Raw genomic sequence first — 144,179 nt, forward strand, 5'->3', positions numbered from 1 at the left:
ATGTGAGAACTTTGTATCTTTCTGATTCAGCCAAGGTAATGTTTGCGTCACACGGCTTTGGGGAGGGTGCAGAAAAGGCACTCGGGTTTGGTTGGCAGAGAGCCCTTTCTGGAAGGCAATTACTTGCATCGAAATCAAAAGCACACGTTCCCTGTGACTTCCACCGCTAGGGATGGTGTCTGCAGCCTCCGTGGTACCTGTGTGCCCAGGTGACGCCTGCACCAGGATGTCCAGTGTGGCTGGCTCTCGTGGGGGGACGCTTCAAACAGCAGGAAACTTGGCGTCCATCCGGGAGGATGCCCCCGACACACACGCACCCGGTCCGTGTGCCAGGAGCATGTCCAGTGGACGGCGATGGCCAGGGCAGGTCCTTAAGTGCCGACACGGCCCTGTCTCAAAGGCAAACACGTAGGACAAAGTACAGGACTCTGCGTGAAGTGGCCACCACTGTGCGAAGGGACAGGTGTGCACGACACCGATTTGCGTACGCGTCTGCCCGGCAGCGGGACCTTGGCCAGAGCGGGAAGTGGGTCCTCGCCCGCGGCCCCGTCCCCCGCGGCCCCGCCCCCTCCCATCCGCCCACAGACAGCTCCCAGGGGTGTGTCCTGCTTTCCCGACGATCTCGAGCAGGACTCCTGGGAAGGGGTCTACTTTCTAAGCAGGAAAACGTCAAGGTTCCATTTCTGGGTTTTGGACGACGGGCAGAACGAGGGCGGACTCCGTCTCGGGCGCAGGCGCGTGTGAGAGGGCTGCGCGGGACCCTCGTGCTGCGGCGCCGGAGGCCCCCACTGCTGGTGCTCGAGGGGAGGCACAGACCACCCGGGGCCGTGAGCACTCTGCAGAGAAAGGCCCGGGACCCCGCGTGACGCGACCAAGCGCCCCTCCGTGGCCGTGGCTGAAGCCTGCGGTGGGCTCACCGGGGGCCAGCCGAGCAGGGCCCAGTGAAGGGACGGCCTCATTCAGCACCATCCATCCGGGTGAACGTGGAGGACATCTTGGTGCTAAACATAGAAAGAAACCCACCCAAACGGCGACGCCCTGCCCAGGGGGCGGGGTGGGGCGGGACCTCCAGGCCACCTGCCTCTCCTGCTTTGCAGGGGCTGAAACGGCTGTGGCCTTGTGCCCCGGTGCAGGGCCGGGGGAGCAGGACAGGCGACCCCTACAGCCGTCCCCATGCCGCGCGACACCCACGTAGCAAGTGTTAGAGGCCAGTGACAGACGGCAAACAGTAAAGAACTCACAAGCCAAACAAGGAAGAAACTGCCCACGGTTACTAGCTAGAAAAGGTGTTTTCCTCCCATTTTATTTGATAATACATTTTCACAGAAACAGGATATTATTTACAAATATACAGGTAAGAGACTGCTGGTCAAAAATCTTAAACCTAAAATGTCATCAAAAATTAATTTACAAAACCCGCCAACCGTCCAGGAGCCCCAGCGGGATGGTCTTTGCAGGACGGGGCTCTCTGCTCTGCCAGCTCCTGGGGCCCCAGGCCCAGTCGCCCACGGCCGAGTCTCAGGAGGCACTGGTCTGCATGTTTTTGGAAGCTGCGAGCATCGCTCTTACTTTGGCCATGAGGTCCTGTGCGAGGAGAGACAGAGGGCATCCCTGGGGCTCCCGTTAAGACTCGGGAAGCGGACGCTCCACACAGGGAAGTAGCTCGCGAACGTGTTAGCGGGTGAAGACCGAGGAAACTGGGGGCAACGTGCTGGGTGGCTGGGGACACACCCAGGCAGGCTCAGGGCCCAGGAGGAGACGCTCAGGCCTGGCCAGGAAGGAGGAGACGGGGCTGCCCGGAAAGGGGGGCCCAGGGACCAGCTGCCCCGGGCAACGCCGACACCACGGCCTCCAGGGGACCAGCCGGGACTCCCCGTCAGGACCCACAAGATGAGGGGACACAGGGAGTGGAAACTAGGCCCTTTAGAAGAAGATGGGAGGAAAGAGAGACCCACTCCCACCTTACCTGAGTGATTTTGCTCTGCACGGAAGAAACAATTGCTGAGGAGATCTGACCGTCTTTTTCCTGAGAAACTCCCCTAACGCAAGTAAAGAGAGAGGTCAGAGGCTTAAAATATACTTTAAAAAGCCGTTTTACCTGTTTCCGGTATCCTTAAAAAAGAAATCAACATTATAAATATATGTATTTCACTTTTATATTTTATGTAACACATTTGAAATATTTCATAAAATGCAACATTACTCAAAGATATGTTCATATAAACATTATATAAGACACATTAAAAAAAAAAAAAAGAGATGAAGAAAAGGACAGAAGCATAGAAAGCTAGCGCCACACTCCCTGAGTCTGACCACAACCCGAGTGGGCGCCTCTGGCGCATCGTGAGGACTTTCGGGGGCCTGGACACGACACACCAGTGGTGGTCGGGGCCTGTGCTGAGTCACGCTTTACCTTTAAAGAAGCCGCACCTTAGATTCTGACCCACCTCACGGGAGCTGCGGCCTCTGCTGCTCACCCACCAGCATCGGGCACCGTAACGCACACTTGCGGAAGCAGGGGGTCTACAGGCGGGATGGAGGACCTGATCCCCTGCCCCCGACCCTTGCCCAGGCTCTGGGTGGGTGGGTGTGGGCGGGCGGCTTTTCGAAACAGGACTGTCTGGCAAATGTCCCCCGACAACCACGGGCAGCCAGGCAACGGGGGTCACCTGCGCTGGCACGGGGAGACCGCGGGACCATCAGTGTGGACGCCGACATCCCCACGGCCTGCGCGGTCAGGAAGTGACGGGTTCACCCCTGCCTGCTCGGGCTGAGAGGGAGCGATGGGTGGATGGGGGTCCTGGGCCCCCGTCGCTGCGGAGTCCAGTGCCTGACCCCTCCTTTGGTCACAGCGGGCTCCCCAGCTCCCACCCCATACGGCCCACGTGAGGACAAGGCACCATCGGCGGGGAGCCTGGAGAGACACTGGTTTGGGGACCGCTGCTGGCACACTACGCGGCCGCCCCGCACACGCTCACAGAGTTCCCTCTGCCCGAGCGCGGAGCGGGCGGCCCGGGGCACCGGAGGCGGCTTCTGGACCCGCGCTGCCCAGGCGGCCTCGGTGCTGACCCACCTCAGTGTCCGCCCTCCCCTCATCTGGAGCCCGAGTGACGCATGCAGGAGGATGTGGGGCGCAGGGCCCGGGGCCGGGGGTCTGCCAGCCCGCCCCTTCCCGGGGACCCCCGTGGCCCAGAGGTCCGGGCGGGGTTACCTGGAGCGCTCCTGGCTGGAGCCCCGACTCTCCACAGGAGAGACGCTGGCTGAGTGCCGGCGCGCGGCCTGCTTGCTCGGGGAGGCTGGCTGGGAGCCGGCCTTGGACTTGGTCCGCGACCGTGAGCGCCTCTTCTTCTTCTTCTCATGGGGGCTTCTGGAAGGAAAGCGGTTTTAGACAAAGGCACAGCGCTGGCTCTGAAGGAGTTCTGGGTGCTCTCCATGGGACAATGCGGCAATTTCACCCACCCTTCTATACACATCGACTCCTTTTTAAAGCTATACACATTTAATTAACTTGAAACGGATGGATATAACAAAAGTCGTGCAGAAGTAAAACGTAGACCACCTTCTCGGCAGAAGTCCTGAAGTCAGGTGTCTGTGGGTTTAAAACACGATCAGCACTTTATCTGCATTTAAAATAACCCAAGATAAGTAACCAAGCGCTGTTTGTACTGCTTGTTCCTTTACGCTGACTTAATGGGAACTTCCAACCAGAAGTGGAAAATCATTAACACCGAGCGCTGCGAGCACAGACGCTCGCGTGTCCTTCCGGCCTGAGGCTGGCGGGCCCCCGGGGCCACCTGCTCTCCCACCGGCCCTCACGGCCGTGCCTCGCTGCCCACGGCCCACGTCCTCCGAGTCGCCAAGGCCCGTGATTCCACGTCAGAAACGCCCCCCAGCTCCTCCTCCCCCTCCAGACCCGCAGCCCGCACTGCACTTCGCCTGGGCCCACCGCCTCCCGCCCAGAGGCGGGGCTCACTCCGCTCCACGCCCTGCCCTGTGACCCTCCTCCCCGCGGCCCTGAAGCACAGCCGGCAAGAGGGAATGTGCAGGTGGTGGGAGCGCTGAGGTGCAGGCCCCTCCCCGCTTCTCCTGAGACCACCAGAACCCGCGGGCGCCACAGCTGCAGGCCGCCCTCCTGCTGCGACCGTCTCCTGGAGTCTCTGCAGGCACAGGTCACCGCTGGTTTCATCAGCCCCCGTCTCAGTTTCTGCCGCTCCCCTCTTCCTCCCGGGCTGCGTGTTGCTGCAAAGCACGAGAGGGTGGATCCCTGGCCGTGGGCAGCTGGGCGACCCGACAGGAACTGGACCTCGGGAGACACCGCCCGATGCCCGGTGCCCGCGCCCTCGTCCTCAGAGCGCGGCCGGGGGGTGGACGACGGGCTCCTGGCGCTGTCACCACCCCTGCGTGTCGCCACTGCCCTCGATACGCACGTCCTGGGTCACCGCCTGCACAGCTCACACCCCTCCTGGCTCCTCGGGACTCAGGTGGCTCACGGGCCCTTCCCAGCCTGGAGACACCCCAGGGCCTGTCTACACGCCCACCCACCCCAAGACCAGTGCACCTGTCAGCCCGCCTGTCACTCGTCAGGGCACTTCCCTGGGGCGGTCCCGTGGGCCCCTGGTGCAGGAGGCTGCTGGGCAGCGAAGCAAGCTGACCCTCCCGCCGGGCAGGGCGCGGCTTTCTGGCTCTGCCTCAACGACACGGAGCTGGCCCTGGGTGGTGGCAGCCGGGCAACTTCAGTTCAGCTGTGGGAAGTGTCCCTGGTGCGCTGGCCTACATGCAGGCCAGGAGCAAGAGAAGTGGTCCATAAAGAAGAGGTGCTGGGTACACAGAAGTGCGAAGTGCACACCACAGGCCTACTTCCTACACTGCAGACGTTTTGTGACTTTTTGTCTGTAAACACATGGCTAGGATTTCAAAGGAAGCAGCAAATAAAAAAATAAATAAAATATTTATTTGGGACGTGACATACGTCCCAAATGATTTCAGCCCCAAATCCGGCTAAGTTCCTACGGCTGCCTACATGAATTAATTAAAGGTAGGTGAGCAATCCTGAACTGTAAATCACGTTCAATTTCACTACACCTTGATCTCATGACAAGACTTTCTAAGCGTTTCCTTAAGGAATTAACTAATCTTTTTGTTTTTTAAATTGAGGTGTGCTTTATATCCAGCGAAATGCAAAGGTCTGAAGTGCTATTTGATGAGTTCTGGCAGACATGGTGAAACCCAGACCCCTGTCACGACCAGGAAATTCTACCATCCAGAAGGTTCTTCCACTGATGCTGTCAGGCACCTGCGTCCCCTGCCCCACCATCACAGATACGCACTGCTCTGATTTCTATCACGTGAATGAAAACTTCAGATAAATCGCATCACACAGTATTAGTCTTCTGTGACTGGCTTCTTTCGCTCAGCAGGATGTTTCTGAGATTCTTCGTGAGGTGGGTTTCTTTTCGCTGCTGGGTAGCATTACACTGTATGAATCTGCCATCACTGGTTGAGGCTTTCTCCTGTTAACAGACACTTGGGTTGTTTCCGGTTTTTAGCAATTACAAACCAAGTTGCGTCTGTGGTCAAATGTTTATGGCGAGTAAACACCTGGGACTGGCACGGTCAGGCCATGCAGCAGTATACGTTTAACTCTGTAGGAAACCACCAAACTGTTTCCCAAGTGTTTCAACACTTAGTCATGCCCGTCTTGCTTATTTTCGGCCGTTCTTGTCAGTGTAAAGAACACCTCACTGTGGTTTTAATCTCTGCATTTCCCCGACAGATGACTGAGGAAGCTGGGCACCTTTTCATATGCTACCTTCACTGGCTATTTAAATATATTCTTTTTTTCCACCAAGGTATCTGTGGTTTATTTATCAAGAGAAACTATTCCTTAGCCCAGATATGCACAGTTCATAGTTTCGAAACACAAGTATGTGACAAACTACCGTGGAACTCAACCCAAAGAGATTCTTTACATTCCAAAATCACTTTGCACTCTAAGAGATACCAGCCTTCCTCATCTCCTCAAAATCTTCTACGGAATCATCACTTCTGTAGACATCTTCCTTCTTGGTTCAGCCACAGCAAGCTTACAGACAGCTTGCAACACCCGGGGACACACCGAATGCTCCAGCAGCATGAAACTGCAGACGCTTGGCCAGGAGACTGCACAGCTGAGGTCTCGCTAAGGGACTCGAAGCTCTTCTCCTTGACAGCTCGATGACGACAACCTTCCAGACCGATGGAGAAATGGACCGCAAATACATTCTTCTATGAAATGTCTCTCAAGCCCTCTGCCCCTTTTCTAATTGGGCTGCCTTTTTGGAATTGACATAGGCCTTTGTCAAAGATACACATTGCAAATATTTCTCCCCGTCTGGGGCCTGCCGATGCACTTTCTTAACTGTCCCTTTTGAATGAAGTTTTTAATTTCAATGAAGTCAAATTTATAATTTTTTTCTCTTACGGTGGGATTTTCTACATCCTCAGGAATCTCTGCCACCTCATAAATGTATTCTCCTTGTTTCTTCAAAAACAGAATGGTTCTAGTTTTCATGTTTAGGTCTGTGATCCATCTTGAGTTAAGCTTGGTATCTGGGGTACAGGTCACTTTTCTTCCATTCTGATGTCCAGTTGTTCAATCCAGTTGTGCTGAAAGGACTTTTCCTCACTGCACTGTTTTGGCTCTTCACCTTTTTAAGGTGTACAGCGCACACTGATTACTGTAGCTCTCTAGTAAAGTCTTGAATTGGTAGCAAGAGTCCTCCAACTTAGTTTTCAAGGTTGCTTTGACCGCTAGTCAGCGCGCCAGTATCTACAAGAAGCCTAGGGGAGTTTTGATTGGGATTGTATTGGATCTGCAGATCATTTCGTGGAGAAGAGCCATCTGAACAATACGGAGCCTTCCAATCCATGAATATGGACTTTCCCTCCATTTATTTAGGTTTCCTAAACATTTTCTCTGAAATGTTTTGTGATTTTCAGTGTAGAGAGATCTTATACATATTTCCTTACATTTATCCATAAGTACTTTGCTTTTTTGATACTGTTCCAATTAGTATTGTTTTTAACTTCATTTTTCGGTTCTTCTAGGCCAGTATACAGAAATAAACTTAGAGGTTCCTTAAGATTTTACATGATTATGTAAGAAGACACAGTTTTATGCTCTCCTTTGCAATCTTTAGGCCTTCTATTTCTTTTTTCTTGCCGCACTGTCGAGGCTATGAATTCTATTACAGAGCAGACACCTTGGCCTTGTCTCCGATCTCAGGGGGAAGGCACCAGTAAGTGTGATGCTAGCTGTAGGTTTTGCAAAGATGTCCTTTGGGAATTCCCTGGCGGTCCAGTGATTAGGACTCCACACTTCCACTGCTGAGGGCCCGGGTTCAATCCCTGGTTGGGGAACTAAGATCCCACAAGCCACAGGGTGTGGCCAGGAAAAAAAAAAAAACATGCCCTTTACCAGATGGAGAAAGTTTCCTTCTATTCCTGCTTTGCCAAGTTTTTTTTTTTCCCCCGTTTTTTCTTTTTAATGAATGGGTGATGAATTGTGTCAAATACTTTTTCTGCATCTATTGAGATGTCATATGATTTTCTTCACTTTTTCTGTTAATACTGTGAATTACAATGACTGGTTTTTGAATGTTAAAGAACCTTGCATTTCTGAGACAAAACCCATTTGGTCCTGATGTATTATCCTTTTAGTTAATTGCTAGACTCAAATTAGCTAATACTTTGTTAAGGATTTTTGCACTTATTTTCCTGAGAGTATTAGTTTATGAATAAACACATGCGTGTGCACACACATCCACACCCCCCCAACAAAACACACCACACTCCACACCACACAGATGTGCACACACTGTCCATCTGCTTTAGGACAGTCTCATGAGGTGAACTGGGAAGTGTTCTCTCTTCTATTTCCTTTGAAGTGTCTTTAAAATTGGTTATCCCTTTTTTCTTGAATGTTTGTTAGACTCTACTGATAAAAGTCATCTGGGCCTGGAGTTTTGTGGAAAGGTTTTAAATTATAAATTCAGTTTCTTTAGCAGATGTGGAGCTACTTAGATTTTCCATTTCTTCTGCTGTCCATTTGGGTAGTTTGTTTCTTTCAAGGAATTTGTCCATTTCACCTATGCTGTTAAATTAACCAGAATGAGATTTATTTCCTTATTATCCTTTTAATGTCTATAGGGTCCTTCATTCTTGATCAATCTAAAAAAAGATTTATCATTTTTTAAAATCATTTTCAAAGAACCATCATTTGGTTTTACTGTTTTCCTCTGTGAGTCTGTTTTCTATTTTGTTGATTTCTGATCTTACTTTTATTATTTCCTTGACTCTATTTACTTTGAGTTTAATTTGTTCTTCTTTTTCTAGCTTAAGACAGAAGATTAGTTTTTAGACCTTTCTTTTTTTTTCTAATATAAACACTTAAAGCTACTAACTTCCTTCTGAGTACAGCTGCAGAAGGAGTATGTTACATTTTCATTATCATTCATTTCAACATATTTTCTGCTTTCTCTTGTGATTTCTTCTTTGACCTATGGGTAATTTAAAATGTGTTAACTTCCAAGTATTTGGGGACTTTTCCAGATACCTTTCTACAGATTTTTATGTGGTAGGAAAACATACTCTGTGTCATCTGAGTCTTTTGGAATGTGCTGAGACTAATTCAGTGTTACAGGGAACGATTTAGCCTGGTGACTGACCCACGCGCATGTCACGAGAGTGTGCATGCTTCACTGCAGGTGGTAGCGTTTAGCTGGTTAACAGTGCTGTTCATATTTGCTGCATCTGTAGTGTTCTACTGCCTGCCTTTCCCTTTAGTTCTGTCAGTTTTGTTTCAAGTATTTTAAAGCTCTCTTATTCAATGCACGCATATAAAACATTATGCCCTCATGAAGAGCTGGCCCCTTCATCATTATGAAACTGCCTTCTTTATCTCTAGCACCACTTTTTCAAGTCTGCATGGCCTCCTGTTAATACAGCCACACAACCTTTCTTCTTATTAGCATTGTGCAGTGTATCTTTTTTCTATCTTTTAGATCTTAACCTATTTGTATATTTAAAGTGTCTCTTATAAGCAGCTTAGTATTAAGTTTTGCTTTTTAATGCAGTCTAAAATCTCTGCCTTTTAACTAGAGTTTTTAGTCTGCTTACATTTAATGTAATTATTTGTATGGATGGTGTTAACAATCTTGTTTTCTAGCTGTCCATTTGTTCTTTTTCCTCCTCTTCCCCACTTTTCTGCTGTCCTTTACATTAATAAAGCATTTTTATGGTTCTCTTTAACAGTCTCTATTGGATTTTTAACCTTTTTTTTTTTAGTGGTTGCTCTAGGGAATTATGATATGCATCTTTCAATTGTCATAATCTACACTGAATTAATAATGCTTCATGTATGATACAAGAACCACAAAACAGTAGCATACTCCCATTCACTCACTCAACAAGCGTTTGCCGATGTGCTCAGTGAGTGCTGAGCTGTAGGAATTCAATGCTAAACCCTGCCCCCCACCCTAACCAATCACATACTATTTACTGTCATAAAGTAACTGGAACTTCCTGTTGAAGTGTACTGTAATATGATTTGGCCAAACATTTTCATGAATTTTACTTTTAAAAATATTCACCCTGCCCAGATCTGGATCTCCAAACACTAGAAGGAACCAGGATTCCTAGGAGAAACAGCTGACCCCAGGTCTGGGGCAGGGAAAGCACCAGCTAAGCCTGGAATATCTTGGGCCAAAAGTGACAAAGTACTCAAAGAACAATGGGGCCAAATGTGAGACAATGTTACCATCAAATAGAATATAATGGCAACGGACTGTTGCACAACAAATAAAAAACAAATCCCCAAACCCAAAGTCCACAGTGATACTAAAACAAAGGGGGGTGTTTAGAGAAGAAATGAGGAGAAAGCTGCTGGCCACAGGACACTCACACTGTTCCAGTGCCACCCCACAGATGACTTGTTAGTTCAAAGAGGAAAAGGTACAATTACACAGCAGACACAACCAAGTGATCAAACTCAGTGTCACTGGCAATGGGACAAAGGGACACTTGTGTGCCTCCTGGTGTGATGCAATGGGAAGTTACACAACTTGCCAAAAATACTTAACATGAACACAGCCAAAAGGACACAGTAAGACAAATCCAGAGTGTGGGACCTTCAATGATACAGGTGATCTGGGCTTGTCAAAGTCATGAAATATACACTCACAGGAGAGTGTGAGGGAGGGAGGAAGAGGAGGAGAGAGAAAGGAAAGCAAATGTGGCAAAACGTTAACACTGAATCAAGCTACAAGTTACATGCAGATGGGTGTTTTTAAGTAGTAAGTTAAAAACTTTCTAGTAAGTTAAAATTTTTTCAGAAATAGAAGTCAGGGACCTCCCTGGTGGTGCAGTGGTTAAGAATCTGACTGCCAATGCAGAGGACATGGGTTTGAGCCCTGGTCCAGGAAGATCCCACATGCCGTGGAACAACTAAGCCCGTGCACCACAGCTACTGAGCCTGCGCTCTAGAGCCTGCGAGCCACAGCTACTGAGCCTGCACTCTAGAGCCCGTGCTCTGCAACAAGAGAAGCCACCGCAGTGAGAAGCCCACGCACTGCGACGAAGAGCAGCCCCCGCTCGCCGCAACTAGAGAAAGCCCACGCGCAGCAACGAAGACCCAACGCAGTCAAAAATAATAAATAAATTAATTAATTAAAAAAATGTTAAGTTAAAAAAAAAAAAAGAAAAAGAAAATAGAAAAAAAAAAAGTCAGTGAAAGCAGCACTCAGTGATCAGCTTGTAGAAATAATCCTTCAAATCTGGCAGGAGGCACTTTCCCCTCAGTCGGGGTGACCTGACGGGATTAAAGAGACCCTGACTTGGCGGACAAGTTAGTCGCCTGCTGCCACACTGAAGCAGAGACCCTGAAGCTACTCCAAGTAGAAGGACGGAGGGGACAGCCTGACTGCTGGGTTAACACAACTCGCCTGCTAACAGAACACATTCTTGGCCTACAGAAACTCGGGGTTTGTAATCAAGCCCAGGAAGTCGACCAGTAATCGTGCACGTGTTCACCTCTACTGGGCTCCTCCTGAGTCCACCACTGTCCGCGACCCCTGAGTCAGGTCACAGGCTTGATCCCGTCTATCAGGGCAGGGTAGCCAGGCCCTGCAAGTAAGCTGAATCTTATTGTCTGACTTATCTTTTGTCTGACTTATTAAAGTTCTGATGATAACACAAGCTCTGATGAATCCTAATATAATCACCGTCTTCTCTAGTGATAGCTCTTTTAATGCAAAGGTTGATTTGAGGGCAAAGCAAGAACTCTTCTGTTAGGAGAGATCTTCGGCTACAAGAAATTAATTTTAGACCATGCCCTTTACATATACCAAGGGTGATGATAAATTTCAAATGTCAATTACTTGCATAAGGAATAAAATTTAAAATGGACTTCAATTTTCATCATTTTATCCTGCAACAGTCACGTATGCTTAGTGTGGGAGTTCCAAGGCAAAAAATGAAATTTATAAACAGACGGAGTGAGTCTGTACATGAAGCCTTCACTGAAATATATCAGTTTTACAGCTCCTTTCCTGATTTTTCTGGTTTAAGAAAAAGAGATGACATTTTATCATTTAATGGAACTATTGCATAACTAGCCAGGCTGCAGGAACATTTTTCAGTTAGAAATGCCTTTCAGAACTGCTCCTGCATGTATACATGTAGCTGATTCACTTTGCTATACAGCAGAAACTAACACAACATTGTAAAGCAACTATACTCCAATAAAGATGTTAAAAAAAAAAAAAAAAAAGAACTGCTCCTGTTGAGGGTGTTTGCTGATGGAGGGGCGTCTCTGAGGCAGGTTTGGGTGATGGTTGGGTTCATTTGTCCAAGAATGGTGGACACCTGAAATGCAGATGTGTCCTCTGGAAGACTCTGGAAGGTTCTGGAACCCCGGGTGTCCTGACACTCAGCAGCATGGCGTCATGAAGTCTGAGACTACGATAGGCAACAATGGCGTCTTGCCCTTTTCTGGGTGTCTCGGTCACCGGGACGGCAACGTTCCTTGTCTACCTAGCAGAGCCGCGGCCCGCCTTAACTCCAGTGCAGGGACACAAAAAACGGGAAGCCCTCGTTTTCAGAGAGAATGGAAATACAGAAGCCAGGTGACATAAAGCATTCAGGTGGCATCACCCACGCTGGACGGGATGATCCCCAGATGGCACCCCTCAGCTGAGAGGGAAACGCCCACTGGTCCACCGGCCATGCTCCTGGCTTGGGTCCTGTGTCTCAAGTCAGTGGTGGTGCCAGGGCCTCTGGTGGCAGAGGTCAGCCCCAGAGCTCTCTTCCTGGCAGCAGGGACAGGGGCCCTGGCTTGCTGAGCGTCCAAGGCCCAGACTGGGGGTGACGGTGACATGGGAACCAGCCTCTCTCACTCTCCTCAACTAGACAGGTCTCTCCTAGCGGTCAAGGGGCCAGAGGATGGGCCCTCTCCCTGCTCTCAGACCCCACGAGGACCCTGTGGCCTTCCCCTGGGAGCTGCAGCCGAGGCGTGGCCACCTGGGCGGCAGGAGGGATCCACTTGAGACCTGAACTTCGGATTCTCCCTGTCACTCGTCCCTCCACTCCTTTCCCTTCTCGACACGTACAGGGAAAGGAGCTGTGTGTGGGGGTCTAGGGGCAGCTAGACTTGGGGGAAATGTGACCCCAAGAGCTCCCAGCAGGGCCAACCAGCTGCAAAGACAGGCGGGCTCCAGCACAGGCAAGCGCCCTCTGCTCTGAGTTCCAGAGCAGTGCAAACGCTGCCAGGGTGACTCGGGATCGGCCAAAGCGGCTGCTCCCCGGTTCCGGACAGCTCTGTGCCGGAGACGTGGGAGCCCCGCCTTCCAGCGCAGGTCCCGTGTCTGCGAAAGCTCCGCCGCCTACCTGGACCGGGTCCGCTTCCTGCTGACTCCAGGGCTGTTACTCATTCGGTAGGCGGTGGGGACACTCCTGTCCTCCCGCCGTCTCTCGGGGGAGTGCGCTCGTCTCCGAGGGGACCGGGACCGGGACCTGGTAGAGGAAAGCAGGCATTTCAGTCCTGTGTGGGGTGGGCAGGGGAGCACCTCCACTGCTGAGACGGAGGCCAGCCCTGGCCTGAGCCCGTGGGGCATGGCGGGTCCCTGCCTGTCCTTTCAAGGCCCGCCCCCCGCCTCCCTACTCTGCTGACCCGGAACTGGATCCAGGCTCAGAGGCAGAACGCTCATCACACCAATGCTAAGCTTCTGAGTGGGGCACAACTCATGCTGAGGCCGGAGCCATGAGCTGCTGGTCCAGACACTCAGCGGTAACCAGCTCCCGCGCACCGGGGTCTCCCTGCAGCTCCTGGCGGACGCGGGCCTACTGCTGCTCTTCCTTCCTCTTGCCTTTGCCCATTTGGTCTCCCTAAAAAACGTTCAGCTCACTGGTGTTTCTGTCAAAATTAGGTAAGGAAAGGCAACAAGATTCAAGTGAGTTGTTTCCTCTTGTTCTGAACACTGGCAAGAGGAAGAAACGGAAATGTGATGAAGTTCGAGGACCCCCTGGAAATCTCTCTTGTTCGCACTCGTCTTATGGCCTCTCAGCGTGCAGAACAGGCTGCAGGCCTGCTGGCAGGACGCCTGAACCTTCAATCCGATTCAGACCATGCCGTTCCCAGGAAAATTTTGGCTAAATCATTTGTTTACGAGATGTCTAATATTTTTTCCTCTTTCCTGTGCCTGGAAAAGGACTATTCTATTCATGCAGTGCCGTGATCCACACAGGGCAACCATGGCCCACAGATACCAGCACGCAGAACTCCAACTCGAGACCCTCACCCACGGGGTCAAGGTCCTAACGGAGGGCCCTTTAACAATGGGTTTAGGACTCTTATTTTAGTTTTTTGTCTATTCAGTGAAATTACTGTTTTGGGGAGACCTGAAATAAGCAGAAATCTGGGCGGGGGGGGGGGAGAAATTTCTTTCCGTTCTGTTTCTATGACAACCCACTCAAAAACAATATACAGAAGAGATGTTTTGATTTTGTCATCTAAAGAAGTTCTACAAGGAATCATTTTAGTCACAGTAAAACCCCCAACAGCGCACACCGTTGTCGCAAAGATCAGCCTGTAATCACATTCCACCCTCTGTGTCACAGGGGAAACCCTGAGTCACTCCTGAAAAACACCGCAGCCACGGAATGACCTGCTCCGGGAGAAACGCGTGCCTCGGCTCTGGGGCTCCTCTGACACAACTGCTTTTCAGCTTATACAATGGTTGTGATTTTTGTTTCCAGAGCTTTCCTAAGATTTAAGTAACAGATTACAAAGGTGAGGTCAGTCAGACACCTTGACATTTTACCAGGCTTTCCCTCAAAAGAGCTCCAGGAGTCAAATCTGTTCGTGGTCGAGGCTGCCCGGTAACTGCCTTGCTGTGCTGCCGCCACGGCCGAGCTGCCCTGACAAGCCTCCGAGCTCAGCATCCCTGGGAGGCCGTGGGTCTGTGGTACAGAGGCACATACTTCACACTCAGAATGACATGTGCTGGCCTGCGCGGTGCTAGAGCCCCGAAAAAAGCTCTGGTCACTCAAAGCCGTAGCACCTACGGAACGCTTAAACACAGACTTCTACAATAAACTCAATAATCAGGAAAATAACTTAGTTTTTAATGTCTGCAAATCCCTAACTTTGACATACAAGAGCACTTTGCAGTGGCCACTGGTACTAGCTTTCTTTGAAGTGAAGTGCCTGTTAGCAGTAGAGTCCAAGTTACCTGGGAAAAAGCCCATCTCAGAAGGAAGGGCCATGAGCTACACCAGATGATACTTAGGTTTTATTTTAATTAAAGAAGCTCCAATGCTTTTATTCTGTTAAGTAGGGTCTGAATATTGCTACCATGACACAGTGCAAGAAACAGGAATTCCATTTTAGTAAGTAAATCATCTGTATAACGTGACCAGAGGCCTTCTCATAAAGAAAATGAAATAGTCTGAATTAAAAAATTTTCAAGCATAATGCAACTCAGATTTTTTTTCTTAAATGATCATAATGGTTTGCTTTCAAAGAGAGTCATAAGGAAACTTCTCATCTGAATGACAGTGATATTTATAAGTAGCTTCTTTCCACCAGCGTTTAACCATTTCAGGAACCCACTTCCTCCATTCCTGTTACTTTACTACTCACACGTCCTCACGGAACTGAACAAGCAGCGCTGGGGACCCGGCAGCAAGGATCTGGTACCAGCCAGGCTCAACAAGCAAGAGGCTCCCAGGTTTTAGTTCTTCTCAAGCTTGAACTGTGGACCCGACTTCACCCGCAAACCCTTCCTCCCCTCCTGCGTGGGCAGCGTCTCTCCCCAGCGCGGTCACCAACACGGTGGCCGGGCTCTGCCTGGGGTTACGATTCACTTCCTGGAAGCCAGCACGTGAACCGGCGCCTTGGGGGAACGCCAAGCACCCCACCCTCCTCTAGGGGCCAGGATCAGGAGATTAAACCAATCACCCTCACCGGTTTGCTACGCAGTTATCAGGGGGAAAACGTAAGGAATTACAAATTTCAAACTAAAATACGACCCCAATTTTGCCCGCCTGAGTTCTTTTTGAACATTAAATATAGCACTTGCAAAAGCCACATTAACCCCCAGATCCCAGACCCTTCCCTGAGTGAAAGCCCCGTGGGAGCCTGACTTCTGGAAGCGACACGGGGGGCCCTGACCCTCCTCCACACAGAGCACCTCGCACCGCGGGGCTGCAGAGTTCCACCCAGAATCCCCCCAACCTCAGAACGAGTGAGACCAACCCCCCACCAACTAACCAATGACACGATGCCGCAGGCAATCTCATCAAAAGCTTTACAAATAAGCTGAATTTCAAGCTTCAGTCTCATTGAGCTTTGTTTTAAAATACCTACACTGTTACAAGTGGATTTTAATTTTAGGCAGTGAATTGCATGAGTACATCTTCATCCCATTAAGGTATAAAACCTAATGTGATATAAAAGTAGAAAACAACAGAGAAAGAAGTCTTATACTTTAATCAATGTTGATTTAAAAGACACCGAATACTGTCTTTCGGTAATCACTATGCTTTCTGAGAAGCAAAAGACTGATTTCCAAAACTAAAGATTTTTCTATGACGAATTCACCTTTGGAGAGCCAGAGTCATCTATAATTTAAGACATATTTGATAAATGGGACTTCAACCATACGAGCATTAACATATTAACATAAAAATTACTTACGACATAAAAGCTTTTTAATCTTAACTTTCTACATTTTATATAGGATTTCAGTAATTTAATATACAAGAGAAAATATATTTCAACTGTAATATCCTACAACAGGTAGAAAGAAATATTAACAAAAGTCATTTTACTTGGAGCTGGCGGTAGTCTTTTTAAAACAATTGATTAAGTTGTGTCAGGCCCAAGAGACAAGTCTCATATATCCTATGCAGACATTATGTCTGTTATGGGTTAGTCTATCTGAAAAGACAGATAGTTAAAGAGAAAATTATGACAGTATCATTAGCAACTTCAATATTTTGGTTAAAATTTAAATTTCTTTTTTTTATACTTCAAACAATTCATATCACCAAGAATACCAACCTCTCTCATTTTATAACTGTTTATTTTATAAATCCAGTTGGATCCCTAGAAATTATTAGTGTGAGCCTGGATTAAGAAAGCAGGTCTGTAACCAGCTTAAGAAAAAATGCACTATTTTCAAATAAAAGTCACTCTTCTCAGAAATAAGAGCTGAGGCAGGATTCTACCTGGTGAAGGTGTCTTATCTGACTTATGTCCGCAGGGCCCGGAGACCCACCACGAGACAGCTGGTCCCTCCTCCGTACCTCCGGTCAGAGACCTGCAAGCGGCCTCCGGGCCCTGAGCTCAGCGGTGCTCTGATTTCAAGAAGCAGCACCGCCACACGGAAGCTTTCAAGGCAAACGCTCCTGGACAAATACTCGGAAGGTTTGGTTTTATAATATTATTTTAAAAAAATGTTATAATAAAGTTGTGCTCTGCCTTGATATTTTATCTAAACTGCAACATCAAACATCAAAGATCTGACTTATTTAGTGAACTTAAGTCAGCTGATTTAACTCAAATTAACTAAAAGTATCACACAGATACTATTGAGATTAAAAAAAAAGTTTGAGAGTTATGAAAATACTCAGCTCTTTTTACACATAAAATATTTTAACTATAGGTCAAATTAAGGTATAATTGGTGGTTTGCCATCACAGAACTCACACTAAAAATTTTTTGAACTTAACTTTTTCTTTTAACTGAAAATTACAAACTAAGGATTAGGATTTTGCTTCTTGCAGTTCTCAGCACCGAATATATGAAAACAATATAAAATATACTTGCATATAAAATATGTAAATCTATTCTAAAATTAAAAAATATTTTAAATGTATTAAAATAATATACAAAATGACTTACTCTATTATATATAGATAGTCAATAAATATCACATAACTCCTAGAAAGTTAAAATTCCAGTGTTTCACGAACACTTCCAGTTCTGAACAGACCAACCTGTGGGAAAGGTCTGTGGCCATCACATCTGACCAGACAGGCTCACTTCAGTACTAGACACCAGCATCTACTGTATGTGCTGAGCACTCACCATGAAAACCAACTCATTTCTTACACTAGGAAACAATCTAAGGAACCCTGAGAGTTACCAATCCCCCAGATGGGGGTTTATGAATGAATTATACTCTCTTCTCTTTGAGCCCTGGAATAAAGGATAACTAGGAAGAATTTTACTGGGTATGTTATTACTCAGAGGGCTTGTATAGGCCTATTTATTTATTTCCACTATATAATGTTATAAGAAATTTTTTCAAATAAGAAACTTTAAAAAGTTTTGATATATACATACAAGCTTCTGGGGACTTTCAAAAATTGAAAATACGTCAGCAAACTTGTTCATTTAATTAAACAACAACAAGCTCTGTGTGTGTGTCTGTGTGTGTGTGTGTGAGAGGGAGAGAGAGAGAGAGAGAGGGAGAGAGGGAGAGAGAGAGAGAGGGAGGGAGAGAGAGAGAGAGAGAAGGAGAGAAGGAGAGAGAGAGGGAGGAGTGATGGAACTTCTAAAGAACTAGCAAAAACGCAGAGAGCGGGACTTCCCTGGTGGCGCAGTGGTTAAGAATCCGCCTGCCAATGCAGGGGACATGGGTTTGAGACCCGGTCCGGGAAGATCCCACATGCCGCGGAGCAACTAAGCCCTTGCGCCACAACTACTGAGCCTGTGCTCTAGAGCCTGCGAGCCACAACTACTGAAGCCTGCGCGCCACAACTGCTGAAGCCCGTGTGCCTAGAGCCCGTGCTCCACAGCAAGAGAAGCTACAGCAATGAGAAGCCCGCACACCTCAACGAAGAGTAGCCCCCGCTCACCACAACTAGAGAAAGCCCGCGTGCAGCAACAAAGACCAATGCAGCCAAAAATAAATAAATAAATAAATAAATTTATTAAAAAGAAATGCAGAGAGCCAAAGATCAAATTTATTCTAATTTCATTGTAGACAAGTGTAAATACTTGTCAAGCCTTTAAGGTCTGGTCTGGGTAAAAATAGGGAAAGCATGTTGTTCTAGGATATATTCAAGACAGGCAGATGTGTATACAAGTACACTTTTTTTTTAAACATAAAAAATAAAAAGTATAGGGCACCTGCATTTTTCCCATGGAAAGGAAAGAACTAACACCAGGTGTAGAAGAAGAACTAGATCAGTACAAGTGCTGTGCTAAAGAGAAACTGAGAGAAGTCCAGTCAACATTCAGTAATAAATCAGAAGGCATGAGGTAAGTTTTAAAATTAAAAATTTGCTTTCCTGAACCTCCTGCAAGCCAGGTGCTTTAAAAAAAAGAAAAATACCTGCTTTACTAAGCAGCAAATTCTGTGATCCTTACAGGTTTTCATGTTTATTACTTCTGTTGCCTGAAATGTTAAGCTGCTTCCTCAAAAGCTGGCTCCTTGTAAAGGTGGTTTTTGGTCGAACAGTGACTGTGGGTGAGAGGTTTGGAGAAGCAAATTAATCGAGAAAACAGACGTGTGCCACTGTGCTCCCTCCTTTATGTGCACTTGTAGGTGCTGTGCCAGGGAAGCTGAACACAGCCAAGGTACAAATTCCTGCTGCTTCGCCATCTGCACATTCACAAGGAGTTAGCCTGGGAAAGCCTACTCGTTCACACCAAGCAAAAGACCCCCAACCTGTGAATCTTCCACACATTTCAGCCGATATGCTAGGCTTGCTTCTAAGACCTGTTAAAATGTAAACACCACTATTTTTAAAAAACCTGGCAGTAGCTGATGAACCTTAGAAAGTCAGGTTAAAAAAATATTTTGAAAAGATCTTATTTGGGTTGGCAGGGCGCATCTCATCAACACACGCAGGTGTGTGGGTCTGTGTTGACGGGGGGCCAGGCTAGGGAGGCCCCGCCCAGCTCTGCTGGTGAGCAGGTGCGGGGGTCTGCACCCACACCAGACGCACACCCACCTCGAGCGCCGTGCTGTCCGATAGGCACTGGGAAGGCAATGCTTTGCTTTCGAGTGGGATCTAGACCTGGACTTGGATGACGAATGGTACTTGGGAGAGCGTGATCTTGTTCGAGACCGTTTTTTGTGCTTTTTCTTTTTCCTCTCTCTCTCTTCTTCTCTCGGCGGGTCTTTGTTTTTGCTTGAGCGCCCTTCCGGAGGCTTAATGTCTAAAGTGGGCAGAGGTCTGCCTCCGGCCAGTAGAGGGCAGGACACAGTACCGGCTTCCTGGGAACAGAAGCAAACGTCTGGATGTTAACAGGGAAAATGCGACATTTAAAAATGTGTGTTTATAAGCTTCCGACTTTGGGGCCCTCTCACCAATAACAAACCAACACCTCTTAGAGCGGACCACGCCTCCCTCTGTGGCACTAAAAATACTGCCCTGGCATCTTAGGGAGAATGACGGCTCCTTCGAAGTCAAGAGCTGAATGCCCACCTCTCCTGGCCGAGCCTTCCCGTGCAGGGTTCCCTCCCAAGCCTGCTGGGCGGTGGCAGCTGGATTTGACGAAAGGAACGTGGCACGGAGGGCACCGTGTTAGGAAAAGAGCCCCGCTTGCTCTTTTCTAAATAATTGTGACTTTCCACCGAAAAGGAGATTCCTCTAGTATTGCGTTTTTATGTATCTCTGCTCTGCCTGAACCAAAAGAGGTTCCTCTTTGATTTTTAAAAAACTCTTTGTCACAAGGAAAATACATTTCTTTCCTTCTTTCTTTGTACCTGTATGAGGTGATGGATGTGAACTCCTAACTCCTACTAACGTACTGCGGTAGTTATTTTGTTTTATATGTAAGTGAGGTCATGCTGTGTACCTTGAACACACAACGCTGTGTGTCAACTGCTAACCAGAAAACGGTCACTCGCCCTCTGCTCTACAAGGATGAGGTCACTGGCCACTGCCGCCGCTGACCTTCGACACCCCCTGAAAGGAGTTCAGGGTGGAGATCAGGAAGGAGGCCCTCTGTGCTCTGGGAAAAACTGGCAGAGCAGGCCTTCAGATAGACAGTTTCAGAAGATTTTATGGGCCTAACTTCTTGCACCTCCTCATGCCTAGAAAAGCACTAACATCACGAGTGGTGACATCTGCTCCTCGTGACCAGCGGCCACCTTCTGCCAAGATGTGTGCTCGACTGCACGCACCCCTTCACCAAAGTCACATGTCTGCTGACCCCCGGCCCCCAACCTCTGCGGAGCAGTTCCTCAGAGCTCCTGAGAGGCTGTCTCCTGGGCTATCATCCTCATGTTGCCCCAAATAAAACTTAACTCACAACTCTCACGTTGTGCACTTTTTTTCCGTTGACACAATTATATCTCAGTAAAACTGAAAGAAAAAAATAAAGCCACTAATGAGAATCACAAACAAGATAACCCCATCAGTGCAAGTCAGCTGTGCTCCACACATGCGAATGCACCACACCACGGCGGCGCACTTAGTAAGTTATCCGTCGCCCTTAAAAACCTCTCTACCCAAGCATGACAGACACACAGAGGAGTGCGCAGACCTTCAGCACGCTGCCTGTTAAACTCTCACAGTGGGGCACCAGCACACACATCAAGGAGCCCCCACCCTCAGCGCGGTGGCATCCAGAGCGCTCCCATTTCTAGGACTTTATTCTAAAGACACAGCCACCTAAGTGTTGGAGACGCGCACCTAAGGACCACATCGCACTCTGTGATGATCAACAATTATAAACCGCCTGAATGACCATCAAAAGGGTACTCCTGGTTCGCTATGGTCCATCCAAGCAGTGAATTAGTACTCAACTTTAAAAAATGATGTGGTAATCCTATTTTTATTGACATTAACATTTGTCCACATCACACTGTAAGATGAAAAAATGAATTTACAAAAAAGAAGAAAAAAAGAAACCCCCAGCAAACGCAGAGCTCCCACAAACCAGCACCAGTATTTTGTATCTGCATCTGTGGCCGCCCACCGGCAGCCCTTCCCCTTGTCCTGAGAAAGGTCATTTCCTCAGTGCATTTTACGTGAATTTTAACTACAGCCAGTAAATACCACACGCAGAGACACACCAAGGAATCTGCAATGTATCATCTTGTGCCTCGGAGGAGTCAGCCGTAAGGCTTACGGAAAACAATCCCAGGCAGGGGCTGCGGCCCGGCCCCGTCTCGCGGGCCGCGTGGGCGCTGGGCTCCAGCAGGACCGGCCTCCCCGCTCTTCTCCGCAGGCCCATTTGGACAAGGCCAACTGGATGAGGGAAAACGACACTTTGTGCAAATGGTTCTTCTAAAGCTGCGCTTCTTGCCCTGGCTCTGAGAGGCCCAGCGGCGGTGCTCCCGCGGCCGGACGAGGATGCCACCCTGGGTTAGGGGTCAGGGCTGCGACCCGAGGGCAGTGCTCTGCCTGCCTATCCTTTACACTCGCAACACCGTCTCTCACACCTTCCCTTCCTTGTGAGCTGAGAGGCAGCAGGGCCCAGAATCGCTCAAGAACCGTACGCCCTGTTCCCAAAGCAGTTTGTTCCCGCCGAGGTACCCTTTGCAGCCGGGGCCACCGCAGAATGGGGGGCGCACGGGCGGCCTGGCGTTCCTGGCTGGGCTTCACTCGCCTCCTCCATGTCGGCGCTGCCCAGTTCACTTTTACGGTTCTGCCTAAACTGCCTCCAGGGAACCCACTTCACCGTGAGACAGTTCTTCCTATCAAAAAGGTCTTTCTCACTTCAAATTCTTTTAGTGCAATAATATTTTTCGGGTTACATTTTAAAATAATCGGTTGTTGTTAAACAATTCTAACATGTAGAAATGAACTTTTACTTCTAAGGACACCTAACTCCCGCTCTGGCACTCCATAAACATATATACAAAATGATATGTTAAGACGAAAATAAATAAAACGTGGTGCGCTTTCTAACTTTACAGGCTGGCGGAAGGGAGACGCTGGCTGTGCCGCCAGCCACGCTGCCTAGTAGAGAACCCGCTGCCGCACGGCTGGAAGAACCACTTTTAGTGCATTTAAAAAATCCCGGTAACTGTGGACTCTAAATTAGGAATATACATGGCACGAACAAGGAGACGGAACTGGGGGTAAGAGCCGCCAGTGAGCACTTCCATGCCGGCATGCACGAGGCCTCCGGCAATGGGGAGTTAGTGGCCACGGCCCCAGGAGCCCCAGGGCGGTCAGGGCTGCTGCGGAGATTTCCCCCGGGAAGCAGAGAGTCTACTTTAGGAGAACTGAGACATGGTTCCCATCCTTTATGTAAGTGGTTTGTTGAGTGAGGAGAAACACAGGATGGCTGTCCTTCTCCCTCAGGGTCCTCCCTTGACTGCACATGAGGACAGAACCACGGCGCTCACGAGTGATGACTAGCATTGCACTGAACGGGGGAGCGATGGGGAAACACGCCCCCCCGTGACGGACGCCTGCCAAGGATACGAACCAGGTGGGCGAGGCACTGCAGGTGGCCAGTCCAGGACAACAGGAGAGGGTGAGTGGCAGCTCAGGAGATGAATTCCTATTTATACGTTATTGCCAACCTGAGAATTTGTACCTCTGAACTTTATTACTGCTTCTTTTGCCTTCATCCTAACTAACGCCCGTCATTAGGAATACTTATTTCACCACTGTGGTTATAGTTTAGTACTTCATTTCGAGGCAAGGGAATAAGTGAATCAATATATTCAAAATATAACTCGTCATTAAGTCATGGGGTCTATTTATTCCAATAAAATGATTGATTACCCTTCACCATTAAAGTGAAAATCAGCAACTGAGGGGCGGGGGCCTTGGCTGGGCTGAATTAAGAAGATGCATTGTGATGACCTCACTGTTTTTTCAGCCTAAAAGTACTAAGACGATATTAAAAAAACCCGGCAGTTAAGACTAGAGAATAAGAAAAAAAGAAAAGGATAACCAAGCCCACACGCCCCGGGGCAGCCCCCCAACAACGGTGACCCCAGGGGCAGGCCGTCTGTGCCAGCACGTCTCGGGGTCCTGAGATGTACGCTCTCCCCAACACGGCTCCACTTCTGAAACCAAGCAACCCCATGACGCGTCCCACCACGCAGCGCGGCGGCTCTCGTGACCGTGACCGTGACCGCACCAGGGGGAAGCAGGCGCGGGTCACGCCCCTCACGCAGGGTGAGGCTGAAGAGACTTCCAGGCCGCCCGCACTGCCAGACAGGACGGCTGGATGCAGGAGCTCTACCCAAACACAAGCCGAAGGGCCTGGTCTGCCCGGGCCTACAGGGCTGCTCAGAGGCACGGCTTCCGTCACGTCCAGTCTCGGGGAGCGGCCAGCACCTGGGACACGTCAGGACAGGCGTGTGTTCTGGCCTCTCCAACTACACCCAAGGCGTTCCTGGGTGCACAGCTGGCGCCGGGGGCACGGACTCAACAACACAGAGGGAGTGGTTCGTGGATGTTAGCGACACGAGCCACAGAACTATTTCAGGAAAACATCACTCGGCTGTTGAGAAAAGCGCGGTGGCCACCTGCTCCCTCTGCAGCCCGGCACCCTCTCCCCTACTTGCAAAAGCACCGCCGGTGTGGCCAGTGGCCCTCTCTGCGCTCTCAGCGCGTGAATTCTGGATGAGGATCTCCAGCTGAAGCGGAAGACAGACCAGACATTCTGCTCTCCCCGGCCACCGTGCTACGCTGAGGGAGAAGCACACGACCCGAGGCTGGCCCAGGTCAGCAGGTTCAAGGCCAGGACCTCGGCTGAGCGGGGCAGGGCTGCGCAGTGAGCCGCTGAGACACGGGCCGGAGGGAGCAGAGCTGCGGAGCTCAGTCCGCCCGGGAGGCCGAGCCTGCAGAGGAACCCTCGAGACATACGTGAGCCCCAAGCAGGCTGCGCCGCCCTCACAGCTCAGAAGGTGAACCCGACTAGTCACTGGACTTGCTTAAGTCATTTGGGGGCAGTCGGGTGGTTTTCTAGCAGGCGTAATCAGGGCCCTGACTGATGCAGCAATCCAGGCTTTCAAACTACTGGAAAAAAGAGATTTAAATACCCAGCTAGCTCTGTAATCTAGACCTGGCTGCAGTGACGGAAACGCTGTTTCTGCACTGCCCCCCACTGCAGTTAGCTACCAGCCGTGTGCGGCTACTGCGCGCTTGAGACGTGGCCAGTGTGATCAAGGACGTGAGTCCTGAACTTTAATGGAGTGAAGCTGAAATTGCCACGTGTGGCTGGTGCCACCGTACTGCACGGTGCACATCCTGAAGGGGCCAACGGCCCTGCTAATTTGTACCCTAAGTTATACGAAACCCCAAGACCAAGTCACTGCCGGGTCAGCACCCTCACTGCAGCCCCACACCTCCCTTGTCTGGTTTCTGAAGGCGCCCGGCTGAGGCTCTGCACAGGGCGACCCGTGAGGAGCTAGCTGCCTGTGACGCCCGTGCGGGACACAGCAACAGAGCCGTGCGGCAACCAGTGTCCGACAAGCCAAGCGGCCTTTTGGGGATGGAATGTTAATACTCCAGCAAAAATGATCAAAGCACAGATCCTCACGGGGGAGGAGAACACACAGGTTGGTCTGAGTCATGACTGGCAAAATCAGGAAGGAACTTTAGAAAGATCAGTCATTTATAAGAGTATTTAAGGGCTTCCCCGGTGGCACAGTGGTTAGGAATCCGCCTGCCAATGCAGGGGACACGGGTTTGAGCCCTGGTCCGGGAAGATCCCACGTGCCGCGGAGCAACTAAGCCGGTGCACCACAACTACTGAGCCTGCGCTCCAGAGCCCCTGAGCCACAACTACTGAGCCCACGAGCCACAGCTACTGAATCCCACGCGCCTAGAGCCCGTGTTCCGCAACAAGAGAAGCCGTCGCAATGAGAAGCCCACGCACCACAATGAAGAGCAGCCCCCGCTTGCCACAACTAGAGAAAGCCCGTGTGCAGCAACGAAGACCCAACGCAGCCAAAAATAAATAAGTAAATTAAAAAAAAAAGAGTATTTAAAAACTTGCGTCCCTTATTTTGGTAACAGTGGGAAACAATATTGATCAGTCTTTGATCACAATGAAGTATTTGTCAACAAATTAGCACACAAACTAGCAACTGTTATTTCCTGCTGTGGGAAAATAAATTGCTCTAAAGCAGACTAACATACATTTTAAAATAAAATCTTATTTCTGAAGTAACACTACATTAACCACGAAATGGGGTAATTACACAACGAACTCAAGATTTTTTATACGTTTGAAATCAGACTTTGAAACGCATCCTCTAAAACTGCATTTGCAAGTGTCTACCCGTGCACGTCAAGCCCGAGTCTCCCGACTCGGCCTCCCAGGCAGGGCAATCGCCCAGATCTGACTGCTGAGGCCTCTCTCCAGATGACTCCGCCTTTTCCACTCTGCTGGCACCCTCTGCTGCCCTCTAATCAGCTGTGCCCGCTCAGAGTGCTGCTGCCGCCGTATCCACAGTCTTCCGTGGAAACGTACTGCAGCGGTTCAGCCTCTCCCAGACCTGCCCCCATCGCCGTGCTGGATCTGCCCCTTCCTCCACAGACCCTGCAGTGCGGGGGGGCCAATCACTGCTGCCCGCGCAGGCTTCACCCGCCTCCGCAGCTTGTGGGTCTTTGGCCCCGGAGTGCCCTCGCCCCCGTCACCTCTCCAAATGACCGTGGTTCCCCAAGACCCCGCCCAGTCCCCAAGCACTCTACAGACCCCGCCCTGTGCCACCTCTGCTGTCCTGGGGGCCCGGGGCCCTCACCCTCTTGCTCAGAGCTGCTCTGTGCCCCGCAGGGCTGACCTGGTGGAAATGTCCACGGGCAGGTGCCAACCACACGAACGCGACCGGTCACGGGATAAGAAACAGGCTTCTGATTCACACCCCAAAGCGCCCTGGATTATAACACAGGCTCAACAAACGTGGGCTGATTTTTGTTCCCCTTTCCTTTTCAAACTCTTGTTGGACCTGTAAACTTGGCAGGATCATTAACTTGCAAAAATTACTGTTATCTAAACAATGTCCTGAAGTCTGTTGTTACCACGTAAATGACGGCATGATTCAACAGGGATTCAGTTCAAGACTTCTGATTTCTCTTTGTTTTGAATTAAGAGCACACACAAGCAAACACACACCAAAAATGGGATGGTATATACACAGATTCCTAAGTACTACTGATGAATAGTGTTTTAAATATTTTATATACTGCTTAAAAATGTAACATACTAGTATCTGTCCACATCAATAAACACACTCCAAGGCATCATTAAAAGTTATACCTGAGCATGTAAAAATCACCTCTCCTAAGAGATCGATGGAACCGAACAGACAAGCACGCACTAACACAGCAGGTACAGCTGGGATTGAGTGTATAATAAAGGGGCCCTTGAACTAGTGCAAAAAGACGTGTGATTTAGTGGGATGTGTTGTGTCTAGCTATATGCTCCCCAGAATGAAATAAATTCCCAGTGGGGCAGATTAAAAGACAAAAAGGAAACTGTTGGTAACTTTGGTGATACAGAGCTAACACAAAACAGGAGAGAAAAGCCAGCCAGCCAGGAGAAAAGTAAAGGCTATGGAAGGGGTTCACAGCAGGGGAATAAAAAGGCCACAAAACCCGTAAGAAGTTACTCAGTATCACCTATAATTAACATATGCAGGTGAAACCAAACAGACACCATCCTTCCCATCTATCAGACTCCCAGGACTAAGGTGGATGGCCGCCAGCGACGGCGGGCGTGCAGACAGTTACACTCACACACCGCAGAGACAGACGAAACGAAAACAAAACCCCCACATCTGCTATAATCGTTCTACGTGCTAAGTTAGCAGTAAAATAAATTTAAAAAATTTTAAATCTGAAATTTAAAAATCAATTCCACGGTCAGGGATTTATCCTGTGGATATACTCACCTCAGTGAGTGCACAAGGCTTAAAGTAGCACTGCTGTAACAGTAAAACCCCAGGAGCGGCTTGCATTTCCACCAGCACAAGTATGGCACATGCAGGTGGTGCTTGATTTCAGGACTGATGTATGAAAGGACTGATAGTCACTCATCCTGTGAACGGTTACCAAGTGTCTATTACACACCAGGCACTACTCTGACATCGATATGGAAAGATCCCTAGCAGAAGTGAAAAAAATCGAGATACCAGAATAATGGATAGGGCACAGTCCTATTATTGTAATATTTAAAATCTATACCTAGATAAATAGGATGATGGGTGCCAGGGGCTTGGAGAGGGCAGTGGGGAGCTGGCGTTTAATGGGGACAGTTTCAGTTTGGGAAGATGAAAAAGTCCTCGAGAGGGAAGGTGGGGACGGTTGCACAACTACATGAATGTACTTAATGCTACTGAATTATATGCTTAAAAAGGGTTAAAATGATAAATTGCATGTATATTCTACACAATAAAAAATGAATTAAAAACGGATACTTCCACAGGAATTAAAGCAAAAGAAGGAAAAGACTTTTACTCTTCATTTTATACCTCTCTCTAGCATTTGAACTTTCAAAATCACTGGATACACTGCTTTTGTAGAAAGCAAAGTGAAAACAGAAAGCGCCTCTAAGGCAGATGAGCTGCAAGATGACAGCAAAACCCTGCCAGGTTTTGAGCCAGGCCTTCTGAACAGTGTCCCTGTTCAGCCCTACATGTGTCTGCTCAGACGGAGCTGGGGTGCCACCTATTCCCAATGGGCCAAGCCCATCAAACTTCAAGTAATCCCCCTGCCACATACACACTAAAATTATACCTGGGCAGTGAGGTCAGATGTGCCAGCATCTGAGAGTCAAGTGCACACAGAACAGTCAACAAACTCAGGGTCACCTGTCTCCAGAAGCTGCTTTAGGCTGAAAATATTTTCAAGTGTGAATCTCATTTATGACAGTTCCCAATTTAATTCAAGTATTTTTGTTTCAAAGCAATTAAAGACATCACCATCAGAGGACCTTCAAGATGGCGGAGGAGTAAGACGTGGAGATCACCTTCCTCCCCACAAATACATCAAAAATACATCTACATGTGGAACAACTCCTACAGAACACCTACTGAATGCTGGCAGAAGACCTCAGACTTCCCAAAAGGCAAGAAACTCCCCACGTACCTGGGGAGGGCAAAAGAAAAAAGGAAAAACAGAGACAAAGAATAGGGACGGGACCTGCACCAGTGGGAGGGAGCTGTGAAGGAGGAAAAGTTTCCACATGCTAGGAAGCCCCTTCACTGGCGGAGACAGGGGGTGGGCGGGGGGGGGGGAAGCTTCGGAGCCACGGAGGAGAGTGCAGGGGTGCAGAGAGCAAAACGGAGAGATTCCCGCACGGAGGATCGGTGCCGAGCAGCACTCACCAGCCCGAGAGGCTTGTCTGCTCCCCCGCCGGCGCGGGCGGGGCTGGGAGCTGAGGCTCGGGCTTCGGAGGTCAGATCCCAGGGAGAGGACTGGGGTTGGCCGCGTGAACACAGCCTGAAGGGGGCTAGTGCGCCACGGCGAGCCGGGAGGGAGTCCGGGGAAAAGTCTGGACCTGCCGAAGAGGCAAGAGACCATTGTTTCAGGGTGCGCCAGGAGAGGGGATTCAGAGCACCGCCTACATGAGCTCCAGAGATGGGCACAAGCCGCGGCCATCAGCGCGGACCCCAGAGATGGGCAGGAGACGCTAAGGCTGCGGCTGTAGCCACCAAGAAGCCTGTGTGCGAGCGCAGGTCACCGTCCACACCGCCCCTCCCGGGAGCCTGTGCAGCCCGCCACGGCCAGGGTCCCGTGATCCAGGGACAACTTCTCCGGGAGATCACATGGCGCCTCAAGCTGGTGCAACGTCATGTCCCACATTCCATACCCCTCCCTCCCCCCGGCCTGAGTGACCCAGAGCCCCCGAAGCAGCTGCTCCTTTAACCCCGTCCTGTCTGAGCGAAAACAGACGTCCTCAGGCGACCTACATGCAGAGGCGGGGCCAGATCCAAAGCTGAACCCCGGGAGCTGTGCGAACAAAGAAGAGAAAGGGAAATCTCTCCCAGCAGCCTCAGGAGCAGCGGATTAAAGCTCCACAGTCAACGTGATGTGCCTGCATCTGTTGAATACCTGAATAGACAATGAATCATCCCAAATTGAGGAGGTGGACTTTGGGAGCAACTGTAGACTTGGGGTTTGCTGTACGTGACTTACTAGTTTCTGATTTTTATGTTTATCTTAGCATAGTTTTTAGCGCTTGCTGTCATTGGTGGATTTGGTTATTGGTTTGGTTGCTCTCTTTTTTTTATTACTTTTTAATTTTTTTATTTTAATAATATTAAATTTTAAAAACATTTTAATAACTTTTAAATTTTATTTATTTTCTTTCTTTCTTTTTATCCCCTCCCTTTTCTTCTGAGCCGTGTGGCTGACAGGGTCTTGGTGCTCCAGCCTAGTGTCAGGCCTGAGCCTCTGAGGTGGGAGAGCCGAATTCAGGACATTGGTCCACCAGAGACCTCCCAGCCCCACGTAATATCAATCGGCGAGAGCTCTCCCAGAGATCTCCGTCTCAACGCTAAGACCCAGCTCCACTCAATGACCAGCAAGCTCCAGTGCTGGACACCCCATGCCAAGCAACTAGCGAGACAGGAGCACAACCCCATCCATTAGCAGAGAAGCTGCCTAAAATCATAATAAGTTCACAGACACCCCAAAACACAGCACCTGACGCGGTCCTGCCCACCAGAAACAACAAGATCCAGACTCATCCAGCAGAACACAGGCACCAGTCCCCTCCACCAGGAAGCCTACACAACCCACTGAACCAACCTTAGCCACTTGGGTCAGACACCAAAAACAACAGGAACTACGAACCTGCAGGCTGAGAAAAGGAGACCCCAAACACAGTAAGTTAAGCAAAATGACAAGACAGAGAAACACGCAGCAGATCAAGGAGCAAGGTAAAAACCCACCAGACCAAACAAATGAAGAGGAAATAGGCAGTCTACCTGAAAAATAATTCAGAGTAATGATAGTAAAGATGATCCAAAATCTTGGAAATAGAATGGAGAAAATACAAGAAACATTTAACAAGGACCTAGAAGAACTAAAGAGCAAACAAACAATGATGAACAACACAATAAATGAAATTAAAAATTCTCTAGAAGGAATCAATAGCAGAATAACTGAAGCAGAAGAACAGATAAGTGACCTGGAAGATAAAATAGTGCAAATAACTACTGCAGAGCAGAATAAAGAAAAAAGGAATGAAAAGAATTGAGGACAGTCTCAAGAGACCTCTGGGACAACATTAAACGCACCAAAATTCGAATTATCGGCGTCCCAGACGAAGAAGAGAAAAAGAAAGGGACTGAGAAAATATTTGAAGAGATTATAGTTGAAAACTTCCCTAATATGGGAAAGGAAATAGTCAATCAAGTCCAGGAAGTGCAGAGAGTCCCATATGTGATAAATCCAAGGAGAAACATGCCAAGACACATATTAATCAAACTGTCAAAAATTAAATACAAAGAAAAAATATTGAAAGCAGCAAGGGAAAAGCAACAAATAACACACAAGGGAATCCCCATAAGGTTAACAGCTGATCTTTCAGCAGAAACTCTGCAAGCCAGAAGGGAGTGGCAGGACATATTTAAAGTGATGGAAGGGAAAAACCTACAACCAAGATTACCCAGCAAGGATCTCATTCAGATTTGACAGAGAAATTAAAACCTTTACAGACAAGCAAAAGCTAAGAGAATTCAGCACCACCAAACCAGCTTTACAACAAATGCCAAAGGAATCTTCTCCTTGCAGGAAACACAAGAGAAGAAAAAGACCTACAATAACAAACCCAAAACAATTAAGAAAATGGTAATAGGAACATACATATCGATAATTACCTTAAATGTAAATGGATTAAATGCTCCAACCAAAAGACACAGACTGGCTCAATGGATACAAAAACAAGACCCGTATATATGCTGTCTACAAGAGACCCACTTCAGACCTAGGGACACATACAGACTGAAAGTGAGGGGATGGAAAAAGATATTCCATGCAAATGGAAATTAAGAGAAAGCTGGAGTAGCAATTCTCATATCAGTAAAAATAGACTTTAAAATAAAGACTATTACAAGAGACAAAGAAGGACACTACGTAATACTCAAGGGACAAGAAGAAGATATGATAATTGTAAATATTTATGCACCCAACATAGGAGCACCTCAATACATAAAGCAAATGCTAACAGCCATAAAAGGGGACGTCGACAGTAACACAATCATAGTAGTGGACTTTAACACCCCACTTTCACCAATGGACAGATCATCCAAAATGAAAATAAATAAGGAAACACAAGCTTTAAATGATACATTAAAGAAGATGGACTTAATTGATATTTATAGGATAGTCCATCCAAAAACAACAGAATATACTTTCTTCTCAAGTGCTCATGGAACATTCTCCAGGATAGATCATATCTTGGGTCACAAATCAAGCCTTGGTAAATTTAAGAAAACTGAAATCGTATCACATATCTTTTCCGACCACAACGCTATGAGGCTAGATATCAATTACAAGAAAAAAATCTGTAAAAAATACAAATACATGGAGGCTAAACAATACACTACTTAATAACCAAGAGATCACTGAAGAAATCAAAGAGGAAATCAAAAAATACCTAGAAACAAATGACAATGAAAACACGACGACCCAAAACCTATGGGATGTAGCAGTTCTAAGAGGGAAGTTTATAGCAATACAATCCTACCTCAAGAAGCAAGAAACATCTCAAATAAACAACCTAACCTTACACCTACCACAGTTAGAGAAAGAAGAACAAAAAAAACCCCAAAGTTAGCAGAAGGAAAGAAATCATAAAGATCAGATCAGAAATAAATGAAAAAGAAATGAGGGAAACAACAGCAAAGATCAATAAAACTAAAAGCTGGTTCTCTGAGAAGATAAACAAAATTGATAAACCATTAGCAAGACTCATGAAGAAAAAAAGGGAGAAGACTCAAATCAATAGAATTAGAAATGAAAAAGGAGAAGTGACAACTGACACTGCAGAAATACAAAGGATCATGAGAGATTACTACAAGAAACTAACTATATGCCAATAAAATGCACAACCTGGAAGAAATGGACACATTCTTAGAGAAGCACAACCTTCTGACACTGAACCAGGAAGAAACAGAAAATATAAACAGACCAATCACAAGCACTGAAATTGAAACTGTGATTAAAAATCTTCCAACAGGGCTTCCCTGGTGGCGCAGTGGTTGAGAGTCTGCCTGCCAATGCAGGGGACACGGGTTCGAGCCCTGGTCCGAGAAGATCCCACATGCCGCGGAGCAACTGGCCCGTGAGCCACAACTACTGAGCCTGCGCGTCTGGAGCCTGTGCTCCGCAACAAGAGAGGCCGCGATAGTGAGAGGCCTGCGCACCGCGATGAAGAGTGGACCCCGCTCGCCGCAACGGGAGAAAGCCCTCGCACAGAAACGAAGACCCAACACAGCCAAAAATAAAATATAAAAAAAATAAAAAATAAAATAAAAATAAATTAAACAACTTAAACCATTATTTAAAAAAAAAAAAAAATCTTCCAACAAACAAAAGCCCAGGACCAGATGGCTTCACAGGTGAATTCTATCAAACATTACAGAAGAGCTAACACCTATCCTTCTCAAACTCTTCCAAAATATAGCATAGAAAGGAACACTCCCAAACTCATTCTATGTGGCCACCATCACTCTGATACCAAAATCAGACAAAGATGTCACAAAAAAAGAAAACTACAGGCCAGTATCACTGATGAACACAGATGCAAAAATCCTCAACAAAATACTAGCAAACAGAATCCAACAGCACATTAAAAGGATCATACACCATGATCAAGTGGGGTTTACCCCAGGAATGCAAGGATTCTTCAATACATGCAAATCAATCAATGTGATACACCATATTAACAAACTGAAGGATAAAAACCATATGATCATCTCAATAGGTGCAGAAAAAACTTTTGGCAAAATTCAACACCCATTTCTGATAAAAACTCTCCAGAAAGTAGGCAGAGAGGGAACCTACCTCACCATAATAAAGGCCATGTATGACCAACCCACAGCCAACATCGTCCTCAGTGGTGAAAAACTGAAACCATTTCCACTAAGATCAGGAACAAGACAACGTTGTCCACTCTCACCACTGCTATTCAACATAGTTTTGGAAGTTTTAGCCACAGCAGTCAGAGAAGAAAAAGAAATAAAAGGAATCCAAATTGAAAACGTAGAAGCAAAACTGTCACTGTTTGCAGATGACATGATACTATACATAGAGAATCCTAAAGATGCTACCAGAAAACCACTAGACTTAATCAATGAATTTGGTAAAGTAGCAGGATACAAAATTAATGCACAGGAATCTCCTGCATTCCTATACACTAGTGATGAAAAATCTGAAAGAGAAATTAAGTAAACACTCCCATTTACCATGGCAACAAAAAGAATAAAATACCTAGGAATAAACCTACCTAGGGAGACAAGAGACCTGTATGCAGAAAACTATAAGACACTGATGAAAGAAATTAAAGATGATACAAGCAGATGGAGAGATATACCATGTTCTTGGATTGGAAGAATCAACACTGTGAAAATGACTATACTACCCAAAGCAATTTACAGATTCAATGCAATCGCTATCAAACTACCAATGGCATTTTTCACAGAACTAGAACAAAAAATTTCACAATTTGTATGGAAACACAAAAGACTCTGAATAGCCAAAGCAATCTTGAGAAGGAAAAATGGAGCTGGAGGAATCAGGCTCCCTGACTTAAGACTATACTATAAAGCTACAGTAATCAAGACAACATGATACTGGCACAAAAACAGAAACATAGATCAATGGAACAGGCTAGAAAGCCCAGAGATAAACCCATGCACATATGGTCACCTTATCTTTGATGAAGGAGGCAAGAATATACAATGGAGAAGAGAGAGCCTCTTCAATAAGCGGTGCTGGGAAAATTGGACAGCTACATGTAAAAGAATGAAATTAGAACACTTCCTGACACCATACACAAAAATAAACTCAAAATGGATTAAAGACCTAAATGTAAGGCCAGACACTATCAAACTCTTAGAGGAAAGCATAGGCAGAACACTCTATGACATACATCACAGCAAGATCCTTTTTGACCCACCTCCTAGAGTAATGGAAATAAAAACAAAAATAAACAAATGGGACCTAATGAAACTTAAAAGCTTTTTGCACAGCAAAGGAAACCATAAAAAAGACGAAAAGACAACCCTCAGAATGGGAGAAAGTATTTGCAAACGAAGCAACTTACAAAGGGTTAATCTCCAAACTGTACAAGCAGCTCATGCAGCTCAATATCAAAAAAACAAACAACCCAATCCAAAAATGGGCAGAAGACCTAAATAGACACATTTCTCCGAAGAAGATATACAGACTGCCAACAAACACATGAAAGGATGCTCAACATCACTAATCATTAGAGAAATGCAAATGAAAACTACAATGAGGTATCACCTCACACCGGTCAGAATGGCCATCATCAAAAAATCTACAGACAATAAATGCTGGAGAGGGTGTGGAGAAAAGGGTTAGTGTTGGTGGGAATGTAAACTGATACAGCCACTATGGAGAACAGTATGGAGGTTCCTTAAAAAAGTAAAAACAGAACTACCATACGACCCAGCAATCCCACTCCTGGGCATATACCCTGAGAAAACCATAATTCAAAAAGAGTCATGCACCCCAATGTTCATTGCAGCACTATTTACAACAGCCAGGACATGGAAACAACCTAAATGCCCACCAACAGACGAATGGATAAAGAAGATGTGGTACATATATACAATGGAATATTACTCAGCCATAAAAAGAAACGAAATGGAGTTATTTGTAGTGAGGTGGATGGACCTAGAGTCTGTCATACAGAACGAAGTAAGTCACAAAGAGAAAAACAAATACTGTATGCTAACACATATATATGGAATCTAAAAAAAAAAGCATTCTGAAGAATCTAGGGGCAGGACAGGAATAAAGACGCAGACATAGAAAATGGACTTGAGGACACGGGGAGGGGGAAGGGTATAAGCTAGGACGAAGTGAGAGAGTGGCATGGACATATATACACTACCAAATGTAAAACAGATAGCTAGTGGGAAGCAGCCGCATAGCACAGGGAGATCAGCTCGGTGCTTTGTGACCGCCTAGAGGGGTGGGGTAGGGAGGGTGGGAGGGAGACGCAAGAGGGAGGAGATATGGGGTTATATGTATACGTGTAGCTGATTCACTTTGTTATAAAGCAGAAACTAACACACCATTGTAAAGCAATTATACTCCAATAAAGATATTAAAAAAAAACCAAAAACAAACTAAAACCCCACAGTTTTATTATAAAATAGAGATGCAACCATGTAACATAATGGGTTACAGTATCTATGTATGCAGATACCTTTTAATTAAGCCCTATATTCCCTGCGCAAATGACATCAAAACAATAAAGGAAATTAAAATAGCCCACTCACACCCCTCCCATTGTGGCAGCTCCCTCGCCTTCTTAAGTTCCCTGCCCCGCCCCCCCCCCCCCCCCCCCCCCGCACTATATGCATGTTTTTACAGCTGCAGCCATAAATGTGGAGCCGTTCTGTATTCTGCCTCTCCCCGCTTTTCTATCTGTGGCGGTCTTAGCGGCTGCGTGCTTTCATGCCTGCACTGGCGCAGAGGTGCTCCCAAAGCCAGGGCATGACTGCAGGTGCTTTTCTGGGCCCGCCTGCCTGTGGCCTCCCCAGGCGGCCGCCTCCGGAAGCGGCACGGGGAAGCACAGAGGCGGCCAGGCTGGTGCTCCAGCAGGTGGCCGGGTGCCCAGGAGGACGGCAACAGCACCCAGCCCGCCAGAGCGCAGCCCGCAGGCCACAAGCGCTCACGGAAGCTGGCACTCGTGCTCCCCAGTCCGATCCAGCTGTTATTTTTGAGGTCTCCCGCCAGATTTGAATTTCAGACTGACTCCTGAGGTGAGAACGCTGATTCGACCTTCAACAGAATGCTGAAAATCTGAACTTAGAATGCTGCTTTCCATGGAGAAACAAATAAACCAGTGGCTACATGCAGCAAAAATCGGTTTTTAATAACGGCCTTAGACGCTCAGAAATGTCAACATAATTAAAGTAAAAAACGCACAGCGCCCGTTCTACGTTACAGGAAAAAGGCAGCTGCGAAAGACGTTTGGGGACCCCTGGAGAAGCGGGGCAGGCCGTGTTCTGAGCAGTCCAACGCCCCACGCCCCACTGCCACTTGAAGGGAGGAAATGGGCCGGGGGCTAAGCCCTGGTTCTACAGCTTAGGAAAGAGTTGTGAGGATCTGACCCCTTTAAGAGAAGACGACGGTAACCATATCTTACTTTTCTTTTTAAGTAAAGTGCTGCTATTAACACAGACCCCTGAGTAAGATTCCTGGCCGTCAGTGTGAGCCCAAGGGCCGCTGCTGTGGCAGGAGCACCAGTGCTCTGGCGAGCCTGTCCCGGCCCGCTGCGGCCCTCGCAGGCGAAGCTCTCCCGCGGCTCCTGGGAGGCTCACCGCGAAGCACGGGCCCCCTGCCTGGGCCCAGAGGCCTGCGTCTCTCACGCTGCACCCAGTACTTGGTGTGTATGTGCTTTCAGGGAGTCTTCATCAGGTTCTTCCTGACCCCAGCTCCACGGTACACAGACCTCATTTTATTGTACTTCACAGATACCGTGTTTTTTTGTTTGTTTGTTTTTTTACAAATTGAAGGTTTGTGGCAGCTCTGCGTCGAGCAAGTCTATCAGGGCCACCTTCCCAACAGCATTTGCTTACTTCATGTCTCTGTGTCACATTTTGGTAATTCTCGTAATGTTTCAAACTTTTTCATTATTAGATCTATGATCAGTGATGTTACTATTGCAAAAAGATTACCACTCGCTGAAGGCTCAGATGATGGTTGGCATTTTTTAGCAATAAAGGGTTTTTAAATTGAGGTATGTATATATTTTTCAGACATAATGCTATTGCACACTTAATAGACTACAGTATAATGTAAACGTAACTTTTATACACACTGGGAAACCAAGACATGCGTGTGGTGTACTTCGCTGCCATGGTCTGGAACCGAAACCATGGTATCTCCGAGGTCTGCCCGGAAAAGCACGCGATCCCACGTGGCAGAAGAGCGGGGTCTGCTCACAGCCTTCGTGCAGGCTCGAGAGCTGAGTGGCCAGAGGAATCCACACTCAGGTACTTTTACCAACCGCGCTTTGCCCAGAACACAGACGTGGACTCTTGTTTAACTTACCTCTACGTTGAAAGGATTTTCTTCCACTTTCCCGACTTCTGCTTCTGGCAGAGGATTTTTTAAGGTTTGTAAAAATAAAGCTGCTTTCCTTTTACGTTCTGCTTGAAGCTGCTTCTCCTTCGATTCCTTAGACGCCTGGGCAAGCTTCTCCCTGGCAGCCGCTGCCAGTCGGTCCTCCAACTTTTGCTTTGCTTAAGGAATAAACAGAAAGAAAGATGTTTAGAGCAAGCAGTACTGCATAAATATCTTGCTATCTTAATTTTCATGGGCAGTAAAAGGGTCATGAAATATAATGCAGTTATTTTAAAACATGAATATGATACAGGTTTCAGGAAAGGTCAACAAATCGGGCAAACAGAATTCTCAGAGAATTCGTTTATAATGCTCACTATTGGTACTTCTCATATTTTACTTTCAAAATCAAAGTCAGAAAGTTGATGGGATTCCACAGCAGTGAAACCTGAAATGATGAAAACCTTGGAATGGTTCTCATAAACATGTGCCCAAATTACCAGGTAAGGAACACCGTGAAAAGTGTTTTATTCCAAATGATCTGACACACTGTTCAGTTCACACGCAATAAACGCAGATTTAGGTACACATGCATGAACACAGGTGTGCCCGGGGAGAGCAGCACAATGCTAGTTCCCGAGAGCAGAGCATCCTGTGGTTAAAGGATTACCTTCCAGCAATGCTGTGTGATCTGTTTGTGTATACACATAAAAATTAATTCACAAAACCAGTTAGAACAGATAAAAACTGCAAACGCAACTGTTAATTCACTGCTTTAGTGAGAGCAGAATAGAATTTATTTTGGAGGAGGGACAGAACACGACACGATGTTCCCCACAAACACTGCCAGCCATGCGTCAGAGGGAAGCGGTGGCCTCACCGTGACCCCTGAAGACGAGCCACAGCCTGAAAACCAGCTTGGGCCCCAGCACCTTCAAGGGTCTGATGCTTCTGCAGGGAGACGGCCTCACAAAGAGGCGTCTCCCAGCTCGGAACATTAGCCCGAGCTGGGCGCACAGGCCGAGCGTTTGCCCCAAGGCTGCCATTAGAGCCTTCTCGGCCACCCTCAGCTTATGCTCTGAAAACAAATCGCCGTGGGCACCGCATCCGAGCTTAAGGAGCAGCCGTGCCCCTCGCCCCACAGCGCTTCTCGGAGGGGCAAGAACAGCACACGGCCCCCGGCACTCCTGATTTCCAAAGGCTGGAGGCTCTGCTTAGCAGGTTAATATCGTATTTATGCACTTTTCTTTTAAGAAGTTTAAAACATATCGACAAACCTTGCTTTGCTTCTAGCTCCTCCTGGGTAAGTTGAGGCCGCTTCTCCTCAACAACTACACAGGGTGGGGCAACTGCCGGGTTAGTGTTTGTAGCGCTACTAGAACATTCTTGGCCTTCTTTGCTTTCTTCATCATCATCACTGTCATCATCTAGCTTAACACGATTTTTTTCCAGGGGAAGTAGATCATTTTCTTTGGCCTTGATTGCAAAGCTTATTGGAGCAAATGAAGCTATTGAGAAAAGGTGAAAATGGTAATACATTTTTAAGTAACTGGAAGCACAGAGCAGAAACCTTCACGGGCCCCACCATCCACATGAGCATCAGCTGGTGGGAGCAACGTCTCGAGTGGAGCCACATCTTACGCAGAGGGAGGGTCTGGGGCAGCAGGCAGTGCCTGTGAGGTCAGAGGGCATTTGAAAGGACGTCACACGTGCCGAGTCCGATGCAGGGGAAGGCAGAGCACCGGCTCCATCTCGGGCCACGTCAGGATGCACACGCTGAGCGCCAGCTGGGGTCACGCCATGGGCAAGTGGTCAATTTTTGTTGGTGTTTTCCTTTTTTTTCTGGGCTCAGCACATTGCTGAGTTTGCGGAAGTAAGCATATGATGGGACTCCACTATTAAAAGGTACTTCTAAAAACTCCCAACCATATAAGGTAACCTTTTCTTACAAGAGCAAGCTGCAGAATCTGTTCCTTTATTCAGCAAACGTTTGACTGGGTGCCTACTTTGTGCTAGGCGTTAGGTCAGACTATTCTCTGCACCTTCAAGAAAATTTTAAACCTAGTGTAACAAAAATTTAGGTGGTTCAATTTTTCTCTCCTAGAATATTTGGAAATTTTAATTTAAGAGAAATACAAAGGCCCAAAAGGAAACAATCTTCTTCCCCTTCCCCCCATCTACTCAACACTCACTCACTGATTCCCTTCCTCCTCAGACTATGGTAAACGGCTCTTAACAACATCTAACTGGTTGTAATGAGATACTTTATTTTTAAAAACCATGTGTTATTACTGATGAAAGTTATTCAAGTAAACCACAGTGAAGGGCAACGTCAAGTGCAGCGCAAACGGGCTGACTCTGAGAGGGAAGTGGATCTAGGTTACCGAAGGCAGGTTCTGATGTGGCTATAACTGTGGAGGTGAGCTCACCCAGCTGGCCCCCCCTGGGCTTCTCCACTTTCAGCATTTTACGGTTCCAAACCCAAGTGTGACTTGAAGCTGGTAAATAACCCAGATCTTTGACATATAATCATCTCTCATCAATAATCTCTCAAGCTACATAGCACACCCCACGATGTTAAATGTTAGCAAAGTGATATTTTATAAGTCAGAATGAAAAGGGGGCAAAATCAGTCTCTGTGTTGATTATGCAACGCTATGCACTTGCACTGTATGTGGTGCGCTGAGGTCTACCTTCCTAACAACCCCCAAACAAAGATATAACATGGGGTGAAAAATACACTTTGCTAGCAGAGTCAATATTAACCATTTTACCGCGGTTATGTTAAGAACGGCCCTTATCTTTTGGAGATAAATGCGATCACACTGATGTATAAAATGCCATGATGCTGGGATCTGCCTCAGAACGTCCTGGGGGTGGGCTGGACTGAGAGTTCTCAGATTTGCCCTGCGTCGGCCACGGGAGCTGGGTGCTGAGAACTGCGCGTGCAGGGTGGGACTGTTACACCAGGCTCTGTCTCTGTACTTGTGTGAAATTCTCCATAAGAAACAACTTCCATAATATTAACCCTTTATAGCCTCTAGTAATATGGTCTCTTTAAGAATAGAGTCAAAGAAACATAGAAAAGAAAACTTCAGTTAAATGTTAATCAAAATTACTCAAGTTAACTTGGGCTAAAGTATTATATCACAAAATAATCTTAAAACAATTACTCCCAATCTCTTCCTCCGAATTAAAAAATATTTAATCAACAAGTATATTAAAATGAAAACTTCTGGAACACAGTTTAATGCATGTCGAATACAGTGCCAAACAGCACCACTGTTCGATACATACATTAAAGTGATTTAGGGACTTCCCTGGTGGTGCAGTGGTTAAGAATCCACCTGCCAATGCAGGGGACATGGGTTCGAGCCCTGGTCCGGGAAGATCCCACATGCCGCAGAGCAACTAAGCCCGTGCGCCACACCTACTGAGCCTGCGCTCTAGAGCCCGCGAGCTGCAACTACTGAGCCCATGTGCCACAACTACTGAAGCCCGTGAGCCCTAAGGCCTGTGCTCCGCAACAAGAAGCCCGTGCACTGCAATGAAGAGTAGCCCCCACTCGCCACAACTAGAGAAAGCCCGCGCACAGCAACGAAGACCCAAAGCAGCCAAAAATAAATAAATTCATATTAAAAAAATAGTGACGTAATAAAAGAACTGACTAACGTGCAGAGTCTCCATGCCTCACCTCACTTAACATTTGCAAGCCCCGGAGGAGACAGATACTATCAGGCCTCCCCATTTACAGATGAGGAAACTGAGGCTAAAAAGGTCAAGTAACCTTCCCAGCATAACTCAGCAAGAAAGCAGGGGATCAGGAACTATTTTCTCTGTAGAATTATTCAATTACACAACTACTGCTTCTACCTGGAACCTTATTTGCAAGTCACATCTCAACACGTGAAAAGCACTTCCTACAGCCTTCAGCGGTTTCCTGTTGTGTTAAGGATGAACAGCGCTGTGGAGGGGGCCCCCCTCGCCTACTCCTCCCTTCCTCTCCCACTCCTCCCTTCTGCACTGCGCTCCAGCCCCGCCCTGCCTTCTGCCTGGAGCCGTCATCCTTTTTCCATGCCTGGCTTTCTTGCTCGTCTCATCTCAAATGAAGCCTCTCCTCAGACAGGCCCTGCCCGGCCTCTCTCCTTCACGCCACTCTTGGCGTTCTGTGCTGTGTGTGTGGTCTGGTTACCCCGGAGCCTGGAGTGGGCAAGACCGCAGGACTAACGTGGCCCCGGTGCGCACTGATGCAGAGTAGCCTGTGCTCAGGAAACACTCGTGCGTGAGCCGACGGCGCCCCGCCCTCCACCTTCCACATCAAATATGCTTCCTTGCTTAAGGTATCAAGTTTCATTGCTAACTTTTAACTTCTAAGGTAATATATATTCTCCATGGGAAATGTTGGAAACACAGGTGAACAAAATGAAAGACCAGCTGCTATTCAGATACGGGAAAGAAATGATGTGAACACAATAGTTCCGAGGCACGTACGTGTGCATGTGTACCAACACACGAAAAACGGGACCATACTTTATAGTTTTATAGCCTGCTGTTTTCACTTAGTAAGCGACACCTTTCCATAGAAAAAGTGTAGACATCTTTCCATGTCAACATACATCATTTTAATAAATGGCAATAATATTTCTTAGTACGGACATGCCAATTGATTTCAGTCTCCCATGATGGTTCCCAATTTTTTATTTTTAAAAGCCCACAGGCCTTGGGAGGAGCACCTGGTAGAGACGTCCTGGTGAGCCAGACGTTTCTAGGAGTGGGAGGGCATCTGCATTTAGGGTTTGGTCCCCATCATCGGGCTCTCCCCTGGAGGGGCCTTACCGACAACACTCCAAGGACAACGCGTGAGTGAGGGTCCTGCCACTCTCACCCTCTCTGTTACTTTCTAACTTTACCAAATTGGAGGCAAAGAACAGTATCTTGTTAGGGAGGATATATTTTAAAAGTTTAGGACTTCCCTGGTGGCGCAGTGGTTAAGAATCTGCCTGCCAGTGCAGGGGACACGGGTTCGAGCCCTGGTCCAGGAAGATCCCACATGCCGCAGAGCAACTAAGCCCATGAGCCACACCTACTGAGCCTGCGCTCTAAAGCCTGCGAGCCACAGCTACTGAGCCCGCGTGCCGCAACTACTGAAGCCTGTGCTCCGCAACAAAAGCCACCACAATGAGAAGCCTGCGCACCACAACGAAGAGTAGCCCCCGCTCGCCGCAACTAGAGAAAAGCCTGCGTGCAGCAACGAAGACCCGATGCAGCCAAAAAAAAAAAAGTTTATTCACTGACCAACTGTTTTCCTTCTTTTGTGAACTATCTTTTCATGTCCTTTGTTTTTCTACTGCAGTGACTTTTCTTACTGATTTACAAGAGCTCTTTCTATAGCAAGGATTTTGACCTTTATCTTCTGTTATATTAGCAATCACTGCCATCCTGACATTTGTCTTTCAACTTTATACAGGCCCAGTTCCCATCAGACCTATCTTTCTTTATCATTCATGGCTTCAATTCTTAGAAAATCCTTTCCACTCTGACTAGAAAAAAATTACCTTTATTTTCTTTTACTTTATGATTTTATTTTTTACGTTTAAACACTTAAATCTATCTGGAATCACTATAATTGTCAGAGGTAACCTAAGAGTCTTATTTTTTTCAAAATGGAGAGCCTGTTTCTCCAACATCAATTACTGTCATACTAGGGAAGCTTTATCATAAAAATCTCAGGAAATGTTGGTGCTTTTCCAGCATCTGTTAGCAAGATAAGACTGTACTTGGAGATTTTTCGTGGGATGCCGCACTGGGATGGCTGCAAGGAACCCCACCTGCTCATACCTGCTCTCACTGTCATTCCAAGCTTGCTTCCATCTGAGGTGCTAACATCTGGGTTTCCCAGGGGTCCTGGCCTGCAGACTGCTAAGCTTTTTTTTTTTTTTAGAAATTTTTTTTTTTTAAGGCATTGTTTACTTTGTTTATTTATTTATTTTTGGCTGTGTTGGGTCTTCGTTTCTCTGCGAGGGCTTTCTCTAGTTGTGGCAAGCGGGGGCCACTCTTCATCGCGGTGCGCGGGCCTCTCACCATCGCGGCCCCTCCCGTTGCGGGGCACAGGCTCCAGACGCGCAGGCTCAGTAATTGTGGCTCACGGGCCCAGTTGCTCCGTGGCATGTGGGATCTTCCCAGACCAGGGCTCGAACCCGTGTCCCCTGCATTGGCAGGCAGATTCTCAACCACTGCGCCACCAGGGAAGCCCCAGACTGCTAAGCTTTATGGGGTTAAGGTACTAGGGCTGGAGAGCTTCCTAACTTTCCATCTTTGGGCTCTGGAGTAGCTTTAATCAGACAGGTTTTTCTCTTTCTTGAGGGAAGTTACCTTGACTTTGACTTTGTCCTGGCCTGCCTGCTTTTAGAGGTATTTCACTGACCAATGTTTTCTAAATTCTTTCAGGCCTATAGATCTGTCATTTTACTGCCTCTCTGGAGATAGTCTTAGCAATTTATCAATATATTTTCTTAGAAAATTTTTTTCAGTTATTTTCAAATTTATTCAAATTTAGTTAAATATATTGTTCTCGTGTACTTAAAAAATACCATGTTTTTTCTCTCATTATGCTGTGCATTTGCTTTTTTTCTGTATTAAACTTGTACAATGATGATAAGTTTTACTGGTTTTTTATTATATCCTCACCCATTTCTGCTTTGATTTTTATTGATTCTCCTTTTCTGCTTTTCTGACATGCATTTTATATAAAGTTTCTTCCCAGGTTCTTGAGTTGAATGCTTGTTTTGTTTTTACTTTTTCTTTACCAACATAAGCATATGAACTTATAGATTTTTCTTCTAAGTTTTCACTGCATTTGATAATTTTTGGATAATATTCTCATTGTCCTCACCTTCTTTGACTGATTAATTTCAGGGCATTGACATGTCTGTAAGAATCTTTGTGCTCCAGCATTCAGAATACTTTTCATTCAAAATTTCAGATAGATCTTAACTACCTGGCATTTAATGCTAGAGATACACGTCTGATGTGCCAGCCTGCTTTTTCTCCCCCGTGAAGGACAACGTGTCTATTTTCCCATCTGGATGCTTTTTCTTCCATCTCTGTTCTTTTCCTTGGAAATTTGAGGAAAATTTTGAATTTGTCTTCTCACCCAAGCTGATTTTTAGTGCTTTTATTATATTTTAAAATTTGGCAATCTTTTTCTAAACAATCTTTTCCAGATGTCAGATTATCGGTTGCACTAATTTTACAGTATCTTTAACTCTGTGAGAATAAGAATCAGAGACTAAAAGAATTTTCCTGTCACTTAGTAACTGCTTCCAAGGTGCCCACATGCTCCGAGGCTCAGATCGTGTCCTTCTGAACTCCTGCCTCTTTGCAGGAGCCGTGACTCTCTGTCTCCTCATCCTCACCCTGACGGAGCTGAGGGCGGGGTGGGTTCTGTCGGACATCCGCAGCTCTCGGGCGCCTCAGGCTCAGAGGGCGCGACGAGGGAAGCAGCGAGTGCTGTTTCGTCTGCCGAATCCCAGGGCGCTTGCTCACGGGAGCGCGGAGGGCGCTCCACGCGGGGCTGGCCCACTGCGCCCCGACCACACCCTGCTGGGGCCCCGCTGCCCCCTGGATGCTCCTGGTGGTTCTGGCCTTCTGCCCGCCCCCTTCTTGGGTTGACAGTGGGATCCCCTGGGGTCCCTGCCACCGAGTCCCCAAATGTCCTGCTCTTTCCTATGAACTGAAGTCCAGGTGGGCTGGCTGGGCCTTCTTAAACATGGACAGTACCTCCCCCTGCTTCTGGAGCAGTAACTGTTTTTACTCTCTCCTTACTAATACGTTCCTTTGGTTATTCCAATGAGAGATGAAGGCGGCTGGGAAGGGTGAGGGATTAAACACGTGTGCTCAGGTGACCTCCCGGACTGAGAGGCTCACGGGTACTTCCATGCTTTCCTAAATCACTGAAGTTTCCCAGTTACCCATCTGGGTCATTTTGGTTACTCTTGATTGCCATCTTTGTATCAGAAAAGGCATCTGTACGCACAGAAAAGGCCTTCCTGCAATCCTGGCCCATCCGCCCATCCTGCATCTCCTCTGCCTTTCCTTCAACCCGGGCACTGGCTCCTGCACCGCCCGGCCACGACCCCTCCTCCACTTCAGGCCACCAGCGCCACCCCGAACCTCCCGCATGGCTTCTCTGCCTCGATCCCTTCACACACTCACCATACTGCATAAAGGGATTCCTCTGATCTAAGCCGTAAGGTGTGCTGCCCCTGCTGGAAGCCCCGGGACCCGCCAGGAAGGCAGAGCCCCACGAGCTGGCCATGGTTACCTTGGCAGGTGTGCCCCCCTTGACACCCGGGTCCCTCAGACCACTTCCCGTCTCTGAACAGGCCACACGGCTCAGACCACGCCGTCCCGCCTGGGAGCTCCTCTGTCTCTGGGAGCCCCCTTCCCCCTGCACAGCCCTTCTCATTCCCACCTGGTGCAACTCACTGCTTCTTCACACGTCCAACCACAGAGCTCCCTGCTAACGTGCCTGTGTCAGCTTTTTTTTCTTTCTATGTATTTATATTTGCTCTTTTCATGTATGTCTCTCCTGGTAGACGAAAAACTCCTCCCAAGAACATAGGAGTAGGTAACTGAAACGGAGCGAGTGGAATACCGCCTGGTAGAGACCCTCAAGGGACTTGCCTTAACAAATAAAGAAAACTAATTCCACTGGCACTAGTTTGCATATAGTTTCAGAAGTCCAAGGGGGGGGGTACAAAACATTATTTGAAATATTCCAAACATTTCCATTAAATTGCTAGAACAGGCTGTTAAACAAACGCATACCTAAGATGAGCTTATATCCAAATGACCCCAAACCCGAAATCAGGAAAGTACTATGAAGTAAGCAAGTTTTATTAATAACAGCAACTTAAAAGGGGCAGCCATTTCCTCCTGTCCTGTGGCTAAAGGCACCTGACCTTAAGCGGTCCAGCGTTCTTCCTTGCTAATTTGAAGTGACACCTGTGAGGTACCAGGTCAAAACCGGAACCCTCGGTAGCGAGGGCAGCGTACCTTTCACCAGCTTCCCGTCGGGGACGACTTTGCTGCACGCCGCCTCCTTCTTCCCCGAGGAGCCACCTCTGCCCCCTGCGTCGGCCACGTCTTCAGACACACTATCCTCCCCAGCGTCACTCGGCTTTTCAGGAGCAGACTCTGCAGGAGCCTCTTCCGGTGCTGACACAGCCTGCAGAGGGTAAGCGTGACTGTGAACTGCTCCATCGGAAACGACACGGGATTCGCCAGAAGAGAGATGCAGTGCATACATTTCACGGGACAACAGCACGGCCACGTTACTGCCTAAGTAACACCCGGGAGTATACTTGCTAACTCAGATGTACTATCTTCTGATGCAGCAGAATGAACAGAGGAGTGGAAGGAGGTACTCTCCCTGCAGTGCTGGTTTGGGGACCAACGCCCACTGCCTCTTCCTTGGAGACTGATCGCTGAGAACACGGTCAGAACACCAAATTATGCCCAGCACCTACAGATGAGTCTACTTCCTTCAGTTTGAGCAGTCAGAGAAAAAAGCCTGGAGAGATCCACTGATACGCAAAGCCTACGTCATCTCTCTACCAAAACAGGTTTTAACAGACATTAGGGTGTCCATGTAATTGAGGAGAGGAGAGGAGAGGCAGAAGAGAGGATTACAAGGACAGGAGGAAATGCTTCTAACAGGTGCCTGAGAACCAAGTGTGTGGACGTTTGCAGGGATGGGAGTCGTGAGGCGAGCTGCTGGCAGGGGGCGCTCGAGGCCAGTGGGTGGGCAGCAGCTGTGTGGCTCCAGCCCGTCAGCTGGGAGCACCTGTGGTTACACTTAGGCATTTAAGTACACGTTAACACAACAGAGGTATAATACACAGCTTCCATCCAAAGTAGGTAAAAATAACAGCCAACCAAAACACCAAATGCTTGAAGAGACAGGATTACTTTGTTCACAACATTCTGGACAAATGATCATCAATGAACTATGAATACGGGTCAAAGATTTCAACAGATGTAAAACAAGAGAGGTGGGAAAAGTTAAACTCGGCAAATGCAAGACACACGTTACACCTAAAAGTGAGTGTAAAACCAACCAACCCTGTTAGTGCACATCCCGAGGATTACTTCTTCCCAGACACATACCTGTGCGCTTTCGCCCCCTTCTTTCTGGAGGAAGAACTGCTTCTTAAACTCATAGTAGGCATTATACTGGTGCCACGGCTGCAGGAACTCAAACCTAGGAACAGAGAAGGGGATGAGTCATTCAGCAAGACACGCTCGCTCGCTGTGACACCCCTCGGCTCCGACAGACCACACCTGCTGCTCTAAGGCTTCGCAGTGACTGACCCTGGCGATCACACAGATCACGTCGTGACCACAGCCTCCTGTTGTTATGTTACGACCCGAGCATGGAACATTATTTGATTAAAAAAACAAAGTGCAGTCTGTGTCTAAATTTCCACAGCAGATTCTTGAAAAGCATGAATTCCCGCTTTTTATTTTAGGTAGGTTCAACATTTTTAAAAAACAAAGCAAAACAAATTAAACAAACAAACAAAAAATAACAATAAAAAAGACCACCACCCCAACTCTAAGTAATTTAACAAGATATATTTATCTAAACACATAAGGATAAAAAATACATACATATATATATATATATATAAACAATTATGTAGCTAGATTTAAAAAAAAAGCTAAACTAAACCCCAAATACCATTCATCTACCCCACATAAACTCCTTCACTCACCTTTGATCATTCTTGGCACGAACGCTGGTCTCAAACTTAAGGCCGTTCCTGGCCACGTACTCTGCCAGCTTGTCAATCACGGGCTGAATGTCGGGGGGCGGGGGGATGATGGCGGCCACGGAAGCAAGTGCACTGCAGAGGAGAGCGGGGTCACACCCACAGTGCCAGGCCCTCCTCCAGACCAGCGGCAGGGGGGCGGCCAGTAAGGCCGCTGGGGGACCTGCACTGTCCCAGTTCACACCGGCAGGTAAGTTACGCACAGACAGGGAGGCCCTTATCTGAAATGACTGCGACTACAGAAAACTAATCAAAGTCAATCCATTCGAAACAGGGACCAAAATATCACTGCCAATGATGAACATAGGGGTTTTACTCAAAGTGCCACTTAAGGGCATGAAGATAGGTTCACCTTTTCTCTCCTCACGTTTCCCCCCAGTTGTTAATTCTTAGAAACAACCAAGAACAAATCAAGTGTGAAGTTTTGTTATATATATGAAAGCATGCTGCCTAGCGTGATTCATCACCCTTCGTTTCATGTTTGACTTTCTTAGCACGATCAGAAAGTGGGAACTATCCAAGTGTTCCGTCAAGTTTCCTGAGCGTCTTTCCAGCTTGAGACATGCCAGTGCCTCGTATAACGTGCTCGCTCACCCACAGACACGCGGAGCCCCCTCCACGCTGCCCAGGACAGGTGCCGGGGCTCCAGTCCCTGCCTTGCCGGCTCTGTTATTCAGTGGTTCGCTGGACTAACAGCCACACCCTCATTTCCTAACCGCTCGTGAGAGATTCACTTGCATCAGCTTTATGAAATCCTGCACTTCTGGCAGAAACGGCTTCACTTCACACTGACTGTGCCTAGTACTGCCCCACTGAGACGGCGGCACACAGGGAAGAGCAGATGCTGGATTCAGGGCCGTGCCGTGGGATGGTAACTGGGAGCTCCTTTTCCCAGTGGTTAGACCTCACTGCCATGAGCGCTCACGTTATGACAGCTTCTGCTGCCCAATCAACCCTGTAACTTGGGGATTTGGATAATAAGTACTCGGATAACAGAGACCCTCTACGTGACACACACTATAAAGAAGCCCAGGGCTTCCCAGGTGGCGCAGTGGTTGAGGATCTGCCTGCCAATGCGGGGGACATGGGTTCGAGCCCTGGTCTGGGAGGATCCCACATGCCGCGGAGCGGCTGGGCCCGTGAGCCACAACTACTGAGCCTGCGCATCTGGAGCCTGTGCTCCGCAGCCAGAGAGGCCGCAATAGTGAGGGGCCCGTGCACCGTGATGAGGAGTGGCCCCCACTTGCCGCAACTGGAGAAAGCCCTCGCACAGCAACGAAGACCCAACACAGCAAAAATAAATAAATAAATAAATAAATAAATAAATTAAAAAAAAAAAAATAGTGCTCCTTTAAAAAAAAAAAAAAAAAAAAAAAAAAGCCCAAACCAAGAACACAGGTGCCCCAGGTGACCAGCAGAGGTGAGAGCATACCTTGTGGTGATGGTGGTGGAGGTCACCCCACTGCTCGTCTCTGCTGTGCTTGGGGGGGGCGGCGGTGTGGTCCCCGGAGGGGGCGGGGCCGTGGCGGTCACCCCAGCAGAGCCGGACACAGCCGCGCCAGCAGGCAGGGTGCTGTAGAAAGCGGCTGCGTCAACCCCGGGAGGGGGAGGCGCCAGGCAGTAGGTACCGTCGGGCAGCATGTAGTAGCTGTAGTACACGGCTGCCACTGTTGCTGTGAAAAGACACATTTTGGGGGCGTGAGAGTGGCAAATGACAGGCTAGTTGGTGAGTATCCACAATGCAGTAAAAAAGGGACACTTTTCCAAATGCAATGTCACTTCTGTCCAATGTCAACCACATCGTTTTGTTTTCTGATATAAGAAAGGCTGCCCAGGTGACACACAGTTTGGAAGAATCAGGCAATGCCCAGACACACACCCAGGGACGATGGAAAGTGAACATGCACGGGGACATTCAAGGCAGCCCAACGTGGACCTTCCTACTCCACAATTGATGTCCTCCCTGACTGCAGAGCGGGCAGATTAGGACAAAGTCCACTGTCCAGCAGCACTGGCTCCCTTCCTGTGTGGCCTGTGAGATGACCCGTTTGAGGACTAAACACCCTTCGTTGGCTTCCCCGTTTGACACCAGCTCTCCACTCTCTCCACTCCTTACTTTTCTCATTTAAACATTTGTCTGGGCATAAATCGCAGCCATGTTTTCTTAGGTCAGTCTCCCAAGGCAAGACACAAAAGCAAAAATAAACAAATGGGACCTAATCAAACTTAATAAGCACACAAAGGAAACCACAAACAAAATGAAAAGGCAACCCACAGAATGGGAGAGAACATCTGCAAGTGATGTGAACGACAAGGGCTTAATTTCCAAAATATACAAACAGCTCATGTAGCTCAGTAACAAAAAGACAAACAACCCAATCAAAAAATGGGCAGAAGACTCAAATAGACATTTCTCCGAAGAAGACATACAGATGGCCAATAAACACATGAAAAGATGCTGGATATCGCTAATTATTAGGGAAATGCAAATCAAAAATACAACAAGGTACCACCTCACACCAGTCAGCATGGCCATCATTAAAAAGTCTACAAATAATAAATGCTGGAGAGGATGGGGCGAGAAGGGAACCCACCAACAGTGTAGGAGGGAATGTAAATTGGTACAGCCACTATGGAAAAGAGTATGGAGGTTCCTTTAAAAACTAAAAATAGAACTACCGTATGATCCAGCCATCCCACTCCTGGGCATATACCCTGAGAAAACTCTAACTGGAAAAGACACATGCACCCCGGTGTTCATAGCAGCATTATTTACAATAGCCAGGACATGGAAACAACCTAAATGTCCATTGACAGAGGAATGGATAAAGAAAATGTGGTACATATATACAATGGAATATTACTCAGCCATAAAAAAGAATGAAATAATGCCACTTGCAGCAACATGGATGGAACTAGAGATTATCATACTAAGTGAACTAAGACAAAAAGACAGACAAATAACATATGATATCACTAATATGTGGAATCTAAAATACGATACAAATGAACTTATTTACAAAACAGAAACAGACTCACAGTCATAGAGAACAATACCAAAGGGGGAAGAGGGAGGGAAGGGATGAATTAGGAGTTTGGGGTTAGCAGCTACAAAATACTATATACAAAATAGATAGGGCTTCCCTGGTGGCGCAGTGGTTGAGAGTCCGCCTGCCAATGCAGGGGACACGGGTTCAAGCCCTGGTCTGGGAGGATCCCACATGCCGCCGAGCAACTAGGCCCATGAGCCACAATTACTGAGCCTGCGCGTCTGGAGCCTGTGCTCCGCAACGAGAGAGGCTGCGATAGTGAAAGGCCCGCGCACCGCGATGAAGAGTGGTCCCCACTTGCCACAACTAGAGAAAGCCCTCGCACAGAAACGAAGACCCAACACAGCCAAAAATAAATAAATAAATAAATAAATAAATAATTAAAAAAAAAAAAAAATAGATAAACAACAAGGTCCTACTGTATAGCACAGGGAACTATATTCAATATTTTGTAACAAACTATAATGGAAAAGAATCTGAAAAAGAATATATTTTATATACAACATTCATATAAATGAATCTGGTATGTATCTCTTATATATATGTAACTGAATCACTTTGCTGTATACCAGAAACTATCACAACACTGTAAATTAACTATACTTCAATAAAACAAACAAACACCTGTCTTGGAAGTCATCTTGTCTACAAAGCTGTGCTGCTCTGTAACCCCTGCATGCCTTCACCCCAGCACAGAGACGTACTGCAACTGATTTAAGAAGTCCTGACGGACACTGAGATCATTTGGGGCTTTATTATTATAAACAGTGAAGTACAATAACTTCCTATATATTTTGCCCACCCATGCAAGTATCTGTAAGATAGAGCCCATTTTTTAAAACAATCAAAATTCCTGTAAGTTTATTCATTTTTTATTTTGGGGGAAAAATATTCAAAACCAGTGAAATCACAGAAGATCCAATGAACTAATTAAGAATTTAAATTTCTAATCCTGTTGTAGATAAGCAACTGGTTCTGACTACACAGAGATTTAATTTCCTCTTCATTAGAGCATGGTGAAAGATTTTTCTCATTAAGGAACTTTATTTTGATCTTCAATTAATTTACTTTAAAACAAAAACATCTGCAAATAGTGAGAGCTTTTACACTGACTCCAGTTTCCAGCACGGAAGCACCATGGGGAAGGTGTCAGTGGTGCAGCAGCTCGCAACTGTCCTTGACAGCTACACCCCAGCCTTTCCGTTCTCGGCTGGAACGACGGCATCACTCACATGTGCTGCAGGCACACCCGCAGCTGGTAACGACTTACTTTCTATGAATTATACGTGTCTGAACTCCCAAGTTGTGAAGCGCTGGCTCGATGCTGTGCACCAACCACTGTTCACGTTCGCCACAATATTCCACATTTTCAAAAAAAGATGAGTGGCCTCAATATCCTCTCTGTGTGATCTTCAGCACAGAGACATTCAAACCATATCTCTGAAGGAAGGCGGGGGCAGAGGGCAGGAAAGACACGTTTGCTCTGTAACCCCAGCACTCAGCACACAGAATTTGTTGGGTGGACAGACGGATTCGATGCTTCAAATATAAGCTTCTCCTAACCCAATTAGGTATTCAAATATGAACAGAGGCTTCTGTGAGCTGTATCATCCTCCTTGAAATGATGGAACGACTTCCCCACTCACCCCACACTCGGTCGAGCGATGGGGGCCCTTCTTCTCACCCCCCGGCACAGACACCGCCACGGAGGAGGGGTGAGGCAGCAGGGGCAAGACCAGAGCGTAGCCCCGCCCACAGAGCACCCCCTGTCTCGGGAGGGGCAGCAAGAGCCGCTACCGCCCAGTGTCACATCTCAAGGACAGGACAGACACTCCACGTCCTTCCTATGCCAGGCGGCCAGCCTCTGGCCTGAAAACAGGCCAAAATACATCTCAAAGTCGTAGCTACAACCAATGAGGCGTATGGATTAGAAAAAAACAGTTTACAGTTAAGTGTCAACTATGTATTATGCAATTGCAATTTAATGCATTCTTTATGTAACAGAAGTGAATAAATTATTTTCAAAACCAAGGATCATCCCTTTGAAAAAATGAACATGCAGATTAACCATCAGTCTGTACCTGAGCCACACATCACATTAAATTAAAACAAAGTCTAAAAATAACCCTGCCAGAAAGATGGCAGATTAACTCAGGAACTCACCCATTACAAATACCTAAAAATGCTTGTAAAATATAAGGAAAAAATTTAAATGCATAGCTGAGCTCACAAAGAGAAAAGGCTCCATTTCCATGTGTGAAAATCAAACAAAGCCTCCAAACCTGAAGGCACCTCCTAAGCCTTGAGCCAAGTCTCCCTCCGGATGCAGGGATTCCCACGCTAGAAAGCCAGCCCAGGGCACGTGCCCTGGGGATCTTGCAGAGGAGGACAGACTGGAAGCAGAAACCTACGGACAACGCACGCAGGATGCCCTCTCACTTCTTACGCACGCGCTCTGTGAGTCCTTTCCAACGAATTCTAATTACACCTTGCAAAGGTGAACAGGAATTTGAAAATCCCTCTGTATCCAAAAATAACCCTGATGGCCATGAAACGCCTGAGGCGTGGTGAGCTGAGAATGCAGGCTTTCCTGCTGCGTGGTGCCTGCTCAGGGCAACGCCACAGCTGAGGACCCAAGAGTGCAGCCAATTCCAATTATGCACTGTTTCTCCCAGATTCCCATTTCATGTGCGGGATGTCATAGATGAACAGATTTTAGGGAGAAGGTTGTTTCTGTCCTTTTCCCCACAGACACTGAGGCCCGGGGCGGATGTGACAGTGATAGGCCAACCTCAGCCCGGAGCCACGCCTGGCCTGGCCTGCCCCCCAATCTATGGTGAACAGTATCATGCCCCTCATTTCATTTGCAGGTGCCAGGGGCACCTCCAAACAGTGTCTTCTGCCTGCTGTGAAGCCCCTCCTAAGGTTTACCTCCAACAAATAACAAAGGTTGGTGAAGATGTGGAGAAAAGGGACCCCTCATACGCTGCTGGTGGGAATGTAAATTGGTTCAGCCACTGTGGAAAACAGTACGGAGGTTTCTCAAAAAACTAAAAATCAGGGACTTCCCTGGTGGCGCAGTGGTTAATATTCCGCGCTCCCAATGCAGGGGGCCCGGGGTTCCATCCCTGATCAGGGAACTAGATCCCACATGCCACAACTAAGAGTTCCCAAGCCACAACTAAGGTCACACGCCTCAACTATGGAGCCAGTGAGCCGCAACTAAGGACCCCGCCTGCCGCAACTAAGACCTGGCGCAACCAAATAAATAAATATTAACAACAAAAACAAGTTAGATAGCCTCAACCACCAGAGGACAGAGAGCAGAAGCAAGAAAGACTACAACCCTGCAGCCTGTGGAACAAACACCACATTTACAGAAAGATAGACAAGATGAAAAGGCAGAGGGCTATATACCAGATGAAGGAACAAGAAAAACCCCCAGAAAAACAACTAAATGAAGTGGAGATCGGTAACCTTCCAGAAAAAGAATTCAGAATAATGATAGTGAAGATGATCCAGGACCTCGGAATAAGAACGGAGGCAAAGATTGAGAAGATGCAAGAAATGATTAACAAAGACCTAGAAGAATTGAAGAACAAACAAACAGAGATGACCAATACAATAACTGAAATGAAAACTACACTAGAAGGAATCGATAGCAGAATAACTGAGGCAGAAGAACGGATAAGTGACCTGGAAGACAGAATGGTGGAATTCACTGCTGCGGAACAGACTAAAGAAAAAAGAATGAAAAGAAATGAAGACAGCCTAAGAGACCTCTGGGACAACATTAAACACAACAACATTCGCATTATAGGGGTCCCAGAAGGTGAAGAGAGAGAGAAAGGACCAGAGAAAATATTTGAAGAGATTATAGTCAAAAACTTCCCTAACATGGGAAAGGAAATAGCCACCCAAGTCCAGGAAGCACAGAGAGTCACATACAGGATAAACCCAAGGAGAAACACGCCGAGACACATAGTAATCAAAGTGGCAAAAATTAAAGACAAAGAAAAATTATTGAAAGCAGCAAGGGAAAAACGATAAATAACATACAAGGGAACTCCCATAAGGTTAACAGCTGATTTCTCAGCAGAAACTCTACAAGCCAGAAGGGAGTGGCATGATATACTTAAAGTGATGAAAGGGAAGAACCTACAACCAAGATTACTCTACCCGGCAAGGATCTCATTCAGATTCGATGGAGAAATCAAAACCTTTACAGACAAGCAAAAGCTAAGAGAATTCAGCACCACCAAACCAGCTCTACAACAAATGCTAAAGGAACTTCTCTAAGTGGGAAACACGAGAGAAGAAAAGGACCTACAAAAACAAACCCAAAACAATTAAGAAAATGGTCACAGGAACATCCACATCGATAATTACCTTAAACGTGAATGGATTAAATGCTCCAACCAAAAGACACAGCCTTGCTGAATGGATACAAAAACAAGACCCATATATATGCTGTCTATAAGAGACCCACTTCAGACATAGGGACATATGCAGACTGAAAGTGAGGGGATGGAAAAAGATATTCCATGCAAATGGAAATCAAAAGAAAGCTGGAGTAGCTATACTCATATCAGATAAAATAGACTTTAAAATAAAGAATGTTACAAGAGACAAGGAAGGACACTACATAATGATCAAGGGATCAATCCAAGAAGAAGATATAACAATTATAAATATATATGCACCCAACATAGGAGCACCTCAATACATAAGGCAACTGCTAACAGCTATAAAAGAGGAAATTGACAGTAACACAATAATAGTGAGGGACTTTAACACCTCACTTACACCAATGGACAGATCATCCAAAATGAAAATAAATAAGGAAACACAAGCTTTAAATGATACATTAAACAAGATGGACTTAATTGATATTTATAGGACATTCCATCCAAAAACAGCAGATTACACGTTCTTCTCAAGTGCGCACGGAACATTCTCCAGGATAGATCACATCTTGGGTCACAAATCAAGCCTCAGTAAATTTAAGAAAACTGAAATCATATCATGCATCTTTTCTGACCACAGCGCTATGAGATTAGAAATGAATTACAGGGAAAAAAATGTAAAAAACACAAACACATGGAGGCTAAACAATATGTTACTAAATAACCAAGAGATCACTGAAGAAATCAAAGAGGAAATCAAAAAATGCCTAGAGACAAATGACAATGAAAACATGACGACCCAAAACCTATGGGATGCAGCAAAAGCAGTTCTAAGAGGGAAGTTTATAGCTATACAAGCCTACCTCAAGAAACAAGAAAAATCTCAAGTAAACAATCTAACCTTACACCTAAAGAAACTAGAGAAAGAAGAACAAACAAAACCCAAAGTTAGCAGAAGGAAAGAAATCATAAAGATCAGAGCAGAAATAAATGAAATAGAAACAAAGAAAACAATAGCAAAGATCAATAAAACTAAAAGCTGGTTCTTTGAGAAGATAAACAAAATTGATAAACCATTAGCCAGACTCAGCAAGAAAAAGAGGGAGAGGACTCACATCAATAAAATTAGAAATGAAAAAGGAGAAGTTACAACAGACACCGCAGAAATACAAAGCATCCTAAGAGACTACTACAAGCAACTTTATGCCAATAAAATGGACAACCTGGAAGAAATGGACAAATTCTTAGAAAGGTATAACCTTCCAAGACTGAACCAGGAAGAAATAGAAAATATGAACAGACCAATCACAAGTAATGAAATTGAAACTGTCATTAAAAATCTTCCAACAAACAAAAGTCCAGGACCAGATGGCTTCACAGGTGAATTCTATCAAACATTTAGAGAAGAGCTAACACCTATCCTTCTCAAACTCTTCCAAAAAATTGCAGAGGAAGGAACAGTCCCAAACTCATTCTATGAGGCCACCATCACTCTGATACCAAAACCAGACAAAGACACTACAAAAAAAGAAAATTACAGACCAATATCACTGATGAATATAGATGCAAAAATCCCCAACAAAATACTAGCAAACAGAATCCAACAACACATTAAAAGGATCATACACCACGATCAAGTGGGATTTATCCCAGGGATGCAAGGATTCTTCAATATACGCAAATCAATCAATGTGATACACCGTATTAACAAACTGAAGAATAAAAACTATATGATCATCTCAATAGATGCAGAAAAAGCTTTTGACAAAATTCAACACCCATTTATGATAAAAACTCTCCAGAAAGTGGGCATAGAGGGAACCTACCTCAACATAATAAAGGCCATATATGACAAACCCACAGCAAACATCATTCTCAATGGTGAAAAACTGAAAGCATTTCCTCTAAGATCAGGAACGAGACAAGGATGTCCACTCTCATCACTATTATTCAACATAGTTCTGGAAGTCCTAGCCACAGCAATCAGAGAAGAAAAAGAAATAAAAGGAATACAAATTGGAAAAGAAGTAAAACTGTCACTCTTTGCAGATGACATACTATACATAGAGAATCCTAAAACTGCCACCAGAAAACTGCTAGAGCTAATTAATGAATATGGTAAAGTTGCAGGATACAAAATTAATGCACAGAAATCTCTTGCATTCCTATACACTAATGAGGAAAAATCTGAAAGAGAAATTATGGAAACACTCCCATTTACCATTGCAACAAAAAGAATAAAATACCTAGGAATAAACCTACCCAGGGAGACAAAAGACCTGTATGAAGAAAACTATAAGACACTGATGAAAGAAATTAAAGATGATACAAATAGATGGAGAGATATACCATGTTCTTGGACTGTAAGAATCAACATTGTGAAAATGAGTATACTACCCAAAGCAATCTACAGATTCAATGCAATCCCTATCAAATTACCAATGGCATTTTTTATGGAGCTAGAACAAATCATCTTAAAATTTGTATGGAGACACAAAAGACCCCGAATAGCCAAAGCAGTCTTGAGGGAAAAAAACGGAGCTGCAGGAATCAGACTCCCTGACTTCAGACTATACTACAAAGCTACAGTAATCAAGACAATATGGTACTGGCACAAAAACAGAAACATAGATCAATGGAACAAGATAGAAAGCCCAGAGATAAACCCACGCACCTATGGTCAACTAATCTATGACAAAGGAGGCAAAGATATACAATGGAGAAAAGACAGTCTCTTCAATAAGTGGTGCTGGGAAAACTGGACAGCTACATGTAAAAGAATGAAATTAGAATACTCCCTAACACCATACACAAAAATAAACTCAAAATGGATTAGAGACCTAAATGTAAGACTGGACACTATAAAACTCTTAGAGGAAAACATAGGAAGAACACTCTTTGACATAAATCACAGCAAGATCTTTTTTGATCCACCTCCTAGAGTAATGGAAATAAAAACAAAAATAAACAAATGGGACCTAATGAAACTTCAAAGCTTTTGCACAGCAAAGGAAACCATAAACAAGACGAAAAGACAACCCTCAGAATGGGAGAAAATATTTGCAAACTAATCAACGGACAAAGGATTAATCTCCAAAATATATAAACAGCTCATTCAGCTCAATATTAAAGAAACAAACACCCCAATCCAAAAATGGGCAGAAGACCTAAATAGACATTTCTCCAAAGAAGACATACAGACAGCCACGAAGCACATGAAAAGATGCTCAACATCACTAATTATTAGAGAAATGCAAATCAAAACTACAATGAGGTATCACCTCACACCAGTTAGAATGGGCATCATCAGAAAATCTACAAACAGCAAATGCTGGAGAGGGTGTGGAGAGAAGGGAACTCTCTTGCACTGTTGGTGGGAATGTAAATGGATACAGCCACTATGGAGAACAGTATGGAGGTTCCTTAAAAAACTAAAAATAGAATTACCATATGACCCAGCAATCCCACTACTGGGCATATACCCAGAGAAAACCGTAATTCAAAAAGACACATGCACCCGAATGTTCATTGTGGCACTATTTACAATAGCCAGGTCATGGAAGCAACCTAAATGCCCATCAACAGATGAATGGATAAAGAAGTTGTGGTACATATATACAATGGAATATTACTCAGCCATAAAAGGGAACGAAATTGAGTCATTTGTTGAGACGTGGATGGATCTAGAGACTGTCATACAGAGTGAAGTAAGTCAGAAAGAGAAAAACAAATATCATATATTAACGCATGTATGTGGAACCTAGAAAAATGGTACAGATGAGCCAGTTTGCAGGGCAGAAGTTGAGACACAGATGTAGAGAACAGACATATGGACACCAAGGGGGGAAAACTGCGGTGGGGTGGGGATGGTGGTGTGCTGAATTGGGCGATTGGGATTGACATGTATACACTGATGTGTATAAGATTGATGACTAATAAGAACCTGCAGTATAAAAAAACAAACAAACAAAACAACTAATACTAAACTTTTATTGGGTTATTTGTATGGAAATATGTTAATATAAATGTTTCAGACATTACATGAAATTTCTAAAAATCTTATATGTTCTGGTATAATGTTATAAGTCATAATCCTAGTTATTACTTTAAAATGTATATCTCAGAAATAACTAATTTTCTTGTCAACTGCATTATTATGAACTTTCATCAGATCTTTAACCATGGTCATTTTTAAGTCTTTTGTCATTTACAGACAGTTCTGGGTGTACTCTGATGCTTTTGCAAATATGTTCCTGTAAAAGGGTTTCATCTTCAAGGAATTCATGGAAAAGACTCTGACAAGTACAGGTTTCTGGTAACTGACTGTACTGCTGAACTGAATGAATAAGCATTTTCAGAACTCTAATGAAAAACTGATGAACACATAAAAGTGCTAACAAAAGATCAAGATGAAAAAAAAATTAATTACATGGGACTGAGTGAACTGATGAGGATGAGTATAATTTTTGTGACTTTCTGTTTGAATTAAAAAAAAAAATCCCACAAGGACTCAGAGGCAAAGAATATACAAATCAATTTTCACTGCAAAGTAAAGGAGCTGCTACAGTGGAGGATTACTGGACTGAATGTCAATATTATGACGTAGTATGAGTGTGTTTCATGTTTGGTAATTGCGATCATTGTTGCTTTTGTTGTGGTCATCCATGTACAATGCTTGATGTCAGTCTATTTATCTCTTGTAAAAATAAAATACAGTGTGTGTGTGTGTGTGAAAAAAAAAAAAGAGAATAGGCATCTTGGAAACACACAACCTTAGGAAAAAAAAATACATTATAAAAAACAAAAACAAACAAAAAACCCCCTTAAAATCGAATAAATATATATCTAAAAAAATGAAAATTTTTTCAAATTCACTAATTTGAAAAGATACATGCACCCTAACTTTCAAAGCAGCATTATTTACAATATCCACGATATGGAAGCAACCTAAGTGTCCATCAGCACATGAGTTGATAAAGAAGATGTGGTGTATACACACACACACACACACACAAACACACACACACTCACACAGTGGAATATTACTCAGCCATAGAAAAGAATGAAATAATGCCATGTGCAACAACATGGATGGACCTGGAGGGTATTACACTTAGTGAATTAAGTCAGACAGAAAAAGACAAATGCTGTATGACATGACATATGTGGAATCTAAAGGCTAAAATGAGTAAACATAAAAAAGAAGCAGACTCACAGATACAGAGAACAAACTGGTGGTTACCAGTGGGGAGAGGGAAAGGGGGAGGGGCAAGACAAGGGTAGGAGATTAAGAGGCATAAACTATTACATATAAAATAAATAAGCTACAAGGATATATTGTACAGCACAGGCAATACAGCCAATACTTTATAATAACTATAAATGGAGTATCACCTTTAAAAGTTGTGATTCACTATGTTGGCCCCTATAACTTACATAACATTGTACAGCAATTGTACTTCAACTAAACCAAAGCTTTTACCTCCAGAACCACCTCCCGCCCCAGGAGGCCCCTGCCCTGCCCGCCTGCACACACGTCCCTGGGGCAGTTCTCTGCAATCAGGGCTGTGGTCACAGAAGGCAAAGCACCTTGAAAGCAGTGAGAGGGAGGCTGCACAGCTCCCAGGTTAGAGCGGGCACCAGAGGAGCGTGTCACGAGCGAAGCCCGCTGACGGCAAGGCGCGTGCTGAGGCATTCCGCGAGGGCGGGAAGCCAGCCCGCCGACACCACCCCGTGGCAGACACTGCAGATGTGCACTCGTCGCTGCAGCGGGGCCTCACAGCTCTTGAAATCCTTGAACTGGAAACCCTTTAAAATGACTACCAACTAGAGAACATGTGTTTTTGTGTACAGCTCCCAACTCAGAGATTCTCATGAATGCTAAGTTTTGAGAATCGCTGGACCAGACGGGGCAAAGGACAGACAGAGGTCTGGCTCCCTGGAGCTCGCCGTCCTGTCCTAGACACGGGGTGGGGCGGTGTGCAGGGTCCCAAAGGGCGCCCGCAGTCCCACTTCTCACCGGGCTTCCAAGGCATGAGACTCCTACTAGGGCTGTTGCTGTTCTCAGGACTCTCTGTTGAATTTTTCAAGAGGGGATTGGGTTTTACACAAAGTGAAATGCCAATGTGATTTTAATAAACATCATGATAATGTTTATTAAAACATGCCTACTCCAAATAAATCTAAGACAGAAATGTCAACGGGTGCCTACACTTCCCAAGGGCAGGCATAGTTGTGTGGAAAGATCAAGCTGCTTAAAACCACCGGCACATTCTTAAGCACTTCCTCCCTGACACTCTGTGCGCTTAGAAACGTACAGAGCTGCGGAACCCAGGGTCAGACAGACCTGCCTAATTACCTTCCAAAGCCCTTCTATTCAACAGGCTTCTTGCAAAAATCAGAGCCAATTTACTGATCCTTGTATGTGATCTTAATCTTGTATAAATCTAATTCTCAGAAGAGAATGTCAGCCTTGGAAGGGTTCTTGGAGATCAGCTGGCTGGTCAGCAATCCCTGCTGTTAGTTCAGAAATATAAACGTGTGTCTGTATTAAGAATGAAAGAGGGCTTCCCTGGTGGTGCAGTGGTTGAGAATCCGCCTGCCAATGCCGGGGACACGGGTTCGAGCCCTGGTCCGAGAAGACTCCACATGCTGCGGAGCAACTGGGCCCGTGAGCCACAACTACTGAGCCTGTGCGTCTGGAGCCTGTGCTCCGCAACAAGAGAGGCCGCGATAGTGAGAGGCCCGCGCACCGCGATGAAGAGTGGTCCCCACTCGCCGCAACTAGAGAAAGCCCTCGCACAGAAACGAAGACCCAACACAGCCAAAAATAAATAAATAAATAAATAAATTTATAAAAAAAAAAGAATGAAAGAAAATAGCTTTCCTGAGTTCCATGGAGAAAAATAAGTATACTCTTAAAAGACCGATCTACTTTATCCACACGAGATCGTGAAAAAGAAGCGCTGTGCTACCAGCTGAGCGGGCCTGGGCAGCAGCAGCAAGACCGCCCGCCCGCCCGCCCGCCCGCAGGGCCCCTGCCCACCCCGGGCAGCGCCTGGCCCCCTGGCCTCCGCCACTGGATGGCCAACCGGTCTCCATCCACCTGCACCCTTGGGACTTCCCTACTAACTTCAACGGCTTTAAATCCTACTTACACTTGCTGGTTCCAGAACTGCTATCTCCAGCCCTGAGCTGAACTGGTATGTTAAGTGCCTGCTCGACACGCGCACTGGGACATCTCATAAACCTCTCAAAGGGACGGCGTCCAGAACACAGCTGTGCCCACACACCGCCGCTCCTGCTTCCTGCGGCCGCGCCTCCTCCCGCTGAGTCAGCCCGGGCTCCGTGGTTTCTCTCGGACCCATACCCGCCTCCCGGGAACCAGAGCCCTTCCGGCTGCTGCCCTAGAGGCTCCAGGGACCCCTTCCTAGACTAGCCAGAGCCCCCATACTGCCCGCCCAGCCGCGTCACTCCCATCAAGGCCCCAGCCACGTTCCCTTTCTGTGAGGCACCTGCCTCGGGCCCCATGCCCCCCCCCCCGCCCCCCGGCTACCCAAATCGGGCCTCACCCGGGCTTCCTCGGGCCTCTGGGCCCTGGAAGCCTTGGCTCGAGGGCCTCCCTGGTTCCGTCCACCAGCACTGCGGACTCCCCAGGGGTCTCACTGATTCTGCTCCACGATGGAGGGAACGCCGTGCACTGCTCTTCCCAGCATGGCTTGCCCGCGATGCCAGTTTGTTCAGTGAATGTACAAGTCGCATGTGGAAGAACAGGAACTGGAATGGCACAGGGCAAAGGCTTCTAGGAGATGGTGGCCTGGAACCTTCCAAACTCTGAAGGGCAATATTCAAACCACAATTCTGGGCCCATCCAAATGACGTACCATGAGTGAGAGGAGAATTAGGGCATTTTCAGACACTCAAGGATCAAAAAAAACGGTCTTCCTGTGTATCCTTTCTTCACAAACTACTGGAGGACGTGCTCCAGCAAAATACAGGAGTAAACAAACAAACAAGGAGAGGACAGCACTAACAACACAGGAAAGCAATGAATGGAAGCCAGCGGAGCACCCCGGCTTACAGGCTGGGGACACGGCCTGTCCAGATTGGCGCCCGCGGCCAGCAGCTCAAGAAATAGCAGCTGTCGGGCTTCCCTGGTGGCGCAGGGGTTAAGAATCCGCCTGCCAACGCAGGGGACACGGGTTCGAGCCCTGGCCCGGGAAGATCCCACATGCCGCGGAGCAACTAAGCCCGTGCGCCACAACTACTGAGCCTGTGCTCTAAAGCCCGCGAGCCACAACTACTGAGCCCACATGCTGCAACTACTGAAGCCCGTGCGCCTAGAGCCCATGCTCTGCAACAAGAGAAGCCACCGCAATGAGAAGCCCACGCACCACAACAAAGAGTAGCTCCTGCTCACCACAACTAGAGAAAGCCCGTGCACAGCAATGAACACAGCCAAAACTAAAAACAAATAAATAAATTTATTTAAAAAAACAAAAAAACCCAGTCTACTTGATTGGAGAATCCTCTTCTGCCTACAGTTGAGCGTTGCGCTTTCTCACACTGAAAACCTTTACCTGAGGACAGGTGACACTACAGGGTTTACATATTATGCGTCAACAACGCAATTCAACGGTGAGCAAAATTATCACTGAATTCTGCATTTTCAAGGGCGAGGAAAGTGCCCAGTAATCCCAGGGAATATTAAAAACGTTCAAGGTGCTTCAGAAGTAGAATGAGAGAAATCAAAGCTGAAACCTCCCTCTCTATCCCTTTTCTTAAAACTCTCGTATCCACTCAACTGTCTCTTGATGTCTGTTCTCAAGCCTTCTGACTTCACCGCCTGGACTGGGATAATTTTCAGAAGTTCCTTAAAAACCCCTTCTGGCCACCGTTAGCTCTAGGCAGAGCACTTACCTACTAGCTCTCTACCATACACAATCTATGATACAATTGTGTATCATACACAATTGCAAGGGAAAACTACAGTCAAACCAAAAACTCCCTCAAATTCTACGTCCACAGTTTTTAAGTAAAAAAAATATTATGACCCTGGGACTTCCCTGGTGGCGCAGTGGTTAAGAATCCACCTGCCAATGCAGGGGACACGGGTTCGAGCCCTGGTCCAGGAAGATCCCACATGCCGCGGAGCAACTAAGCTTGTGCACCACAACTACCGAGCCCGCGAGCCACAACTACTGAAGCCTGTGCACCTAGAGCCCATGCTCCGCAACAAGAGAAGCCACCGCAATGAGAAGCCCGCGCACCGCAACGAAGAGTAGCACCCACTCGCTGCAACTAGAGAAAGCCCGCACACAGCAACGAAGACCCAATGCAGCCAAAAACAAACAAACAAACAAACGAATAAATTTATTAGAAAATAATATATTATGACCCTCCCCATCCCCCAAACACTTAAAAGCTTTCACCATCTGGATCAGCACATACCGTGTCTAAAAACCCTGAGGCTCCCCTCGCCGCAGTGGATGGCGGTGGCCGACGGCCGTTAAGGGCTCAGGAGCCAGACGCTGGAGAAGACGGAAGCTCACCACGGGCTCACGGTAGCCACCCTGCTTAATTTCCTTCACTGTGACACACAGACAGCCCTGTGTTTAAGGAAAAAGAATCCCCAAACAAAAGGAGACTTGTTTTGCTGTCACCAAACTGGAAGAGGAAAATCTGAAGACTTCTGTAGTGACACGGAGAATTTCTCACTTGTAAACTCACTGGAAACCACCCAAATGGATCCGTTTTAGATACATGAATGGGTGACTCAGGAACTTTAAGGCCAGTGTTGAAAAGCGACTGCTCTTTTTTTTGCTTCTCGAGATGCCTTGTCTCCAACCATTACTTAAAGTCTTCATCAGTGACCCTCAAGCAAAATGACCTGAATTTTTTATACCGTATGGAGGTTTTGGAGGCAAGTTACATAAGAACAGGTTCTGGAGAGTCCGGGTGGAAAAATCAGGCGGCTCAAGCATGAGACCAGGAGCTCAGGGTGAGGCAAAGCCTCAGGGGTATGGGAGGTGGGAGCCTGCGGCCGGGGCTCTGTGCTGTCAGAAGTCTCCCCTGGGCCCCCGACTGGGGGAAGGACATCTGCTCCAGGGCGTTCTGGGGACCTCGTGAGAGCAGAGAACGGAGTCTCCAGAGGAGCTGCACTTGGGAGGGACGACAGAGCATCTCAGGGCAGGTGAGGACGGTGTCTAGGAGGGGTGGCCAGTGCTGGGATGAAAGGTCTGGACGGAGCTGCCGACCTGAGCGGGGGAAGGTGTAAAGGACAAGGCCCAGCGAAAGGAGCCCAGCGAGGAACATGCCGCGCCAACAGTGAAGAGCTGCGTCGGGAAGGAAACAGAGCCCAAGCAACCTCTGAGTTCTTCGGGCCACGGACGAATTCGGAGAGACAGGAATTCAATTGAGCACAAAGAAAAGGAAGTAAAACAAGCAATGAGACGGAAGGGATCCTGCTGAGCAGGGTCAGGAACTGGGCCTGGGTGCCTGCTTCAGCCCAGCTCGGGAGAGCTCAGGATGGTTTCACATTTTCAAACGGTTCAAAAACAAAACCAAAACAACCCAACAAAACACCATTTCACGATGTAAACATTCCATGACATTCAAGGTTCAGTGTCCATCAATCAAGTTCTATTAGGGCTCAGCCACGTGCCCTCGTTCCCGACGGTCAGTGCGGCTTTCATGCTCCACCAGCACCAGCAGCTGCCACAGAGGCTGCTCGGCTGCCACACTGGAAACGCTTACATCCTTTACAGAAAAGGTCTGCAAACCTGCTGGAGAGTTTAGAAAACAAACTGAGGACCAAAATACCACCATTATTGACTAGAAGGAACAGAACAGTCACAGCTGAAAAAAATCAAGTCACCAACCAAGGAGAAGATGGATAGGAAGAGGATGTAATCATGCTGAATGCCAAAGAGAAACAGATTAAAAAAAAAAAAAAAAAAAAGAAAAGAAAATGACAGATATGGAAGAAAAAGATGATCCAAAATAAGGAAACTGGCGTCTTTTAAAAGACATTCAGAGGTATAATAGAAAATACTTTCCCTGAAATGAGAACTGCATCTTTGACTGAAAGGGTACAAAATAAATTCCAGGAAAACTGGGGGCCTTATGCTGGTTAAGTTATTAAAATTTAAGGGCAAAGAGAATCCTTTAGGTATCCAGGCAGAAAGAGCAAGCTCTTAAGGGGTGAGGGGGGGGGAGATGGAGCTGGCCTCGCCCCTTCCACAGCAACATGCAGCAAGGCTCCCAAGTTCCAGGCAAGTGTGACTAAGTGTACTATTCTCTGCCTAGTTGCTATTTATGTCAAAGGGCAGCAGACATTTTCAAACATAAGATCTCAGAGAACAGCACCCAGGAGCAACTAATGAAAACCAACCAACTCACTCACTCAACTAGTCAGTGGCAGAAGTCAGCCAACCCAGGTTTCTCTGATAGGAAGGACCATGTGAGATTCTAGTTTACAAGATCTCAGAGAAAGAAAATACAACCCAAGTATTTTATACCCAGGCAAGTTTTCCTTTCTACACCAGGGTCGACGGCAGGGACTTTTCAGGAACGCATGAAATGGAACCCTTGTAAAAACTTACTTGTTTATGAAATTCAAACGACCAAGAAACGAATCAGATAAAGAACTCAAAGAGAGATGCTCTGACAAAAAAACTAATCCGTAGAACTCAGACTAACCAACCAGGGAAAAGAACAGAATGTAAATACTACTTTAAACTCTCACAATCTAAACACAGTATTTCTTAAAAAAAACCCAGCAGTTAGGGGAGGGGTGAAGGGAAGGCATTTTACTAGCGCTGAATTTTCTCTAGTTTCTTAGTTGATTAATAACATCTAAGATAAAAAACATATAGCTTGAAAAAACCCCTACAATTCCAACCTCTCTGATGTTCTCCTTTTAGAACTGAATTCATGAGGTATGGAAGAAACTTTTAACTGAAGTTCAGGAATTACTTCATTTTCATTTTGATTACAGTTCTTCAGCTAAATTCAAGTAAAATTATAAAGCTTATTTCCACTTTAACACAAATATTTCTAACTATACATCAACTTTTTAATCTATCTTTGCATAGAAATTATCTTTGTATTCTAAAGATATGAGCTTTCTTTTTTTCCCCTTTTTCCCACAATATCTCAGTCTTTTTCACTGTGCCAATGATGCTCACCTAATGTTAAAAATGGCTATTTCTGGATGGTGGCATCTTGGGTAATATTTTTACTTTTTCCCTTTTACTTCTCTTGAATCAGAGTACAGCTATTTCTAAAAAAGAGTTTGGAAGGTAAGTAAAGCATTTCAAGGTCATGACTTTGCAGAAAAGAAAAGCTAAAAACAACAGCAAAACCACATTTTAAAAACTGGGAAGAAGCATGAAAATATCTACTGCAGCCACGTGATGTGGTTTAATTTCACTTAAGCTATTTATAGACCGAAACATCAAAAAAACCGAGCTGGCATTTTATTTAAAAAAACCCGCATGCTGTAACAGTGGGTAGTATTTCAGCATTACTGATCCCGGCATAATTTATTTTATTTATTATGCTTTTTTGCAAGGATTTATAGCTAAATAGCAGAAGACAACTAAATAATAACAGAAAACAGCATGAAAGACAGTTCCCTGTCAGGCTAATAAAGGAAACAGATTGTTTAAGTTTCACATATCTATATTTAAGGAGCTTCTAGAAAAAAATTCTTTTAAAATAAAAATAGATGCTTTTCTTCCTAGACTGCCAAATCTAGGAAAACCTCTAATCAGCAGAAAGTAAATAACAAGGGACGACTGAGTACATTCTAAGGTGATTATTAAACACCAAGTAATGTAAAGAGACGGAAAAGCTCAGTGACCCCAGCTGCCTGGATGGGCCCCAGCAGGTGAGCTCCCTAGCCTCTGTCTGGGACACAAGCTGCCACAAGGACTGCTGCAGCCTCAACAGGATACATACAGGGAGAGCTGACAAAATGGTCTTGCCATTAAAATCTCAAACCTGCAAAGAATTAACTCAGGATACGGGTGTTTCAAATGAGCATCACACAAATCTGTAATTTTTCCGAAGGTTCAAAGCAGTACAAATGGACAGGGAAGGAGTCACCGCCTCGCCCTGCACCCTCTTCTAAGCGCACCGCTGGTACCAGTCTCTTACCTGCCCCTCCAGTCTCACACCAAACGCGCCCTTCGGCCGCACCCTCACCCACCAGGAGCCCCAGGCAGAGCCTCCAGATGCCGCTGTGCCCTAACCCTACTCCATTCGTCCTCCCTGAGGGACACACAGGGCATCTCAGTCTTTCGCTGCTAATAAAAATCGTTCTTACAATGAACGTTCTTGTAAGCTCAGTCTTTACACATATAAGCTCAGTTCTGGGTCAAAGGCGCACATTTTAGGTTCTGGTCTACACTGCCAGCTTGCCCTCCACAAGTCTAACACTCCCACCAGCAACACGATGTCGACCTTTTCCTTCTTTGCTTACGTGACAGCTGAAAAATGGCATGTCTCTCTTTTATTTAATCTCTATGATTACTAAGAAATTCAAACAGGTATACATGAAACAACATTTTCCACAGCCCAGAAACGTCGATTTTATCCTAAGACTTATAATTTCAAAGTGTTCTTGTGTGCCTGCGAATGGATATTTTTCCACCATAACAAAAAGTCTTGGATTCTTCATATATTTGCTGCAGCCTGATTTAAATGAAATGTTGGATTTTATTTTCCACGGAGGTTAGGTTCCAAAGTCAGCAGATACAATGCCATTTGAGTGAGCAGCAAGGGTAAACCTTTAAAAAACATTGTACGGTCATTTTTACCTTTGTGAATTATTCATACTGCAGTTCATTTTTCTACTGGGCTATAAGTTTTTTTTCCTATTTGACTGTAAAAGCTGTTTGTCTGTTAGTTTCTTCTGCTTTCTCAATGGCTTTGTTTTTTCCATTAGTTGAATATAATGTCTGCTGGCTTAAAATAGATGATTCTTGTTCCGTTATTTTCGGGCTTCCCTGGTGGCGCACTGGTTAAGAATCCACCTGCCAATGCAGGGGACACGGGTTCGAGCCCTGGTCCAGGAAGATCACACATGCCGCGGAGCAACTAATCCCGTGCGCCACAACTACTGAGCCCGCAAGCCACAACTACTGAGCCCACATGCCACAACTACTGAAGCCCGCGAGCCTAGAGCCCGTGCTCCGCAACAAGAGAAGCAACCGCAATGAGAAGCCTGTGCACCACAATGAAGAGTATCCCCCGCTCGCTGCAGCTAGAGAAAGCCTGCGTGCAGCAATGAAGACCCAACGCAGCCAAGACTAAATAAATAAAATAAATTAAAAAAAAAAAGTTGTTACTTTCCTGAGAACTCTCACATCTGGCACTTACACCTGGAAGTAGTTTTGCTGTTGGATAAAAGGTGAGGCTCTAATGGGATCTGTTTTCCGAATCGCTTTTCCCCGACACCATGCTTTTCATAAGCCAGTCCTTCCTTGTTTGAACCTGTCTCTGGGGGGCTCATTCATCCTTTCCCTCTGAAGAGTCTCCTGGGTTTTGGGCTGGGGAGGCCCCCGGAGGCACTAACACACCAGGCCAGGACGCTCCTCTTTAGAATGCTGAACCTTTCTGCTTTTACCAGCAGTTTTTCACTTAAACTTTTTCTGGTTAAACGTACTGTAATTACATATTTAATTAAAATTTATGGAAACAGATGAAATCTGAGTGAGAAAAGAGAATTGCTGATTCTGTGAAAATGAAACTGAATCCCTTGAAAAGATCGGATAAAACACCAATTGCTTAAAAAACAAAAACAAAAAACTGTTGTGGAACCCAAGGAGGGAGAAAGAACTGTGAAAGCCTTGAAGTAAGACACTGCAAGCCTGGGGTTCTGCTCTTGGGCGCCTGGCGTGCACCTCACCTCACAGAACTCAGGCTGGCTGTGGTGAGGACGTCCGTCAGAGGCAAGGCCGTGGCCCACGTCAGAAGCGGGTCAACAGCAGCACATGTCAGGCACGTACGTACGTACCATTTTTAGACCTGTTTTAATCACACATTTTCTGTAAACCACCAATTACTTAGGCCTCCCAAGGACTTCTATTGTAACATCTCATTCTATTATCTGATGGGCCATGTCGCCTTTATTTGCCTCTTTTTCAAATTTTTCATATTCTTGCTTGCTATTTTTTAAGATAACCATAGACTCTAGTCACAAATAAAAACATCTTTGAGAACCCAAGTACAGGTGTCTGTGTTTTCTTCTAGGTATTTTTCTGATCGAGATCCAAATTCTAAGGCCGCCTCTCCCGTCCTATGACTCCCGGATGCTAGATGGGCTGTTGTCATGGCAACCCAAGGAGCCGATCCTGGAGGCAGGGCTCTCAGGGAACATTTTCTCCACTAGGCACTGCCCCTCCCCTCTTCACAAAGCGGCCCGTGCTCAGGTCTCCACTTCTACACCACCCATTCACTTCCCACCCGGGTGGAGTCTGGCTTTTGTCCTCCCCATTTTAACGAAACTGCTCTCACTTCCCGGCACGATGCGTTTAAATCTGTGTGAAATCTGAAGGACACTTGACAGCCCCTCCCCAGCTTCTGGGCAGAGCTGACTACTGCCGAGCACGGTCTCCACAGAGAAGCTCTGCGACCTCCCTCTGTCCCGCTGCCCAGGTACCCTCCTGCACCCACGGCAGAGGCTGGACGCGGGCACCTATGAGTAGCATCTGGCTTGCCTTACGTTTTGTATTTTAACAAAATACGCCTTGTATTTTTACAAAATATGAATTCACTACTGACATTTGTAAGTTGAGATGTTTCACCTAAACACGCTAGGTTCCTTGCTTCTCTGGAAAACCCAGAACCTGGTCCCGGCCCTCTGGCATGGCTGAAACCCAAGTCTCAGCAGCACACCCTCTGTCGGCACCGACTCCCTCCTTCATCGCCACTGGCCTGGGCACACGTGAGGCTGGCCCTTAACGCAGCGCGCGTGCCCAGCACCAGGCGTGACCCCCCATACCGCCTCTCCTGCTCGTGGCTGTCACCCTTGCATGTGTGAAGGAGAAGATGACTGTCAGAACAATTATTTTATCAAGGGGAAGAGCTGGTTACTAACTGGTGCCCCCGCTGCTGGAGCACCTCCGGCCGGGGTCAGGGGCCAGGGAGGGAACCGGGACATCCCACCCATGGACTGGCCTGCAGGGTTTGCACAGAGCAAGGGTGGGATTTCCCCCGGGGGAGCGGCTGCCAAGGGTCACCCTGGCCTCTGGGGCCCCTAATGAGTGGCAGGAGGGACTGAAGCCATGGGGCTCCAGGCTCCCTGGGTCCTGCCCACCCCTCTCATCCTCCAGCCAGCCGTGACTCGGCCCAGGCCATGGTCAACAATCAGAGCGTGGGACCTCGCAGTGAAATCCCGAGTCACGGAGTGGCCTCTCTCGGCTACTCCCCTGCCCAGTCCTACAGGGTGTGTAGAAACACAGAGCCATCACCGACCTCATAGTTAACTGCACACACACTAGTGATAAGCAGCGCGAATAACCTGATAATGGCCACTCAACCCTGAATTTTTATTCCTTTCCGATGCAAGAAGTTTAATAGCTCTAGAAATCTAGAGGAGGCACAGGGACACTGCATTCAACTTGTGCAAATTCAAAGACAGGTCTGAAAAGAGAAAGCAAGGAAAAAGGAAGCCAGAGACATCCCACTCAGTGAGCTTATACCCTGGACTGAGGTAAAGATGGGAGCAGAAGCTCCCGGTCATACCCAACTCGCGATTCACGGGCTTCACCCGGGCGGACGCGCTGTCTGTACTGAGAGCCCCACCGGGAGGCATGAGGAGTGATTTACAAAGCGCTGCAGGGATTACCGCCCACTCTGACGCCCATCACACCCCCAGCCCGGAACCAACCGGCAGGTAAGATGAGACCGCACCAGATCTGCTCTTTGATTCGAATGTTTAAAGAAACTAGATTTAACTTGATTTATGCATTAAAGAAATTATCTGAGTTCTCTAAGAGATTTTTTTAAAGACACATGCATTAAGTTCACTCAAGTAACTGATTTTTGAAGTCTAAAAATGTTAATTTAGCACATCAAAATTACACATGGCACGCCAGTGCCAGACGGGAATTGCAAAAGGAGACAGTTATCATTTCTAACAAAAGCTTCTTCCTGAAGTAACAAGCAGCTTACATTTTAAAAGGGAATTAACCTCAGGCTGACCCTCCAATCTCTGAGAGTGACGAGCTTTATAAATTCATTGTATCAGATGTCCCTGTGAAAGTAGGCTGAACAGATGAATTCCCGTGGCTTTGCTAAAGGTTCTTCTCATTCAGTATTTAACCTCTGAATAAAATAATTTTAAAAAGACCTGATAATGAGACCAAGGTTAAATACTTTCAAATGATTTCTTGAATAGAACTTCAAGATTTACCTTCTATTAATAATCTTTAAGTAATTAAAAAGAGAAAAGAGTGGCAATCAGCAAGAACAAGTAGGAACTGTAGCCAATCCCGAGGCGCACAGAAGACCCCTGTGTCTTTTAGGAAAGCAACCACGGCAAACAGTAGTACAATACATGTCCGCCAATGTCCACTTTCCCCGTTCTTCTTAACAGAACTCTGATTTCGTTCAGGGCAGTGATGTATCCAACTGAAAGCCCATTTCCCAGCCTGTGCTGCAGGATGGGAAGACCATGTGAAACTGCTTTCTGCTCTTGCCCTTCCTCTTCATCCTTTCTGGAATGCAGGGCTGATGCTGGTGATAGGGCAGCCATCTTGCCAACGTGAAGTGACAGGCAAAAGGATGAGGCCACATGCTAAGGATGCTTAACATGAACGCTCCTCATGGCACCTCTACCGGACCTGCGTACCTGCCCCTGCACCTGACCCCCGCCCGGAGGCGCACAGTGAGGTACTCACAGTCAGTGGTGTACTCCACCTGGGAGGGCTGCACGGCCGTGCCATCTGCCGTGGGTGCAGTGGGGGCAGGACTGTCGGCCTGGGCTTTACGGACCAGTGCCGCAAGGGGGTGATCTGGGTCCACCACCTTCAAAGGCTGCAGAGAGAGAGGGTGCAAGGTCACACCACATCCTGCATTCTGAGTCACGCAGAACCCTTCTGTGGCAAGAAGGCTTTAGGACGGTGTCTACGCTTCAGAAAAACCTCAGCACACGCATGCCCGCAGCACACACGCGTGCACCACGCCCACATACGTGGGCGGGCGCACAAAGGGAGGCCCTAACCGTGGCCGACGAGAGCTCTAGCTGGTTGTGAGTTCCAGAGGAACTGAATAAACAAATCACCTCAATCTTCCTAAAGACATGAAGGAAAAGAAGGAGGGATGACCAAGACTAGATTGCTGCTGAGAAAAAAGTGAGCCTCCAAATTCACTCAAAACCTCAAACTCTGTCCATCCTTAGAGCAATTTCTTATTTTTAATCACCAACAGCTTTTAAAGTCCAATCAACCAGCCACACTGCGTGACTGCTGAAATGATATGCTTAGGTCTGATGGACCCCTGTTTTTTCACATCACAAATGGCACAATGAGTGGTGTGGATTAACTCCTTATAATAAGAATGAAAAGAAAATTTTTCTTAAATTTATGTTTCCTGCTAACACATTATGTTATCCGTGACGGTAACAGATTATTTCAAGCGGCACATACCCTGGACACCTATGAAATCTAATCCTGTTTTAATAAAACCTGCGTGAAAAAGTAATTTTCCAAGTCTTAACCAACATTTTACTTATTCTAAATATCCCAAATAGTAAAACTATAATAAAATGAAAATAAATTGCTTGTGATTTTATAAAATGGGATATATAAGAAATAAAGGGAGCAAATCCTTTGCCACCAAGCCAAACAAAAAGGCGAGATATACGTCAATGCTAATAAAATAAAAAGCAGCTGTTATACAAAGAAATGCCTGCTTAACAATTTTCCAGAGTTAAATGAGCAGTTTTGTTATGGCATAAAGCTACAGCTCAGTAACGAGACGAGAACCTTCATGAGCTCCTCCAGGCGGCTGCACTTCTTGGAAGCGAAGAGGGACGGGTGCAGGTAACTCCCGCCCTCTTCGTCATCGTCATCTTCATTGTCAGAGCTCACCCCCGACTCTGAAAGCAAAACACACGTCAAGACGTCAAGGTACAAATAAATTACGTAAGACCTCAGACGCACACAAAGGCAGAACTATATGCAGCCATTTCTTGGTTATCTGTCCAAAAACCACCTTTGGAAAATATTCCCTATCTTGCTGCCACCCAAGTCATTCAGCAGAATGACATTTGCTTGTGATTTTATCAAGTGGGATTATAAGAAATAAAGGCAGCGAGAAAGGAGCACAACCTCGGCCCCGCTGGCACCTTCCCTCTGGCATTTACTAGTCCGGAGCCACTGAATATTTAAATTTTTTGGAAAAAAGGCAAAAATCTTACTGATTTATGAAGGTAAAATGACAGCAACAGATTTTTTTACAAAACTACAGCAAACAAAGAAACATGGAGAAGATGAGGTCTGTAGTAAGATGTATGCAACTGATTTTGAAAATCGTGTTTCAGCTGAAAGAAAAATTCAATGGCAGACATATGTACTGTTGTCTCGGAATGTTACTCAAAATACTTAATTGGTCTTTGTAGTAAGAACTCCAAATTTAGACACTTATAAAAACAACAGCTTAAGGTAGAGTAAAAAAAAAGAGAGTAAGATTAGCCACTTCATCCTGTGGACTTGTGTAATTCAGCCTCAGGCCCTAACGCGGGGTGCGCGCTAGAACCATCCACGGAGCGCGAGGCTCGCTGTTCTGTCTGTGACACGTTCGACAGCCAGAGGGAGGGGAAATGTTTCCAACCTAGATGGTTATGCTCTGATGGCATCAACATTTAACTCTATGTCACCCATCTATGAAAACAGTAATTAAGAATCTAATATATGTTCAGACTTATTGCACAGCAGGTTTAATCCTCGTGCCTTAGTGGCAGGATTTCACAAACGTCCAGGAAGTCCTACAGCGCAGATCTCAACCCCTCCCCCAGCCCAACAACACAGGACAGAAACAGTTTCACATACTCTTTTTCTCTTCACTTTTGTTTTCTGCCAGGACCGTATACCGTCCTTCTTTCATAGCTTTCTGGATGAATTTGTAGTAGGGGTTGAGGTAGTGATCAAAGCGTAGAAAGTCGAATTGAGAGTTTCGGGCCTGTTTGGCCTTCAGCATTATTTCAAACTGTGCACCCTGTTTGCACACGAAGTTGGCTGTGCGCTCAATAATGGCATGCATTTTGGCTGTTGGTGGCTACGAGAGAACACACGCGTTCACGTTATCAGTCTGTCCTCTTTTCCACTGAGCGTGTGACTTAAAACATAGGAATAACCCTGGTTTTACTAGTGACTAGAGACATTTCAATGGGAAGAGCCCAGTTTGAACAGACTGTGGCACTGGCCCCATTACACGACACTCAGTCAGTTTCTGAATTTTGCAGTATTTTGTGGGGAGAAAACTCACCTGCCGAGGCAGGCCATTCTAGCTTTGTACTGAACCCACAGGAGGCAAGCTTTTCCGCACCAATCAATGTGTTTCCGTATATTGGGGGCCCTTAACCAGGGTTCTGTGATAGGGTTCAGGGGGTTGTGAATCAATCCTCTGGGGAGTTGTATGCAAATTTTGCACATACACATGCAATTTTCTAGGGAGAGGGGTGCATGTTTCAATAAGTTTCTCAAGGATCTAAGAATCATTTCTCTTCCCTTTTTCTTAGCAGGGACTAGTGTTTAGAGCTTGGAAAACACTCCTTTTGTACACCCAAGGAAAGCCGCAGGCTCACGCCCAGCCTTTCCTTCTGCACCTGAGCTCTCCGCATCCCGTTCCTCCTTCCTACTCCCTGTAAGACTGCCCCGTGGCGCCCGTTCATCAACGCTCCCACTTAAAAGTACAGAGCTCCAGGGACTTCCTTGGTGGCGCAGTGGTTAAGAATCCACCTGCCAATGCAGGGGACACAGGTTTGATCCCCGGTCCGGGGAAGATCCCACATGCTGCGGAGCAACTGAGCCCGTGTGCCACAACTACTGAGCCTGTGCTCTAGAGCCCGCAAGCCACAACTACTGAGCACGTGTGCCACAACTACTGAAGCCCGCAGGCCTAGAGCCCGTGCTCCACAACAAGAGAAGCCACTGCAATGAGAAGCGTGCATATCGCAATGAAGAGTAGCCCCGGCTCGCCACAACTAGGGAAAGCCCGCGTGCAGGAACGAAGACCCAACGCGGCCAAAAAAAAAGTACAGAGCTCCAAACTGAGGCCCAGCTACCTGTGGTCTGGCCAGAACAGAGACGGTTTCACCCACGTTTACTGGGCGAGTCACCTTGGAGCGCGTTCACTACCTGGAGCCAGACCCCACCTCTCTCCTGCACGTGCTGCGAAGTTACCTCCGCCCCATCATGAGCTGAGCAATTCCTACCCACACATGGAGCCCCTCGGACCAGAAGCTGGAAGCCACACATCTGAAATACTTTTAATATTAATGAAGAGATTAACACTAGAAAATTACATGCAAATAAAGTGGGAAATTATTCTAATAATGGGCGGTTAAGAATACAAGATGCTTACTGTAATTTCAGGGCTGAATCCTTCACAAAATACAAACGCCTTAATTCTCAAATGTAATTCCTGAACTGATGATGTCCTTCACACTTAAACTGGATAAATGTCTATGATTAAAGTTATTTACTGATCCCAAAATACACTAGAGTCCACGTTAAAGGCCCACTGTTGCACCGAAGTGCGGATCCTGACGCACATTTTCAGTAGCTTTGGCTCAACAGGAAGATTAATTTTCGCATTAGTGTATTCCGTATATATGACAATTATTAATGATCACTTCAGAATGATGATCCTTAAAGGAAAATACAACCCCTCCCGCCCCCCAAGTAGAGATGTTCTCTATTGACCAAACTGTTGGTCTAAAATTTCTTAAAAGCAGGCCCTCTTATGATATCATATTATGGCCACAGCAGTTACAAAGCAATGTATGGGTAATTTTACAAAGCGACAACGATTATAGAAAAACAAAGCACCTTATGAGTATCCTTCAAGATCTGCTACTGAAGCAAGTGGATATAAGATAAACACTTGGTTTGGAGAAAGTCATTCTCTGCTCTCCTTATCATGTAGGTTTTAGAAAAATCTTCTTCTGTTTAAGAATATGATTATTCCTACCATAAGATGGGATTTTAAGGATGTAGCCAACATATAAATATTTATGTGTTACAAAGACTGACTGGTCCAGGGGAAAATGCTTTTCTAATTTATGGAAGCCTTTAAAGAAAGCAACTGAGCCCAAGAAGGGGGACTAACACCTCCCAGCATCTCCAAAATTAACGTGGCTCTAGAAACTCCAGAGTAGGCATCGGGAAATGGGACAACAGTATGTGAGGTCAGAAAACCTGCACCGATTTTCCAAAGAGCTTTGGAAAATGTTGGAGCTCCGATCCCTGGAGCAGGGTGGGGCTGGGGGACAGGCTGGGCGGCAGGTGGGGTGAATAAGCGAGGAGCCCCAGGCGCAGCTGGGCTGGCCCTCTCTCCTCCTCTGTGATCAGAGCCCCAAATAATATCAGACTGAGGCACGAACTCAACTGTCAAAACAAAACTATGGAAGTAACAGCAGGAAGTATAGGAAAATATTTAAAAATTGTCAGGGGTGGAAAGGTCTTCTAAGACAAGATTCAAAATCCTGAAGCCAGAAACGAATATGGTGACATATATGGTGACATATATGACTTCACAAATACCTTTAAATTCTGCATGGAAAGAGGAACAAACAGGTAAAAGACAAAATGCCAGGAGAACAAAAGTGCACGAAACTTACTGGACCAGGGCTTAGCACTCATCATACGTGAAAAGTCCTCACAAACCCCCAAGAAAAGGCAGGACTCCACAGGAACACAGGGGTAAATCATGCTTCTTTTTTCTCCCCATCCCCATCCCATGGCAACACAGCACCTGAACTTATGGTGAGACTAACGCTCTAATCAGAACAACGTTCAGTAAGGCGTAACCGCAGTGGCTCCGAGCTCTGAGTGGCTCTGGGCTGGAAGTGCAGGCCTGACCCTTACAGGATGACCTGGGGCGGCTGCTCTCGACAGCTCTGCCCCGTGTCCCCGTCAGAGGTACTGGCGTTGTGAGGACGGAAGATCCGAGCAAACACAGTGCCTGGCACACAGCACACGCTCAATGAACACTCATTACCTGGTGTTGTTATTAACCTACTGGTGTCACCGCGCAGGACCAGGACGAGAATTGTACGTTGTATCCTTCCCCCGTTTTCCTTCTGTCCGTAAAATATGTTAAACAAGCACATTTCCCTTGTAAATACACTCAAACGGGTGTGCCGAGCAGCAGCACTTCTGGTCCCCTTGGCTGACCCGAGGGGAACGTGAGGTGGTACAGAACAGGTGCGGGGCTCACGCGACCTCGCGCGCCTCTGGACAGGGTTTGTGGAAACCTCGTTTGGGCTCAGAACTCGGACCTGCGGCGTCTCGGGTGGGTGAGAGACTGAGCTGAGACATGCCCTCCACCTTCCCCACAGTGCAAGACAACACAACACAGCCAGAAAGGGACCTGGGCACGTGTAGAACTCAGGAGGTGACAAAGACAGCCTTCAAGTCCCTGGGAAAGGGACAGGTAACTGAAAACACAATGTCGGGACAAGTGATGCTGGGCTACGTATTCCGGGAGAAAATAGGTCCTTACTTCCCAAGAAACATACAAGTGGACAAACAGAGTCACTACGAAAAGCTAAAATAAAGCTGTGAGGTCACCCGAGGAGCTGGAGCCGAGGGGCCCAGTGGGACCAGGCGGCCAGCCTCGAGCAGGCGCCAGCACGCGGCTTCCAGGGCGCTGCGACCTCTCACTGCTCCTGACCCTTCGCACGAAACCCCAGAGACCCTGCAGCCATGAGGTTCTAATCCAAAAGCCTAGCTGAAAACCTGAGAACCCCTCAAGCACCCGCTCTCTTTACCACCCCCGCCTCCGCCGCTGCCAGAGCAGCCCCTGCCCACCGAGGCAGCAAGTGTCACCTAAACGCGAGCCGGCAGTTTCATGCTTGGTCACCAAGATGGAACGTACGACGCAGACACCTGTCTCCTAGACAGTCTCCCCAAGAACGTGGACACGACAGTGTGTGATGTATACAGCGAATCACTGCCCCGATTCACAGCAATTCTGAAGAATGACGTCCTGATGCCACCACACAGGAAAAGCGAGCTGTCCACAGGCGACCTGGTAAGCACTTACACATGGTTTCTACACAATCGCAGAGATTTCCTACTCAGGGGACCATTTTATAAGAACATCGGGAGAGAGCAGACCACTATACTCCAGGCTTGCTGTGCTCTCCACGGGGAGCAGGCGCTTTCGGTCCCGGCAGGCCACTGAACAGCCTAGTGATGCTGACTCCGGGAACATACAACCACTAAATACTTCAGGAGGAATTAAGGCAACAAAATCTACTACACCTCTATGTTTATGTTTGCATAAAAGCTTAAAAATGATCTTTCGTACCAAAACTTAATAAAAATCTATATAGTCAACCTTAAATAAAAGCTTTTAGCATTACATGTGGGTAAGAGAGCAACTGTTTTTAATGCGTCTCTCACGTAGAATAGCATATTCCAGAAAAAACAGAAATACAATACATAAAAATATATCAATACAAGTCTCAGGATATCAAATCCTCAGATAACATTTTCAGCGTTAACTGTAGCAAACTGATCAACGGTAGAAACGGGAATCAAACATAAAGAGTAATTCTACTTGGCGAAATCCAAAGAAATTTTTACCCACATTTGCAAGAAAAGAGAAAGAGAAGGAGAGGATTTATAAATGAGTAAGTGGAGGAAGGAATGGGTGGAGGCAGGAATTAAATTCTGTTATCTCCCATCGTCACATAAAACCGAAGGGCAAGAACCAGCCGATTCATGCTGCGCTAAATAAGGGAAGTATCACGTGCTAGCGTGGGGATCCAAGAGGCTCCTTCTATGAGGAGTTTTCAGCATCCACTGTTTATTCCATGATGTTGCAGCAGGACACAATGAAGGAGCCGGAATGCCCACGTCCATGGTGCTTGCAATCCAGTTAGGAAGATGCCAAAGAAAAGCCTTTACTCTGAGCACGAATATCCCTTTTCCAAGTATGTACACGCAACACAAATATTTTAAACATCCCTAATGAACATGTAAGAATCCCACAAAGCACAGCGACTCATGATGGCACAACAGCTAAGACCATGGGTTAGAGGTCCTGCCTGGCACGCACGACCCAACTTCTTCACTTTTCTTCATCTGTGAAAGGGGAACAGGAAGCTACCTTACAGGGTTACTAGCATTAAATAATACTTAGAAAACCCTCAATGGGGCCTGTTACAATGTAACCTTGACTGGACGTAGCTGAAATAGCAAAGTGAGATCAATGGGAACTAGAGACCCAGCTGCAGAGCACTTAGGCCAAGAGGATGCCACCCAGGTGTCCCTCCCGAGGGCAGGGGCCGCCTGGAGATGCCACAGGGCCCTAGTCATAACGGAGAGGAGAACCGGGTGGAAGGGTGCCAAGAGAATGTTACGGTAAAGGTCCCTACCTTGAGTGCCCACAAAACCACGCTAGCAAAAGACAGGACACGGCAACTGCACTGAAGGCCACGCTGCCTCGGGCAGGAGGGTTTTGCATCTAAACACGGCTAGCAGTCCCCTCGCCAGTAATTCTGACTGGGTTTCCCGCTGGTAAAGTCTGGGGATTCAACCATACGGTCTCTGAGAGCGGGCCAGCTCCTCAGGCCCGATGCTCTGGTCTGGTGATTCTGCTGTAATTTCTCCCTTTTTCTTCAGGGGGAGAGGGGTGGTGTGTGATTTTTTCTCCATTAACTCACAAATGATTTTAAAGCATTACACACCCAAACTAGAAAGCAGCTGTGATTACGGTGGGGCGCTCACACTAGTACCTCCCGATAAGTAGTAACAAAGGTTAACAGTATTGTGAATGAGAAAGACACCTACCAGCTCCACATCAGACGGCACGTTCAGTCCTAAAGGGGCAATGAAAGGCTCCTCGTTTTCCTCCAAATTTTCAGCCTCGTGTTTTTCTGTATAAAAAGAAGACGTAGAACTTCAGAACCGTGACCTGCAGAGGAGGCACGTCCACCAGCTGTAAACCACTATGGGGCCGGGGGCGTGGGCATGACAGGCCCTTCCCGGTTCTGTCGCACACCACCCCTCCCAGAACACTTCCGGGCTCTGCTCGTTCCACCACGTGTGGGCAGAATCACTTTACCAAACCCCCGAGGGGCTGGGGGTACAGACGCAGCGGCAGCGTGGACTCCCCGGCCGTGGGGAGGGTGCAGCGAGACAGGCACGTGAGCGTTTTCCACACAAGGCTCCGCGCTCGGCTCTCCTCCTTCCCAGCCCCTCTGATCTGCGAGGACTGCCCTTCAAACCGTCGCTGTGGGTCCCCCAGAGCGTCAGGCACAGGACACGGTGCTCAATTCCAAGACAACCACTTTCACCACTGAACCGTAAAAACCCTGCACGTAACTGCCAAGACTTCTCCCCACAAGCAAATCACCTCTCTTTTCACAAATAATCAGATGTATTTCCAGTTCTTCTTCTTCTTCTTTTTTTTAAAGGACGTATTTATTATTTATTTATTTATTTATTTTGGGGGGCTGCATCGGGTCTTAGTTGCGGCACGCAGGATCTTTGTTGAGGCATGCGGGATCTTTCTTTGCGGCGAGCGGGCTTCTCTCTAGTTGCAGCGTGCAGGTTTTCTCTTCTCTAGTTGTGGCGTGCAGGCTCCAGGGCGTGTGGGCTCTGTAGCTGTGGCGCACGGGGTCCAGAGTGCGTGGGCTCTGTAGTTTGCAGCATGTGGGCTCTCTCGTTGTGGCACACAGGCTCAGTAGTTGTGGCACGGGGGCTTAGTTGCTCTGCGGCATGTGGGATCTTAGTTCCCCGACCAGGGATTGAACCCGCGCCCTGCATTGTAAGGCAGTTCTTTACCAGTGGACCACCAGGGAAGTCCCTCCATTTCTTCTTTAATGGTTCATTTAATAAACATTTGTCTACTGTATATTAGACAAGGCACTACACATTATAGCCTTCTGAATTCTAAGGTACCTATATACAATTCAATCACTCAGATGATCAATTTAAAAGAATACAGTGAAATGTACAAAAAATAGTAGAAACCTTGTAAAAGTTAACAGTTTTAAGGATTTCAACATCTACTTAAGTTTTTCTTTCAAAAAAGATGACATGAAATAAACATTAAATCTTCATCAAAACAAACGTTTCCATCATACATAATAGAGTCTCTTGACGAGATGAACAATTTCAAAAGTCTCCTATCAAACCTAATTCTCTGTGAAGCCAAGAGGGAATTTTAAACAGGCTTCACAGTACACAAAGACCTGGGGACTGTAGTCTGATGAGATACAGATTGATTGTAAGTTCCTATTAAGTGAGTATTTAATACTGTCCCACAAGCTCACGTAGCCTTACTCTCACCCAAGGACTAAAGACTTATTGTGGCCTGAAAGCTCCCTATAACCAACAATACGCCCGTTCAGCTCCAGTAACCAGATGACACACCGAACTGGCAGATATTAGAAAACACTGGTTTGCGACATGCCAAGTAACAGCTTAAAATCCCCAATTTCCTTTGGGAATGAAGCCAAAGGTGTCTGTATAAAAGTACAACTTTTACCGTATCTCCCTAAAATGACAAAGTGATGGAAACTAAGGAAATAGCCTTTCCTTAGTGCTAAGTTGTTCTCAAAAATAAAGCCACTGGGGGCTTCCCTGGTGGCGCAGTGGTTGAGAATCTGCCTGCTAATGCAGGGGACACGGGTTCGAGCCCTGGTCTGGGAAGATCCCACGTGCCGCGGAGCAACTAGGCCCGTGAGCCACAAATACTGAGCCTGCGCGTCTGGAGCCTGTGCTCCGCAACAAGAGAGGCCACTATAGTGAGAGGCCCGCGCACCGCGATGAAGAGTGGCCCTCGCTTGCCGCAACTAGAGAAAGCCCTCGCACAGAAACGAAGACCCAACACAGCCAAAAATAAATAAATAAATAATAAATAAATAAATAAAAATGTTAAAAAAAAAAAGCCACTGGAATCAAAAGAGCTGTTTGGAACAGGTGGGCTACACAGCGTTGCTCTATTCTTATACACACCTCTCTTTACGGAAAAATGGCTTTAGCAGCACAAAGTAAAAACCCACCGCTGCAAGACTAACTCAGATTCAGATAAATTTAAATAACTTTTTCTTGTTTAAAAACATGGATATGTAATAATGATGAAAAACTGAAAATCTAAAGGATGGAACTGGCATGAAAACAGTAAGCTGCAAAAAGGGAAGAGAGAAGTTAAATTACACAGAAATAAAGGTGCCATCAAATGCTTCTGTTTAATATCACAAGGTTTTAAAGTGCTAAAGACGCCCAGACAACGCAGTCATCCCTCAGTATCTGCAGGGGAAACCAAAATCTGTGGATGCTTAAGTCCCACAGTTGGCCCTCTCTGTACCTGCGGTTCCACATCTGTGGATTCAACCAACAGTGCAGTACTGTTTTATTGAAAAAAAAAAAAAATCTGAGAATGAGTAGACCTGCACAGTTCACACCTGTGCTGTTCAAGGGTCAACTGCATAGTAATTCTGGAAATCAAGGAATATTTAGACATGTTGGTGACTCAGGAAAACAAACAAAAATTTAAATTTTCAAATTTTAAGATAACGCAGCAGTAAAGTAAAATTTGGTTGTTAGTGGTATTGGGTACCAAATACCCAATATTTTGAATTCCATTTAAAAAGTGTGTGTGTGTATAGGTACACATACACATATGTAGGTGTTTGTGTGCATGTGTACATGTTATTTATAGATGTGGCATTTTATTTATATTAGTGTAAATTAAACATGAAGAGCCAAGCTGTAAGGTTTACATGTGCCCATTAATGGAATGGGCCCGTTCCATTAAAAAGTTAATCAGCATACAAAGCAAAGTTCTGCGGATGTGATTACAGAAAGAAACAACATTTTAAATACAGAGAACTTTACGTTAAAGAGAAAACACACTAAAACTTGGAAGAGAAACCAACTCACATGGAAGTTCTTAAAATTCAATAATCATAACAAAGCTCAACATCAGTTAGCCCAATAACTACACCAAGACAAGTGCCCATCATCTAGAACAGGGGCTGGCAACCTCTTTCTGTAAAATGCCAGACAGTAAATATCTTTGGCTCTTCGGGCCACGTGGTCTCTGTCTCATCTACTCAACTCTGCCATTGAAGTGCAAAAGCCGCACAGACAAAACATGAACAGATGAGCACAGCTGTTCCAATAAAACCTCACAGAAACGTGCCAGCTGGGCCTCGGTCATAGTTTGCTGATCCCTAATCTGAAATGTTAAGGAATGATTATTATACATGTTTCCAAAGATAGTCGATGGACCTTGCAAAAGACATCTGGGCTCTATAAATCTCAATTCTTCACTTGTGAAATGGTGACAGTATGCATTCCTTCCTTCTGATCAAACACTAGATATTTAAAGCAGACATAACGTATATGGTTCAGACACAACAACAAAACAGGTACTATTCAGAATCCCAAAGTGGATGAATTATTTTGGATAAAGGAATGAGTGTATACTTCTTAAACCTGCAAGAACATGTCTACCGCACCCTAACTTCTGAGGTATGGTCAGATCCAAAAGTCAACGGAAAAAGGTGTTTAATACCTTAACCACGCTTTAACTCAACATGGTTAAAATTACGCCTGGAAAAGCTCGTTAGAAGCTCACAGGACAGAGCTGTGTCCATCAAGCAATGAGCAGAGGGAAAGGAAGGGCGACAAGGCGAGTGTCTGTACTGCTCTCCCAGGATCACGCCCCCGGCAAGGGGTCGGGAGAGCCCCAGTGCAGCTGCACCGCGCAGGGCAGACAGCAGCTTAAAATTAAACTGCTATAATTACTTCATACTCGTCAGGAGGTTTGTTACTTAAGGAGAAAACAATCGAGTCCCGCATCACAGGTTCAGTTAGCTCTAAAGTTAAATCCCTCTATGATGAGATTCCTGTTCATTGTTCTGAACATTTGGATAGGTTTCTGAAGTTCTCCTTCTCTTTAAACAGAATACCACGAATAGAGTGACCCATCCTTAATGTATCCACCCTTAATAATTATCATTACTGATAACTCATGACTGATCAGAACGCAGGGCTGTAATAAAGGTGCTCTCAGGTCTTACCAAAGTGACTACGGACATTTGTTCCTGAACTGCATGGGTCTGGATTTTTTAGTAGCACTATTTTTTTTTTTTTTAAGACACCAATTGTACTTGAACATTTGTTACTTTTTTTTTTAAATTAATTAATTAATTTATTTTTGACTGTGTTGCGTCTTCGTTTCTGTGCGAGGGCTTTCTCTAGTTGCGGCATGTGGGGGCCACTCTTCATCGCGGTGCGCGGGCCTCTCACTATCGCGGCCTCTCTTGTTGCGGAGCACAGGCTCCAGACGCGCAGGCTCAGTAGTTGTGGCTCACGGGCCTAGTTGCTCCGCGGCATGTGGGATCTTCCCAGACCAGGGCTCGAACCCGTGTCCCCTGCATTAGCAGGCAGATTCTCAACCACTGCGCCACCAGGGAAGCCCCCTATTTTTTTTTTTTTTAAATAAATATTCCGAGTTAATCCAGAAAGGCATAAATTTAAGATCATTAATTCTATGTAAACATTATTTTAAAACACCATGGTAAGTCTACGTCCTAGGGCCTACTGAGCCTAACCAGGACATACTGTGCTGTTTTCTGTTTGGTAATAACTGACTCCACAGGTGTCCTTCCGCTGGACATCTGCCATTATTTCAGTCGTGGAGGGGATATGAAGAAGCAGGTTAGCAGGAGGGTGGTTAATGCCTGTCCTTTCAATGCCCCAAGAACAAGTCACTGTGGATTTCAACACATATATTGTCTATCAAGAAACAAAGAATCCAGGGTGAGTAACTTCCTATTCCCTGAATCCAAAAGAAATAAAGGAAAGGCACCCGGATCCTAGACAGATAACTAAAGTCTGAATTCACTCTCCATCTCCATTAACAATTCATTTTCTGGTCTTTAGCTTTGTTTTACCCTAATACCAATAATGTTCCCTTTCTGTCCCAGTGATGCTGTAATCACTTAGTGCCCGTATCGTGTTTGGGAGACTCTACGGCTACACGTAGTACCTGCCCAACGTCATCACCCTGGGCAGCCCCCCACCTCTCTGTTTAGAAGGCTCCTCTTCCTCTGTTGGCTCGGACGGGTCATAGTAATCACTGCCGTAAGTGAATCCCACTGCATTATAGCTCCCATCCTCCGCTAGCGCTTCACTCAACCGCTTGTATTCTTCCTCTTGAATAAAAATAAGAATGATGTTAACAAAAATAGAAATTTACTGAGAAAAATTTTATATATTTCTAAAGTTGTAGCTATCAGTAAAGCATACAGCACACTTTTTCCAACCTCTTTTTGAGGCAAAAACGTTTCTAAAAATTCACACTTCATATCTATCAATATGTACTTTTGCCAGTACATGTTTACCACAGACAGCAGAATACATGTCTTTTGTGGAAAATTTCTTCCTGCTGAGAAATTTGGGGATTAAGAACTGTATTAAAGATTGTTAAGGCAAAGACAAGAACATCAATTTTAATTTATACGATACTGTTAAAGAAGAACAGTTAAAGAGTTTGGTTTTTGTTTTTTCAAATCCCAGTCTGCCCTCAAAAGCTGGGAAAATTCTTTGTGGCTCTACATATAAACTATCCTGAGGTCCTCTCAGAACGCAAAGACTCCTGTTTTTCCAATCCACTGGGTACTGTCAAGATAATATCAGAAAGAGTGAGTATAAAAAAATGAATGGGAGTAAATTTTTAAATACTTAAAAAATTTTAAAGAGTTTGTTGCTTAAATAAGTTTTTCTTGAGCAGTACCTTGCCTTGCCTCTTCCTCAAGCAAGTCCGTATGCAAGGCTAAATACCTCTCTTCATCACACAGGGCCTCTATTCGTGCCTCCTCTTCAGAGAGCTGGTAATCTCTGTTCCACGTGGAATACTCAGCATCGCACTCAGAAAGGTCATGCAGGTGACCGCGCCCATCATATCTGTAATATGAACATGCTGGTCAACGGAAGGAAATTAACGTCTGGGTTGGTTTGCGTGGGATGTTTTATACATATACTTACCGATTAAGAGAAAGAAATAAAAATAGGAAAACAAACATACAAACTCTTCTCAGATTTATATTTAATTTGGCTAGTCATAGCTCACCTGCTTTTAAGCTCAAGTTATCTTAAGAAAGTCTAAACTCCTTTCTACAATATGATAGAACTTATAATTAGAGGTAAACAATCCTTTAATAGCTTAAAATGGTATCCACTTCAGTGGCAGTTCTTACCGTGTATGGTTTGGTTAACCATTCAATGCCATGTGCAAAAAAAAAAAATAAAAAGTAAAAAGAAATTTTTTTCCGAGAAGTCCAGTACCGTGGCTTACGTTCGCGCACGCCGAGCACACAGACACCTAATATCCGCGAGGACCAAGCGGTCGCGATTCCCCCGCCGCCGTCCGCTAGTCCCCAACGCTCAGCAGAGATCTTCACCAAAGAAACTCGCGTCCATTGGAGGTAAAATCTTGGCTAGGCTCGCCCCCTAGCCACTTGGCTGAGGAAATAAGTGCTGGGTTATGTGATAGAGAGACACACAGACATAGGAACAGCGACATATACGTGCAGTTTAAGGAGGTTCACTAGAAACGGAGCAAAACTATTAGAAGATGCAGTATAATTATCTTCTTCCAGACCTTATGCCCCCAAGATATAACATACACGAAGACACATCCATGTGTACTTGCATGGACCAATAGATACTTTAGCCAAATTAAGAATAAGAAGAGCACTTTCTGCCGTGCTTTTAACACAGAAGACTCCATGAAGATGCTGTCAATGTGCACCTCTCAGATAACGAGTGAACTAGTAAATTTCACTTAAAACACTCAGATTTAGGGTTGCAAAAACAAACGGAGAGAGACCAACAAAAGTCTGCTTAATTTTTTAATGCTGACTTTTGTAATGAGGACCAGAAAATACTACAGGTAAAAAAAGACATTTACAAGAAAAAAAGGCCAAAAATTTCAGGGTAGCCAAGTTATTGCATTTTATTAAATTTCAAAATTATGTTTACTATGCTGTAAACCTCCTTAACTTACAAATGTAGATCATTATTTTAAAATATTACACATGTACATGTGCAGTGTTTGCTCCCCACTGGTTTTGGAAGACCTAACTCACATCATATACAGAATGATATGGAAAACTGTATAAAAAGCTCAGATTTCCTCGCTTATCAAACTTTAATAATAAATATCGCAAGTAACACTTTGGAAGAGGAAGCTGCCTGACAGCTCAGGCAGCATGATTCAATAGGAACCATGGTTTAAAGGCACAGCATGCTTGAGCAGAGCATGGGGGCCCTCAGATCCAGACCTGAGCTGGCCAATCTCCGTCCATGAGTCCTTCTTGTCTAGATCTAACTCCAAATGGAAACGTCGGGGATGGAAAAAGGCGTCTGGTCATTAATGTGTCCATTCTGGCCAGCTCAGGGGCTATCCCTACAGTCATGGTCCAGGGCTCTGCAGAATCCAGTTTTAATTGTCTCAAACGATGGGCTTCCTTCACTCCGAGACTATTCCACAGTCTAACGGTTGGTCACGGTTACTTTTCAGTCCGGGCCCCAGAAGCAGAGTTGCCAAATTGGCAAAAACCAAACCGACTAACAAAAATCCCAAGGAGGAGAAGGAAAGAGGGACTGAAAACATGGGAGGGGAAGAGAGCAAACAACCTACATCACGTAAGGTCATCCTTTTCAAATCAAACATCTTTAGAAATCCAATCCCGGGACCCCTCTGCCCAAAGTGACTAAACACCCTCCAGGGTGATTACCTAAAGCACCTTTGATTTGAAAAGAACACATCTGTATCCCAGCTCCACCCTTCAGTTTTAAGAGACAGTGAAACCAGCCCTAAGAACGCTACCTCTAAGAGCAAGACCAGTGTCTGCACGAAGTCAACTGGCCTCCAACTGATTGGCAACTTCACCCTCGGCCCGAATCTGTCAAACTCATGGGATTAACACAGGATGGGGGAGGAGTCGGGGGGAGTCAAATGTCAAGCCGGCAAAATACGCGCGCTCCACAGAGAGCGCTGGGAGTACGGCAGGTTCAAAGCCGACTCATGGGACCCAAGAGGTATCTAATTGCGGCATCAAGCTTGAGGCGTTTCGGGCTGACCCTCCCACCCACACCGAGCTATGGGAGCGCGGCGGGCCCCAGAGCGCCGGTCAGGAGAGGCCCAGGGCCCGGGCAACTTCCACTGCCCGGAGTGGCAACTGCAACCCAGCGACAAGAGTGAGAGGTCGCGAGGGGCTGCGGGGGCAGAGACGATCCCCCCGGCGACACGCAGCTCCAGCCAGGGCCTTAGGGCCGGTTTCACCGTCCCCCTCCCCCCCGAAAACCAGGGGGATGTGGGGACAGGGGAGTGGGTGCCCTCCCGGATCCCTGATGGCTCCAGAAAACCCCTTTCCAGTCCTGATCATCAAGTCAACATCAGACGAAATCAAGCGGGCGAGGGAAGGGGAGGAGCGGCGGGTGGGGGGAGGAACCGACCTGTCGATGAGGATCTTGTGGTCCCCCATCCAGGGGATGAGGTGCTGTCCCTGCTCCTGGGCCAAGGCCCGCTCGTCGTCTCGGAACAGCTTGCAGGCATAGCCGAAGACCAGCAGCTCCACTCGGTTCCCCCCGCCGCCGGCACCGCCCGGCCCGGCCTCCTCCTTCGCGCCGCTTTTCCTCTCGGTTTTGGCGCGGCCTCCGGTCGCGCCGTACATGACAGCGTCCCCGGCGTCCAGGCTGGTTCTCTTCTGCGCCGCGACGATGTCCCCGATGTCTCCGCCTGGCCTACCCCCTCAGTCAGACGCGCCGCATCCCGGCCCCAACCTCTACACCGCCGCCATAGCGGGCAACAAAATGGAGGAAGCGCAACTTCCGGCGAGGGGCGGCCCTACTTCCGGCGAGCAGGCTCTGCAGATTCGCTACCCCCGGGGCAGTTTGAGCCGCTAGAAAAGATTTGGCTTTAGCCTTTCGCATTCGGAGGCTCCGCCCCGTTAGGGGCTGCAGTTATCAGAGGAGAGCGTGTTTTCCGTGTTGATTTTTCTCCGGCGGGCGTCCAGGGCAGTGGCGAAAGCGCAGCTTTGGACCGCGCGCTGCCCGCACCCTGGCCCTTCCCGGCTCTGGGCGGAAGGAGGGCGGGTGCTTCGTGGGCCGAGTGCGCGGCTCGGTGGGGGCGGATGTTCTTTTCCTGGGCGAGGTTTCCTGTTGGCTGTTGCCTGGGCCGGGGGACCGTGGGGTCGGCTGCTCTGGAGCCGGGGGGCCGTGGGGTCGGGTGCTCTGGAGCCGGGGGGCCGTGGGGTCGGGTGCTCTGGGGCCGGGGGGGCCGTGGGGTCGGGTGCTCTGGAGCCGGGGGGCCGTGGGGTCGGGTGCTCTGGGGCCGGGGGGGCCGTGGGGTCGGGTGCTCTGGGGCCGGGGGGGCCGTGGGGTCGGGTGCTCTGGAGCCGGGGGGCCGTGGGGTCGGGTGCTCTGGGGCCGGGGGGGCCGTGGGGTCGGGTGCTCTGGGGCCGGGGGGGCCGTGGGGTCGGGTGCTCTGGGGCCGGGGGGGCGGTGGGGTCGGGTGCTCTGGAGCCGGGGGGCCGTGGGGTCGGGTGCTCTGGGCCGGGGGGGCCGTGGGGTCGGGTGCTCTGGGGCCGGGGGGGCCGTGGGGTCGGGTGCTCTGGAGCCGGGGGGCCGTGGGGTCGGGTGCTCTGGGGCCGGGGGGGCCGTGGGGTCGGGTGCTCTGGGGCCGGGGGGGCCGTGGGGTCGGGTGCTCTGGGGCCGGGGGGGCCGTGGGGTCGGGTGCTCTGGGGCCGGGGGGGCCGTGGGGTCGGGTGCTCTGGGGCCGGGGGGCCGTGGGGTCGGGGGCTCTGGGGCCGGGGGGGCCGTGGGGACGGGTGCTCTGGGGCCGGGGGGGCCGTGGGGTCGGGTGCTCTGGGGCCGGGGGGGCCGTGGGGTCGGGTGCTCTGGGGCCGGGGGGGCCGTGGGGTCGGGTGCTCTGGGGCCGGGGGGGCCGTGGGGTCGGGTGCTCTGGGGCGGGGGGGCCGTGGGTCGGGTGCTCTGGGCCGGGGGGGCCGTGGGGTCGGGTGCTCTGGGGCCGGGGGGCCGTGGGGTCGGGTGCTTTGGAGCCGGGGGGCCGTGGGGTCGGGTGCTCTGGGGCCGGGGGGCCGTGGGGTTGGGTGCTCTGGGGCTGGGGCTCTGAGGCCCGGGGAGTGGCTGACAAGGCTGTGCCCTGGGATGGGTCGCATGGCCTTCTGGTGCCCTGGTTTGTTTTCGGTCCTGGGGGTCACGACCCTCGTCTCGCGTACCACGGAAGGTTTCCTTAGCGGGTGTCAAAGAGCTTAGTAAACTGGGAAGCCCCTCGCGGTGACGGACTTGGGGGTCCTGGGACCCATGTGGGGGAAAAGTGGTTGGGGGCGCTGGTGGCGACCCCTTTTGCGGAGACCTGTCACTTGCATGCGGGGTGACTTTGTTTTGTTTTGTTTCTTATTCTATTTATTTAGTTTATTGGTACAACCCCTTTTTAAAACTGTCGCTACCTAGTGAAGGTCAACATACTTACCAATACCCAGCAGTTGCACTTGTCTTACCTGATACCCCAAGACATGCAGAAGACCTGGACTCAAGTGTTTATAGCAACCTTTTGTTTCTTTTTATAACATCTTTATTGGAGTATAATTGCTTTACAATGGTGTGTTAGTTTCTGCTATATAACAAAGTGAATCAGCTACAGTATACATATATCCCCATATCCCCTCCCTCTTGCGTCTCCCTCCCTCCCTCCCTCCGTATCCCACCCCTCCAGGTGGTCACAAAGCACCCAGCTAATCTCCCTGTGCTATGCGGCTGCTTCCCACTAGTATAGCATCATTATTGAATGACCCCCAAACTGGAAACAGCCCAAGTGTCCATCAACAACAGAACGCTTAAATAAATTGTAGTATAGTTATATACACAATGGAATATACAGTGAAACTGAATGAGCTGCAGTTACAAGCAAGAGCCTGGATGAATCAGAAACAATTTTGAGCAAAGGAAGCAAGACAGAAAAGTACAAATAGTACTTTTGTGATTCCAATCCTAAAATTCAAACAGGCAAAACTAAGCTATAGTGTTTAGGTGGTAAAAGATTAAAGCAAAGGGGACTTCCCTGGTGGCGCAGTGGTTAAGAATCCGCCTGCCTAGTGCAGGGGACAGCGGTTCGAGCCCTGGTCAGTGAAGATCCCACATACCGTGGAGCAAGTAAGTCCGTGCATCACAACCACTGAGCCTGCGCTCTAGAGCCCGCGAGCCACAACTACTGAAGCCCGCATGCCTAGAGCCCGTGCTCTGCAACAAGAGAAGCCACCGCAATGAGAAGCCCGCGCACTGCAACGAAGGGCAGCCCTCGCTTGCCGCAACTAGAGAAAGCCCACATGCAGCAATGAAGACCCAACACAGCCAAAAAATAAAATTTAAAAATAAATAAATAAATAAAATTGAAGTTGCTTTTAAAAAGAAAAAAAGATTAAAGCAAAGTACAGCAATGTTAAAAGAGATGATGACGTGAGGGAGGTGGGGGAAGCAGAGGGTTATGATCAGGAAAGGCTGATGGGGTGCTGCAAACATTTGTTGAGCTGGGTGATAGTTACAAGGGTGTTCACAACTCTGTCGAGTGCATTTTTTTAATATAATTTTATTTATTTATTATTTATTTTTGGCTGCATTGGGTCTTTGTTGCTGTGTGCGGGCTTTCTCTAGTTACGGCAACCAGGGGCTACTCTTTGTTGCAGTGCGTGGGCTTCTCATTGCGGTGGCTTCTCTTGTTGAGCACGGGCTCTAGGCATGCGGGCTTCAGTAGTTGTGGCTTGCAGGCTCACTAGTTGTGGCTCGCGGGCTCTAGAGCGCAGGCACAGTAGTTGTGGCACACGGGCTTAGCTGCTCCGTGTCATGTGGGATCTTCCCGGACCAGGGCTCGAACCGGTGTCCCCTGCATTGGCAGGCGGATTCTTAACCACTGCGCCACCAGGGAAGTCCTGTCGAGTGCATTTTTGTTTAATGTTTTTTAAAAAGAATAAAGGGCATCTCGGGTGTAAGCTGTTATTATTTTTTGATATTTTTATTTCAGCCACACACACATATGGTCATAAGATGTAGTTCTTATTGTGGACCACAGTAAAAAAGTTTGCTTATATTATCTGGAAGATTCCTTCCTATTCTGTAATTTGAAATGGCCGATAGCTTCCACTAACATTCTTCCCACACAGGAATGCCTGCTTTTTAACACAACCGGAATCTTAAAGTGTGGGTGGGTTTTGGGCAGTCCTGATAGGTAGGATGGCCAGCCTCGTCCATTGCTGTGGACGTTAGCTCAGTCCAGCCAAACTGGAGCTCTTTGATCTCCAGTTACTTCATCCGTCCAATGAGGCTAAGAACCTAGCCAGGTCCCCGCCATGAATGCTAACTGGCCACGTGAATGGTAACTAGTCACAGCCTAGTTGGGTGAGGCCACAGAGGAAACGCCTCTCCTAAGATCACCCCACACTGGCAGGCAGAGGCTGTGAAGTGGTGATACGTTTTTGGAAGTAAATAGTCATAGAAAATGGGTCTATATGGTCTAGATTTCTAGGTCCATCTTCGTGCAATTTTGTCCTTTTCAACCAAATGGGATTTAGTTTTTATACATTTGCAAGAGTTTCTGTGAATAATGCAGTAAATCAGGAATATAAGTCCTATGTCAGGCCATGGGTCCCAGCTTGCGTTCAGGTTTATGAAAAAGCATATCAGTCAACCCATCTCACCTGAGCACTTACCGTGTGTCAGGCACTTGAGTGCACCTCACAGGACTGTGAACTCCTGGGTGATAGGAAACATGTATTTGTATCCCCAGTTGGACAAAAATTAAGGACAATGCCTTGTCTATCGTTTGGAAATTTCATTCAGTGGCTAATAAATAACATCGCGGCCGCTAGGTGAGATGCATTGTCTCCTTGAATAAAGATTCTTTGCTAACAAAGAAGGGAAGAATGGGTATTGGGTGGGCAAATTAGCAATATCTGTTACATTTTACATTATCCCTACTCATAAAAGGCAGGGGGAAGACATGTAAACACATAAATACTGTAAAGGGGCATACAATTTCTATGAATCTGAACATGCTTAATTTAAAAATAATAGGGTCTTCCCTGGTGGTGCAGTGGTTAAGAACCCTCCTGCCAATGCAGGGGACACGGGTTCGAGCCCTGATCTGGGAAGATCCCACATGCTGTGGAGCAATTAAGCCCGTGCGCCACAACTACTGAGCCTGTGCTCTAGAGCCCACGAGCCACAACTGCTGAAGCCCGCGCACCTAGAGCCCGTGCTCCACAGCAAGAGAAGCCACCGCAATGAGAAGCCCGCGCACCGCAGCGAAGCGTAGCCCCCGCTCGCTGAAACTAGAGAAAGCCCGTGCACAGCAACAAAGACCCAATGCAACCAAAAAAATAAATAAATAAATAAATAATTTAAAAAAATAGCTTATATTATCGAGCACTTTTCAATCAGGGTTCACTTAGGAAAACAAAGGTGGTTCTACAGAGGGAAGTTAGTACCCTGGACTGGTAACAAAGGTGTAGGAAGAGCTGAAAACAGGAGTAGGTGGGGCAACCCTGAGACAGACAAGAGCTGGCGCCCCAACCATCCTGGACGCTGGCTGAGCAGGGGGAAGGTGGCCCCGTCAGACCTGGGGTTGTGAAGGAGGTGCTGTGCAGAGCCCTGGAATCAGGGAGAAGATACAGATAGAACAGGAGATGCCTTTCCAAACAGAGAAGCAGAGACGTCCACAGGCTTCTCCCCTCCCACCCTCCAACACCCAAACTGTCAGCATTTGCTGGATGGAGGTGACGCCAGTGGGCAAGGGAGCCTGGAGGCTCCGCCTGCAGGCCAAGCCCCTCGTGACACTGGGCAGGAGGACCATAGCGGACATGAAGGCAGATAGGTGCCCTCCTGAGCACGTGTATTATCCAATTGGTCCTCACGAGGCCTGGCTAAAAACAAGACGACAGTCCCCAAATGGAGTTGATTATGCTAAGCCCCACATCACCAGACTAAGACCTAATTTAATAACGGTTTTGGCTCTCCAGGAATGAGATCTTAAACCTGTGAACCAGGAATCACCAGATCAGCACCAGTTAGGTCACCTGCCTGTTAGACGCCTGTCACCTCCTACAGGAAAGTAACCTTGCAATAACCACCCATTTTTGGTCTAGTATGACTTCCTTGTTCCTCTTCCCTTCTGTTTGTAAAAGTCTTTCATTTTGTACAGCTTCTTGGTGCTTCTTTCTATCTGTTAGATTGGATGCTACCTGATTCATGAATCATTGCATAAAGCCAGTAAGATCTTTAAGGTTTGCTCAGTTGAATTTTCTTCTCTGATGGCCCCTTCATGAAGGTGCTCTGTGATCTCAGTCTTACCTGGAGGTGTTTGTTAACTTGTCCAAGGTCACAGATTCCTGGCTGCCTGCCCCCCGGGGCCTGTGCTCCTGTCCCCCGGGCCTGTGCTCCTGCCCACCAAGGAACTTCATCTTTCCGTGTACACGTGTCTGGGTGTCAGTACCCACACAGTCACTGTGGACATGGCCTCGTATGGCCAGAGGGACTTTGCAGGTGGGATTAAGTTAAGGGTCTGGAGTTGGGAGATTATCCCGGATCCTCTGTGTGGGCTCAGCGTGGTCACAAGGATCCTTGTAAGACGGAGGTGGGCGTCTGGGGAGCCGGCCTCGAATACGGAAGCAGATTGGAGGGACGCAGGCGCCCCTAGAAGCTGAAAGAGGTGAGAAGCAGACTCTCCCCTGGAGCCTCCAGGTGGAACCAGCCCTGCCGACACCTTGATTTCAGCCCCTTTAAGACTCCTGACCTCCAGAGTGAAAGAAACTAAATGTGTTGTTTCAAGCCACTGCATTTGTGGCCATTTGTTACAGCAGCAGTAGGAAATTAATACATACGGTAACTCTGTATTTAACTTTTGGGGAACTGCCAAACTGTTTTCCAGATGGCTGCACCATTTTCCATTCCCACCAGTACTTGGTATGGTCCATCCTTTTGATCTTAGCCATTCTAGGGGGTGCGTACCTCATTGTGGCTTTAGTTTGCTTTTCCCTAATGATGAGTGTCTTTTCACATGCTTATTAGCCATTCAGATATATTCTCTGGTGAAGTGTCTATTAAAATCTTTTGCCCATTTAAAAATCATGGTCTTGGGATATCCCTGGTGGTGCAGTGGTTAAGAATACTCCTGCCAATGCAGGGGACATGGGTTCGAGCCCTGGTCCGGGAGGATCCCACATGCCGTGGAGCAACAAAGCCAGTGCACCACAACTACTGAGCCTGCACGTCTGGAGCCTGTGCTCCACAAGAGAGGCCACTGCAATGAGAAGCCTGCGCACTGCAGTGAAGAGTAGCCCCCGCTCGCTGCAACTAGAGAAAGCCCACATGCAGCAACGAAGACCCAATGCAGCCATAAATAAATAAATAAATAAATAAAAATCATGGTCTTTTCCGTATATCATGATACACTGATTTGTTTCCTCTTAAAGGTAGCCATTCCCTGACTTTTGTCACGGTAGATCAGTTTTGCCTGTTTTTATGTTTTACGTGAATGTGATGACGTTGCACGCTCTTCTGTATTCAGTGTCTCACTCGTCATGTTTGCAAGTCATCCATATCGTGGTGTGTGATTTCTAGTTTTTTCATTCTTAGTGCTGAATAATCTCCCATTGTGAAAAACCACCAGTAATCTATCCATTCTACTGTTTATGGCATTTGAGCAGTTTCAGTTTAGGTCAGCGCTGCTATGACCATGCTTATGTGTGCCTTTTGGGGCACACTTTTGCACTGAAATCGACAGGTATATACCTAGGGGTGGAATTGATGTGTTACAGCACTCAGCTTGAGAAGATGCCACCAAGCTTTGCCACTGGGGGTGTACAGATCCGGACCAGGTTGCTTTTGTCATTGGACATTTTCACTGTGGGGACCACACCCAGGTGACACTGTTGTTGATCAGTGTGGCCCACACTGTCATCTTTGAGCTGTGGAAGCACAGGTGAGCATAGAGATTGGAAACTAGGGCTGGGCTGGGGAGAGACCAAGGTCGCTGTAGAGATGAGTTAGTAAAGGTCTATTTAGTGCCTACTCTGAGCCCAGCACCACTGCAGAAAGCATCTAGACCCTCATGCTGGGGGATTTAACTTAGGGGCACGTATGATTTAAGTGTGTGGGAGTACACCGGTGATCTGTGAAACAGGTGCGAGAGCATTTAGTATTTTCTGCTGTTGCCAAGTTACATCCTTTGCCATCTGTCAAATGAGCCCAGAAAGAACAGAAATGGTGGCATCAAACTGCCGTCCTCCAGGGGCATCCGAGAACGACCCTGTCCTTCACCCAAGACTCTCCTCCAAACCAGCGGCAGAAACAAAGTTGGAAAACATTTTCTTTCCACTGAGACCAATTCTTGGTGGATTTCCTTCCAGAAGGAGCAGGTGGTCTTTGGAGTTGCTGACTTACCCTGTATTAAATCTCCCTTTTCTAAGCCTCAAAATTCTTACATCCCTCTAAAAAACAACCTGGTTCTTTACGAGTCTCCAAATAGTCTTTTCCTCTACATTGGGAACATGAAAGGGCTCAGGCATGCAACACCAATGAGGACGCCACAGCAGGGAAGGGGACCCCAGCCCAGGGGAAAGGGACCCTGGCCACGCCCTGCTCGGACCTCAGCCCAGGGCCGCCGAGGTGCAGCTGAAAGTCTGGGTTTTTATGTGAACGTCTTTGCCCCCTTTTTAAAGTGGGAAGAAGCAGGCCCCAATAAAACATCTTACAATCTCTGCTTTACATGCTTTTATTTATTTACTTATTTTTTGGCCTCGTCCCGCGGCATGTGGGATCTTAACCCCCCAACCAGGGATGGAACCCGCGCCCCCTGCATTGGAAGCACGGAGTCTTAACCGCTGGACGGCCAGGGAAGTCCCTACATGCTTTTACATGTGATTTGAACGAGCAAAATCATACTTTAACGAAGGGGCTCCGTTAGGGGGGACGCTGCGGAGCTCAGCGCTTCTCAGACCCCCGGAAAAGCCCGAGCGTCTGCCCCGTAACCAGTCCCTCGGGCATGCCCCGTAGGGACCCACTTCCTCAGGAACTGGGACTGCTAAACGCTGCTGCGGCCGCCTCCGCCAGGGGCTCCGGGAAGTGAGATGTCCTCCCGCCGTGCTCGCCCGGTGATGCACCCCCTGGCGTGTGTCCACATTTGAATGCACGGCTCTCTCTAAATTTAGCTCTCCGATCCCGCTGGGACTCACTGCGGGCACCATCGCCCCCTCTGCTCACCTGGCAGAGCTGTGTAGTTTTGGCGTCGGGAGAAGCCGGTAGGGAGGCATGCACGCAGAGAAGGCCACGGGCCGCCACACGCACGGACAGTCTTCGCAATCTGGGCCCCGTGCACAGAGAGCTGGCCTCTGCCTCCTGCTTCCCGGAGCCTGGGGTCGGTGGGAACCACCTACCTCCTGCCTACGAGGCTGGCAGCAGGCGTGCGACAGGGCATCCAGCCTGGCCGACCTGGGGGTGGGAAAGAGCGGCAGATTGGATTTAAGAGGCCCAGAGGCGAGACTTCAGTGCTGGGACCAGTGCTCGGGAGTCTACTGGGCTGGAGCGGCTGATTAGCATACAGATGATGGCTGGTGAGTGAACAGCATAGAAATGATGATGGTGGCGAATGCTGTTTCCTGTGCCGGGGGAACGGTTTTGTTCCCAGAGAGTTGAATCTCAGGGATCACAATCACTCTGTCGAAGTGCTGGATAAACCTGTCTGGGCTCTCACAGCCCTGCCCATGGCCCTGGGAGCCCGAGTCAGGGTCGTCTGAACGAGTGGGCCGCGGGAGGGGGGGTTCACAGGGACAAAACCCACCTGAGCTCTCCCTGGGCAATGTCCCCAAATGCCCCAGCTCCACTCAGCTTCCAGGTCTGAATTCCCTGTGTAAATAAATGAAAATTGGTGGGTTTAGGGGACCTGAAGATTTGCAGAATTTGGGATGTGTGGACATAGGTGGGTTTTGGACTAGAAAGGTCTCCCTGCCGCCTGCGGTCTGCATTCTGTCTGGAATGGGTCAAGTTTGGTCCACAGAGGGTTTTTTAAAAATCTGAAACAATATTTATGTATTTGGAAACTTCTCTTGAAGAACTGGAATGTCTGCAACTTTGGGCGGTGATTCCGGGATTCTGGCATGTAGATGCTGTCCTGGGGCCGGGGAGTGGCTGTCCCAGTGGACTCAGTGTGTCCCTCCCCTGCCCCTCCCCGACGCAGCCTTGCCAGGCGTTAACCCCTTAGTCACCAGGTCCTGAGGAGGCTGGCAGAGGGCCGGGCGCTTGCCGGGCTTGGGGCACTGCCTGTTCACCACGGTTAGAGACGCATTCCCATATTTCAACACTAACAACTGTTAGGGCCCGTGAACTCAAAGCCACAGGGTGGGGAGGTGGTGGCAGTTGGCTGTGTCCCCAGCCTCCCCAGCTGCTCTGGCCTCTCCCTGAGCGGGTCTGACACTGATCTCGGAGAGGCAGCAGTGAGTGGTGGCGTGAAGCGAGATCTTAATTCCCTGCCCGGGAGTTGACTGGGGAGCCTGGATGAAAACCAGAAATCCCAGCCACCACACCCCCTGGCTCTTGCCCCCAGTGAAAAACGCATTTCTCATGGAGGCAAAACTGTAAAAACAGGCGCAAAATTTATTATTAGGGACACAGCACAACAACAAGTGGGAGAGCACACAGAGAAACTGTTTAGTTAAGACAGAAGCAGGGCAGAGATGCACACCCGGAGAGGAAGGGTGTGGGCGTCCCCACTAATGAGGAGGACCCCAGTAAAGAGGCGGTTAGGTCACTTATATGGGGCAGTTCTTCCGGGTCTCTGTTCACCTCTGGCCAATTATCTGGTTTCTTTCTCCACAGCTGCCCTGCCCTAGGACCCTCCCTAACATGCGTGCGCAGCTTCTTTCCAAGATGGATTCCAGCCCAGAGGCCTATGGGACGGCCTTAGCATCACCTATTATGGGGTGGTGCCCCCTCCTTTTTGACCCCCAAGGAGGCTTTCTGCACATGTGCAATGTCTCCCTTGCCCCAAGGATGGGAAATGTATGACCTCTTGATCTTTTACCAGGGTTTAGTCCCACTCTGTCCCTGCCACAAAAATGTCCAATGTCCGGTTATTTACCGTATTTCTGTTGCTGGTTTTTATATCGAGGTGCAGATCTCAAAATATAGACAGGAGTCCCACCATAAATATGTAGTCCTGGAGCCCGTTTGTCTCTTGCTTCAGGAAATGTAAACAGGGGGCTGGTAATGAATGTCGGGCCTGGAGCCCATCTTCTTCTCCCCCCAGGAAGTGTGAACAGGAGGCCAGTTGTAAATGTCTAGCCTGGAGCCCAACTCCTGCCTCAGCACCATCACGTGGACACACGGACGTGCCCGTTGGGATCAGCGCTTCCCGTCACCGGGGCAGACACGTGAGGCTTCGCCTCCTCCCCCTCCCCCCATCCTCTGGCTCTGGTTCCACGTCTCTTTGCACAGGAAGGAAAGAGGGAAACCCCAAATCACCCCCCTGCCCAGATCTTACCTCACAGGACTGGGGAGTAGGGTCCTGGCAGGGCCACCCTGCACCTCCCAGAAGACACTCCTGATGCCACTTCCTCTCTGTCTCTGTCTCTCTATATCTCTGTCTCTATCTGTCTCTGTCTCTGTCTCTCTACCTGTCTCTGTCTCTCTATCTCTCTGTCTCTCTCTACCTCTGTCTTTGTCTCTCTCTGTCTCTCTCTCCATCTCTCTGCCTCCCTGACTCTGTCTCTCCTGTAGATTCAGTCACTGAGCTGACAGGGTCAAGGGTGATCATTAAAAGCCCATCATCTCAAAAGAACCACTTCTGCACCCAAACAGGGGTTTGAAGTTGCACAAGGTCAGTGCATTAAGTCTGCAGTCAAAGGCAGCTGGAGCTCCCAGACCCCCGCTGCTGTCTCTGCGGTGAAGATGGTCCTGACCCGCCCATCGCAGGGTCCCCTCCAGAGGCCATTTCCGTTCAGACAGGAAAACCTCTGCCTGGAAGGTCGTCGTAGGGGTTACTCTAAGTGTGTTTTCACCCGCTAAGATCCGCGCTATCGTTCCGAGGTGACCGCTGCCACTAGTGTGGACGGAGCCTGGCGCTCCGCCGGGATTTCCCCATAAAGTGTGATCGTGAAACCCTTGGGAAAATTCAGCTGGGACACCCAACCCCGCGGCAGAGGCGCTGGGTGGCCCAGGAGGAGAGACCCTCTTTGCGCAGCCGCAGGCCGGCCCCTGGGGACAGAGCTGGCTCCCGAGCCTGGGGACTGGGGTCTTCACGGGACGGCGTCCGTCCGCAGGGCCCCCGCGGGGCTGTGAGCCCCCTCGGCTGGGACGGCTCCCTCAGGGCCGCGTCTCCCCTCCCACAGCTCTCTGTCCAGACGCCAGCACCCCTCCCTGCGCTGGGCGTGACCAGGGGGCCCAGGGCCTGGGCTCAGAGGGAGCGCCCAGCTCAGTCCATCCGACCCCCCTTGTCAGGGGCAGGGATTTCCTCACGGTGCCCACCAGCATCCCGGCTGCTGCCCAGGCCCTGCCTTCCGTTCCGGGATCCACCGGCTCCCAGGACCACGGGGCATGGCTGGTCCACGTGGGGTGATTTGTGGGGTTAGGCAAACCCTCAGGACCCAGACGGGCATCACTCAGCTGGTGACCCGTGGGGGAATCCGTGCCTGCTGTTGACGGACAGGCCCAGGGGCTGTGGGCAGAAAGGAGAGGGCTCTGCACCTCACCCTGGGCAATGCGCAGGGTCACCTGGATGAGACTGGACAGTCGCTGGCCCTGACCCCACCCCCCGGGGCCCTGGGGCCCCTTGTGGGTGGTTTCAGTCAGGGGACTCCTCTGACCCCAGGCTCTTCGTCTGACAATTCAGCCAGGGCTCTGCTAGCACTTACTGTGCCTCTGTGCAGACTCGAAAAAGTTACCTGCTCCAGGGGCACCTGGATACCTCGGGAGTAGACCAAGGGCCCCTCCTCAGCCCCTTCCTGCCCCTTTTGGGACCTCTGAGCAGTGTGCAACCTGCACCACCATGTGGGGCAGCCCTGACTCAGGCCTTGGGAAATGGGCTTATAGCAGCTTCAAGGTTAAAATGTGTTTACCCAGCAGCTCCTTCTAGAAATTCATCCCAAGGAAGTATTCAGGGGTGCGTGTGAATACTTATGATCATAGCAATGCTATTTATAATGGTGGAAAAATTGGAGACAATCGAAAGGTTTAAAAACAGGGATCCACTAAATAAATTATTGTGCAGTATTCTCACAGCTCTCCAAGCAGGCATTAAAAATAGTGCTGTGATACGCACAAGGGCGTCCTTGCAAGGATGTTCACTGCAGGCTTGTCTGTTGAAACAAAAGACTAAGATAAATGTCGGCAGATAGGGAATCACTTCAGTGAACCGTGGGCGTCTGTACAATGGACGCTGTGCAGCCTTTGACCGTAATGACGGCAAGGTAGTTCCAACAATGTGGAAGAATCTTTGAGATTTCTGTTCATTGAGAAAAGGAAGGTCATATAAAATAAAAAATGTGTCTAAGTTTGCTACCATTTTTGGACAAACGGTATGTATAGATATGCAGATATGTGTATAAACTTGATCACATTCTGACTACCTCTGGTGAGGCCAACAGGAGGCTTTGTGGCCAAAGCAACAAAGAAGAAGTTCCCCCCACTGGATCCTGTTTTATACTCCACGCTTTTTAACCATTTCATACTTCATCTGGGAAGGAAGTAAGCAAAGCATAACCTCACATACAAGTATAATGGGCTAAGAGCACCTTGGTTGCCTTGGGGAAATGAGCAGAATCGCCAGGTCCAGGGTTCTCATGTCAACATCCAGCTTCGTGCTGGAAATGACATCCAAGGGCCATGGCTCCGCACCCTTGTTTCCACAACCCCAATGCCCACTCTGTATGTATTCATGTAATTTTTAATAAACTTTAAATTTTAGAAGAGTTTTAGATTTACAGAATTATTGCAAAGATAGCACAGATGGTTCCCATCTACTCCAAACCCAGCTTCTACAATTATTGACATTATACAATTGTCACCATCAACGAACCAACAGTGACGTATTTTTTTGTTTTTGGTGTAACATATTTTTATTTTAAAAATAATTTCTTTTGGAGTATAGTTGACTTAACATTGATGCATTTGTAACTGAATTCCACACTTCATCAGATTTCCTCATTTTTCCTGAATGTCCCTTTTCTGTTCCCAGATCCCATCCAGGGACCACACTATGTTTAGGTGTTGGGTCTCCTAGGTTTACTTTGGCTGAGACCATTTCTCTCTTTCCTTGTTTTGATGAGCTGGACAGTTTCAAGGCGCACTGGTCAGGAGCTTTGTAGGACGTCCCGAACTGGGATTTGCCTGGGGTTTTTCTCACGATTGCACAGGGTGATGGGTGTACAGAGGTGAAGTGCCCTCGCATCCCATCACCCAGAGCACCCGCCGTCAGCATGACCCATCCCGTTGGTGTTGACCTTGATCACCTGGCCGGGATGTGTCTGGGGGTCTCTCCTGTAGATTTGCCATCTCTCCCTTTCCACACTGGCCTCCTCAGAAGGAAGTCACCGGCTCAGCCCACGCTTGAGTCCACCTGCTTGAGGAGGGGGAGCTACATACAAAATATTATTTGGGATTTTTCTGCCCTGGAGATTTGAATACCCTCCAACGTCTATTTAGTTATTCAATATCAGTATAAATTCATGGGTGTTTATTTCACACTTTGAGTTACAAGGCGACATGATTTTATTTTCTTGTTCAAATTGTGCCAGTTTGGCCATGGGAGTTCTCTCCGGCGGACCATTCTTGCTGTCCTGTGATTGCGTTCATGGGCGTGTGTGCCTGCATGCGTGTGTGCATGTGATTTCACACTTCCTTAATCTCTGGCATCACCAGGGGCTCCCCGCTCGCCTGTGTGTTTCCTGCTCCAGCCCCAGAATCGGCCATTTCCCCAGGAGCCCTGCTCCCTTGTCCTCATAGACCGATGGACCCACAATGTCCAGTCCTTCCTTCCCCACCCGGCGAGGGAAGTGGCACATCAGTGACTTTTGGGTCAGAGAGACTGAGGCCAAGCACTGCTCCATCCCCTGTGAGCTGTGGGCTTCAGTTTGTGGGGTATGAGGTCACATGATGCAGGGGGAGAAGCAGGACACAGAGGATGCTGGCCCAGTGAGTGTCCCCTGCTGCACGGTGTTAAGATAGAAATTAAATCAGTTGATAGAAAATAAAAAGCGCATTAGATCTCGCCCCCCCCCCACCCCAAGTTTGGAGCAGGGAGCTCTCCCTCCCAGGAGTTCCCTCCATGACTCCACTCCCTTGTCCCCATTCCCAGTCACCTCCTGGGGTCCAGGCTCACCACCGCCTCACTCTCTCCTTGTCCTCTTGTAATAGGGAAGAACGTTTTTTATTCTATTACAAGTTAATCACTAAAGGGATGTTGCCTATGAACTTAAATTATCCATAATGGCCCATCTCTGGGAATCTTGCCTCCCAGGCAATGAACATTAAGCTGAAATACCTTTCTTTAGCTCACAGGAAACACCCTCACCAGGCCCACCTGTGAATGACTGCAGGGAGGACGAAATTAACACATCCCCTCCGGAGGCTGATGGGAACCGGGGAATGCTTGACTTTACTCCCTCCCGCTTGGGTATAAAAGGAGCCTAGAAGATTAAGGGAAGTAAAATGTTCTAAAAAAAAAAAAAATCAGGAGCCTGAATTCTAACTCAGGCAAGACGGTTCTTTGGGACACGAGCCCACCATCTTCTCGGTCTGCTGGCTTTCCGAATAAAGTTGCTATTCCTTGCCCCAGCAATTCGTCTCTCAATTATTGGCCTGTCCCGCGGCGATCAGTATATGGGTCCTGCCCCCATCCGTCCCGGAGGTGCCTCAGGTCTTGTCCACCTTTGCATCTCCTCTAACCGTGGTCCCAACAAAAGCTACCTCATGTCCTTTAGACGCAGGGAGGGTGCGCTGGCCAGCTCACCACGAGATGGGGACAATTCCACAGGCATAAACTAGGCGTTTGGGGTCACAAGCACGCCCTGAGTGAAGCTGTGGTTCCACGACACCTGGCAGGTCTTGGGAAGGACATAGGGGCTTCCTTGCGCAGACTCGGTCACTGGGCACAGGCAGAGGGTCTCTCCCCCTAGAGGAGGAGGTACATGCAACCTCCCTGCCCATCCCCACCACCGCCCCTCAGCCCTCACTCCCCCAGGGGACACCTGCCCAGCCTGTGTTCTGTCCTCAGCAGGGGCTCCTGGGGGCAGGGACAGTGCACACCTGCTGGGCATTCCGGGAACCTGCGGCATTTCAGGAAGGATTTGTGGCCACATGTCCCACACCCTTTCTTTCTTTGATCGCTCAGCAAAGATTCCACCCAGAGGGAAGGAAGCACCTCCTGAGGACATGGCCCCAGAGGCAGGGAAGGAAAGGCTGAGGACGGAGGCTCTGTAATGTCCTCGTCACGCTGCCCTCCCATCTGGGTTCCTTCTAAGAACAGGGCCATTTTCTGCAACTGAACACTTTTTCTGTGATATTTCCTTGATCATGTGTAAATATTTCCTCAACTGGGTACATTTCAAGCTCTATTTAAAGTGTAACGTAGGTGAATGTAACTTCCACGTTCACTGGGCAGAAACGAGCACTGGAGCCGGTGGGTGTGATCTCCGTACTACCCCGGGGGCATTGCTGCCTGCAATAAAGTCAGGGCTCTCTCTCAGGGAGGGGCGAGGACATTTGATGCAGGAGGACACAGCTCACAGCAGGGGCGGACTCTACTGGTAGATCCGCTTCTGTTCAGCTGTTCTTAGCCTGCTGCTAAAACACACCATTGTGTCACTACCGTTTTTGTGGGGTCTCACAAGCAATCTTTTATGAGTAGCAAGGTGTCAAGACTGGGAACTTTTTAGTGTTTAACAAATGAAGGGATTTGCTAGAGTAACTGACGTTTGGTCACGTGGCTCTCATTAGTCCCTACTCGTGAGGACTTGTGGGGGGGGTGGTGGTGGGGTGGTGGTGGTGGAGGGGGTGGTGGTGGCGGGGGGGGGTTGGTGGTGGCGGGGGGGCGGAGGGGTGGTGGCTGGGGGCGGAGGGGTGGTGGCGGGGGTGGTGGTGGCGGCAGGGGGGTGGTGGCAGGGGGGGGTGGTGGTGGCGGGGGGGGTGGTGGCGGGGGGTGGTGGTGGTGGCGGGGGAGGGTGGTGGCGGGGGGTGTGGGGGGGGGGTGGTGGTGGCGGGGGGTGGTGGTGGTGGTGGGGGGGGTGGTGGGGGGGGGGGTGGCGGGGGGGGTGGTGGTGGGGGGGGTGGTGGTGGTGGGGGGGGGGGTGGTGGTGGTGGGGGTGGTGGTGGTGGTGGGGGGGGGTGGTGGGGGGGGGGGGTGGGGGGGGAAGGAGGAGGGGGCTTGGGATTCCAGCCTGTGTGACATCTACTCAGCACCCTGAGGTTAGTCGTCCGAAGTTGTGGAGACTGCACAGCTGGGGACAGTTTCTGTGCAAAGCGCCAGAAACCCTGACCCTAATCGGCACGTAGAGGGAACCTGTTGGCTCACAAAATGAAGGAATCTGCGTATTTTACCTGGACTTAGGTGTGACTGCGTTCGTCTCCCTGAAGGTAACATCAGGAAGTTTTCTGTCTCTCCCTCTTAGCTCTGCCCTCCTCCGTGTGGGCTTCAACTTCAGGTCCCACAGTGTCCCCCGACAGCCCCCGGACCCCGCCCGGCTGGGACCTCATCAGTGCTGCAGGACCTCCATCCTCCCCTGCCCTCCAGAAAGGGCACCTGACTTCCCCAATAGCTCCTACAGCAGCCCGACACGACTCTGATTGGTCCAGATTAGGGCACATGCCTAACCCCAAATAACGCTGTGGCCGAATATTCTGTGCATTTATTATGTGGACCCAAGTCACATGATTCACAGGTAGGAAAAGGCAAAGGCCCCACCTAGACCACAGGGACTGACAGTGCGGGGCTGCGGGGGGTGTCAACCCCTAAAGGAAAGCCATCCCTAGAAAGAGGGGGAGCGTGTGGTGGAGAGTGACATTTACTGAAAGCTGTCTGGGGCTCAGGAGCTGCTGCTTCCACTCACCCCCTGCACAGGCTTCCTGGGTCTGTCAGAGGCTAGATGAGCCCTGGGAGAGTGTCTGCTGCGCGTTCGAAGAGCATCCATCATGCGCACGCCATGGAGAAAAGGCTGAAAGCCCTGCCTATTTCACACCTGAGTGACTGAATCTTTAGTCCATGAGGACTCGGGGGTGGAGCCATGACTCAGGATGCTGGGTTCCTGGTAAAGCCTCCTCTGATCCGCCGCTCAGGGGCCACCTCCCCAGAGCTGTAGACGTGCCCTTATTTCCTGGCAGTGTGCTTGCTGCAATTTATTGCCCCAGGATTCATGCCAAAGCTGTTTTCCTGCTCGTGATTCAGACCGTGCAGAGGCCGAGTGAGAAAGGTCCTGACCAGGCACCATCCAAGGCGGCTTTGCCCCCGTCATTAATGCTGCCTGGTCCTGTGCCCGTGCTCTGGGGGCAGAGGAAAGAAAAGCCAGACTCTCAGTTGGAGCCGGTGGGGAAGAGCCTGGGATTTGGGAGAGGAGGCCCCGTGGTCTCCATGTGCTGGGGGTTCCGGGACCTGCTGGCAGGACACCCGCGTCTGGGGCAGGAGGACGTGAGGAGCACAGGCTGAGAGGTCGGGCAGAGCTGAGCTAGAATGCAGCTCGCAGCCGCGTGCCGTGGGCAATGACGTCACCGCTCCGACTCTCAGTGTGCCGGTCTGTGAAATGGGGACAGTCATCATGTTGACGTCACTGAGTCGTGAGGAGTGGACAGCCCCGCTGAAGCAGCACAGACACAGCACAGCCCTCTGTTATCGACAATTAACATAATTACTGCTATTAATGTTGCGGATGATATGTTTGTTGTTGTATTATCTTGAAGCCCATCTGTGAACTCACCCCGCCTACCCTATCCTCCGAACCACGTCCCCCAGGGCACCCAGGACCACAGGGTCGGGCTGGAAGGCCAGGGAAGCGGAGGACGAGGTGGAGGGGTGGTGACCAGGACATGGAACAGGACGGCTCTCAGACGAATGTCCTTGGTTCCGAGCTGAGGGTCACAGCTCACCCTGGGTCCCTGTGGGGTGAGGGTAGGGACTCGTGTGGTTCCAGGAGCCCTTGGCTTGCCCTGGAAGGCACGGCTGGTGGGTCTGTGACACTGTCACTCATGCTGTGGGTCCAAGCGTTCTGGCCTTGGATAAGCTCACCTCCCTCTCTCCTGGCAGCCTTTACCCAGCCTCCCCTCCCTAGGACCCCAAGGCAGACCCCAGATCCCTGCACCTCTGTCTGCCCAGAGGGCCTGGCTGGGCTCGCCTGGGGTCTGTTTCCCTGAGCGCCCGTCACAGGTCAGAGACGAGACAGGGGGGAGGTGCAGCCTCACTCTTCACATCGATCTGTGGTGTCTTTTGATAAAATCCAGCCAAGGAGTGTGTGCTCGTGTCAGCGTGAGTGTGAGAGTGTGAATGAGTGTGTGTGTCCACACGCCGCAGTCGACGGAATACCCAGTTCAAGCACCGTCACTGATCCTACAACGAGTAATAACAATGACACACTTACGTGGCTCTTGCTGTCTGCCAGGCGCTGCACTCAGCATAGGCAGATGGAAAGATAAATACACAGATGGATAAATAAGATAGATTCATTTCATCATCTCGACAACCTACAGTGTTCGCAGCAGCGTTGTTCACAGAACAAAGAAAGAAATGTGTGGAATGGAACGGATAGCCATAGACTGGATAATAAACTGTGGTACAAATAATTGTACACAGCAGTGAAAATGCACATTCAATGGACTCTTTAACACAGACGATGCTCCAAAGGTTACGCTGAACACAATAAGCAAATCCCAGGGGGTCACGGGCGGGACAATTGCATCCCATAGATGTGCAGAGTGACAACAATCACCTCTGTGTGTGAAGGACGCATGAAGAGGGGTAAAGCATAAACAAGAGCAAGGGTGAGGGAGACAGGACTGAGGACGCTGGTACCCTGGAGGGAAGGGGGAGGGAGGCTGGGAGGGATTCAGGGCTATTGTGGCCCTGATGATTCTCCAGATGTGAATGATCCAGCGTGTGAACCGCCGGCCACAGGGGCCGTGTAAACATCACCCACACCTTCAGCTCAGATCGCTCCTTCCTCTTCCCCTGCCCGTGGCCACGGAGGCGGCAGTGATGGCAGACGGGAGGCGTGGAGCTCAGGTGCGGTTCCTTCCTAATCCCACCTGTGACCTCGTCTCCTCTCTGTCCTCTCGTGGCGGGTCCTGGATGGACAGGGCCCAGCGTTCAAAGTGGCTTTAGACCTGACTCCCCAGGGCGATTACGTTACTAAATTAACCTAAACTCATTCATCCCACCTGCACTAGTGTGGAGCCCACAGGTGGGGTTGCTATGGCACCGTCACCATGGTACCCGGGCGTCCAATGACTTACATCTATCGTGCATCTGTGGAGGGGAGTGGACAGCGTCAGTGTCAGCTGTGCAGGATGCCCGCGGGATGCGAACCTCTGCCTCACCTCTGTCCCCTGATCCCCCTTCCTGGGGACATCCAGGGCCCCTAACCTCCTCTCTACTTGTGCCTGGGGCCACAGGGCCAGGTGTGCCCTGCACGGTCCCTCTCGTCTACTCTCCCCGGACCCTGCCTGTGCCCCCTCCGTGCCCCACAGAGGGCTTCCACGGGGGGAGCAGAGAGCAGAGGAAACCTCCCGTGGCTTCCCCGCCAGCCCTCCTGAGCCTGGCTCACCTGAGGCCCGCCTGGTCCACTCGGTGCCATAGCACCCGCCTCTGTCCCCCTGCGGCCCCGCCGCCTCCCTCTGGCCGCCGAGTCCTCCCTGGAGAGGACACTGGTGTGGCTCTTCAGCAGGTGGGAGGACGGGGAGGGGCCGCTGGAGGCTGAGGTGAGAAGCCCTGTGGCGTGTTCCCGTCCCAGCTCCCTGTCTGCTTGGCCTTCACCTTCCGCCCGACGTGTCCCGGACTATCGGCCTCACCTGGGCCATGTGTGTACACGCGCCGGCCCAGCATCTCCTCGGGAACCGCATCCCCATTCTCAGTCCATTCATTCGAGGGGGGCAGAGCCACCTCTGAGCTCAGCAGGGAGCATGTTAGCCAAGCCTGGTGACTGGGGATATTCCTTTTCTCGGGCCACAGGGAACCCTCCATGGTCCACACTGAAGCTGGACCATGGTGTCCCCTACTTAACTGGAGCCCTCAGGAAAGAAGTGCTTTATCTTAACATAAACCATGGGCTGTTTTAGCCATTTCTGCTGGCCTCCCGGCTCTGGGGATGGGATGGGAGGAGGACAGTCTTCTCTGTCTGTCTCCGAGCGTGTATTGAATCTCCCCTGAGGCTTCCCCACTAGCTGGGGTGGCGGGGAGGCTCCACTCCCTCCCTCCCATGCTGCAATGGGGTGGTCTTGGCAATTGGTCCCTTTGATTGGTAGCTGATAATTCACTGAAACGGAATTCCACGGGGTGCAGGCTCGTTAAGCCTCTAATGAGGAGGGAGGTGTCCCGCCCCGCACCCCACCCCCGCCCGGCCCCTCATCAGCCCCATCAGAGTCTTTGCAGCAGCGTGGCTGCCCTGATCAGCCTCAGATGCCGGGCTCTTGCTCAAACCGGAGGGGCCCTGGAGGGGCTGGAGGGGCTGCTGGGATTTTGGCATCAGTATTCACCAGGGGTATCAGGGTGCTGGTCTGTAGTTGTCTTATACTATCTCTGTCTGATTTTGAGAGTTTGAGAAGGATTGGTATTAAATTCTTAGATGTTTGGTAGAATTCGCCAGTGAAGCCAGCTGGTGCTGGGCTTTTCTTTGTTGGGAGATTGGGGTAATGATTCACACTCCTTATTTGTTGTGGATCTGTTCTAATTTTCTATTTCTTCATGATTCAGTCTTGGTATGTTGTATGTTTCTAGGAATTTATCCATTTCTTCTCAGTCGTCAAATTTTCGGGTATAATTGTCCAAGGAGGTCTCTTAATATCATGTGTATATCCGTGGCATCAGTTCTAATGTCTCTTGTTTCATTTCTGAATTTTGAGTCTTTTCTCTTTTTTCTTCTAGCTAAGGGTTTGTCAGTTTTCTTGATCCTTAAAACAACTTTAGTTTCATTGATTTTTTCTATTCTCTATTTTATTTATTTCTGGACGAATCTTTAATATTTCCTTCCTTCTGCTAACTTTGGGTTTAGTTTGCTCTTCTTTTTCAAGTTCCTTGGTGTGTAACGTTAGGTTGTTCATCTGAGAGCTTTCTTCTTAAATTTAGGCATTTACTGCTTTCACCTTCCCTCTTAGCACTGCTTTTGTTGGATCTCGTAAGTTTTGGTATGAGGTGCTCCATTTTCATTTGTCCCAACGTATTTTCTAATTTCCCTTGTGATTTCTTCTTTACCCACGGATTGTTCAAGAGACTGTGGTTCAATTTCCATGTATTTGTGAGTTCCTGGCTTTTCTTCCCTACCAATTTCTAGTTTCATTCCCTTTTGGTCAGGGAAGATATCTGGTATGATGTCAATCTTCGTAAACTTGATAAGACTTGCTTTGTGGCCTGGCAGGTGGTCTCTGCTGGGGGACGCGTCGTGTGAGCTGCAGGAGGGTGCGCGTGTCTGCTTTTGTTGGGTGCAGGGTTCTGCGCGTGCCTGCCGTGTGGTGTGAGCCCGTGTCTCCCCACTGAACTTTGGTCAGGCTGCTCCATCCCTTACTGGAAGTGGGCACCGCGTCTCCTGCTGTCACCGTGCTACTATCTACGCCTCCCCTCAATTCTACCGGTGTTTGCTTCCTGTAATTAGGAGCTATGCTGTTGGGTGCATGTATATTCACAATTGCTCTGTCTTCCTGAATTGACCCTTTTTTTCATTATATAACATTCTTCTTTGTCCCTTGTGACACTATTTTACTTCAAGTATATTTTGTTGGATCAGATATAAGCAGAGCCCCCCATGCTCCCTTCTGGTCACTAGTTGCTGGAGGATCTGTTTCCGTCCTTTCACTTTCAGCCCGTGTCCATCCTTGTGTCTTAAGGGATGGTCTCGTGGGCAGCATATAGTGGGATCTTGTTTCTTTATCCATCAGCCAATTGATGTGTTTTGACTGGGGAGGTTAATCCATTTACATTTGCAGTAATTACTGATGGGGAAGGGCTTTCTATTGCCTTAACACGTTGTTTTCTGTAGTCTTTCATTACTTTCCTCTCCTGCTGCCTTCCTTTGTGTGTTGCTTTTTAATGTAGTGACATGTTTGATTTCTTTATCATTTTCTTTGCTGCATCCTCGATAGGTATTTTCTGTGTGGTTACCGAGGGGATTAAAAAACACCTTATTAGACATAACCATCTATTTTAAACTGATAACAACTTACTTTCAGTCACCTACAAAATTCCTACTTCTTTAGACCCCCTCCTACTTTGTGTTATCAGTGTCACCAGGACATTGCTGTACGTTTTGTGTCCACTCGCACAGCTGTCATCGTCCGGTAAAGGCCGTGGACCGGGTGTTGTTGTGAAGCTGACATCTCCGTGGGGAGCCAGGTCAGGGCCTTCCCCCTCCGTCCCCTGCCCCCTTGTCTGGAGGCTCTAACGCTCAGCCAGGATCCCCTCGTGGGACGACCTCCGAACACTCTGGACCTCCATCCTGCTGCCTGAGCAGCCCCGTGAGCAAGTGTGCAGAAAAGGGCTCACCTGGTATGTGAACCACGATTCTCAGCAAGGCCGCTGGCAAGGTTGTGCCCGGGCAAGGGTCTGGGAACGGGGCTGCAGACAGTCCCCACGCTGTCGGGAGCTTTCCCTCGGCGCTAAGAGGGCTCCGCCCGCCCCCCTTCTCCTAAACCACTCGCGCAGACCACATGGCCGAGGCTGGGCACCCGCTTCCCTCCCTGGCCTGGGATGTGGGGACATGCAGGCAGGGTGGCTACCGGGGCAGCCCCCAGTGCAGCTCTGGGCACCGGGTCTGACGAGCTTCCCTGGCGACACCGTGTCACCGGTGCCGTCACGACCTGCTGGGCACGTAACATCATCACCCTGCGTGGCTCCACGGAGAGGACTCTGGACGCCCGTGCCGCACGCTCTGGACCTCACGGGAGACCCAGACCCCGGTCCGCTCACCGCCCGGCCCCCCAGCCCCGCCGTGGTGGCAGCTGCCCCGGTGGCCAGACTCAGGGCGCCCCCCACCCCGCGCTCCGCTGCCCCCGCCTTTACGAGCAGCGCCCTCATTGCGCTTCTGTGTCCCAGCCCCGCCGTGGCCCCCCCTCCCCCGCTGACCCCCCCGCGGCCAGTCAGGAGCTGCCATTTCTCTGCCAGAAAAGTGTCCCCCTCGGAGCCCGGCACCCAGGGGACGGGGCGGTGTGGGCCCGGCTGGGACAGAGGGCCCGGGGCCGGCAGGTCCCTGCGCTGACCCGGGGCCGTGTGTGCGTTTCGCTCGAGTCCGCCTGTCCGTCCGTCACGTCTGAGGAGCAGACCGCCAGCTCCTCCTGAGTTTCTGCTGTCGATTCCCGTCACGCACACAGAACGTCCACGGGACGCCTTTCCTCCAACTCAGGGAGCGGGACCGATGCTCAGGCGGGAGCCCACGCAGGCCGGGGGGTGGGGCCAGGGCCCCACAGACGGACAGACAGACAGGCAGACAGAAGTCCCGTGGGAGCTCCGACTCTGCGTCCTACCGGCCGCGTGGCCCAGCTGCCCAGCCACCTGTCGGGAGCCCTGTTTGCTCACCTGGGGCTGGGGGGGCGCTGGTGACTCCTGGTTAGTGAGCACCGGCCACGCCCACCGTCCCTGGGGGCAGCCCCCCCCTCAGGAATGTGGACCAGGGCGGTGGGCACCGCACCCCCACGCCTGCCGCCAGGCTCCAAGGTGGCCCCTCGGTCCAGGTCACGGAGAGGGGCTCGGGGTGGGGACGCCATCCAGGTCGCGCACGTGAGGTGGGATCCCGCGGTCTGGGACGGTCGGAAGGGGGTCAGCAGAGACCACGTGAGTCCTGAGCTGGGAGCGGGCGTTGTGCTCCAGGAGGGGGGCGCTCCCTGGAGGAGGACACACAGGAGACAGAGGGAGAGTGTCTGACGCAGAGGGAGGCCAGTTGACGGCATCCCTCGAACCCCCGGGTCCTGCCGACTGGGTGCTGGTCCCCAGCTGCTCCTGCAGTGCAGTCTCGTGACCAGCGCTCCCGGGGCTACAGTCCGTCTGGCTGTGATTTCCTGTCGCTCCCGACTGCCTGAGCGCTGAGGACTGAGGACTGCAGGGCTGGCACCCGCCCCCCGTGTGTGCAGAGCCCTGAGGGGAACCTGGGAGGACGTGACAGAGCCCTGAGCTCGCTGACCCTTTGCTGGCAGGAGCGGAAGTGGGAGGCTTTATCAACTTTATCATCTTTAAATCAAGGAGGATAAACCGCTGCTTCTTCTGAGGCTCACAGAGTCAGTGGTCACGGGGTGGAGGTTAAGTTATCAGAATCCGCTCCCGGGTGATGGAATCAGCCTCCCTCCAACCAATTAGGAAATGATCTCCCGCCTCAGACATCACCGCTCCCAGCTCGCCTTCACTGCTCGGAAATTTAATATTCAACGCAAACATTTAATTCTACTTTCGTCAAAGCTGGAATTTTCATTAGTGGCTCCTCGGCACCTGTGCAGTTGTCCAAACATTTACGTGATAACCTAACTCGGCTCTTTTTCTTGGGCTTCACTTAACAGCGTAATTGTGCCCCTGGCAGCTGTGCCCAGGCACAGCTTCTACAAACAGAGGAATCAACCCCAAACCTGCTCTGAGCGTCTCCCCTGGACCAAGCCCGAGACCCCTGAGGCTGGTCAGGGCAGCACAAAACTCGGTGACCTCTGTCCATGGGCTCTGCTGGTGACACCGGAGGTGAAGAGGGGAAGGAAGGAAGGAGAACTCATTCCTTCCTTCCTTCCTTCATTCCTTCATTCAACACATATTTGTTGAACCCTTACTTTGTGTTACACAGTTTTACGTACTGGAAACACAATCTTGAATAAAACAGACCAAAGTCCCAGCCTTCTTGGAGAATATATTCAAAGGACATTTATTAGATAAAATATACAATGTTGGCTGGTGATTGGAACTCTGGTGCAGGAATGAAGGAGCAGGGGGTGCAGAGGAGGAAGAGGCAGGGCTGCCAGGTGTGGTTGTCCAGGTTGTGCACTGCCCGAGTCTAGCAGTACAGCTCATATCACAGTCATCCTGGAGTCATATGAGACTTGGATGGTTTCCCAGCAGATGGCAGTAACGTGTCTGAGGAAGGGTCCATTTCTAATTTACCCAAAGCCATCTCCTGGGCTCACAGCCATGCCAGGGAGACACAGAGTGTGGGACCCTCACTTCCAAGCAGCTCAGCCCCTCAAAGCCAGCTCCTAACCACAGCACCACACCTCTAGGCCCACACACTGATGTAGGACAAGGCCATGAACTCAGTCGTCCTCAGGGCGCAGACTGGAATGTGAGGAGTGCAGGTGCCTGGAGGTGAGTCATAGGGAGGGGTGGGGACTGCGGAGAACAGGAGAGGGTTCGCCTCTCCTAAGGACAGGGCCTCTCGTTCCACAGACAAACCTGCACCAGCCATGCTCACCTGCCCAGGGCCTACTCCAGCCCTGCACCCCGAGTGCACCCGTGGCAGAGGTGGGATGGCTCAGAGGTGCAGGAGCCGCTGAGCCTGTATAGCTGCTCTGGAGGGAGGGGGTCTTGGGTTCAACATGTCCTGCTGAGAAAAGTGAGGGCTTAGGGCTGGTTCCAGGCACACGGGGAGTGTTCACGCCAGAGCTCTGGGACGGTGACCACGGTGCGGTAGGAATGGTTTTCACGAGTCCAGGTGGATGGGTGCACCTCTGTGTCTCAGAAATCCTGTTTCCACCTGCAGCTCCGTGTTTGATGCTCAGATACTGGCTCGGCTAAAACACGTGCTCAGAGCTGGGGATGGAGGACGGAGCGTCGGGAACCGTGATGGGGGAACTGACCTTCCACTTGCTCTCGCAGGAGCTGTCTTGAAGATGCAATTTACAGAAGGACAAGTGGCTGCAAAGCCTGATTTGAGGCTTTTCCTAAAGGTAAATTGAGTTCGATACACTTTGAAAATTAATATCCCTGCTCTGTTTGCAATATGCTGTAAATGTCAATTGAAACAGTCTTTCCGGATCTACCGCATGAATCTATCACCTTAGAGTCTCCTCTTCTGCTCACCCGCGTGACCGAGTTGGACCTTGTACCCAGCCATCCTCTCCACACCCCACCGTCACCTTGAACGAGGCCCCCATTCATCCACTCAACAAACACTTGTTGCAGCACCTGCTATGTGCCAGGCGCTGTTTTGTGCTGGCGCTCCCACCCCAGGACAGGTAGAGGGACAACATACTGGTAAATACATAAGAAAATGAGATTAAATCCACAGCGTTAAGGGCTATGAAGAAACGAACAGATGACAATGCTCCAGGGGTATGCAAGGGGCAGGGAGAGGGTCTCTATCCTGGCCGGTTTGGAGGCTCCTCTGAGGGAGACCTGCACAGTGCTGGCCACAGACAGGAAGGGCGCTCCAGGCAGATGGAAGAGCACGTGCAAAGGGCCTGAGGCAGGGGACCCAGGGTCTCAGGGACAGGAGGCCAGTGTGGCTGGGAGGGGTGAGAGGAGGAAGACTTGGGGGTGGGGAGGTGGCGTGCCCTGACTTAGAGTCACCGGGAGGACTTGGGATTTTATTCTCAGTGCATCGGGAGCTATGGATTCATTTGTTAAGACTTCAGCGCTGCTGTCGGGGCAATAGATGGGGGGGAGCAGGAAGTATCTCTTTTCTCCACTTGTTTTACCTACTTAACACATCATTAAAATTCCTCCAGGGCAAGCGATGCAGAATGAGCTGATGATATTTAATGGACACGTAGCAGGTCACTCTGAGAGCAGTGTAAACACTTTAACGCTCACCCCGTCCACACCACGAGGTGCACGAGCAGCTTGTGACAGTGACCTTGTAAATTCTCAGGCAGAGACCGCAGGGGCCTCCCCTGCAGCCAGTTACCAGTCGGGGGCTGTTCTCCCTGTAACGGGAACGGCCGCAGCGGGAAATACGCGATGCTCTTCACACAATGCGACACTCAGATCATCACGATATTGGTTTATACACTTGCTTATTACACGAAGTCTAAACAGTCATCATTTTTTCCCCTCGATGGGGCACTGTCTCTATTCCCTCTGATAATGGGCTTTAGAGAGCTCACGTTTATCGTCATTATACAAGAAAACACAATTTACTTTTCCAAAGCTTGTTAATGGGTTTGAAAAATCCTCGAGGTGACGAGGCAGAGGCAGCAGCTCCAGCCACAGCCTCCCAGGGTCACAGGTGGTGGCACGAGAGCTCGCCGGGGTCCCCAGGTTCCAGTGTGAACGTTGCCCGAATCTGATGGGCTCCGGTGGGTTACCTGCCCGCTCCAGAAGCTGTCCTTGTGGCAGGAGGATGCGTCCTCACAGCTCAGGGGTTGAGTGGACATGAGGAACCAATGTCCGCCGTGAACCGAGGAGGGGGGCAAGAACTGCACCTGGCAGGGGGCCCTCTGCTGGGCCTGAAGGAGCAGATGTCCGCTAGGACTCCCCACCCGCGAGCTCCATCCCATGTCTGTGCCCGGCCCCCTTCACTGGCCTGGTTCACCTCTGCCCCTCTGCCGGACCCCCAGCAGGACGCTGCTCTGCCATAGTGTTGCTTTGCCCACAGCCTGAGGCCAGGAACAGCCCTGCCCACTCCCCTCCCCCGCCCACACACCCCTCCTCGCTCCTGGTCCCGTCGTTCTCATCAGGATGGATTCCCCAGCAGAGACATCAGACACTGATGGTCCAGGCAAATGTGAGCAAGGGGGCTGTCAGGGATAGTTTTATGTGTCAACCTGGCTGGGCTACGGGGCCCGGGTAGTTGGTGGATGTTCTGTGAGGGTGTTTCTAGATGAGATTGGCATTTGAATCCGTGGACTTTGAGTAAAGCAGATTGCCCTCCCTGGTGTGCGTTGGCCTCGTCCAATCAGGCGACGGCCCGAATAGAACATAAGACTGACCTTTCTGAGGTCAAGGGGGAATTCTGCAGCAGGCGGCCTTCAGACTGGGACCGTACTGTCTGCTCTCCTGGGTCTGCAGCCAGCCGGCCCACCCTGCAGATTTGGGATGCACAGCCCTCCTGGTTTACCTGAGCCAATTCCTCATAAGTCTTTCTATAGATACACGTCCTTTTGGTTCTGCTGCTCTGGACCCTGACAAACACAGGCTCTGAGAGTGTGCCTTTGGGCTGGCTCTTAGGTTGCCTCCAGAAATGACGTGGGGACCCTGTGAAGGTGTGATGACGCCTGGCACGGATGGAGGGGGGAGGACTCACACAGGGGAGATGGGCGGTCCCCCCTTCCTGATTCTCTGGAACGTGGCACCTCTCTGTCCCTTGTCAACACTGCCATTTTTACCTGCCGATTCTCCTCTGGATTCTCCATGATCAACAAACTTGTCTATGAATTCTGGAACTCCAGGGACCCTCTTAAATTCAATCTGTCCCAGCACCAAGGCCATCATGGCACTCAACGCTGAGAGTCCCATGCGGTCCCACAGGTGAAGGCCTTGGGCGTCTGCAGGGACCGGGAGGGAGTCTCTCCTGGTTGGAGGAGGCTGTGATTTTGTGTCACAGCTGTGAGAGCAGAGAACGTTTCTGAAGCTGGCAATTCTTAGACAAAAATTCCTTTCCAAAAATTTATGAGCCCGAGCAACACGTTTGTTCTTGTGGCACGGAATCAAGGGAGGCCTGCATTTTTCCAGTTTGTTTTTCAATCCGTTGGGCACCATGTGCATAATTCCTCAGCTTGTCACGTGTTTTAATTCATGAATTTGTCTTTAAAGTGTGCGATTGGCGGGAGCTTGGGAGGCCGCCCCCTCCTGGGAGTAACTTCGGGTGATGATTCCAATTCGTCCTTGAGCATCCACACTGGGCACAGGGACGAACCCCAGCACGGATGCCCCCAGCTTCTCTGCTCACCTGTGTCCACAGCCCTGGGCTCAGCGCTGCCCTGGCTCACAGGGCCCTCGGGGAGAGGGGTGTCCTCGGCAGGGGGAGGGGCAGCGGGTCAGGCGCCGCCAAGGGCCTCCCCGATCCTCCTGCAGGAAGTCCCTGTTGTTCTGGGGCCGCACAGAGGCCTCGGCACAAGGAGTGGGGACTGGAGGGGCCCCCAAGCTGTCCCCCAGCCCCGTGTCCCGAGACCCCCCAGTCACCCCGTCCTCAGCCCCTCGGCCCTCCTGGGGGTCACACCTGCCCCGAGCAGCAGAGCTTCTCCCCAGCAACCTGGACGATTCCGCCCCGTCCACGGAGCCAGCAGAGCGGGCCTTGGAGAAGTGGGGTCTCCAGGGACACAGTTCAGGCGTGGACAGGCTGTGCCCCTCAGAGAGCCTGGGGACAGGACACAAACCCTCCCCAGGGGCTCTCGGGTGGGAGCCGAGGGCATGATTTGGGGGCCCAGCACAAGATCAAATTCAGAGCCCCTTGTTCCAAAATCAGGAAAAAGCTCTGTTGAATGGCACTAAAATACAAACCCTTTCTTTCTTCTGTGGTCTGTCTACACTTGGCCATGGGCTTTTTCATGTGCTATTTAATGTTTTATGTAAATAAAATTAAAGTCTTCAGTCGTTAGCATAAATTTTACCACTCGTTTTTATATTTACAACAATAGTTTAAATGCAAATCTGAACTCATATTTATATGAGGAATCTATATAATAAATTATATAAATAGGTCATTTATATAATAACTCATACAGGAAATCACGGGACTAGCGCAGGTCATATCTGAGGCTCTCCTGGAGGCTGCCTTCAGGGGGCCGGCCCAGGAAAGGTGGAAGGGGGGTCCCCCAGCCATGGAACCAGGAGGTGCAGGGGCACAGGGACCCCCACGGGGCGAGGGGGGCACGCACGCTGGCTCGGATGGCCCCCGGGGCCCCTGGTCCTCACCCCGCCCTCCCCAGCGCCCAGAGGGAGCCCCGCTCACAGCTGTCAGTCAGGTTTCCTCCTGAGCCGGTGGGGAGTAAAGCCCCTCACAGCCCAGGACAAAGGCTCTGCCCTCACCCTTCATCACGGGCTTCCGAGAGATGCATTGTTCATCCCACAGACACAGGGCCCTGGGCAGGGGGGGGGGAAAGGCCGCTGCTCCGTCAGGTCCTTAGGGGCGACGTGAACGCCGAGACCCCCCAAGATCCACACGCGTCCAGCGGCTGCTCCCCCAGACCCGGACCCCGACGGCAGGCGGCTCAGTGGAGGGCAGCCCCGAGCAGGGGGGTCACGGCCCAGAAAACAGCTCGGGTCTGCGGGGTGCCCCCTAATTGCCACAGCTCTGACCTTCTCAGAGCCTGTGTGCCCTGTGGGCTCTTCAAAGGCTTCCCCAAGCCCCACCTGCCGGCCTTTCGTCCACGCTGGGAAAGCCCCCTGTGACCCCCAGCAGGGATGGACGCGTGCCGGCCTCTGGGCAAAGATCAGCCTGGTTACAACTGCCCCCAGCTGGACTCCGTCTCCTGGGGAATGTGCTAGATCAGAAACTGCCCGGAAAAGTGTTTTATTCAGACTTTTCTCCTGATGGCCCTCGGGTGCTACAGAGCCTTGCCCTGAATCCAATTTAGTTGAGAAAAGTCCGCTGATTGCTGGAGAGAGCAGAGTGGAGATTTAGGTGAGAAAACTCATTTCAGAGAGCCTTGTGATTAACTGTAGAACTCTGAGTGAGACCACCGACCGCCACACTCGAGGGAAAAGACAAAGGGCAGACAGGGGAACCACGTTTGCTGTGCTTAATAGACAAAGGTTTGGTGCACGAAACATCAAAGGGGCTTCCGCAACTCAATAACAAGCAGAGAAATCCTGACAGAAAAGCCAGACATTAGGAGTAGACATTCACAGAAAAGGATGCGAGAGTCCAGTTAAACACGAGGCAAGATGTCCCGTCCCACTAATCAGCCAGGCCTTGAATGCAGCAGGTCTGTGACGTTTCTGCCCTCCCAATCCGGGCTAGTGTGCTTTGGAGTGCGGACACCAGCCCCGGGGACGCCAGCCCCACCTCTCTGCAGGGGCAGCGCCGATGCCTCCCCTGGAAACTCCCCAGGAGGTGGGCACATCAGCCTCATTCACATAGTGACCCAGCGCCTGCCTGCTGGTGTCCATTCCTGACTCCCCTCAGCCAAGCACAGTGGGAGCCACTGATCTTGGTGCTACTGCAGGAAACAGGGTCTGCTATGTTAATGAGCCTTCCAGGATACCAGGCACCGTGGGGCCCTTGGTACAGGGTTGGGGGACCGGCCTGTGTCCCCTGCTTGCCTGGGGGACATTCGTGCCTTCTGTAGAGGACTCCTGCTGAGGACAAGCTGGGAAGGGAGGTTTTCTAAAGGGGAGCTCGATTCCTGCCTTCTAACCAGGGGCCCAGGACAGGAGGGGAAAAGTCCACTTCACCAAGAACATGAGATATTAATAATAACGATATTAGTAACAGTAGGCACAGGGCCTGCTCCAAGCCCTGCCATTACCTCATCACCTTTCCTCCTCTTCCTGGAAATAAGGCACCATCTTCACCATCATCATCCCTATTTCACAGCTGAGGAAGCCCAGCCACAGGAAGCTAAGTGATCACCACATGATAAAGAGATTAAATTTCTCCAAAGCTCACAAGATCCCCTTTTCCCTTGGGTCCTCCTGGGCCCAGATCAGAAGCTGACCCAAGCAGACTGGGCCTCATTCAGCCAGTGGATGGGAAAAATGGGAGGGGAGGGCTCTCCTCCGTCCTCTCAGGGCACGGCCCGCAAGTTGCTCCCATCGTCACCTCCTCTGTCCTCTCAGGGCGCGACCCACAAGTTCCTCCCATCATTGCCTCCTCCGTCCTCTCAGGGCGCGACCCGCAAGTTCCTCCCATCATTGCCTCCTCCGTCCTCTCAGGGCGCGACCCGCCAGTTGCTCCCATCGTCACCTCCTCTGTCCTCTCAGGGCACGACCTGCAAGTTGCTCCCATGGCCTCTGCTCACAATGCGTTGGGCAGAACTCAAATCCATTGGTCAGATGATCCCTGATTCTGCAAAGGTGGCTGGGAAACGCAGTGTTTGCCCTGGGCAGCTGTGCGCCCGGAGAATGCTCGGGGCTCTGATCCACTGAAGGGGCGGATACGGAGGAAGTGCCTGGGAATCTGCATTTATTCTCCCCCAGACCGCGTCCCCGCGATGCCTGGCGCCTGTGTCTGCTTTCGCAGCATTGATCCGATGCATGTAATGGAAGCACAGGGCCCGCTTAGCAGAGGGCTGGTTTCTCCTGTCGACATCAGACATTCTCAGTGCGTCGCCAATCCTGCTCATTAAAATTTCACCTGCGTGCACAGAGGGAAACCTAAAAATACTCACCAGTCTCTCGCTGTCTCAAACTTCAGAGGGGAAGGTGTGTGAGGCCCAGAAGCGGCATGAGGAGACCCTGAGACTCCAAACAAGGAGAGGGGACCCCTGCGGCCTCCTGGGCGGGGAGGCTTGTCTTCAACGTGCAGAAGGTGTGGGAGGGAAGGGGCCACGGTGGACCGGGCTGTAGCGCCCGGTGGGCAGGACACACGCCCATCAGGGACCCTGAGCCGCGTCTCCAAGGCCTCCAGCCCGTGTCCCTCCGCTCACACCTGAGGTCCAGCGTCAGCTAATGCCCGTGAAAGATGAGAGAGTCCCACAGACCTAACTGCACAGGAATCAGCGTGGCGCAAACACTGACAGGTCAGGGTGCTGCCCCCTGGGCTGCTCTGGCCGAGCCGGGGAAGGATGGGCGCTGCTTCCCTGAGGGTCACCGTCCGCCCTGCGGTGACCGCCTTGTAGGACTTACGGACCCCTTGACCCAGCCTCACTGCATCACAGTGTGTGTGGGGGGGGGGCAGCTGCACACCCCTCCTCCCAACCACACTCTTCTACGCACCGTTTTACGGCAAAGGGGTCAGCCCGGAACCCCCCCCCCCAGGCTTCCAAAGTCCAAGAACTGAAGCACCAGATTCCTCTGCATTGAACCAAGTCTCCACTGCAGGACGTTTAATGTTTTCCTCCCAGCTCTCACTCCTTCAGGGAACATCGTGGTGCATGTTCTCTTTCTCGCCTCCTTTGCACAGGAGTGGGTGTTCCTCCAGGTAGATCTGGGAAGCGGAGAAGCCAGGGCCTGTGCGGTCTTTGTGCCAATGGATGCGCCCAGATCCCTCTCCGCAGAAGGCCCTTCAAAGTACATTCTCACCAACAGCACGTAGGAATCCTGTTTCCACACATCTCTGCTGATACCCGCTATTATCAGTCGTGCTCATGTTTGCCAATCAAATAGGTGAGAAAGGGTGTCCTGTTTTAACAAGTTTTCCCCTCATTCCTACCGAATTGAGCATTTTCCACGTTTGTTGGCATTTGTTATTTCTCCCCCATGAGTCGTGTGTTTATATCCTTTGCCTGAATTTCCACCGTTGTTTACCTTTTTCATACTACTATATGGAGGTGATGACATATTCTATCTGTGAATCCCTTACTGTGTATGGTGTGAATGTTTTCTCCAAGTCTGTGGGTAATTCTTAACTGTATCGTGAGGCATATAGGAATTTAAAATTTTGAGGTAGTCAAGCTTATGTGTTCTTTATTTTAGCCTTTTGCATTTTCTGTGTCTTGTTTGAGGTCTTTTGTCTCTCCAGGTTACATTTTCTTATATTTTTGTCCAATGTTTTTACAGTTTTGTTTTACATTGATGTCTGAAATCCACCTGAAATTACTTTGGGAAATGATGTGAGGTTGAAGATTAATTTTATTTTTCTTCCCCAACAGTAGACAAGTGTCTCCACACCATTTAGTGCCATCAATCCCTGTGGATGCGAAATGCGCCCTTTCCTGTGTATTAATTTCACATACGCTAAGGTCTCTGTTTCTGGACTTTTCATTACGTTCGATTGATCTATTTGCTCACGTCAGCTGCCCTCCCCCTGTTTGATACACATCTGTTATGTGCCCAACATGGGGAGGGAATCACCACTCCCCCTCCTCCTCCTTTTCTTCTTCCTTTCTTATCTTTTCTGGTCTTGCCCTTTCTCTTCAAGATGAATTTTAGATTCCGTTTGTCAATATCTTTAAAAATCTATGTTGAGCTTTTTACTGTTGTCTCACTGAACGTGTAGAGTAACATGGGAGAAAGTCAGCCACTCACTGTTGAGGCTTCCTGTTTAGGAAGGTAGCAAATCTCTGCTCCCTCTGTCAGGGCATTGCAATGTCTTGCAAGGATGTCGTACTGTCATCTTTGTAAGGATCTCACACGTTAATTAGGCTCACTCGCGTATGTTAAAGTCTTGCTGCCATGGTAAATGGAAAATTACTTTTCTATTGAATCTTCTAAGCAGTTACTGCTGATAATTAGGACAATTTTGATTTTTTATTAAAAATTTTTCTTTTGATTTGAATTTGTCCTTTTGATCTGTGATGTTGGTTTTTGGGTTTCTACTTAGACAGTTATATATTCTGCAAATATGAATGACTGCATCTCTTCCTTTGCAGTATTTGTACCACTTTTTTCATGTCCTGTACATGACCCAGATCCTCCATCAAAAGTTGTCCATGTCAATGACATTAGGCATCTTTAATGTGTTTTCCTGACTTCAGTGGGAAAGCACTGATATTTCATTATGAAACGTGACAGTAAATCAGTTTCTCTCAGTCCTTTGAACTTTGTATGTTTACAATGTCCTGTATAGTACTCCTGCTTAGTGCCGCAAAATGTTTTAAAAACCATACACCCACATCCTGGAAAGATGAAAAGGATGTAGGAATAAAACCAACCAGAGCTGCTGCCCAAAAGTCGCAGCCAGGTTCTTGACCCTGGGCAGGTAAAGGTCGACTTTTCTCCTGGGGAAATGGACAGAGAGAGACCCTGCATCACCTTTGGGCTCCCACAGCCTCCATGACTCTCAGGCCAGAGCCACGGGGAAGACGAATGGAAATCCACCCAACACGGATCAAATTATGATTTGAATTAAAGAAAAAGTGAGATTTCCAAATGTTTCAGGTTTACAAATTCAACTCCTTCATTGCAGATGAGCTCCCTGCCTCAAGGAAAGTCCATAGTCATGTACTTTTCATTTATATGGTCATCCTAGTCACCTGATTCCACCTGTGTCCCCTAGGAAGAAGCAGTTTCTCAGGGGCATCTCGGGAAATCTTATACCACAAGAGTGGGTGGCGGGGCATTGCCAAAGTCTCCATCACAAGCGAGTGACTCATTATGTATAGATCCTCAATAGGGATTCATATCTGGTCCTTATAGGACTGTGGATACAAGCAAGTAGCAGTGTCAAGTCCCATTCTCCATAGAAAGGGCCCTAGGACAAAACTATAGGTGAAGAAAAGTACCCAAGTCCCAAACTCCAGGTCTGGGCCAGGAGCAAGCCTTGGAAAATTTGGGGGAAAACCATGATAACAGAGCCAACCTCCTTCATGTGGTGTCATAGTGATGTTCACTAGATGTGTCTGCTTATCACCTTTCTGCAAACATGGAAGGATTGCACCTCCAGGCCCCTCGTGGTTGGTTGGGAACAGTGACTTGTTCTGGCCAATGAGTTTTGAATGGATATGACACGTGCCATATCTAATCAAAGGATTTAGTTGCCAAACGGAAACTCTCAGGGCCTCTCTTTCCTTCTGGCATAGCAACTGGCAGCATTTAAGGTATGACTGCTCCATCAGCAATGACCCGTGGTGGACGTGTAGCGTGAGTAACACGTAAACCTTTAGAACTGGGAGCCACTGAAGATTTGATATTGTTCCCGCAGCACAGTTCAGCCTGTTATGACTATTGTACCTCTAGTTCTTCTCCTCTTATTTGCTTACCTAAAAATGTAGCATTTCCTTGCACATAGTAGGAGCTTGATTAATACGGATGGATGGATGGATAGATGGGCAGTGTACTGATGCCACAGCCCTCCAGAGACTCAGCAGTGTGTAGTCTCATGGTCCTGGAAAGCTGCACACTAGCAGAACTTGGAACTTTCTGTTCACCCACATCATGCACATGGATGTTATGTTGCCCTTAGGTGTCATTGTCACATATGCAGGACCTACTTGGTGTAAGGCACATAAGTCATAATCCAAATAGTGTGATGCTAGAAAGAAGATCTAGGTCTTTGTCAAAATGATCTTCTCCTTGTCCGTCTGGTAGCTTTCCGCTACTAGAATGCCATTCCTTTGAGCTAAGCAGTGACTTGTTCAGGCTCCTTAACAAACCATGCAGCTGTGTCCAGTTCAACGTGCAGGAGTGTGTTGGCTTCTTTCCTCCAGGCAGAATTATGACATAGTGCCTGGGCCCAGGCTTCATGACACGTGGGGAGAGGGAGATGCATGTCCAAAAGGAAGGGGAACCAATGGTATTGGGGTGACTTCTCAAAGTTGACTATGTGTTTGTACATGTGTTTGTGTGTGAATGTGTGTATGTATATTTGAGTGTGATTGTGTTGAGCGTGTGTATGTGTGTCTAAGTGTGTGTGTTTGGTGCAAGCTCACCTTTCCTCCCAAAGGTCAGGAGTCACACAGTTTGTCTCCTTTTGTGACAGAAACATATGATGAGCAGGGGTTCATTAGATGTGGTTGACACTGTTTACTACTCTGCAGCCCATGAAAATACGTAACAAGATTTCAGATAAGTCATCAAAGTACATGCTAAAGGAAGATGAAAAGTCTTAGAGGAGACTTTTGAGTGCACCTAGGAAACACCGTTAGGGAGAAAAGTAACTTTCAAGTGTCCTGGGAAGACCATGGAAAGCGGAAGTTTAGTGTTGTTGCCATCAGTGGCATAGAAGGTGGTGGGTGAATCAGCAGGGAAAATTAATGTTTTCTCTCTGAATGTCAATTTCTTCACCTGCAAAATTGACGTACTTGTCTCAATAATATGTCAATAATTATGTCTCAGTAATTGAGCACAGGTGCTCAATAAAATGTCACTCACGCAGCCGACATTTACCATCCAGTATTCCCAGAACAGTAAGATACCACATCATCCCATTATGGTTGATGCTTCTCCTAAACATGTAATTTCAACCTTCTCAATTGACTCCCTTTCCAAGCCATGGTAACTTGTTTAAGGCTGGACTGTTGACACCCACTGGACCAAATAATCAGGGAGGGAAGGATCTCGTCTATTATATATCGAGTCTCTGTAGTAGTCAGTGTGTGGGGTCTGTGGGGAAAGTCAGTGTGAGGTAAAGGAGATCAAAGTTTGCACACAGACAGAAACAGAAGATGGAGAGAGAGAGAGACGTGGCTACTTGAAAGTAAAACTGAGCGTTGACTAACACAATTTCCTTATTTTCTTGAGATTTCTTATTATTTCTCATTTATTTTTATTGAAGTATAACTGACTTATAATATTATACTAGTTTCAGGTGTACAACATAGTGATCTGATACTTTTATACACTACAAAATGTTCACCTTTTAATTTCTATTTACAATCTGTCACCATACAAGTTATTACATTATTATTGACTTTATTCCTATGCTGTACATCACATCCCTGTGACTCATTTATTGATATTTTTTGACTGGAAGTTTATACCTCTTAATCTCCCTCACCTATTTCACTCATCCCCCCGTCACCCTCCCCTCTGGCAACCACAGATTTGTTCTCTGTGTCTGTGTGTCTGTTTCTGTTTTGTTGTGTTTGTTCTTTTTTTTAATTTGTTTTTTAGATTCCACATATAGTCAAAATCATCTGATTGTCTTTCTCTGTCCGACTTAGTCCACTTAGCATAACACCCTCTAGGTCCATCCATATTGTTGCAGATGGCAAGATTTCATTCTTTTTTATGGCCAAGTAATATTCTACTGTACATATGTACCACATCTTCTTTATCCATTCATCAGTTGATGGACACTTTCGTTGCTGCCATTATCTTGGCTATTGTAAATAGTGTTGCTATTAACATTGGGGTGTATGTATCTTTTGAACTAGAGTTTTTGTTTCTTTGGAAAAAATACCCAGAAGTGGAATTGGTGGATCATATAGTAGTTCTATTTTTAATTTTTTGAGGAATCTCCATACTGTTTTCCATAGTGGCAGCACCAATTTACATTCCCACCAACAGTGCATGAGGGTTCCCTTTTCTCCAAATCCTTGCCAACATTTGTTATTTGTTGTCTTTTTGATAATAGCCATTCTGACAAGCCTAACGTGATAGCTCATTGTGGTTTTGATTTGTATTTCCCTGATGTTGAGCATCTTTTCATGTGTCTGTTGGCCATATATATATCTTATTTGGAAAAATATTTATTCAGGTCCTTTGCCCATTTTTAAATTGGGATTTTTTGATGCTGAGTTGTACCAGTTCTTTGTATATTTTGGATATTAACCCCTTATTTGATGTATTATTTGCAAATATCTTCTCCTATTCAGTTGTCTGCCTTTTTGTCTTGTTGATAGTTTCCTTCACTGTGCAAAAGCTTTTTAGTTTGTTGTAGTCCCATTTATTTTGCTTTTATTTCTCTTGCCTGAGGAGACATATCCAAAAAAAATTACTGCTAAGACCAATGTCAAAGAGCATACTGGGTGTTTACTTCTAGGAGTTTTATGGTTTCAGGTCATACATTTAAATCTTTAATCCATTTAGAGTTTTTTTCTTTTTGTTCATATGGTGTAAGAAAGTAGTTCAGTTTGATTCTTTTGCATGCAGCTGTCCAGTTTTCCCAATACCATTTATTGAAGAGGCTGTCTTTTCCCTATTGCATAGTCTTGCCTCCTTTGTCATAGATTAATTGACCATATGTGCCTGGAGGGATTTCTATTCCATTCCATTCATCTATGTATCTGTTTTTGTGCCAGTACTATACTGTTTTGATTACTATAACTTTGTAGTATAGTTTGAAATCAGGGAACGTGATACTTCCAGCTTTCTTCTTCTTTGTCAAGATTGTTTTGGCTATTCAGGGTCTTTTGTGTTTCCATTCAAATTTTTGAATTATTTGTTCTGGTTCTGTGAAAAATTCTATTGGTATTTTGATAATGATTGTGTTGAATCTGCAGGTTGCCTTCAGTAGTATAGTCATTTTAACAATATTAATTCTTCCAATCCACGATCAGGGTATATTTTTCCATTTGCTTGTGTTGTCTTCATTTTTTTTCATCAATGTCTTATAGTTTTCTGAGTATGGGTCTTTTACCTCTTTGGTTAGATTTATTCCTAGGTATTTTATTCTTTTTGATGCAATTGTAAATGAGGTTGTTTTCTTAATTTCTCTTTCTGATAGTTCGTTATTATTGTATAGAAACACAACAGATTTCTGTATATTGATTTTGTATCCTACAACTTCACTGAATTCATTTATTAGTTCTAATAGATTTTTTTTGTGTGGCATCTTTAGGATTTTCTCTACATATACCATCATCTGAAAACAGTGACAGTTTCACTTCTTTCTTTCAAATTTGGATTCCTTTTATTTCTTTTTCTTTTCTTATTTCCGTGGCTAGGGCTTCCAATACTATGCTGAATAAAAGTGGCAAAGGTGGGCATCCTTGTCTTGTTCCTGATCTTAGAGGAAATGTTTTCAGCTTTTCACCATTGAGTATGATGTTGGTTGTAGGTTTGTCATATGTGACCTTTATTATGTTGAGGTATGTTCCCCCTATGCCCACTTTGTTAGGAGTTTTGTCATAAATGGATGTTGACTTTTGTCAAAAGTTTTTTTTCCTGCATGTATTGAGATGATCATATGATTTTACTTTTCAATCTATTAATGTGGTGTGTCACATCGATTGATTTGTGGATATTGAACCACCCTTGCATCCCTAGGATAAATCCAGCTTGATCGTGGTGTATGAGCCTTTTACTATATTGTTGAATTTGGTTTGCTAATATTTTGTTGAAGATTTTTGCATCTATCTTCATCAGTGATATTGGCCTCTAATTTTCTTTTTTTGTGATATCTTTGTCTGATTTTGGTATCAGGGTGATGCTGGCCTGGTAGAATGAGCTCAGAAGCATTCCTTCCTCTTATATTTTTTTGGAATAGTTTGAGAAGGATTCATGTTAACTCTTCTTTAAATGTTTGGTAGAATTCACCCATGAAGCCATGTGGTCTTAGATTTTTGTTTGTTGGGAGTTTTTTTTTGTTTTTGTTTTTTTTCAAACTGATTCAATTTCATTCCTGAGAACTGGTTTGTTCGTATTTTCTATTTCTTCCTGTTTCAGTCTTGGGAGATCATACATTTCTAGGAATTTATCCATTTCTTCTAGGTTGTCCGTTTTATTGGCATATAGTTGTTCATAGTACTCTGTAATGATCCTTCGTATTTCTGTGGTGTCATTTGTACCTTCTCCTCTTTCATTTCTCTTATTTTTTTTCCCTCTCTTTTTCTTGATGAGTCTGGCTAAAGGTTTATAATTTCCTTGAGATTTATACTGCTCATGGATGATCCTCTTCCAAAGCTCCAGTACACTCTTGGAACAAAAGTAAATCTTAGATTAAACTTAACAGAGATATTGGATCATGATAGGAAACCATGCCCCACGTGAAGGTCTCCTGCTAACACTCTTCAATCACAAACTCTGCTCCAATAGGGGGATGAGAGTGAGCTCTCAGAAAGCTGGTTTCTGACAAAACCATTTATTTCCTAAATTTACCAGCTAGTTGGTGGCAGTTCTACAATACATGTTACTTCATCTTTAATATATATATATATATTTTTGGTGTTGCCACACAGCATGTGGGATCTTAGTTTCCCCACCGGGGATTGAACACATGCCCCCTGCAGTGGAAGCACAGAGTCTTAACCACTGAACCACCAGGGAAGTCCCTCATCTTTAATATTATTATATTTAATGTTGACTCCTTATAGATCAAGAACTCTTCAGATTTAAAACCACTCCTTATATCTCTTTATAAGCACCCAAATGCCCAGCACAGTGGTTGATCAGAAGGGGTTTGATAAACATTTGCTGAGTTGATTGATAACCCCTTAGCATTATTTCTACTGACATCTGCCTTACAGTCTGCAGACATCTGAATGGATTTAGAGATGTATGTGTCTCAGAATCTGTATTTCTGAGGATATTCAAGATAAAGCCACCATCTCCCCAGGCTTCAGCTCAGAAGCATCTTTTCAGACAGAAAATCTTCTTTCAGTTATGTATTTTCAAGCTGTTACCTGTTGGAGTTAAGGCATGAAGGAAATATTAAAATAACATTTAGTACTGCCACTGAACCCTCACATGTGTTCACCGTGGAAGAGAAACACCAGCTCCATCCTGACGTCCCAGCAGGTTTCAGGACCTTGGATAGGGCCAATGCCCAACCTGGTTTGGGAAGCTACTCAGTCTTGGAGGGAGTTGCCGAGGAAGATTCCACCTGGTGAGATGAGGGGGAAACAGGAATGAAGTCGGCAGGTGAGGGACAGCAATATGAGAGAGAGATGGGAAGACAGAAAGGGTTCTGGGGGAGGAGTGTCTGAAGGCCACCACCTGGCCACCATCACATGCTTTGGATGGCTTGTTCTTTTTTTTTTTCGATTAAAGATCTGATTTATTTAAGTTTCTGAAAACATTCTACAATGAAAACTGTTATTAGATGCTGCTTATACTGTGCTAGGGACCACACACATACTGCCGTACTGTTTTCAGAAGACTTGAAATGCCAATGATTGATAGTTTAAAAACCGTACACCTGATGGATAAGGAAGACAATTTAATGCTTCATCCGGATCCAGAGGTGCACAAATTAAAGGACAGCTCCAATCGGCAAACAGGCGTTTCATGATGGTATCCAAGAAGAAACGACTGGTGATGGACAATTCAGAAATGCTTCCCTGGGCTTCCCTGGTGGCGCAGTGGTTGAGAATCTGCCTGCTGATGCAGGGGACACGGGTTCGAGCCCTGGTCTGGGAGGATCCCACATGCCGCGGAGCAACTGGGCCCGTGAGCCACAACTACTGAGCCTGCGCGTCTGGAGCCTGTGCTCCGCAACAAGAGAGGCCGCGATAGTGAGAGGCCCGCGCACCGTGATGAAGAGTGGCCCCCGCTTGCCGCAACTGGAGAAAGCCCTCGCACAGAAACGAAGACCCAACACAGCCAAAAATAAATAAATAAATAATTAATTAAAAATGAAAAAAAAAAAAAATCAGAAATGCTTCCCCAAAAGGTGTATGGTTCTTTAAAAAGTTTCAGGTCACAACCCTTGCAGAAAACACTAACGCCCAACACTCTGATTCTCGGTCCAGGAAACATGGGCCTTCCAGGTTCTACGTGGCTGGGTGCCCCTAATAATCATGTTTCTGTGGTGTAACTAAGAGGGTCCTTTGGACCGGACAGGGAGCAGGTGGGGACAGTGCCCCAACAAGTCATCGTGGACGTTAGTGTAAAAGATGATCCAAATGACCATGACCAAGGCAAACGATGTCATAAACCCTTCCTTTGTGAGCTCCAGCGTGCTGCCATATTCTTCCTCATCTGTCTGTCGGTAGTTGCTGAAGTGGGGGTACAGGACGCCTGCACTGATCAGGCAGAACCCTGCTCGTCCCAAGAAACCTCGCAATGGTAACACGCCCCAGATGACACCTAGGACCACAGCAATGATCTGTCGCGACCAGTAGATCACATCTAAAAATTCACCCTTGTCCTCCCAGGCCGCGTCGCTCCGCAGCACCTTGCTCCAGACAGAGACTTTGAGGGCCCCGTTGGCCAGGGGCGGCTGAGGGGGCGCCTCCTTCGGCCCGGGCCTGGGGCGCGCAGGCCGATCTAAAACAGGTCGGGGTCTGGGGTCGCGGGTCCCGGCGCACGGGGCGGGGCGGCGGCGGCGGCGGCGGCAGGCTCAGCGGGTCGGTTCGGCGGCGCGCGTGCAGCTGCCCACGTTTAACCAAACACTCTGGTTGTGCCGGCTCTGCCGAGACCAGGAGCGCGCGGGGCGGAGCAACCCTGGATGGCTCGTTCTCGAGTACCAGGAGACAACTTGCCTGAGGTCAGGGATCCACCCACATCTGGGCAGATTTTCTCCACTGTCACTACCCACGCTCCTTGGTGGCCGTCTCACACACAGGCCCTGCAGGGTCCCGTACACTAGACCTAAAACGTACCCTGACTGAGCCATTGTGACGTGTGCTCTGCGTTCTGACGCACGCCAGACCCTTATTACAGGAAGGAAAAGAAAGAGGACAGAGAAGAAAATGATAGCTCCCAACACCAGGCAGAAAGAATTTGTTAAACAAACAAACAAACAAACCTATTTCCCCTCAAGACTCAAGACCTATTTCCCCTCTTCATTCCCCCCTTCGGGCAGTGATACTAACCTAGCTTCTTCCCTCCCTGCAACCTCATTGCTTCTGGGACCTACACCCTGTGCTCAGTTCATGGCTGGCAATTGCTCTGCTGGGTCTCATTTTACCTCCTGCTTTTCCTCTCTGAACATATGTGCACACATATTTATTATTTATTTACTTTTGTTTGGTGATCCACCTGCACTTTACTTTAATTAGAAAGTTAGCCTTGGGCCAAGCATAACATACATTTGTTTTGTTTGACTACTTTTGAAAACAAAAACCCACCTAAAATCCCCCATAGCTAATTAGCTTGACAAGATTTGTTTAATAACAAAGACAGTGGAATGTTCCAAATGCATCCACCCAGCTTGGCAAGAAGGAGGTGGAGGGAATGGCCCAGGTGTTGAGAAAGATGGATAACCTGAGGCTCAGAATGTTCCTGTGCCCTTCCCGGGACACGGGTGTCCACCCTGAACCCGTGAGAGCTGGTTGCTCAGCCCCCTCCTACGACCCTTCCTTCCGATGGGCTCTGCTTCTCCTGAGCCGCGGACATCCACGGCCACAGTCAGAGGGGCACGACTTAGCCTGCAGAGGCAGAGGCTTGGTGCCTGCACCTCGCCTCCTGGCTCCTGCTTTGTGGCTTCATCTCTGTCTCCTGCAGAGACAGAAAATATGCACCACGGTAGGCAGAGGTAACTCTGCTCCAGCCTCAGAAGTGGCCCCAGTCCCTGAATTATTTACAGGGACATGTGATTAGATAATGCCTGCCATCACATCCCTACCATCCCTGCTGCTGGCTCATCAATCACAGGTGGTTACAGGTAATTAGGGAAGTCTTCACCAGGGAGGTCTATTTACTGTCACAGATGATTCATAAATTAATACTTCATCCTCAAATCTAAATCATTAAAATAAAAAACTAAATTTGACTACATCCAATTAAGATAATAATAATCTTACCTTGGAGTTATCTCATGCCTTATCCTGGCTAAGCCTCCAAGTCTTTCTGTGTTATTTCTTTTACCCCTAAAAAATTCCAACTAGAGAAGAAGGGTCAGGAATTATTCTGCCCATTTTGCAGATGGATAACCTGAGGCTCAGAATGTTCCTGTGCCCTTCCCAGGACAGGGGTGTCCACCCTGAACCCGTGAGAGCTGGTTGCTCAGCCCCCTCCTACGACCCTTCCTTCCGATGGGCTCTGCTTCTCCTGAGCCGCGGACATCCACAGCCAAGGCTCTGCCTGATGCTCACGGGTTGCGATGTGATTTCATCTGAAGTCCGCTCACCCACATTCATCACGGAGGAGCAGGCAGAGGCCGCAGCGGAAGGTTCTGTGGCACATCCGGGGATGCGGCTCCCCCTGGGGCGGTCCTGCCCCGACCTGCGGGCCGACAGGAGCTCACGGCCGCCCTCGCGCTCACACAGTCCTGCCTCTTTCTGCTTCTGTTCTCTGCTCCCCGCTCCGCCTTCCCTGGGACCCATCTCTCTGCTCCGAGACGCCGCAGCTGTAAATGCCAGATGCAGGAACGGGCCTGGGGACCAGTCTAGCCCGTGTCAGCGCATTTTCCACTGAGACCTTCCTGACTCGTGTTACCTGGGCCACGGGGACGATTTGAAAACACGTTCTGTTCAGTTTTGAGGCCGGCTGTTCTATTTCCAGATCCCCATGTAAGTAAGTTCACAGGGCTTTTTGTGTTTTGCTGGAAGCATCGGAGCAATTTCCTCTCTGCGTGTTTCCCTCACCCGCCGGGCAGGTTTACACACCGAATATAAACCGTGAGCTAAGAATCAGGAGTCTGCAGACCCCGTTCCTCTCCAACTGGAGCCGTGAGGTTTAACAGAGGAGAGAGGGCCTGGGAAACCACGGGCGATCACATGTAGAGTTGAATTCCCTTCTGGCACCGGACCCACGCCTGCGCCCAGCACCCCGCGGGGACAGGGAAGGCGGAGAAACCCGAGTTTCCCACAAGTGTGGACCCCGCGTTCCCCGGCTCTGGACGGGTCCTCGGTGGGCGTCTCTGACCCGGACCCGGTGGCCGTGGCCGTGCCGCTGTGTCCCGCACGAGCCCTCCCGGCGTCCCCGGCCGTGCTCAGCTGCACGTGGGGGGATCGGCAGGTCGGGGGCCTGGGGGCATCTGGGCCTGAGGTCCCGCCGCCAGCGGAGGGTGAGGACGAGCACGTGTCAGCACCTGCCGGGCCGTCTGTGCCTCGTGTGGTCACGACGTGTCTGTCCACGGACAGGACGGACCGACTCAAGCCCAAAGGGGCCTCTATCGGCCGGTGGGCCCGGAAGGGCCGGGCGAGCCGGGGATGCAGGCGGCATTTGGACAGGGGAGGGTGCGTGCGGGGCCCGGGGTCAGGGCCTTGGGGTGTCCTCGGATGACCTGGTCACACACTGAGGGACGTCGGGAGGGTCCGAGCACAGCGCCTGAGGGTCCCCGGTGCCCGGGCACGGCCCGCCTCCCCAGCACCCACCGTCGTTACCCACGTGAGTGTGCTGGACCTCGGCTTCCTTCTTTTGAGAAGCGCGGCTCCATTTAGCGGGTGAGGCGTGGGGCTTTCCTGTCCCACGGCTGCTGTCCCGACGCCCAGAGCCACTCAGCGCCGGGTAGCTGTGAGTGCTCTGGGTCCCGGAATGGGGACTGTCCACCCAGGGTACGTCGGACCTGAGGGCTGACATGAGCGCCCAGGGTGTGCCCAGTGCCAGGACACATGTGAGCAGGCGCAACGCTGCCGAGTCCTCACGTAGACTGCGGAGGAAGAAGCCTCCCGCCCCCTTGTTTTTGTTTTTGGCTGCACCTCGCATGTGGGATCTTAGTTCCCTGAGCAGGGATCGAACCTGTGCCCCCTGCAGTGACAGCACAGAGTCTTAACCGCGGGACCGCAGGGAAGTCCCTCCCCGCCCCCTTCCTGATCGTCTCCGTGCCCCCGCCCCCCTCCCCCCCCCAGCCGGCGGGGTCCTTGGTGGAGATGGGAGGGGGCAGGAAACTGTCTCTGAAGTGCACGTCTGACTCTTCCTGTTACACGCACACGCACACACACACTCATGGTTTCTGAAATTAATAGCTGCCGTTTTCAGTTGTCTTGCTGTCTGCGCACAGAGGTGGGAACGGGGGAGACCCCCAGAGTGACACTGGAGGAATCTATGAGCCCCCAAGTCATACTCAGAAGACACCCTGTCTTGTGCTGTGAGGAAGCTCTGCCCATGACTGGCCTTGGAGAGGGTGACCCAGTGACACAGCTCTGGGCCATGTCAGGGGTCACACAGAACTGTGTTGTCTCTCACATGTGCTGGGTGTCCCTGGGGCTGTGCACGGCTCCCCCCCACCACACTGGCTGTCAGGTCAGCGCACAGGAGGGAAATGGGGCCCTGGGTGTGGGTGGGCCGCTCTGATACTCGGCTTTCCCTGGGCTTAGCTCTCCCCACACGTGCATGTCCTGTGTCCGTGCCCCTGTGATGAGTCATGGGTCACCTGTCCCTCTGGGTTACATCCTTCCCGGGCTCACAGCTCCCCAGGGAGCCTGAGAGGAGCAGCTGCCCAGGCCCCATGTGGAACCTCCCACCAGAGAGATGTTTATGAGTCGCCGTGACTGGTACAGCCTCCCCAGGCTGATGGGTGGAGGGGCGGAGACCGGCCCTGAAGGCTCAGGCAGGGCCTCATAGGGGGGCTGCCCCCCCAGGCCCTGACCAAGCCCACCACCGGGGGGCCGTGCTCTAAAGAAGAACGTCCGAAGCTCTCCATGGATGTCCCCTGAGGGCATCAGCATCTTAAAATGCCAGCCCAGGGTGGATGGGCTGAGTGCAGGTGAGGGCTCAGCACTGACAAAGTGTCTGGAGACTGAGTCTCAGCTCAGGCTCTGCAGCCATTATTCTAGAACATTCCTGCCACCCGGCTCCCAGAGTGCTGGTGGCTGCAGGATGTTCCGGGTCCCTCATGTCTGATGTCATTTACCTCCTATGTTCAGGTGGCATCATGTCCTTGTGTGACAGTGACCGTGAGCCTGGATGGCCTTGGAGCAGAGCTTCTGCCTCTGAATCCATTACACACTGAGAACTAAAGACCAAGCTGTCTTCCTCTGTGACGTGGGTGGGTCTGTTGGGTGGTGGGAGTGGGCAGAAGGGGGTAAAAGTTCAGCAGGAAGCGTGTTTGTGAGAGGGTAGGGGAGAGGGAGGAAGTAAAGTGGTTCAACCCACAAGTTTAAAGAAATGAAGTCACAGAGTTATTTATGATTAAATATAACTTTTTCTCCAAATCTGTCACCACTCAATGTAGGTGACACCAGATTTAGACAGTCTGTGGGTGTCTTCATGGAAGCAAATCACATCTATTCGTTGCCAGGAAAGGTTGATCTGGAAATGGGTTGAAGTTATCCGTGCTAAAAATGAACATTTCATGAAGAGTCATGTGAGCGAGTGACAGCCTGAGCACATGCCCACCTCTCAGCTAGGCGTGGGGACACCATGATGACAGCACCTACCCCCACCCCACCCCGCTGTGTCCGGGAGACGGTGGTCAGGTCTCCCAGAGGAAATCCAGAGGGAGGGGGGAGAAAACAAAGAGAACCCGGAGCCAGGGTTGAGCCACAGGCAAGGGGCAGCTGGTCCTAGAAGGCCACTCGGTGCTGGGACCTCAGAGACAAGGACTGTGTGTATTTGATATCTGTGCTTAATGACCAGATGGAAGTTTTGTGACTCCAAACAGGAAACCGAGGTATCAAGTACACATTTTTATTCTGAGAATTAGCAGACTGCTGAATATTGTAAGAATAGGACTTGGTGTATCCACCAGAAATCATGCTGTCCCTGGATTTGAAACTGAGCAGGACACTGTGGGGCCTTCCTGGGGACAGATCCCCTACCCTGTGTTCCCTCTCTCTTGTTTGTAGAAGGACTTTAGCCTCCTAGGCCTTCCCCAAGTTCCAAAGAGCAAATTTAATCCGAGAAGTGAGAAAATGCAGAAACAAAGGAAAACAGTCAAGTAAGACAAGATAATAATAGTTTAGCCATAAAACAAAGTCAAGGACCTTTCGTTCCTCCTCAAGGGCTGTAGATACTATGCTGAGCCGTATCCTTGAGCTGTTTTGCAGATACCGAGACCCCCACCAGGTGGAGAAACTAAATGCATGCCGACCACCACCACGTAGACCCCAGACCAGCTGGAACCAGAAGGTTCATGATGTTGACTTCCAAAATACCACCCTGTTACCTCACCACCAACCAATCAGAAGAATGTCCACAAGCTGATCACACACCTGAGACCCTCTCCCTCACTTTGTCTTTAAACACTCTTCCTGAAAGCCATCCGGGAGTCCTGGTCTTTTGAGCATGAGCAGACCCACTGGTCTCCTCGCCTGGCCCTGCAATAACTGCTGTACTTTCCTTCACCACCACCTGGTGTCAGTGGCTTTGCTAGCAGACCCAAGTTTGGTACAGTAATAGGTTTCTGTCTTTAATGCTTTTCTTTGATTTTTTCTCCTTTGAAAAGATCTCCTCCTTCCTCCCTCCCACTCCTCTTCCCTCCTGTCACCTTCCCATCCCTTTCCATCTCCAGTTCTCCTCCCAGGCCGTGCCCTTCTCCGGGTCCCATGGGGACACACGCGTGGTGCCTGGGTATTCTCCCCCTCTCCTCACATCAGTGCCCTCCCTCAGGTCTAAACCAAACAGGAGCACTCCACACCTACTGTGAGCTGGTGTCCTGGCTGGCCTGCAGTGCCTTCCCCACTGATGGCTTCTGGCTCTGCCGGCAGGATGCCCAGCCCAGGTGTCTCCAAAGCCTCAGCCTCCCCCACTGGCTCCCTGGCAGCTCTGCCCATCTCAGAACCCACCCTGCTGGACCAGGAGGGTCACGTGCACCCTCCCCAGCCAATCCTGCTTCCGGGATGGGGATATTTATGCTGATTGGCCAGGCCTGATTCCCTGCCCTCTCCTGAGCCAATCACTGTGCTTGGTAGGGGAGGGGGGCATGCAGTGATTGGCAACTTCCTGAGTCACGTGCCCCATCAAATCACTCCATCTAGAAAGGCAAGATGTGACTCCCCAGAAAGAAAGTGAGGCCACGTGTTTAGAAGGCTCCCCCAGAAAATGGGTGCAGCGACGTTGAGACAACAGCAAACACCCACTGCTCACACCCAGAGAGAGCTTCTCCTCTGTGCCATTGCTTTGATCCTAGACCCCGTGCCAGGTGCTGGCCATGCTCCTGCACTACTTCTTCCTGAGCGCCTTTGCGTGGATGTTGGTGGAAGGGCTGCATCTCTACAGCATGGTGATCAAGGTCTTTGGATCAGAGGACAGCAAGCACCGCTACTACTATGGGATAGGAGGGGGTAGGTGGGAATAGGATTGGATAGGATAGGGTGGGATGGGGTGGGGTAGGGAGGGATGGAACAAGTTAGGTGGGGATAGGATGGGGTAGGACAGGTGTGCCTTCATTTTCAGGTCCTTCTTCAGACCCCTCTGCCCCGAGAAGGGCAGGAGAGGAAGGAGAGCCCCATTGGACAATTGATGGCAAAGACCTCTTGGTTTGTTTGTCTGTCTTCGTTCTTGTCCATCCTGAGGAGTCCTGGTGAGTACCTGAGGCCTCGTTTCCTGCGGGAGGGTTGGGCTATGTAATTGACACCTGGCATTCCGGCATTTGCCATAAGGAATCTACCAGACGCTGGAGACCTACTATTTATTTCTCATTGTCTCTAAGTAGTTTTAATTTTCACAGTCCTCATTATGCAAGAAGATAACAGGTTTGTTTTATGCTTTGAGCTGGCAAATATTTCTTTGATGAGGAATTGGAGGTAAAATACACACACCCCCCACTGGTTTTACTGGAGTGAATAGCTTCATTACTCCCCTGGGAGGATAGAAGAGGGAGAACTTGGACTTTGAAGGGCAACTGGTGAAGAGGGGGGCGTTCCTGGAGGAGGGGCCACTAGAGAGAGGGGGAAGCTCCTGGGAAGAAAGAAGGGGAGAATGGATGCAGGTAGACAAACTGTCTCTGCCTCATTCTGCATTATCTTATTACTTAAAATTTTTATATCTTTTATTGAAAATTTGAATCTTCCTTTTGCAATAGATGTGCTCCTGACAAGGAAGGGATTACTATGTTTTTTAGCAGTTGTATGATAACCAGGACGGGGCAGAGTTATGAAGATGAGGGCCTTCTACGACCCTCCCGATGATCGCTTCAGCTGAGGACTGACTCTTAATCAGGGGTTGCAAGCCCCCATGTCCACTGAGACCAGACAGGGAAACGGCTGCGTGGAGAATAGGCCTGCTTGAAAGCATGCAAATTAAAAAAAAAAAGGCTGAAACTTTGTTGAGTCCACACAAAGCAGATTAGAGGGCTGGACCCAGCAGTTTGCTGACCCACCCTCATTTCTGGGCAGTGACAGCCTGGTTTCCAAACTCCACAACCCAAATACACGTGCAAAAAGGAGATGTTCTGTAAACTGAAGCACTCACAGGTGGCAATACAGATAACCAACTCTTAGGTTTATTTCATAAATTCAAATTTTTATTTTCTTGATGGAGACCCCAGAAACCCCCCTGTAAATCTCTCCCTCTAACCAAGGTCCGTGGAAAATGTCAGCATTTCCAGCAAAGTGGCCACACTCCTTGGGCTCCCGACGGCTCCCCCGCCTCCGTCACCATCCCCACGGGCCCATTTATCACAGGTCCTGGGGTGACTGCAGCAGCCTCAGGAGCTCGGGCGGGTGGAACACTGGATGACGTGGTGTTGGTGCTGAGCTCGGAGGGAAATGGGTGATCATAGAACATGCTGGAACTCCCCAGGGCGAGTGGCTGAAGTCTGTGAAGTTGAAGAGCCTCGATCTGGGTTAGGATCCCCAGAGAAACACACGTGGAGATAAAAGGGATCTGGACTCGAGGTTACTTCCTCCCTCTTTCACCTCATCTGGGAGTCTCTGGCCAGCGCTGCAGGGGTCCTTCAGTGTGGTCCCCACAGGCCTCGCTCTGGGACGTGGGTTTTCAGAGGATCTGTGCTCCTCTCCTCCCTCACCCCCTCCCTCACCCCACAAGCACCACAAGCCTCAGCAGACTCAGTTAAACTGAGCTGGGCGCCTTCGTGGGGCTCACCTCGCCCTGGTCCCTATGGTGAGGGGCACCCACTTCTCCAGCCCATGAGACAAGGTCACAAGACAGTGACCTGCCAGCTCAGTCCGGCCTGTTTGATTGTGTCCGCACAGTGTTTGAGAAGCAAATGGATTAGATGTCGACACTTAACATCTGGTTTTACTTGAGCAGTTGTAAGACCTGTCCCTTCCTGATGGCACTTGGCTGGAGCTGGACAGCGCATGTCTCCTCCCCAGCCCCTGGAGGACACCAAGCCTGCAGGCCTGGATGTGAGCTCCCTGCAGACAGGGCGCTGGGCTGGCTTCTAGCAGCCTCCATCCATCTTCCTGCCAGCTTCCCCGTAATGAATTTCATCAGCGGCTCAGGAGCTGTGTTCTTCGTTCTGATTGGGTTAGACTTGGCTCTGGGCCTAAGTACAGACAATCTGCAGGCGGCTGGCCTCTCTCTACCTGCAGTTATGAATTAGGAAGGAGGTGGAGGCTGACCCAGGGCCCCAGGAGGTCACCCTGCAGGGAGGGCCCCTTGGAGAGGCCGCTTCTCCGCGGGTTTCCTCCCTGCTCTTACCCCGACCCTCAAACCACCTAAAGCTGGCAGAGTGGCACCTTCAGATGCCAGGCCCCGTGCAGGCGAGTATGCGGTGGGTGGAGGTGGGTGACAAATACACCCCGTCTTCTAGAAGGTTCACGAGGAAGCCAGGAGAGGACAGCAGGGATGGGCACACAGGAGTTTCAATACCAGCATAGTGCACGCGACCTCAGCTCACACACCCGGGAGCGGAAGAGATGCATGTGCTTTATTTTCTCCTGTGATGCCGCCTGATTTCTTTCAGGAGCTCATGTTCAGCTGGAAGGTGGAAATTAATCAGCCAATTCTGGATCCCACCAGGAAGATTTATTACACAATGCCAAGAGAGCTGAAGGCGCATCCCAGGCTGTATTGTGCTGCAGTAGCAAATAACCCACAAAATCCCAGTAGCTTGAAACAGCCAATTTTTTCTTGCTCACACTTCATGTCTTTCATGAGAATCAGGAGGTTCCACTTATTACAGCAAAAATCTCAATGAAGGAAGCACAGTCTGATCCCTTTGAAAAGTTTCTATTTTCAAAGGTGAAAGCTTGAACTCCCCAAAATATATTTCATTAAGATGGGACCAGGATTCTGAAATTTTATTAACTGTCTTGTTGGTATCTCACAGTTCAGAAGCTGGTAATAGAGAAAAAGGGGACGCGAGTTAGTTCATAATAGTAGATTATTGTAGGGATTAGCTTCATGCCTTGAGTGACTTATTTTACATACACACGGAGACATCTCATTTAGTCCTCACAATAGCCTAACGAGGAAGGTATTCATTACCAGTTTTCACAATGAGAACATGAAGGCTCAGAGGGGTTTAGTTAGGTCCCTAAGGCTGCACAGCTGGTCTGGGGCTGGGAGAGGAGCCAGGTGCTGCTTGGCTCCAAAGCCCACCCACTGTTCCCTCCATCCTGCTCCCA

The 144,179-nt window shown here is 48.6% G+C and overlaps 1 protein-coding gene across 6 annotated transcripts; it reads right to left on the bottom strand.

Moving 5' to 3' along the window:
- Window positions 1-1,282: 1,282 nt before the first annotated feature.
- On the bottom strand, window positions 1,283-91,292 carry LOC118906811 (splicing factor SWAP). 6 transcript variants are annotated; one of them, XM_036874500.1, is made up of 20 exons: window positions 90,756-91,284; window positions 88,030-88,199; window positions 87,317-87,448; window positions 82,068-82,153; window positions 76,095-76,320; window positions 75,030-75,142; window positions 73,944-74,079; window positions 50,011-50,251; window positions 48,522-48,653; window positions 47,914-48,007; window positions 46,801-46,972; window positions 39,021-39,251; window positions 37,732-37,922; window positions 19,497-19,766; window positions 16,765-16,777; window positions 14,342-14,477; window positions 12,922-13,047; window positions 3,212-3,367; window positions 1,967-2,039; window positions 1,283-1,584 (listed from the first exon to the last, which is right to left on the bottom strand). In XM_036874500.1, the coding sequence occupies exons 1-20, from the start codon at window positions 90,971-90,973 to the stop codon at window positions 1,519-1,521; spliced, it is 2,982 nt and encodes a 993-aa protein (XP_036730395.1). In that variant the 5' UTR covers window positions 90,974-91,284; the 3' UTR covers window positions 1,283-1,518. The 6 variants fall into 6 exon arrangements, 3 of the variants coding, with proteins under 3 accessions (XP_036730395.1, XP_036730394.1, XP_036730393.1); XM_036874499.1 differs by lacking the exons at window positions 14,342-14,477; window positions 16,765-16,777 and having other exon boundaries at window positions 3,212-3,364; window positions 19,501-19,766; window positions 90,756-91,278; XM_036874498.1 differs by lacking the exons at window positions 14,342-14,477; window positions 16,765-16,777 and having other exon boundaries at window positions 19,501-19,766; window positions 90,756-91,275.
- Between the last annotated feature and the right edge of the window lie 52,887 nt (window positions 91,293-144,179).

The sequence above is a fragment of the Balaenoptera musculus genome, chromosome 14 (assembly GCF_009873245.2).
Source record: "Balaenoptera musculus isolate JJ_BM4_2016_0621 chromosome 14, mBalMus1.pri.v3, whole genome shotgun sequence".
NCBI classification, from domain to species: Eukaryota; Metazoa; Chordata; class Mammalia; order Artiodactyla; family Balaenopteridae; genus Balaenoptera; species Balaenoptera musculus.

What these genes read in the sequence shown, in the direction of transcription:
- LOC118906811 (XM_036874500.1), bottom strand. Translation starts at nt 90,973, where the DNA reads ATGTACGGCGCGACCGGAGGCCGCGCCAAAACCGAGAGGAAAAGCGGC. An exon ending in CGTGCCAAGAATGATCAAAG is followed by an intron (nt 48,008 to 48,521) that starts GTGAGTGAAGGA and finishes CTCTGTTCCTAG; the next exon opens with GTTTGAGTTCCTGCAGCCGT. An exon ending in TCCAGCCAGGAGCGCTCCAG is followed by an intron (nt 2,040 to 3,211) that starts GTAACCCCGCCC and finishes TACTTGCGTTAG; the next exon opens with GGGAGTTTCTCAGGAAAAAG.